Source organism: Dysidea avara, chromosome 4 (genome assembly GCF_963678975.1).
Source record: "Dysidea avara chromosome 4, odDysAvar1.4, whole genome shotgun sequence".
NCBI lineage: Eukaryota > Metazoa > Porifera > Demospongiae > Dictyoceratida > Dysideidae > Dysidea > Dysidea avara.
The window spans coordinates 22549077-22652777 of record NC_089275.1 but is presented as its reverse complement, the minus strand read 5'-3'; the positions used below and the strand labels follow the sequence as shown (position 1 = coordinate 22652777).

General features: G+C 37.3%; 3 protein-coding genes and 1 long non-coding RNA gene across 10 annotated transcripts; 2 read left to right on the top strand and 2 right to left on the bottom strand.

Moving 5' to 3' along the window:
• The first annotated feature begins 26550 nt into the window (after positions 1 to 26550).
• LOC136254402 (uncharacterized) lies at positions 26551 to 30135 on the top strand. The gene is made up of 3 exons (XR_010700466.1): positions 26551 to 26700; positions 28557 to 28598; positions 29930 to 30135. It is a non-coding gene; the product is annotated as an uncharacterized lncRNA (long non-coding RNA).
• An 18750-nt stretch (positions 30136 to 48885) lies between these two features.
• On the bottom strand, positions 48886 to 57697 carry LOC136254392 (RNA exonuclease 4-like). Of its 2 annotated transcripts, none has more exons than XM_066047088.1 (9): positions 57545 to 57697; positions 57409 to 57488; positions 56307 to 56438; positions 55609 to 55808; positions 54333 to 54421; positions 54209 to 54283; positions 53098 to 53172; positions 50424 to 50572; positions 48886 to 49159 (listed from the first exon to the last, which is right to left on the bottom strand). In XM_066047088.1, the coding sequence occupies exons 1-9, from the start codon at positions 57617 to 57619 to the stop codon at positions 49129 to 49131; spliced, it is 906 nt and encodes a 301-aa protein (XP_065903160.1). In that variant the 5' UTR covers positions 57620 to 57697; the 3' UTR covers positions 48886 to 49128. The 2 variants fall into 2 exon arrangements, with proteins under 2 accessions (XP_065903160.1, XP_065903161.1); XM_066047089.1 differs by having other exon boundaries at positions 56307 to 56435.
• A 2-nt stretch (positions 57698 to 57699) lies between these two features.
• LOC136254376 (sushi, von Willebrand factor type A, EGF and pentraxin domain-containing protein 1-like) lies at positions 57700 to 92711 on the top strand. 6 transcript variants are annotated; one of them, XM_066047057.1, is made up of 17 exons: positions 57717 to 58007; positions 62381 to 62492; positions 68543 to 68734; positions 68871 to 69287; positions 70258 to 70635; positions 74196 to 74273; positions 77729 to 78145; positions 78930 to 79307; positions 81961 to 82038; positions 84912 to 85328; positions 86502 to 86879; positions 86940 to 87323; positions 89023 to 89421; positions 89468 to 89842; positions 89900 to 90088; positions 90380 to 90934; positions 92535 to 92711. In XM_066047057.1, the coding sequence occupies exons 2-17, from the start codon at positions 62441 to 62443 to the stop codon at positions 92558 to 92560; spliced, it is 4713 nt and encodes a 1570-aa protein (XP_065903129.1). In that variant the 5' UTR covers positions 57717 to 58007; positions 62381 to 62440; the 3' UTR covers positions 92561 to 92711. The 6 variants fall into 6 exon arrangements, with proteins under 6 accessions (XP_065903135.1, XP_065903129.1, XP_065903131.1 ...); XM_066047059.1 differs by lacking the exon at positions 74196 to 74273; XM_066047058.1 differs by lacking the exon at positions 81961 to 82038.
• A 647-nt stretch (positions 92712 to 93358) lies between these two features.
• LOC136253676 (protein NLRC5-like) lies at positions 93359 to 94825 on the bottom strand. Its single transcript, XM_066046336.1, has one exon. The coding sequence runs from the start codon at positions 94823 to 94825 to the stop codon at positions 93359 to 93361; it is 1467 nt and encodes a 488-aa protein (XP_065902408.1).
• Positions 94826 to 103701: the final 8876 nt, after the last annotated feature.

The window sequence follows — 103701 nt, the reverse complement described above, 5'->3', positions numbered from 1 at the left end:
CTGTGGCACATGTCAATCCTTGAAATATTGAATGCGATAATTGAACATTTACTCTGTAAGTTTGTTGCATGAGTTTCAGCATTATTTTACTTTGAAAAAAAGTGTTGTTGATGTCATTATTGTGATAATGGTTAATTGAGAGACTGTGATTCTCCATATCGACTAAAGTTTCATTGTAAATGACATTTAAAGCATTGCTTGTGATATAAAAAATATTGATGCCAACTATACCATAGAAATTATGGCTCTCCTCTATCACTACATGTCTCAGTTGAACATCCGTACATAGATTGATCAAGACTGCAGCTTTATTACCCAAGCAGTTTCTAACTGCTATATTAGTTACTATCAAGTTAGTAATATTGGTCATTACAATGCCAACTGATGAGTTACACTGGATGGCTGTGTCTCGTATTGTGCCATTAGTTGTACCACCAATGAGTGAAATGTTGTGAACATTGTGTATGATGAGATCAGTGTGAAGGTGATGTAGTCCTGGTTGGAAGAGTAGTTGAGTGTTAGAGGTGAAGTATTTGGTGATATTGAGCAAGTAGTGTTGTAGTTTATGACAATGATGACATGTAGTGTTATCATAGAGGTGGACATCAGCAGGCACCACTGTGTAGACACTACCAGTTGCATTTTGTATCCAAACCAGCAGAAGCAACACCCACATCATAGAAAAACAACTACAGTAATAACAGCATATACAAATTATTATGAAAATAGCAAAAACAGTACATAATATGCAGCTGAGTATTTGACGTTTTTCTGCTTACTTCTTAAAATCCATTGTTTGTGCAGGTAGCTGTGTATGAATGGTATGTGATCAACACTTGTTCTAAATATTTATATCAGTGCATGGGTGGTTATGCACATGTACTGTAGCATAATAAAGGACACTGAATGGATCATGTTTTCTCACAAGCTGTGAATATATCTCAAAAGGTGATTATACAGTATAATAGCATGCAATAAGTTTCAGTATCATTTCAATACATACTCTACACTTAATAGAACCAAAACACGAATCCACTTTTTGATTACTTTAAACCTATATTCCTATATTCTATTGTTATTGTATTTGCACTAAGCTACGTAGATGCCATGAATAACAGTTATTGTCATGTTATCAAACGGCGTAGGGTACTTTGTTTTTAAAATAAACTAAAGTTATCTGCAATGATGTCAAAGCACAAAATGGCGGCCAATAGTGTGGGAACTTTTGTACAGAGGGTATTGGGAAAGATGGCGGTTCGCTATGTTAACATTTACATACTGCAGCAAGGGGCAAGGTGAGGCATACATACTTAATTACAAGACAAATGCACGTGATTTTGCATCGATAGCAAACTTAAGTCTGGTTTCATCTAGGGGGACTATTTTGCATTGCCACATCATGCTAACTAGCCTTTTACCTTTATTATCCAATAGTTCCATGTCGTGAAGTCCGCAAACAAAGCTCATTTTAGTAGTTACGTACAAAGTGCCCACACTAAACATGAACATTTTGTCAATTATGATGTCATTGCGGATAAGATCCATTCACTGAGTTGCTTAGTTTCTCCAATGCCTTTTAAGATGATTTTTAAAATATTTATGTACTCTGGCTGATCAGAAATCTACAGTCTACACAATAGTGACACTGCAACTGAGTAATTGTTCCATTGTCAGAGTATTGTGTTTGACAGATCTGTTATCTCCACTAAATGATAGCAAGAGTACATAATAAAAATAGGGAGGCCCTCCCTATTTTTAATATGTACTCTTGATGATAGTAATTCATGTACCATACTGAGAAACACCATGGCTTGACTGATTCAATTACAGTAAGTGGCTTGGTCATTCAGTTGAATCATGCATGCCTCTAGTTGACCTTGTTGCCTCCTAATAGTTGAACTAGAGATCTGTGGATCACAGCGGGTAGCCTGTGTGCAGCATTTGGATTGTCAGAAAGTACATAAATATCACTTTGGTCACTGCCATCATGGCCTATGAACAATATTAATGTTAACCAGGCTGTTTTTGTAAACCACACCTCCTCAAGGAATTTAATGAACAAAACAAACACAGAGTTCTTTGGCTAGTTAAACTTCTTCAGTACAAATCTTGGAACTCCACCTCTCTTGTGAGAGCCCCCATAAGTGATTTTCTCAAAGTTTGATTCATTCACTTTTGCACTTCATGGGACAATCTTTGATATTTAATCAAACATATATATGGAGTAGTTTTACTCGATTATGACCTGCCATTTTTCTGGGAAGTGGTGAGTTAATTTCCATAAGTGCACTCATAGGATAATACAGGTAACGTCACCTACCCTAATTGCTGATTAATTTTACAATCCTTTAGAACCCTATCTTAAATTTAAGACACCTCTTATTACAGTAGCATTAATTTGCAGTCGATGAACTTGGTGCAAATTTGGCCGTAAGTGTCAACGCTAGGTGAACATGATCAGCATGCATTATGGTGAACTCAGTGAACTTGCTATCGTGTGCTATTCTTGTAAGTGTTTGTTATTCAGTAATGGGTCTGAAGTAGCAGTAACGCAGCCCACAATACAGCTTTGTTTGTATATTTCAAGGGACAATCCAGTATAATAAGAGGTTTGGGGCACATTCTCACCTGCCAGGAAATGGCTTTATTCAATGTGTTCACTGATGGCTTTAATGGTGCCTAGAAGCCATAACCTATTGAGGTTGCAACACTGACAAGTACCTGCCTACTTGTACCAAACTACATTCTTTGGTTTTGCCACTTCACGTCCCAAGCTATGATGCAATACACACCATGATCAATCTGTTAAACAACAGGTAAGAACAAGGACTGATATCAAGTTGCGTGCAGCCAAGTGAATGCAGTATTACCTATTCTCTTTATATCTAGCAATAGCTGTATAATAAAACTAGAGCAAATACACATGCAACTGTTTTTAAATTGTCATTTGGCTGCTTTTTTTTGTAAAGTGTGATTTTAAAAAGCGGCCAAATGGCAATTTAATTACAGTTGCATTTGTATTTGATCTACATTTATTATATGGCTATAGCTAGATGCAAAGAGAATGGGTAATACTGCATTCACTTGGCTGCAACTTGATATCAGTCCTTGTTCTTACCAGTCATGTTGAATAAGCTTGTTTGATTGATCCTACATTGCTTGGCAGCACCCTTTTTATACAGCCCCAAGGCTGCTTTTGTTTTAGGTAATATTATGCTTCAAACTCCATCCATTGTGTAACTTTCATTGGTAAAGTTGCAATTGGCCCCTCACTTTTTGACCACCCCTGATAAATTGTAGTGTAAAAATGCAGATAGTTATAAACATAATAGATGAAATAATCCAACAGTTTTTAAATCACTGAGGGTACACCAGAAGTGACTGGATGTGTATACGTCTTCACAGTATACCAGTATATCAGTGCTAAATGTTTCTGGTATACTTATGAGATCCATATACCACATTTATTAAAACACCATATAGCTGGTTTTTGTTGTGAGCTTTAAAAGCTGCGAGTAAAAAAATATGCCACAAATTTTTGCAAACACCTGTCATTGCTAAAATAAAATCTTGCAGCTATTTTATTATCCTTTTAGAGACTCACTACTAGAGATGTGCAAAGAGGACATTGAGAAACTCATTGGAAAATAATGTTGGTGTTCTGCAAATACTCTTGCATTCATGGATACCATGCATGTTTACAATGAAATATGGACTGCAGTATTTGGGGAAAGATTGTTCAATGATAGGGAGTTACACAATGTTGCAGATTGATGCTGATGTGGTAGCAGTTACGAAGGATTCAGGCAAAACTGTGGGACACCTTCCAAGAAAAATATCAAGATTATGTAGTATGTTTGTAGAGCAAGGTGGTGATATAACTTGTGTGGTAATGGGAAACAGAAGGTACTCCTCAGACTTAGGTTTGGAAATTTCTTGCACCTTAATTTTCTATGGCAAATAAAAGTTAGTTTGATAGCTCAAGAAATTAGACTATGGCATGCATAGTATGCTTTGAAGTTTAGTCGTTAATGAGGTATTTAAAACTCAATAGATACCCGTGGGTAGGTATCTAAACCGGTTAGATACCCATGACGAATTTTTGTGTCATGTGTGTCACGTGCTTTGCTGGATTCCAGTTACAAAGCCATCGGAAATCATCACTAGAGTGTAAAGAAAACATTGCTGAATCATAAAGATGATCGTATTCATCTAGGAAGCCTACCAGTGAGTAATTTTAGCACTAATTCGATCAGGAAGCTGCCATTATTGGCAGTGACCAGAGCTGCACAAGCCATAGTCTAAATCAGTTATTGTGCAAGTCTATGGTATCATTGCTGTTTTAGAGACCTTTAAAATGGCCCATAGTCACCTCAGGCTTCACCCTTGGTGATTATTGTGCAATAACTTATACTCAATGCAATTAAGGAAGTGACTCATTAAAATCAATTAGGAGCACTAGTACCTCAGAAAACTAATATTCATTTTCATTGTATTGGTACATTATTACACTGTCTAGAACTGTAGTTTTACTGTGCTACTATACTTTATTACATACCGATATTAGCCAACTTGAAGAACGAGCTGATGCATGCTACTGTTTGCAAAAAGGGTTGTACTGCTATAATGCTTTTGGTTAGCACACGATAGTTACCATTAGACATGTTGTTGAAATGGTAGTTATCCAAAGCAACAACTTCTCAAGTAGGCTAAGTCTCATACTCCAGACCAATTTCTCTGAAGTTGTGCTAAATGTCTGGAAATAGATACGATTTTACAGCATGAATTATTTGTAGGTATGATAATTTTATAACTGAATTCTACAACAGTACGATTTGGTAGGTATGATAATTTTTAACAATATGAACAGTCACGCCCCATAATTATGGTATCCAGCAGTAGCTATGTAATGTCAGTAATGGAAGTCATTTTCAGTTTATACGGTGTCAGTAACATCCTCATCTGGACTTATAATAATCATGCAGATCATCACTTTTGATACATCTACAGTAGCAGTCTGACCAGCATCCACAGAATCTGGAACAATTTCCATTTCCGATTTAAACATCTGACACTGACTATCACTGTTTCTCATTTCCCACTAGTGTATATATCAAATTTTGTTGTTATCATAATCATCATCATCACTTGTGGGATATTCCGGAAGATCATCATCTTCATTTATCAGTTTAAGAGCATCATAAATTTCTGCATGACAGAAACCATGCACTATTATTTGTGGATTGTCCTTCAAGTTCTCATATCTACAACTGCATAATCCACTTGCCACTCGCACACGTCATCCTGGCAGTTGACAGATTCTACTGGTTCATCATCATCTTCAATGAACAATTCGGTCAATTTGTCAGAGTACCATTCAGAAAATTTTGACCTTAGGAAAGATTTTACTACCTTATTGACCAAAATGTCCATTGGCTGCAACTTGCCAGTGTATGCTGCTGGTACAATGATTGAGCGGATGTGGTTATCTTCTAGACATCTCCTGGTTTCATCTGTCAATTGGCCTTTAAAATGATCGAGAATTGCAAGAGCTGCCCGGATAATCATCATCCAGACCCAAGTCTTCATGTTTCTGGTCATCAAAAGGTACAATGATCTCATTGATATACTTGACCATTGTCTGTTCATTGGACCAGTGGTTATCAGTTTGACAATCTGCCAGTCTGCAGGAAATTTGTAAGTGGGGTGGCACCTGTTAGTTTTACCACCATACACTAGTCGAAAGGGAAGTAGTTCACCCACCAAACTACCACACATAACAGCTGCAATTTACTGTTTGTCCTGATATCCAGCTAGGTCAATTGTCTTTTTACCTTTCTTGTCTAGTGTCCACAAAGGTGTTGGAACCAAATTTATAATTATGCCTGTCTAATCCCAGTTTAAAATGAGTTTAGGTGGTATGTCATTTAGTGCAACTGTATTTAGTACTTCTGAAAGGAAAAATGTTTTTCCTCATCAAGCTCATGAGCTGGGTTACTGTACTTGATAGACACTCTCCTCTTGGTGAAGTTCATTCTCTTGAGCAGTGATTTGGCCCACGAGATGGTCATTGTTGCAGGCCCACCGGCTCTAGTTTGGTCTATCGCTTGTGTTATTCTAAACCAGCTATACGGTACACTAATTTAAACTCTGATTCTGCATACACTACCGTGATGTATGTAGCTAGTAGTGCCATACACCTACAAAATTTTTGTCACTGGTTAATTGCCTACCAATAATTGGCAATAACTGGTTAATTGGTTGTGTGTAGTAAAGTGATATTGTCAGACATAATATGTACTCAACAAGCTTGCTGGAAGGTTTAGGGTGGTACCAAAGTGACCATCAACAACATCCTGTCTTGCAATAACAGTTATTACAATCACATGTTTACACATGCTTTGAGGTTATGTTATGATGTTAACACTTGTCAACAGGGGTAATTTATGGTTTACCAAGTGGGTGGGCAATAAACCAGTTGAAAGGTTTGACCTATACAACACCAATTAATAACTGGTCATTTGTATACAGGTGCACAGCACTAGTAGCTAGTTATGTTAGAAAATCTATAACTCCTGATAGTCAAAGAGTATAATACATAGACCATCTTAGTAATTGAGAGGATGAAATATCAGCATTGGGGGAAGACAGTAAAGTATATTTTTCCTGGAACTCAGAACTAGCATCAGTAGAGTTTGTGTAGAACAATCTTACATGTTTTGTTTTGTAGCAAGTTCAGACACTGCGATGAACCTCAATCTCCACCTTTTCAAACACAGTTTCTGTAACAACTTTAAACAGGCTGTAGGACCAGGTGTCCTACAGACCTTCAGCACTTGTGCTGTAAAGCATTAATAAAATAAAATAAATAAAATAAAACAAAAGTGAGTAACAAGTTTTACCACATCATTAAAATAGAGTGCACATCATTGAAGTACATATATCCATAGTTACATATATCCATAGTACATAGACAGTTAAATACTTTGCTTGATTATTGTACTTCCTATCCTTCAGTAACTGAATTAAGTCATGTAGCTACATATACTTTGATGTGATTTCATGCTGTTGTTAAACCACATGTGCATTTGAAGCAATTCAGTTTGCAAATGTGATTACATGCATGCTTATCTCATGTTGATTGTTCAGCATGAAGTATTGTTTCATACCTTTCATCCATTGGAAAGGCATAATGAAGTGGAGTAATCATGATTACTCAGTCCACTTCATTATGCCTTAAGAATGGACCACACAAACATGTTATAAAAGTTAACAAACAGGCATATGACCCATTATCAATCTCAATGATTTTAAGAATAAACTTGATAACTATTGGACTGTAACTGGATATGGACACAATCAAAGGTTCTAGCCTATATTTCATTGTATCAAGAGTACCCTCGTTATACCCTTGTATGTAAATAAAATATGAAAGTAGTCAGTAACTTATACCAACCTGTCACCTTTACAAAAGTAAATGTATCTAAGCTACATGCATCGGATAAAAGTGATGAGTAACTAGTAACCAGTTACCATTTTGAAGTAATTACCCCAAATCAGTATAATTCCTAGTACTTCCCTATTGAGAATGCTTTAATACTGTAACACAATACTGGTCCTCAGGATATTAAAATTGAGATGAGAAGTTTTATAGCACAAGGTAGAATGTCAACAGTAAAAATGTTGCCTGCATGTATTGCAATGTTTCCTTATCAGGTATGGATATATGAACTACTCAGAGATCGGGTTAGTAATGATGCAGGAGTCTATAAGGAATTACTGCAAGTAACATACACCATGTACACCATTTATATTTGAACGTTATGAATCATATCTAGCAATTTTGTGGCTTAACAGTTGCAACAGATAAAGGAACATAATTTTCAGGCAAAACACTGCCAGAGAATATTGTTTGCATGCCCCGTAAGACTCACATAGTATACAACCCAATATTTGGTAATAGAACGACTGCACAAATATGTGGCATAGTTTCAATTGCATGATATCCATTTTGGACTTGTCTTACCACACCCACTTTTTAGATCGAATTAATTTTGCACTAAATTTCATCTTTTGTAGTTTTGCATTGTTTCTGCAGTCAGATGTTAACTCAATTGTCGTCTATCTTAAGAATAGTCTGAACAGTTTACGGAGTTTTACTAATTACAGAGCACTGTGAGGTATGTGCAGAAACTAGCTAGGTCAGAAGGAATCATTGAGATTTAATGAATTTTAAATAGATTTCTTTCTACCAGTTTAGAACTTTGGGAGAACAACCTACAACACTTCACTTCTCCAAGAGTCATCAGTGAGTACTACTGTTATCATTATGCAAATATTTACAGTTGTTGTATTAGTTTACACCTTTGGAGCTAAATAGTGGTGCAACAATACAGAATATGTATTTTACGGTATAGGACTTTTTTTATTTCTCTGGCTGAAGAGCTGTTAAATTGTGTGTGTGATGTCTGCATTGTAAGTACAGACGTGAAGATAAAAATTTATGGACCCAGCTACATTTTCATCAGTAACTCACAAATAACCGTTGGACAAAAAAATCGCTGTGGTGAAAAGAAAGAATATGTGCCAAGATATCCTTCGCAATTCAACAACACTATTTAGCTGTGAGCATCTCACCAAAAGTATAATTCGAAAAAGTAAGAAACCACCTAACTATGGACAAACTAAACATAATATGTGACCGGATTTCATATAACCCGGCCTCCACACACACAAAATCAAACTTACATTTTTGCCAGAAATGGATTGCTGGTCTTATACACTATCATATTCCACTCTGTATTTCCTTCAGGACTGGCAGGCCTGGTTTCTGCAGCAGCTTTCGTCTGACCCTGTCAAAGCCACGAGTGGAAGTTTGGTGCCATTAAATGGCCATGGCTTTGTTGTAATGGTGTGTAGTGAACTGGGACTTCACAGAGAGCTCGCCAATAGTGTTCTCAATCAATTTGGAGTGATTTGAGGGCCATGGAGGGCCCAAACTTGGCCTCTGGATTCCATTCATCTTCTTGTTCCATTTTATACTCCTATATTAAGCCCACCCGCCACCCACCGCCCCTATTACTACCACCTGTGATATTATTACCCACTCGAAAAAAGTTGCTCAAAACAGGGCATACTTTGGGTACCAGAAACTTATACACCCACACAGTGATAGCTAGTAAATAGATGAATAATTGGTGCAGATTTTGTTTGCACAGCTGTAGGCACTGGGAAGTTAGGCCCCTATTTGGTGATTATTAGTTTCTCATCCACCGCCCGAATCCTTCTTAAGCTACCGCATGGTAAGCCATTATTTACTCTGCGCATGCTCAGAAGAACACGTGATGCCAAACTGTTATAATTTTTGTTGATGAACGCTACAATGCGCTATATATCACCAGGAGAACTGTTGTTTTCCTTAGCAAATTGCTGCAGTGCCAGTTGCAATCGTGCTCTATCGACTTCATCAAAGCAGGCTTTCAGTTGACCGTCGAAAAACAGTTGGCGATTACGAAATCAGCTGGTGAAGGAAATGTTTGTAGTAAGAAAGAAAGACAATTTGGACAAGGTCTGTACATCAGTGTGTTAATATTATAAAATAATGGCATAATGGTAATACCCTCCCGCCCGCATCATAACAATTAGAAAGGCTTGATGAGAAACTAATAATCACCGAATAGGGGCCTTACTACACAATGATTACTTAAAATTGCCATATCTCCTACTGAAGCTTTGTGCGTCGAAGCTGGGTTTTGTCAAATTCAGTCACATATATACTCTACCATGCGAGCCGCGGAGAGTATACTAATAAAGAGTGGCATATGTCTATAGATGTCTACAGATATAGCTATTAGCCACCACAGCTAGGGTCCGCAATGCGAAAAATCGATATCCTCCAATCAACTACCTAACTATTGTCATGTGTTAGGCTAAGTGTAACTTGAATAACACTAGCGTGGCAGCCAAGTTTGTCATTTTTTTTCTGGTAGAAAACGATACAAATGTCTTAAAATCACGTGATTTTTCGTTGCAGCAGTTCGTAGGGTTCTTCGTATGCCACGATATTCACTCTTAACATTGTTCAAGTAGTCTATCATCAACTCAAAGTATTGGTGGTTTGATTTTATTGGTCAGTTTCTGGTGGCAGCACGATATGTACAGCTTTTTGGCGACAGACAAAATGTTTCTTCTTCTGGAGCACAGGACAAGCAGAGCAGCACCTGCGCCGTGGGTCAGCAATGACCAGTACTAGGTAAAGTACCTGCATGTGGAGTATTGTTATAATTGAAGCTTGTTAGCCATCTGGCTGAGCCATCTATATGCTGAAATTCGGTCAAAATGACGCGATTTTTGCAAACAAATACCAGAATGGTTGATACATCAGTGAGACAGTCTCCAACAGCAAGGATGCGAAGCTTATAAACACCTAACAATACCGCTATCTCGCCCAGTAAACGCATAGAGCAATCCAATGCATGAAATAGGCACTCACGTGATAGATATTCAAATCTCGGAAAATACAACCATAATCTATTCCAATTACCTTAAAATCACTTGGAATCAAGTGGCAATCAATTTGTGTGCATTAGGTTCATATCTTGATTAGCCCAGCAGTCTGAGACTCTCCCTATGATGCCATCACAGCATAAAACACACCTGCACTGGCCCAGACCACGCCCGAGTGAACAATTACCGCAAATATTTACAAAAGGAGCACACTGCATGGTGCCTATTCACAAATGAAAGCGATTTCGTGGGTATATCCTCGATTTGAATTTCGATCACGTGAGTGCCTATTTCATGCTCTATGCGTTTACTGGGCGAGATAGCCGTATTGTTAGGTGTTTATAAGCTTCGCATCCTTGCTGTTGGAGACTGTCTCACTGATGTATCAACCATTCTGGTATTTGTTTGCAAAAATCGCGTCATTTTGGCCGAATTTCAGCATATAGATGGCTCAGCCAGATGGCTAACAAGCTTCAATTATAACCATACTCCACATGCAGGTACTTTACTTAGTACTGCATGGTCATTGCTGACCCACGGCGCAGTTGCTGCTCTGCTTGTCCTGTGCTCCAGAAGAATAAACATTTTGTCTGTCGCCAAAAAGCTGTACATATCGTGCTGCTACCGGAAACTGACCAATAAAATCAAACCACCAATACTTTGAGTTGATGGTAGACTACTTGAACAATGTTGAGAGTGAATATCATAGCATACGAAGAATCCTACGAACTGCTGCAACAAAAAATCACGTGATTTTAAGACATTTGTATCGTTTTCTACCAGACGAAAGTGACAAACTTGGCTGCCACGCTAGTGTTATTCAAGTTACACTTAGCCTAACACATGACAATAGTTAGGTAGTTGATTGGAGGATATCGATTTTTCGCGTTGCGGACCCTACCACAGCTAACATAACAATTTGAAGCTGATACTATGTGATGTAATTGTTTATTATTACAGGTTTTTGCAATTGAATTCGGCGATTTTGCAATTGAATTCGTCGCTTTTGCAGTTAAATTCGTCCGTAACAAGAATGGCAGCTGGAGGAAACACGAAAAAATGATGTAGCAGCTGCTACAAGAACTTGTTCAAGTACAACAGTAGTAAACAACTCTTTATAAGGCAATAATTCTTCCTCTACAGCCTATCCAGCAACATTCCAAACTCTACTACGCCATTCGCGATGGGTGTGGTCACTCGCGAGCAAGTTATTATTATTATTATTATTAACACTTTACAGTTAATTAACTTGTCAGACAGCTATCTCCAATTACTTTCTAGTGTCGCAAGTGTAACTCTCCAAGGCATAAATAGTTCATCTCTTAATGAACGGGTTGGTTTCTTGGAGCTGTTTTGTTTATGACGAATTGTAATGCAAACGCGACGAATTCTATAGCAAAACCGACTAATTCAACTGCAAAACCGACTAATTCAATTGCAAAACCGACGAATTCAATTGCAAAACCGACGAATTCAATTGCAAACGGGACGAATTCAATTGCAATACCGACGTATTCAATTGCAAACGGGACGAACTCAATCGCAAAGGCGACGAATTCAATTGCAAAAACCTGTAACTATATGGTAATAATAAACATACCTATGTGACTGACCTACTGAAATCAAATCATCTATATTCAGATGATCATCAGGGGCGTAGCCAGGATTTTTTGAAGGGGGGTTCCAGCACCAGCATTGAGTTACTAGAAGCAGGGGTCTGGGGGCGCAGCCCCCAGCCGCTGGGAGACTTTCAATATTTTAATAAATCAAAACTCAGCAAATTGCTATATTTTATGCAAAAAAGTACATTAATTATGATGCATTAAGTGCCCCTGGGATGAAGGTAGTACTAGATAAAGTCACCTAGTGGAAACAGACAGCATAACACATAGAGAGAACACATGTAGTAATCTGTAAGTGATGGTTATATCTCACTGTGGTATATAGGAGCCATGAATCCACTGATACAAATGACAATCAAAACAATAATACTATACAAATATGCATAGCATGAATTCATTTTGCATAACACAAGTGATATCTTTAAACACTGCACACTAAAGCTATAGCAGTATAAGGTCATGCTAAGTTTTGCATTTAATGTTGGAATGTCTGAAAAACTTCATATGGACATGGATATTTAAATGCATGTTCTATTAGAGTATACCTGACTGCTCTATTAGAGTATATACCTGACTGCTCTATTAGAGTATATCGATCTTTTTTAACAAGTTTTGAAGAGGGCTTATGTTAACTCTGTAAATCCTTCCATATAAGTTTTATCAATTGTTGTGCTGTGCCATTACACTATATTGCTCACTCATTTTGTCCTGCCACACTAAATGGTGTATTAGGATCCTGCTTGCAGAAGTCTAAATTTTACAGGAGGGGTTCCTGAACCCCCCGGAACCCCCCTCCCTACGCCCCTGAATTCATCATAATGTACCCTTTCTGTTAGGGACAGGTCTTTATTATGACCCTCTCATGTTCAACAAATCATAAACGCACTGCAGTACTATCTTGAGTCATAGTTAAGAATAGTTAAATCAGACCATTTCTGAGCTGGTAATATGACATCTGTCTCAGTAGATACACAGCCTAGCATCTAATACACATGGCTTTGTGTTTCTGTTTGTACATCGTCATTAATGGTACACTGTACTTAACAGTGTAAACTAACGTGGTTGTTGCATCTCAGAATTTACCTACATGCTCTGAATGAGGTTTTGATATCAGGATGCTTCTGTGAAATGAAGACCAAGCTGAATCTAACATTTCTGCTATCTGTTTTGAATTATGTAATTAGTAGTGTCCTGTGAAAGAACAGTTGGATGCAATTGTGACTTGTATCTGGGTAATGCATATCGGGAAAACTCATTAGGAATATACAATTGTCTGATGAGTGTGCTGGCTGGCAAGGAAATTTCTGAGTAGTTCTTGCTAGTATGTCAGTGTGTATGCTGTCATAGGACAACTCTAGCTGATTGTGATTGTGAAATTTGATATTATAGCTATATGTTCTTACTGAAAACTGCCATGGGAAATTAGACTGGTTTCCCAGATCCAGTCACATAATTTATAACATTACACATAAACAATTGCATGAACAACCAGCGCATCTATTACATATAGTGACCTGCTGAAATTACAGTAGTGCACTGTTAAATCATTTTTTGTTTATTTTTATTTAATAGGCTTTTTACCCACAGCCAAAATAGGCATACGTACATGTAATTACAACTACAGTACAAATTGCAATTATATTATAGCCAAAGTACTACTAAAGTTACTATTTATATCATAAAGTTAGCTATGTGGAATGAATCTAGACAGGCATCTTGAGCAGAGACATGAGAAATGTAATGTACAGTTGAACATGTATATATAGAGTTTCAGCTGTGTTTTGATTGTGTCCATTCACTCCATTGAGTGATTTAGGTTAATAATTGGGAGCACATGCATTCCATAAGCGAGGGATTCTGTTGAAGTAATGGAGTTATTCGGCAAAAGTGTGCTTTAATTTGTGAGCTTTCTTTGCAAGTCGAGAGGAGCCAAAGAAGAAGCAAATGTGATGGTTGATGTTGAAACTGACTGTTAGATATTTTGATGACTTAAGTAATAATGAAGAGCAATATGTCCGCAATTTCATACTGATACATAGGTGGCAAAAAACTGAGCTCTATTAATTTCTGTCGAATGTCAATTGTGAAGGTGTTTAGTATAGACTTGGTAGCATGATGTTGGACTTGTTCAAGACCATTGATATCAACAATGAGATACTGTCACCAGACAGGGGAACAGCATGTTAAAGTAGTTCTGACAAGGGACACATATGGTCTGCTTTTGATTTCTGTTCGGTGGGATGACTTGAAATCACGGTAAGGTTACTTAGTAAACATTAATATGTAAATGATCTATACAGTTAGATATGGTATGCACAGACTATATGCAGATGTCTGGAACCCATACATGTACAGACTGAACAGTATAAAAATCACTCACTTCATACAGTAGCGCTCTCAACATGTTCCTGATAACAAGTTTGTTATTTGGAGTACTCCTTGCAGCTAATGGATGTCCACTGGATCTTGTCAACTGCACAATTCCTTATGATGACCTCAATATCAGTACTGTTGTGATAATTGATGCTACACAATATTGTCATGTTGATAACTGTACAGTAAAGATGATAAAGACTGGAGATGAACTGAATATTGCATATCATAATGATCAATATTATCTGGGCTGTACAACCACTACACTGCAGCTACTGGAGGTCAATGATAAGTTTTGTGAACAAACAAATAATAAAATGATTGTAGGAATTTTGGACTCCATTGCTTGTATCCTGATGGTTGGTCTTAATATTTCTATAGCAATTGTCATCATTAAGCATAAACAATACTCATCACTTTCAATCCGTTTTCTTCTAGCAGCAACTGTGATGTATGTATTTGGCTTTGCTGTGGTGTTTATGCATACATCAATGGCGGATCCAGGATGGGGCATTTGGGGCAAATGCCCCCCCCCCCTTCAAGAAATTGCATACAAGATCGAGATACTCTAATAGAGCAGTCAATTACTCTAATAAAGCAGTCACAATGTTCATGAGGCAGTGCAGCTTACTTATGAAGCTATAAATAGGATTTTATTTTACATAACATACGTGATATAATATATTTGGTAAAGGATAACTAGCTGTTATTGTTGTGACCTTTTTTTTTTTTTTTTTTTTTTTTTGGTCTTCAACTTTTTTCAGCAAGGTGCCCCCCCTCTTTCCAGACTCTGGATCCGCCCCTGTACATTTACAAGGTTTATTTTGAAAGTCCCAAATGCCACTTGTATTACCTTCTTAATGGTTTTCAGTGGTTTAATTCATTGTGGAAAACTGATAGAATGTGAGCTATATATTGTTGTGTTCCATGGCTTTTACAGATGTTATAAACTTTATCCACCATTGTCTGGGAAACTCATACAAAAACTGTTCTGGATATCCCTGGTTGTAGCATTCTTCATTGCTAATAGTATGATCATAGACATTAGCAGAGGTACAGCTGTAGCTTTGCTGAAAGTAAACTACTTAAATTATGATGGATTTTGTATTTCAATATCTACTGCATTTACAGTTACTCCGATTTCTCAGTACATTAGCATAACCATGATTTTTGTGTTGCAATTGGTGGAAATATTTTTCATAATTCTCAATGGAATTTTGTTTTATGTTCTATCAAAGAAGAACATTTCAGCACAAGCTAGAAGTAGACAGACTCGTCTGATAAAGATTATTATACTGTTAATGTCCACAAGTAGATTGACTTCATTTACATTCATTGTGACTCTTAGGGTCTACTCAGATTACAGCTTTTTGGTTTCGACCTTCACATCAATGTGTGAAAGATGTCTTCTGTTGTACATTCTATCAAATGCACATGGACAGTCTGAATGAGATCCACATAGAGATGTAATAACTATAGTGAGATTTCCTATCCTATTCAGAAATCTGACATTTACGTAAGATTTCCTAAGTCAAGGACACATGGCATGTAGTGACATTTTACTCCAAGATTGTCACACCAACTGCTGTCAAACCTGACTGCTGTAACACTTTACAGATTAGGATAAGGTCTCTGTGTAACCTGTGTATTTGGAAATGCAATATATACAGTACATTATAGACTCCATTATTGGCCAAGGACACATCATGTAAATTTATTAATTAATATCAAGACACACGATAGTATGTCGTGCGGCCCAAGAAGCCGGCGCGCCACACCGTGAGTATATTGACAGGAAGAACGAAAACGTCATTTTCACACCTTTGTATCTCGGTGATCACTTATCTGATTGGAACCAAATTTGCTATACAGTTGCCCGCCAGCCAAGGGAGTCTACATTCCAAATTTGAAGGAAATCGCTCCTGCTATTTCCGAGATACGAGCTGCCAAAGTTTCGTTTTTTTTTCTTCTTCGTTTTTTTCTTCTTCTTCGTCTTTTCGCACACTTGCAAAAATTGCTATAACAAGCAAACGCGTACTCCGATCGCCTTGAAATTTGGCACACAGAAAGGGAGTCCAAAGGCGAATCCTAGCATCAACTTTGGTACAAATCCGATGAATGGTCCAGGAGTTATGACCGATTATTCGCGTAAAACAAGATCGATTTGTTGTCACGCCTACAGGGTAAACCGCTTCATGGAATGAGTTGAAAATTGCTATGTAGATGGAGTAACCATCGTAGGAGTGCCTTTTGGTGGTTTGAAAGGAATCGAGATAAAGACCACGGAGATATGACACAAAACCCAACCTGTGTCACAATTACGCGATCGATTTTTATGAATAAAAAAGTATTAGTTTTCACGCCTACTAGGCAAACCGCTTAGAGCAATGAGCTGAAAATCGGTGTATAGCTGGAATAATCTTCATAGAAAGTCCTTGCAGTAGTACAGAAGAATCGGATTACAAACCACTGAGTTATGATTCGAAAGCCAACTCCGTGTAGCAAATGCGAGATCGAGATACTCTAATAGAACAGTCACCCTAATAGAGCATTTGGCTAATTTATTTACTCCATTATAGAATTCTATTACATCACAAGTTATTCTGTAGGGAGTTCAGCTGCAAACAGTTAATCTTATAGACAGTTCAGCAAGAAGACAGTCACCATGTGGAGAGTTAAGCAAATATACCACTATAGAGATTCAGAACATTACAAGTCACACTGAAGAAAGTTCAGCTATAAACAAGTCATGCACTGTGTAGAGAATTCAGCTACAATTAAGTCACTCTCTAGAGAATTCAGTTACACAGAATTCTGCTACACGCAAGTCACTGTGGAGAGAGTTCTGCTACAAACAAATTACCCTTTAGAGTGATCAGCTACAAACAAAACACTTTGCAGGGTGTTCAACTGCAACAAATCAATTATCTTTAGAGCGATCAGCAATGAACAAATCAACACAAATCTACCTGTAGAGAGATCAGCTAGAAACAAATCACCCTGAAGAGAGTTCAGCTACAAAAAATCACCCTGTAGAGACATCAGCTAGAAACTAGTAAGGAGTTCAGCTACAAGCAATCACCCTGTAGAGAGTTCAGCTAAAACAAATCAACCTGCAGAGAGATCAGCTACAAACAAATCACCTTATAGAGAGTTCAGCTACAAACAGATTACCTGTAGAGAGATCGGCTACAAACAAATCAACCTGCAGAGAGATCAGCTATATACACACAAATCAACTTGTAGAGAGATCAGCTACAAACAAATCACCCTGTAGAGAGATCAGCTAGAAACTACACACAATGTAAGGAGTTCAGCTACAAACAAGACACAAAGTAAGGAGTTCAGCTACAAGCAAATTATCCTGTAGAGAGTTCATCTACAAACAAATCAACCTGTAGAGCAATCAGCTAGAAACAAATCACCCTGAAGAGAGGTCAGCTACAAAAAATCACCCTGTAGAGAGATCAGCTACAAACAAATCACCCTGAAGAGAGGTCAGCTACAAAAAAATCACCCTGTAGAGAGATCAGCTACAAACAAATTGCCCTGTAGAGAGATCGGCTACAAACAAATCAACCTGCAGAGAGATCAGCTACAAACAAATCACCCTGTAGAGAGATCGGCTACAAACAAATCAGCCTGTAGAGAGTTCAGCTAAAACAAATCAACCTGCAGAGAGATCAATTACAAACAAATCACCTTATAGAGAGTTCAGCTACAAACAAATTACCCTATAGAGAGATCGGCTACAAACAAATCAACCTGCAGAGAGATCAGCTACACACAAATCAACTTGTAGAGAGATCAATTACAAACAAATCACCCTGTAGAGAGATCAGCTAGAAACTACACACATTGTAAGGAGTTCAGCTACAAATAAATCACCTTATAGAGAGTTCAGCTACAAACAAATCACTCTGTAGAGAGATCAGCTAGAAACTGGACACAATGTAAGGAGTTCAGTAACAAGCAAATCACCCTTTAGTGAGTTCAGCTACAAACAAATCAACCTGCAGTGAGATCACCTACAAAAAAGCACCTTGTACAGAGTTCAGCTACAAACAAATTACCCTGTATAGAGATCGGCTACAAACAAATCAACTTGTAGAGAGATCAGCTACACACAAATCAACTTGTAGAGAGATCAGCTACAAACAAATCACCCTGTAGAGAGATCAGCTAGAAACTAGTCACAATGTAAGGAGTTCAGCTACAAGTAAATCACCCTGTAGAGAGTTCAGCTAAAACAAATCAACCTGCAGAGAGATCAGCTACAAATAAATCACTTTATAGACAGTTCAGCTACAAACAAATTACCTTGTAGAGAGATCGGCTGCAAATTAATCAACCTGCAGAGAGATCAGCTACACACAAATCAACTTGTAGAGAGATCAGCTACAAACAAATCACCCTGTAGAGAGATCAGCTAGAAACTAGATACAATGCAAGGAGTTCAGCTACAAGCAAAATCACCCTTTAGTGAGTTCAGCTACAAACAAATCAACCTGCAGTGAGATCACCCACAAAAACGCACTTGTACAGAGTTCAGTTACAAACAAATCACCCTGTAGAGAGATCAGGTAGAAGAATTCACCTTGTAGAGAGTTCATTTACAAAGAAACCATCATATAGAGAGTTCAGCTACAAAGAAATTACCCCGTAGAGAGTTCAGCTAGAAGAAGTCACCTTGTAAAGAGTTTAGCTACAAAGAAACCATCATGTACAGAGTTCAGCTACAAAGAAACCACCTGTACAGAATTCAACTACAAACAAATCACCCTGTATAGAGATAAGCTAGAAGAAGTTACCTTGTAGATAGTTCAGCTACAACAATTCACCCTGTAGAAAGATCATGCTAGAAGAAGTCACCTTGTAGAGTGTTCAGTTACAAAGAAACCATCATGTAGAGAGTTCAGCTGCAAACAAATCACTCTGTAGAGAGTTCAGCTACAAAGAAACCACCATGTAGAGAGTTCAGCCTCATACAAACCACCTAGTAGAGAATTCAACTACAATAAATCACCCTGTAGAGAAGAAGTTACCTTGTAGAGAGTTCAGCTACAAAGAAACCACCATGTAGAGAGTTTAGCTGCAAATAATTCACCTGTAGAGAGTTCAGCTAGAAACAAATCACCCCGTAGAGAGATCAACTGGACGAAGTCACCTTGTAGAGAGTTCAGCTACAAAGAAACCATCATGTAGAGAGTTTAGCTGCAAATAATTCACCTGTAGAGAGTTCAGCTAGAAACAAATCACCCCGTAGAGAGATCAACTGGACGAAGTCACCTTGTAGAGAGTTCAGCTACAAAGAAACCATCATGTAGAGAATTCAGCTGCAAACAAATCACCCTGCAGAGAGTTCAGCTACAAAAAAATCACCCTGTAGAGAGTTCAGCTAGACGAAGTCACCTTATAGAGAGTTCAGCTACAAAGAAACCATCATGTAGAGAGTTCGGCTATAAAGACACCACCATGTAGAGAGTTTAGCTGCAAACAAATCACCTGTTACAGAGAGTTCAGCTACAAAGAAACCATCCTGTATATAGTTCAGCTACATTTCAAGTCACCCAGTAGAGAGATCAGCTGCAAAAAAAATCCTGTGGGGAATAATTAGCATGTAATAAATATATGTATATAATTTGTATAATTACTAATAAAATCAAAAATAATTGAAGTACTAAAATTCTTCTTTAAGTTCTTTTCTTCTTCCTGTGGTAAAGAAAAAAACACATGGGTTAAAAAAGCCCCAAAGCCAGCCATAGGCCGGCTTTGCAGTATACAAATACAAAAAGAAGTGATATCTAATCAAAAACAGCCAAGCTGTAAAAAAAGGTGCGGCCCCCATAAAGGCCATGGTGAAAAAAGATGTGAAATCCAAGGTGGCGGCCAAGAAATGGCTGTGATGGTAGGTTAATGGTTACATTTTAATAACAACAATTCAGGTGAATTTGGTGCCAAGACCAAGCGGCACAAAATTCACCTGAATTGTTGTTATTAAAATGTAACCATTAACCTACCATCACAGCCATTTCTTGGCCGCCACCTTGGATTTCACATCTTTTTTCACCATGGCCTTTATGGGGGCCGCACCTTTTTTTACAGCTTGGCTGTTTTTGATTAGATTATATTTACTAGACATTTCCTACAGTAACAGGAAATATGATAACCCAAACCCACAATGAATTAGTATCTTGGTAATATAGGTTTCTTATACATTTTGCAAACTCTATTAAAGTAGGTAAGTTAGCTAGTTGTGCTGTCTGTTTCTTGCAATTTAGGAAATGTCATGTGTCCTGAACTGGTGGAGAGGATAATGCACACTGGCACCATACTGTCCCCCATCTATACTGTGTTTAGGAAATGTGATGACACATGACATTAATTTTACTGATATTTCCTAGACAGGAAATTTACATTTTGACACCACCTATCCTGAATGCAGGAAATGCCTGAAAATTTGATCTTTCCTGTGTCAGTAAATTTCACCTATCTTCCATAAGGAAATGTCCAGAAATACCATCAATCCTGCTATTAGGAAATGTCATGGAAATTGCACCCTATACTATTTCAGGAAATGTCAAGGAAATGTGCAAATTTCATGTACACCGGAAATGTACAGAAATATGGAATTTCTGTATATTTACTGGGGATTTCCAAATACCTGAAATGCAGCTTTTCTTCCTGTGACAAATGCCCCTAGAAACCTTAACTTCACATTGTTGCAATGTCTATAAAATTTCTCCAATTTTTAAAGGATAGCATAATATATAGGTCATGAGATAGATAAAACCACAAATTCAAAATAATATTATATCTGTATTCAACATCATTAAATTTTGTAGTAGGTATGAATTTCAAAAATTATTTATAGTGTAGATAGGTTATGAGATGAGCAATTGATTTGTTATGTGGACTAGTGAAGGTGGAGGACAAGTCCATAGCAAAAATTGTCTTGTTTTGTAAAGGTATCATGGAACTATGTGTGAAAATCACATGATTGTTCTTCCGGTCAATAGCAGATATGCATGGACAATCTGAGTGAGTCAGTATCATACGGTATGTGAAATGTGTATACATATCATGCATTTGTCTTTAATGGTATATTTATTTGTTAATTAGCAATCACCCAACTGGGTTTTAATGCTAATGTACAGTTACAGTATAAGTGGTTACAATTACAAAGTGGGAATTGTTATCTGTTTAAATGTTTTGAAATCAGTGTTGGATAGATTAGACTGCTCCATTAGGGAATAGTTCTTGGTAGAAAGGAGTAGAGGTATATAAGTGTTTACTGAAGATTAAATTTCTGATCATGATGGGCTCGGGTAGCAGTTTGATTCAATGTTGGTAGGCAGCAGCCTGAGACAAGTAATAAGTGATTTACTATCTTGTACAGCAGGATAGGACATGCTAGCTTTCCATGCTCTTGAAGAGATGGCCAGTTTAGTTCATTTAATGTTTCTTTGATACTGTACATGTCATGGTGGTGTCTGTTTCAAAGTTTATTTAAGATGAAATGAGCTGCTCGATGTTTGATCATCTCAAGTTTAGAGATATCATTTTGGTGGTGTGTATCCCAGATACTGTGTGCTTTTCTAATCAACGCGTGTATGTAACCAGTCTTTAAAAAAAAAAAAACTATTACAACTAGGGGGTACATAATAGTGTTTGACGTAAGTACATTTTTGCTGTATATTGCCAAGATTGTCCAAATATTTAGAGGGCTTTTAAAAAAAGTATTTCTGACTAACTAGTAGGGTCTGGGGCATACTACCCCAGGAAAATTTTGAAGCATAAGTGTGCCAATATTGAAACTGGAAGCTTTAGAGAAGTTATTGAAATTAGCATGCTGAAGGGAAAAATTTATTAATTTATTAGTGAGAACTATATATAATTACATACATACAGCAAGCCTTGGATTTTAAGACAACTATATTTTACAGTGGGCTGTAAGAAAGAAAATTAAAACTACAGTTAACAATTTTTAATCAAACTTTTTTGTTTCAAGATTGAATCTTGAGGTACTTTTAGTCAAATCGAGTTAACACATATAAGTATATTTTATACTTTTCTGTAGTGCAGCTTTTTTGTATAAGTTTTATAACTACCCCTATCATTTACAACTAGCCAAAAACCATCTTTTTGGCCACAACTAGCCCCTTTTTGGCCTCAACTAGCCCCCTTTTCACCCCTGGCCATGCAATGGTTGAAACTATATGTATAATGTTTCACATGTTTTTACACAAATTCTTTACTTTCCAGAGCAACCACTGTACAAGTAACCAACAGTTAAGTTTCCCACCATTTAAATCAGTGTTGTCTGATCAAGCAAGCTCCAATAGGGGGTGGTCGGACTAGGAGGAGGGTGAAGGAGAGGGCAAAAGGTTGCTTACCACTACACTACAAAAGTTAGAGGAACATGTAGGTAGGGCTGCCTAGAGAAATTAAGGGGCCCAGGGCAATGAGTTAAAGTGGGTCCCCAGGGGCAAGGAGGTTTCCATTCTGAATCACAACTTCACCGAATTTGAAGCTTGTAATCAAAGACCAAAAAAAATAAAATAAAAAATGTCATTACATGCTGACAATGACAATAGTTACCCCTCACCAACCATATCACCTTATTTATAAGCTTGCTACACTGCTCCTCTGAAGAATACTGTGACTGCTCTATTAGAGTATCTAGATCTGACTGCTCTATTAGAGTATATCGATCTTTTAAACGGATATTTAAGGGATCCTTCGTGGGGCCTCCTGGGGCCCCTTTCAGGCAGGGGTCTGGGGGAAAATGCCCCAGTTCTCCCCCCCCATGGGCAGCCCTGCGTGTAGGGATGAATTAGGCCAAATTATGGGCCATTCAGGTTGGACTAAAATGAAAGGAAATTTACAGCACAGGTCTTTATTCAACACCATGGTCCATGGAGCTTTACAGCTAATGGCATCCCCAAGCTGGACGATTATGTATCTAGCCCGCTTGACAACTCTAATTTTGATTGTGAGATTGATTAGTTTATTTGTGTAGCTTTGTTTTTGATGAAAAATTAAATCAGAGTTGTCTGCATTTCCCAAGCACAGTGGCAATACTCAGCAATAAGACCAGTTTCCCCAGATTCAGTCACATATATACATTATATAATGTTGCACATGTACAACAAACCATTGTATGAACAACATGCGCATTTATTACATATAGCAAGCTGCTGAAATTACAGTGATGCACCATTAAATCACGATAAGGTTACTTAGTAAACATCAATATGTAAATGATCTATACAGTTAGATATGGTATGCACAGACTATATGCACATGTCTGGAATCCATACATGTACAGACTGAACAGTATAAAAATCACTCACTTCATACAGTAATACTCTCAACATGTTTCTGATAACAAGTTTGTTATTTGGAGTACTCCTTGCAGCTAATGGATGTCCACTGGATCTTGTCAACTGCACAATTCCTTATGATGACCTCAATATCAGTACTGTTGTGATAATTGATGCTACACAATATTGTCATGTTGATAACTGTACAGTAAAGATGATAAAGACTGGAAACGAACTGAATATTGCATATCATAATGATCAATATTATCTGAGCTGTACAACCACTACACTGCAGCTACTGGAGGTCAATGATAACCTTTGTGAACAGAACAATAATAAAGTGGCCATATGCATTTTGGACTCCATTGCTAGTATCCTGTTGGTTGGTCTTAATATTTCTATAGCAAGTATCATCATCAAGCATAGACAACACTCCTCACTTTCGATCCGTTTTCTTCTAGCAGCAACTGTGATGTATGTATTTGGCCTTGTTGTGGTGTTTATGCATTCACTTGCAAAGTTTATTTTGAAGGTTCCAAATGCCACTTGTATTACTCTCATAATGGTTTTCAATGTTTTTTGCCATTGTGGAAAACTGATAGAATGTGAGCTTTATATTGTTGTATTCCATAGCTTTTACAGATGTTATAAACTTTATCCACCATTGTCTGAGAAACTCATACATAAATTGTTCTGGATATCCCTGGTTGTAGCATTCTTCATTGCTATGATCATAGATGGTAGCAGAGGTACAGTTGTTGCTTTGCTGAAAGCAAACTACTTAAATTATGATGGATTTTGTATTTCAATACCCACTGCATTTACAGTTACTCCAATTACTCAGTATATTAGCATAGCCATGTTTATTGTGTTACTAATGGTTGAAATATCTTTCATAATTCTAAATGGAAGTTTGTTTTATGTTTTATCAAAGAAGAGTATTTCAACAGAAGCTAGAAGCAGACAGACTCGCCTGATAAAGATCATCATACTGTTAATATCCTCAAGTGGAATGAGCGCATTTGTGTACATTGTGACTCTTGGGGTCTACCCAGACTACAGTTTTTCAGTTTCAATCTTCGCATCACTGTGTGAAAGATGTTTTCTATTGTACATTCTATCAAATGCACATGGACAGTCTGAATGAGTGAATTCAGATCCATATACAAATTTAATAGCTACTTTGTTTTATATGCTGAATTGTAGAATGTAACATGTATCCATGAAAACAGTTAAACTGTAGAAAAGGGTGCACCTTTAAAAGCCTAGGTGAAAAGGTTGTGAAATCAAAGGTGGAGACCAAAACATGATTAATGCCAAATCAGTTTTAATAATGCACCCCTGACCATTATAATATAATTGATTGGCATTAACATTATTGCAGTTGTTTCTTGGCTGCCACCTTTGATTTCACAACCTTTTCACCTAGGCTTTTTTCAAGGCTGCACCTTTTTCTACAGTTGAGCTGTTTTTGTATGATTTCACTTCATCATACAGTACGGTAGTACTGTATAGTAAGGACATCAAAGGTGTGGGGGCGATCTGTGATATACTATAACCCAAAAACCTGCTATGATTTTTCCTCACGACATGACAGTATTGGTTGGGTAAACCCAAGCCCAAAAGTGTCTTCAGATCGACACGAAACGTTTCCGTCAAGTTGATACAGAATTTTAAAAATAATTTATTCAATGGAATTTTCTACTGCCTGCCTGCCTGATGCCTTCGGTCAAGCATAGCGGAAAACTGGCTACAACTACTGCCCTAATTCTTTCGCAGAAACGTTTCTATTTCGCTTAAGAAAAAACCTTTGATATATTGATAAACATACACTGCTTGCGCTATTATCTTACCTTTTATCCTTCTTTACCATGGCCATCAGTCAAGGTTCTACCGTTGAGAGTTATAGACTACAGTATGGCTTCCATCTACCAGTGTATATTTTCATCAAACTATTTGAATACAATGGCGGATCCAGGATGGGGCATTTGGCGCAAATACTCCCCCACCTTCCTTCTCCCTTTGTGGAGGAGTCATACTTATTTTGATTGAAATAGCTACTAAACCCTGTCAGGTCATAGCCAGTTTATATAACTCATAAAGTTATGCACATATTGCAAACTTACAACAAAAGTCAAATAAGCTGTCAAACTGTCACCTTGCGTACTAAGCGCCGCTAAAAATGATTATCGTGTTACTGGAGACGAGTGTAAGACATTAGGCTAGTCTTTTAAAACAGCTTTTAAGACTTCACCAAGTCCAAAATAGCATAAATTAGCAGTGATACAATAGTATGAGATGATTATTTGCTGCTTCAAATTTTGCTGTCTCCAACTACCTACAACTTAGCCTGTTTGTGCCCCTCCCCTTGCCAGCTCCTGGATCCGCCCATGGAAATACACATGGTCGCCGGTTGCACCAAAAACACACGCGTACGTGACTCGCTGTTGATATCAATCAGAGAGAACAACTCACAGCGAACTATATAGCGATGTGTAAGTCAATAAAAGTATTGTTTATTTTAATAGTAACAATGTTAAACCGCGTCGGGCGAATTTTTTTTTGGTTCCACTTTTGACTTAAACTTTCGACTTATGGAATACAAAAATAACCGGAGTTAGTATGCAACATTGAATGTGTTTGTGGTTCATGCCACAGAAAAATTTTCGACTTATGGAATACAAAAATAACCGGAGTTAGTATGCAACATTGAATGTGTTTGTGGTTCATGCCACGTGATGTATACAGAGTAGTGACAAGACTGGACAACAAGAACCGCCATGACCACGTTCTTTGCGAAGTTCTTATTGGCTGATGGATGGTTGCAGCCGGAATATAAAGTGACGCCACTTAATCGCCCAGCGCTTACCATGGTGCGTACTATCACTTTAAACTACGGATCATGACATAGCTACACCGAATTGCACTGTACACCTTTAAACTCTCGGTTTCTGTGGACCCTACTAAATAAGGAGAACAACCTCATATCAGCTGGGCCCAAAATGTCATTATAGAGAGCTTCCATTGTGTTGCTGTGCAGTGTTGGGAGTAACGCGTTACTTATGTAACGCGTTACGTAATATTATTACTTTTGTGGTAGCTAAGTAATATAACGAAATACACTATAAAAACAGGTAATATAACTCAAGTTATTTACTTACAAATGTAACGCGTTACCTAAGTAATTATATAGTTACTGTAACGAATCTAATATATATGTAATATTACTACTACAAGTAGCGAAGTTACTAATCTCGTTAGTAATCCACTGAGTAACGCCTAGCCACAACGAAGTAATGAAGCCTATTGAATGAAGCTTATTCACCAGCTTCTTACTTATAACCAAGATTTGCACATTGTCCAACAATGCAATCATGTCACGTGATAAGGTGGTAGTTTCACACGTGACAGCTTAAGGCTGTGGACACAAAGTAATATATTATGTAATATTATTATAGTTACTTTATTTTATGGGTAATATGTAACTGTAACTAAATAGTTCAGTTGCAAGTAATATGTAACTAGTTACTTTTTAAAGTAACTTGCCCAACACTGTTGCTGTGTTATTTCAAATCATTGCTGATAATATTGTGGTCACAATGCATGTTGTATTTAAGACTCTTGCGCATTTCATTGTTCATTTAATTTGTAACAAGGGGATGGCACTCCAATATATTCTATACTCTGATCTTAGTAAGCAGAAATGTCAAGGTAGGAATTTGCTGTTGGTCAAACAACAAGCACAGGTAATAAAGCATATATATATATATATATAATATACATACCACCATCAGTGCTTTTAGAATTGCAACTGACTAGCTAGCAAAGCTAATAGTAAACATGAGTATAATTTCACAAAAATATACCATAAGACTATTGTAATGTTTAGTGAAAGTCAATCTCATTTTTTTGCATTTTGACTGAGCATGAAGACTGGAGTGCTACGGACTGCTACCCCCTTCTAAAGGGAAGTACATTAATGGAATACTATAACAAGTTGCATAATGGAAGTTGCTAGCAATAAAAAAACATTGGACCCCGACAGGTAATTTTCAACCAAGTGGTATTGAAATTGTGTACATATGAATGATTTATTGATTTCCACTTAGTGATTAATGGATTGCCCCTGTATTTTACAGAGTGTGTGATTTCTGATATCATCACTACAGTGCTTGAAACAAATGTTGTAAATGCATGAATAGTTGTTGAAATTACACCCAAGTATAGTGAGACCAGTCGAATCAGGTCACCTGTTTACACTGACCAGTACAAAAGCATCAAATAATATGTAATTTGTCTATCAAATGATGAGCCGCCTGTTAACTGCGGCCAGAAAATGTAAATGTGACCAGATTAGGCAGGGTTCGCTGTGCTTGTTAAAATAATGTGATGCAATGTTGTCTTGAGAATGAGGTTGTGACATGCTCATGTAATATGTAAGTTATGACGGCAAGCAGACCAGTTGTTAGGTTGTTAGAAAAGCTCAGAGTACTTGATTATGAGGCAAACCTACTTTGTAGAGTTACGCAAAAAAAGAACACATTTATTACTATGGTTTTGAGTCATACATTGTTCAATATTTACGTACCATATGTTTACATGTAATAGTTGTATAACACGGGCATGAGGGCTTTTCCTGATATGTATGCCCGATTTCCTAAGGGTTGCACATGAGTAGTTGTAATATGTTGCATGGGTGGAAATCACTTATATGATTTCTGATTTGTAGATAACTTGTTGATCAACTACTTGCAAAGTGAATACAATTGAGGTAAGTAATTGTGAAAAGATATGATAACTAACACGCAATTCTTTGATATACAAATCAATGTAATTATATAAATGCAGATATTGCTAGTCTTCCAGCTTTTTTGTATCAGCCATGCCCACTTACTGAGAACATGTGATATTGTGTGTAGACATAGAACAATGTTAGGGGGGGGTGATAAAGTTTGTCTATGTACAAAGTTATACCTATTGCTTTGTAGACTTACTTGAATTATGCCCACTGACTGATCACTACTATAAAATTACTGTACCTGTGTAGTTGTTGTATAGCTACCTGTTAAGTTAGTGGAGCATCCAAATATAGTTCTTGGGTCATGCGTCATTTTAATTTATTTCAGGTTAGTTAAGTGGTTTATCGGGGTCAGCAAAAGTGACACAGTTTCAATGCTGACTGTGACAGACTATTATGCATGCATATATGTGATATACAGTAGAACCTCTCTTAACAGACTCCCTGAATTCAGGACGCAATAGAAAACACCTCCATAATAAGGGCAAAAATTGTGGTCCCAACAAGTCTGGTTAATACATTTTTTATCTCTGAAAGAGGAAAACCTCTATATTACAGCAAAAAGTGACCAAAACTCTTGGTCCTGAATTGTCTGTTATAGAGAGGTTCCACTGTATCGTACGACAGAAAAATTTGACGAATCCAATTCTCCAGCATAGCTAAGTGCCTCTAAATTTTTAGATGTTACTGGTCTCACCTGCTATTACACATGTAAACTCATGCCTGCTTCTTACTACACTTGTGACGATGTTCGAATTTATCATCTGTTCTGCTATTCAAAGACACCATGTGTATGAACATGGACACTTTGATATGTACCTCTAAGTACTGCAAAATAGACATTCTTGATGTAGGTTAAAAGTGCAGTGTCTCACTTCACACCTTGATCTTGAATTGCTGCTACATGCATAAGCACACAAAAAGTTTATACCAACAGAGGTGCATGTTCAGTAGAACTTTTTATTAAATATTGATGACGTAAACAATTTGGCAAAATTTCTGCATCAAAATTTCCTGTCGTATGGTATATACTTTAGTGAGGTTTCATTAATTGCTACACATAGTTATCTTGATGAGTGTTTATTAGCTACTGCTTAATTGTACACTGGTAACTCATCATACAAACCCTAGAGTTACTGGTATGTGCAAGTACGTCACACTTATACCATCCCCATGAACTTATGCAGCCTCGGAAATGTGCTGTATGGTTTGTAATAAACAAGACTATTTTAAAAATTATTTCATTCATGTGTTAAATATTGTTCACTACTTTGATGTTATCTTTTTCATGCTATATACTGTAGGAGCAGCTCTCTCTCAACAAAGCCAAATTGACTGCAGCACAGAGCACTAACTTGAAGAAGTAGTGCAACAATATTTCTTCTCAATGCTGTGTAATTAGAAGTGGAACCATAAACACCTGTAATATAATTGGTTATTATTCAGTGGCAGTGTAGCCACGAGCTTAGCATTTATGTACCAAATTCACACTTTACTATACGTTTGCATATATGCTGATTAGTTATGAGAGGGTACTGAAGGCATTAACATCACCATAAGCAGTTCTTGTGTACTGTGCCAGAGTATGTCTTGTATTTTACTAGTTACACACAGTGATGTCCCATTGTACTGCCAACATTGTACTGCCAAAGATCTCTATAGTGGCTACTGTAACCTAGCTCTTTCACTTGTGAGGGATGAAGAGATGACACCTGTGCGGGCACAACAGTGGATGTCGTAAATGAAATAAAATACATATATGTTTGTACAACTTGATTAGCTGTTTCATTCTGAAGAGTGGGGTAGCTATAGGTAGGTAGGCACAGAACATAATTATAATGAGTGCAAATATATATAGAAGAAAGGCATGGTCTCACATTTTGCTTGCAGCTGTATTGTGCTTTTGAGCTGGTTTTAGAAGATAGAGGTAAACAGTATTGGAAGAATGACACTTGTGCTTAAACAGATATTCAAGCTTTCTTTTTACTTAAGAGGATTTATTTTCATGCTTCCATCTGTGGTTGGTTGGACCCACGAAGCAACTATATTAAAGTACGTAAAAATTAAGTATTTAACTCAGTTAAGGCACATCCACTCCCGTGTCATGAAATTCCTGTGACAAGGGGGTGTTGCACATATTCTCACTGTATGTCGATCTGTGACCACGGTCAAAGTTTTGACCTGCCAAAATTTTGCTTTGACCTGTGACTAAGAGCCTTTTTCAATCTTTGACCGGTGACTTAGCAACAGTATTTCAGTACTTTTGATTGTGGGTTGGAAATTTTCACTGTTGACTTGGCATGAATTTGGTGGTAGGGACCCGCCGATTATGCTGGCATAATAATGAGCATAATAGGTGCCTGAAAGCATTGAGCATAATGCTAGCATAAAAGGCAGAACATTTGTGCATTGCCATAAAATCTTACTTATCAAACTACATAACACATATTAAAACTAAAAGATCGATATACTCTAATAGAACTGTCAGAAAATAATCAGACAGCTGACTGTTCTATTAGAGTATATCGATCTTTTCTGTGACATGCATTTTGACAAGCAAGCATTTAGAGTCTGTGCTCCTGCAACTTACTGTTTTCCCATAAAGTGCAATTAACTAGAAAAACATGGGAACTGAGGTATAAATATTGAGCATAATTTGAGCATAATAGGTAAATATTGAGCATTAATGTAAGCATAATAGGCAAAATTTCGAGCAGTGCAGCATAGCATAATAGGTAAAATGATGAGCATAATCGGCGGGTCCCTATTTGGTGGCCTTGACCTTTAACTTAGACCACAGTTGCAGATCTGCCTACAGTGAGTGCCTGTGTGTCACCCCCTTGCTGAGATATAGAGATATACATTATTGTGAGACACTGTCCAGAATGTCTCAGACTGAGGTAGATGGTATATATTATTTGTCTATGATATTAACAAGTCAGTCCAACACAGAAAATTATCATCAGTGCAGAGACCCAGTGTCTTTTACAGGAAGAGTCATTTGACTGAATAAAATTAGTGTCTGTGTGTCATCCTGCCACAGATAGTAAACGAAAACTTACGTACCCTCCAGTAGCTAAATATGGTCCTGCCACTAGATCAAGATGTTCCACTTCAAAATCCTAAATGTTGTAGTGGCCACCTTGGCAGTGGCGTAGCCAGACTTTTATGTTGACCAGGGCTACAGGTAAAATTCACCACTAGGGTACCCTGTTGTATTGGTATATAGCAATATGGTATTGAACAAAAAAGTAGGCACTTAACACTGTGCGAAGCATTTTGCCTTCTAGGGGGGTCTGGGGGCATGCTCCCCCAGGAAAATTTTGAAATTTTAGATGCTCTCAGGTGCAATTTGCATCAAAAATAGCTCATTTTGAATTGGTATTTTGGATGCAGGAGTTAGTGGATGATTAAGGAAAATTGAGATGTCAAAGTGGCATAATATGAAGTTGATCTATGACGTAGCAGCTAAAAGGAGCCATTATGTAAAATTATGCATAGATCAAGGCTTAATGGTTTGTTGCTGTAGTTACTTGTATACTCAGAAAATAATTTGAAACTAATTGAAAGATGCATAATTGTTATAATGCATTGCACACAGTTGCTAAGTTGCATATGAAAATTAATAGTTATTATAGGTATGCGGAAAATTTTTACTTTTGAATCTGTCAGAGTAAGATAATCTATAGCTGTACATAGAGTAGACTATATAAATAGAAGCATGGCGTATATGCATGTACCAGGCACTTTAAATGGAAGAAGTTTAGCTGCAATTGTTGCAGTTGCAAAGCTATCACAACTGGATGGCAGTCCCTTTAAATTAATTAATTGAGCCCTTGTAATACATCACTGGTACTTATCTTTTTTTATTCTGGCAATCAAGAACGGTAAGCTGGTTAGCAATTCCCTGTTGTGACATAATTGAACTAATAACTCACGTGATTACGGACTGTTATAGATTTGATTGTGGGTAATTTCAAGCTTGTGCATAGCGTTGCACCACTCACTGTCGCATACTAACTCCGGTTATTTTTGTATTTCATTAGTCGAAAATTTTTCTCAGTCCAAAGTGGTTCCAAAAAAAAATTCGCCCGAGTCGGGTCATTCAGGTCCTGCTTTACAGATTATTCGGGTCTGACCCCACGTGCTAAATTAAATGTGGATGTGTTACCACACGTCATAACGTAGCTCTGCTCTTTCGTGAGCCACGCCCACTTACGTAAATTACTGTCTGTAGATATATGGTAGCCACGCCCATTCATCAGTGTGTAGGTATGCACCAATCCACGTCCATTATTGTCTGCAGGCTTATGTAGAGCCACGCCCACTGATCAGTTGTTATTGTATGAGTCATAATCTAGTATAATAGTACTATGATTAACTCTTTAAAAATATTGTGACTAGTTTTGTGAAAAGCAGGCTATTTAGTGATCATGAGCTTGCAAAAAAGTTCACAAGCAAATATAAGAAAAAAATAGGAATTTTAAATTAGGTTAGGGACAGTGTATAGTGCTGCAATGAAAAGTACTGGATCAGAGTAGTATATAATGTCCAAATACTGTAAAACAATAGGAAGTAAATATCCCTACTGTGCTTTACTCAATGCACAGTAGGGATATTCACTTCTTATCATTTTACAGTATTTGAACATTATGTACTACTCCGATCCAGCTTAAGCTTGTTTCAGTACTTTTTATTGCAGCACTATACACTGTCTCTACTCTAATTTAAAAGTCCTAATGTTTTCTTATACTTGTTAAATATCTAATCAAAAACAGCCAAGCTGTAAAAAAAGGTGCGGCCCCCATAAAGGCCATGGTGAAAAAAGATGTGAAATCCAAGGTGGCGGCCAAGAAATGGCTGTGATGGTAGGTTAATGGTTACATTTTAATAACAACAATTCAGGGGAATTTGGTGCCAAGACCAAGCGGCACAAAATTCACCTGAATTGCCATTATTAAAATGTAACCATTAACCTACCATCACAGCCATTTCTTGGCCGCCACCTTGGATTTCACATCTTTTTTCACCATGGCCTTTATGGGGGCCGCACCTTTTTTTACAGCTTGGCTGTTTTTGATTAGATATCACTTCTTTTTGTATTTGTATACTGCAAAGCCGGCCTATGGTTGGCTTTGGGGCTTTTTTAACCCATGTGTTTTTTTCTTTACCACAGGAAGAAGAAAAGAACTTAAAGAAGAATTTTAGTACTTCAATTATTTTTGATTTTATTAGTAATTATACAAATTATATGCATATATTTATTACATGCTCATTATTCCCCACAGGATTTTTTTTGCAGCTGATCTCTCTACTGGGTGACTTGAAATGTAGCTGAACTATATACAGGATGGTTTCTTTGTAGCTGAACTCTCTGTAACAGGTGATTTGTTTGCAGCTAAACTCTCTACATGGTGGTGTCTTTATAGCCGAACTCTCTACATGATGGTTTCTTTGTAGCTGAACTCTCTATAAGGTGACTTCGTCTAGCTGAACTCTCTACAGGGTGATTTTTTTGTAGCTGAACTCTCTGCAGGGTGATTTGTTTGCAGCTGAACTCTCTACATGATGGTTTCTTTGTAGCTGAACTCTCTACAAGGTGACTTCGTCCAGTTGATCTCTCTACGGGGTGATTTGTTTCTAGCTGAACTCTCTACAGGTGAATTGTTTGCAGCTAAACTCTCTACATGGTGGTTTCTTTGTAGCTGAACTCTCTACAAGGTACCTTCTTCTCTACAGGGTGATTTGTTGTAGTTGAATTCTCTACTAGGTGGTTTGTATGAGGCTGAACTCTCTACATGGCGGTTTCTTTGTAGCTGAACTCTCTACAGAGTGATTTGTTTGCAGCTGAACTCTCTACATGATGGTTTCTTTGTAACTGAACACTCTACAAGGTGACTTCTTCTAGCATGATCTTTCTACAGGGTGAATTGTTGTAGCTGAACTATCTACAAGGTAACTTCTTCTAGCTGATCTCTATACAGGGTGATTTGTTTGTAGTTGAATTCTGTACAGGTGGTTTCTTTGTAGCTGAACTCTGTACATGATGGTTTCTTTGTAGCTAAACTCTTTACAAGGTGACTTCTTCTAGCTGAACTCTCTATATGATGGTTTCTTTGTAAATGAACTCTCTACAAGGTAAATTCTTCTACCTGATCTCTCTACAGGGTGATTTGTTTGTAACTGAACTCTGTACAAGTGCGTTTTTTTGTGGGTGATCTCACTGCAGGTTGATTTGTTTGTAGCTGAACTCACTAAAGGGTGATTTTGCTTGTAGCTGAACTCCTTGCATTGTATCTAGTTTCTAGCTGATCTCTCTACAGGGTGATTTGTTTGTAGCTGATCTCTCTACAAGTTGATTTGTGTGTAGCTGATCTCTCTGCAGGTTGATTAATTTGCAGCCGATCTCTCTACAAGGTAATTTGTTTGTAGCTGAACTGTCTATAAAGTGATTTATTTGTAGCTGATCTCTCTGCAGGTTGATTTGTTTTAGCTGAACTCTCTACAGTGTGATTTACTTGTAGCTGAACTCCTTACATTGTGACTAGTTTCTAGCTGATCTCTCTACAGGGTGATTTGTTTGTAGCTGATCTCTCTACAAGTTGATTTGTGTGTAGCTGATCTTTCTACTGGTTGATTTGTTTGTAGCCGATCTCTCTACAGGGTAATTTGTTTGTAGCTGAACTCTGTACAAGGTGCTTTTTTGTAGGTGATCTCACTGCAGGTTGATTTGTTTGTAGCTGAACTCACTAAAGGGTGATTTGCTTGTAGCTGAACTCCTTACATTGTGTCCAGTTTCTAGCTGATCTCTCTACAGAGTGTTTTGTTTGTAACTGAACTCTCTATAAGGTGATTTATTTGTGGCTGAACTCCTTACATTGTGTGTAGTTTCTAGCTGATCTCTCTACAGGATGATTTGTTTGTAATTGATCTCTCTACAAGTTGATTTGTGTGTAGCTGATCTCTCTGCAGGTTGATTTGTTTGTAGCCGATCTCTCTATAGGGTAATTTGTTTGTAGCTGAACTCTCTATAAGGTGATTTGTTTGTAGTTGATCTCTCTGCAGGTTGATTTGTTTTTAGCTGAACTCTCTACAGGCTGATTTGTTTGTAGCCGATCTCTCTACAGGGTAATTTGTTTGTAGCTGAACTATCTACAAGTTGATTTGTGTGTAGCTGATCTCTCTGCAGGTTGATTTGTTTGTAGCCGATCTCTCTACAGGGCAATTTGTTTGTAGCTGATCTCTCTACAGGGTGATTTTTTTTGTAGCTGACCTCTCTTCAGGGTGATTTGTTTCTAGCTGATCTCTCTACAGGGTGATTTTTGTAGCTGACCTCTCTTCAGGGTGATTTGTTTCTAGCTGATTGCTCTACAGGTTGATTTGTTTGTAGATGAACTCTCTACAGGGTAATTTGCTTGTAGCTGAACTCCTTACTTTGTGTCTAGTTTGTAGCTGATCTCTCTACAGGGTGATTTGTTTGTAGCTGAACTCCTTACATTGTGTGTAGTTTCTAGCTGATCTCTCTACATGGTGATTTGTTTGTAGCTGATCTCTCTACAAGTTGATTTGTGTGTATATAGCTGATCTCTCTGCAGGTTGATTTGTTTGTAGCCGATCTCTCTACAAGTTGATTTGTGTGTATATAGCTGATCTCTCTGCAGGTTGATTTGTTTGTAGCCGATCTCTCTACAGGTAATCTGTTTGTAGCTGAACTCTCTATAAGGTGATTTGTTTGTAGCTGATCTCTCTGCAGGTTGGTTTGTTTTAGCTGAACTCTCTACAGGGTGATTGCTTGTAGCTGAACTCCTTACATTGTGTCTAGTTTCTAGCTGATGTCTCTACAGGGTGATTTTTTGTAGCTGAACTCTCTTCAGGGTGGTTTGTTTCTAGCTGATCTCTCTACAGGTAGATTTGTGTTGATCTGTTCATTGCTGATCGCTCTAAAGGTAATTGATTTGTTGCAGTTGAACACCCTGCAAAGTGTTTTGTTTGTAGCTGATCACTCTAAAGGGTAATTTGTTTGTAGCTGAACTCTCTCCACGGTGACTTGTGTGTAGCAGAATTCTGTGTAACTGAATTCTCTAGAGAGTGACTTAATTGTAGCTGAATTCTCTACACAGAGCATGACTTGTTTATAGCTGAACTTTCTTCAGTGTGACTTGTAATGTTCTGAATCTCTATAGTGGTATATTTGCTTAACTCTCCACATGGTGACTGTCTTCTTGCTGAACTGTCTATAAGATTAACTGTTTGCAGCTGAACTCCCTACAGAATAACTTGTGATGTAATAAAATTCTATAATGGAGTAAATAAATTAGCCGAATGCTCTATTAGGGTGACTGTTCTATTAGAGTATCTCGATCTCGCATTTGCTACACGGAGTTGGCTTTCGAATCATAACTCAGTGGTTTGTAATCCGATTCTTCTGTACTACTGCAAGGACTTTCTATGAAGATTATTCCAGCTATACACCGATTTTCAGCTCATTGCTCTAAGCGGTTTGCCTAATAGGCGTGAAAATTAATACTTTTTTATTCATAAAAATCGATCGCGTAATTGTGACACAGGTTGGGTTTTGTGTCATATCTCCGTGGTCTTTATCTCGATTCCTTTCAAACCACTAAAAGGCACTCCTACGATGGTTACTCCATCTACATAGCAATTTTCAACTCATTCCATGAAGCGGTTTACCCTGTAGGCGTGACAACAAATCGATCTTGTTTTACGCGAATAATCGGTCATAACTCCTGAACCATTCATCGGATTTGTACCAAATTTGATGCTAGGATTCGCCTTTGGACTCCCTTTCCGTGTGCCAAATTTCAAGGCGATCGGAGTACGCGTTTGCTTGTTATAGCAATTTTTGCAAGTGTGCGAAAATACGAAGAAGAAAAAAACGAAGAAAAAAAAACGAAACTTTGGCAGCTCGTATCTCGGAAATGGCTGGAGCGATTTCCTTCAAATTTGGAATGTAGACCCCCTTGGCTGGCGGGCAACTGTGTAGCAAATTTGGTTCCAATCAGATAAGTGATCACCGAGATACAAAGGTGTGAAATTGACGTTTTCGTTCTTCCTGTCAATATACTCACGGTGTGGCGCGCTGGCTTCTTGGGCCGCACGACACACTACCGTGTGTCTTGATCCCACAAAGCTAGGCTTTGGGACTTTTTACCCATTCTATACTGGTACAAGGATATTTTTGAAGGACAAAAGTTACAATAATATGATTTAATGCTGCAATACTTTACTTCTTATAATAGTTTAAATGTCCCAAACCCAGGTTTGGGGCTCAAAGTTTTCTTATCTACATGCATATACAATGATGATTATGATGATAATCATTCTGGAAGACAGAAATTAAAATAGTATTGTATTTTATTTGACCATTTTTGTAATACCCTAATAGAGCTCACTAGAGCATGCATAGAATGCTTTAGATTTTCCATTGGTATATTTATGAAATTATGAACTTGTATAGTATTGTGTAGAATTAAACTTTAAAAAATTCATTTAAAGGTATAAATTAAGCCCATACCTATTCGAAAAGTTGTTGCTCAGGCTCATCAGTGGGAAAAAAGTAGACAAGTTTATGATTTCTGTTCACAGGTCATAAATGGAACAGTAAAAAAACATTAGGACTGCACTATTTGCAGATATGTGTATACAAACATAGCTAGTATAGCTTTGGTATTTCAAAGATTTTCTTAGCCAGGGGTGGGGAAAACTGGTCTTAAGGGATCTATGTGCCTACAGATAAAGTTACTCAAAATTTTACCCATAACTAGAGTATCTTGATCATTTTGACTTTTACACTAGGCACTAGGTTTCACTTTACCCTTTTAAAATTAAAATGTGTGTAAAATTGGGTCAGTTGGGCCCAAGCAGCAACCTTTCAAATAGGGATGGCCTAATTATTAGTATTACTATATTTTGTTACTGTGCAAGACTTCAAAGTTGAGGATAAAAGTTAGTCATAAATTACTTATGTTATAAGATATCTTTACAGAGTGGTATATTGCCAAAAGACTGGAAAACTAGTCTGGTCATGTGTAATACACCTGTACATACAAAAAGGGTATCATTCACTTCTGCAGTAATTATTCTATTTTATAGAACTTTGCGTGGGCGAGATCAAAGGAAAAAGTGTACTTTAAATTTCATAAAGTACACTCTCAGCTGGCCAACTGCTTCACCGACCACAAAGAGTGCTTTATTGCACCGCAAAGAGTGCTTTATTCGTTCAATAAAGCACTCTTTGCGGTGCAATAAAGCACTCTTTGTGGGCAATAAAGCACAGTTGCCCACGTGCCTTAGTGTAGGCTAATAGCCTACGGGGCTCGCGCCAGTACGACTAATCACCCAAGCCGGTGAAGGCTGATAGCCTCGCCGCGCTGAGTGATCAATCACCCCAGCCAATACGAGTTCCACCACTGGATTGCTTTTATAGACATACCTAAATGCTTCGATGATGGGTGGGAGAAGGTAATGTTGCTGTTAAGTTTGTTAATGTAAACGGACAAGTCCTGGAGATATCATGGAAATACTTCACCATGTGACTCACAATAGAATCGATTGTGGGTTGCGAGCAAAACCTGCCAAAAGACGCAATGAACGTCTACTATGCCAAACTATGGTGAAATACGCGGCTATGCTTTAACATATACATAAGGGATACTCTGTCTAATTATTGTGTGTTCCTAGAAGGTTATGTTGTACTCAACTAGCTACTACATGCTTTAAATAAACCTGGAAAAGAATGCTCAAACATTGGCTTAAAATTCTTTCAGGAATTTCCCAAAATTTTCACTTATTATGCTCCATTATGCTTACATTATTCTCCTAGTTTAGCAACATTTCTTACAATTACATTTTAATCAGTGAATGCTCTATTAGAGTATTTCACTACAAAATGACTGTTCTATTAGGCAGTATCGATCTAAGGAACTGTAGTTTGCAGTTTCCACTGACTGCTCTATTAGGGACTATCAATTTCTTTTCATGGAATTAAGCTTCATAGTTTGAAATATCCACCTAATATGCTAGCATTATGCTGGCATAGCACTCCAGCCTATTATGCAGGTCTAGCTTTTATGACTGGACTCTATCTCTTGAAAAACATCTCTTGAAAACATCCCTCATACCAGACTTTTACTGAAATTTCAAGCATATGCAATTAATGATCAGCTTTTAAATTGGTATGAGAGTACAAGTAGATATCAATGTGTAGCAAGTTGATGTTGTCTTACTTATAAAAACAGACACCCATAGATAATACTATGCCTTTCTAGCTGAATAGGCAATTGAACAGACCACTGTAAACCACAAATTATGCACAGAAGTACCTTCTCAGCTGCCTCCATTAAATGTGGACTAGACTGGATCAGCTGAATTGAACTGGAACTGACTAGCAGACTGTTCCTCTGGATGACTTTGATGGCTCAGAGGACTTTGCTGGATGGTTGTTTCAATTCACATGTGGTTCACAGTAGCCAGCCACCAGCCATTCAAGAGTGTCTGGCTTTTAAAAGTGAGAGCTTTATCTTGTCTTGTAGGCTACAGGATAAATTGTGCATCCTGTAAGTAGTCTTCCCATCCAAGCTAAAATAATGTCTCTAGCCATGCAATGTACAATGCATTTAGCTCCAGACCTAGCATCAGTTACCCAATACAGTGCATTGTTGTGCTGATACCAAAGTATCCTGCTATATATATACACTCCAGTTCCCAATTATTCTGTATGCCACCAAACTTAGATAGACAGTCCCTGCTGCAAGTCTATAAGTCAACTTTTAGAAGAGATTCTGAAACTCTCCTAAAATAATATTATGCTTCTGACACCGCTCCATTTCTAATGTTAGTAGCTATGTCTTATGTCAGAACTTATATGAGTAAACTTGCAAGATGATTGAAGGTGACTAAAGAGGACTATATTCCATTATGATAAATCTTCTGATAAATGCGACTGAAAAGCTAGCTATGTTGTTATACGTATGAATTTGCCTTTTATTGCTCTGTTCCTTTTTTTCCCATTATAATATTGTTGTGTTCTCAAAAAAGAGCAGTGTTTGCCAGTGATTTGTAACTTGTAATCTTCCCATGCATTCTCTCATACCAATTTGGTGTTGATAACAAAAGTTAAGACCTTATATATAGCACCTACAAGTTAACTTTAAGAAGGTGTTCTGGAACCCCAGGAAACTCCTAAATATGCTTCTGACTATCTGCTCCATTTCTACTGTCAGCATTTCAATTATTTTGTGCATTCCAACAGTATTGGCAAATAACCACCTTAATGTTTGGTCACATTCTCTTTCTAATAATAACATGCTAATGTACAAAGTTAACTATCAAGATGCACAGTAATGTGTCATGTGACTAAGGAAGCCAGCGCACCACATCATGCAAAGATCAAATAGCCGGGTTAGTTTAAACAACTTGCAGGAGTATAATAACCAGTTGCAGCATGTAATTAAGTTTAGTGACTTTTACAGATCATAGCATCTCTACTAAACATATACAGTATTAACTCCTATGCCCTGTTACAATAGACAAATTCATTATAAAAAAATAACAATTACCCCTATTTTACGTTGTCTATAATGTAAATGTCTAAAGTAACTTCTCCGATTTTTAAAGGACAGCATAATAGGTCATGAGATATGACATTTTGAAGTTTATAGTTTTTTCATACATTATAGGGACAACAGCTTCCCCTTCTGGGCAATCACATTATAGATAAAACCACAAATTCAAAAACATCATATCTGAATTCATAGTAGGTGTGAATGTCAAAAACAATTTCTCCTTATGTGCACTATTTGTATATTATATCCCATCCAAAAACAGCTTATAGCTGTAAAAAAGTGCGCGTCCAAGTAAAGCAGAGTTAACTGCGACAAAAAGTAATGATATCATAATGCGGCCATGTACGAGGTGTGCAGGTTGTAAAATTCATATTAGCTAATCAGATAATACAATGTTATTGTTAAAGTGTTAATGAGAACTATGTACTGCTAGTTTATAAGTGTGTGAGCATCTTCATAAATGCCACACAAATTTAATTCTCAATAAAGCAATGTGTATAGATTCTCTGATAGCAATAAATAACTTGAGTTTGGCCGCCTTTCCATACATAAGCTGTTTTTGGATGGGATTTCAATACTTTTGTTAGAATAAGCAATGCACTGTTAATAACAGTAGGTGAGTTTCCATGGTTTTGACAGAAACCCCAGATTACAGTGACAGAATATTAAAATATAACTGTAATTTTAGTGGCCAGGGCCGCCCACATGGGGGTTGGGGGTATTTTCCCCCTGCCCCAGCCCAAAAGGGCCCCTTGATTGCCTGTTTAAAGAAAGATCTATATACTCTAATAGAGCAGTCAGGATCTAGACCCTTCCTTGCCCCTGGGCCCCTCTTTAACTCTTTTCCCTGGGCCCCCTAATTTCTCTGGGCGGCCCTGTTAGTGGCATGCAACTGCAGTCAACTAACACCCATTTTAACTAGTAAACCCTTAATAACACTTTGCCTTTCATCTTGTACTGCATTAAAACGATCAAAATACTCTATTAGAGCAGTCACAAAATAGCTGTAACACTGCAATCAATATTTAGCATAGTTACAACTTCTACTTAGCATTGGATTGTATAGTTTAAATTACTAGCTACTTACACACTTTACAATATAAAAATATGACACTTGTAGAAATGTGACTGTTCTATTAGAGTATCTCAATCTACTTCAAGCATTGACTAATTCAAGTGAAGAAGCTACGCCCCTGCCAAGAGATCTTGTGAAATGAAATGAGAATAGTAAAGAAAAGGCAAGTATGTACAGAGACAATAGAGGGGCACGTAATTATGTCCTGTTGTAAATAAACGCCTTTAAAATTTATATTACTACTAAATAAGCGCACTAGAATAGGCTTGCTAATCTTATTTTCTTTATATCTTCAAAAAAAAAAAAAAAAAAAAAAAAAAAAAAGAATAGGCTTGTGAGGCTGTTGTCTCCAAGGTTGTCTCATTACTTGTCTTTCCATGTTGAAGGGATTTAGTCACAATTGGTGAGTTTAATTATACATGTATTTGTGTTGTAAAACTTAATTGTAAAAAGGTGATTAGCACATATCATGATAAACATGTATTTGTCACATTAGAGTCTCTCACGATTATTAGACATTGGACCAGGGTAAAAAATTTACTGGTTTTTTCGTTGTATCTTCCTGGTTTTTAGCTCGATTTCTTTCAAACCACAAAAGGTTTGAGGTTCAATAGTTAACCTATTCACCCACCGATTTTCAGCTTCTTCCCATACGCGGTTTACCCTGTAGGCGTGACAACATATTGGTGTTATTTTTCGTGAATAATCGATCATAACTCTTTTCCTGTTTATCGTATCCTAGCCAATGTTGGTACAGAGATGCGCCTTTATACCCGCCTTCTGTGTGCCAAATTGCAAGGCAATCGGATATGGCGTTCACATTTTATAGCAGTTTTTGTAAGTGTGCGAAAAGAGGAAGAAAAATAAGAATAAAAAAAACGAAGAAACTAAGCCTCGTGTCACATTACTGAGCCTCTTTCACAATTCATTCTGGACCGGGGTATCAATTCGGCTATTGTTAAAACAGAACAGCTATCTCGCAAGTCCGCAATCCGCAATTCCAAATCTTCCAACTATTCGGATAGATCTTCCAGTTTGCGTACCCACTTAGATCCCTCCTCTCAATGCGCTTTAGATCTAGCCTCAGCCAAAGGGGCCTCCAACTGGCTTACCACCCAGCCCCTACAGGAACATGGCTTTGCACTGCATAAGTCTGCGTTTCACGATGCCGTGGCACTACGTTATGGGTGGTCTCCTCAGCGGACTCCTGCTCACTGTGCATGTGGGACTTCCTTTTCAGTGGAGCATGCTTTATCCTGTCCCAAGGGTGGCTTACCTTCTATCCGACACAATGAGATCAGAGATCTAACTGCTACCCTGTTGACTGAAGTATGCTCTCAGGTAGCTGTTGAACCAGAGCTCCAGCCGGTTTCACAGCTGGACTACCCTGCTTCTGCCAATATCCAAGATGGTGCCCGTCTTGACATCGCCATGAATGGTTTTTGGGGTGGAAGAAGTGAAAGATGTTTTGTGGATGTGCGGGTGTTCAACCCTCTGGCTGCTTCTAATGTGTCCTCATCACTGGTCTCCTGTTATCGGAGGCACGAGAACATTAAGAAACGTGCGTATGCTCAGAGAATTCGTGAGGAGGAGCATGCCTCTTTTACCCCCCTGGTAATGTCTGCCTCTGGTGGTCTGGCTCATGAGGCTTCTGTTTTTTATCAACGCTTGGCTCATCAACTTTCAAACAAGTGGGGTGATGATTACTCTGTTGTCATGGGGTGGTTAAGGTGCTGTCTATCTTTTTCTCTCTTGCGGTCCTCCATACAATGCATCCGCGGAGCCCGCATCCATCGGTCACTATGTTAAGACTCCCCCAATTGTGGAGCTGATTCGGGCAGAGTCTCAGTTTGCCGTGGACTAAGAAAGTCCCGGTTTGTCCAGCACAGGCCATTTATGTGCTGGGGGTGGTAGGCAAGGGCAGTCCATCAAGCCCGGGTTAAAAAAAAAAAAAAAAAAAAATTTTTTTTTGAAGTCGCATATCTCGGGAACGCTTGAAGCGATTTTGCTCAAATTTGGAATGTGGAGTGCTGAAGGTGGAGGGAGTGTCCACAGCAAAAATCGTCTTGTTTTATCAAGGCAGCACAGAGCTACGGAGGTGCGAAAATTGCGTTTTCTTTCTTCCTGTCAATATACTCACGGGTGTTGCGCGCCGGATTCTTGGGCCGCACGACACACTACCGTGTGTCTTGATGTAGCTCGTTGTCTTTCTCTACGAGTTTGATTTACAACATGTCTGTCTTCGGTGGTTAAGCTTGCACGCCTATTTTTGTCATATGCATTCCGTCTAGCCCGCCTGTCAGTGTGATAAGGTTCTATTAGTACTACAAGTACAGCTAGTTAGCTCAGTACCTGGTCTCTCTTCCTTCAGGCGTTTCTTGTGCTCTTCGTAGTCTGTCGCGCTCTCTCCTTCTAGCCAACCTTTCTTCTCGTTCAGCCATCAAACCACGTGCTAATCCATGTGGAGTAAAAGTACACCGCTCATGAAATTTTCGTGAAGCAGCGTGGAGCAATCCGTTTTCTTTCAGTATATTTTCGTGAACGCGACATACGTACCATTCACTAACAGTGTGGGGCAATCCGTTTTCGTTCGGTAAATTTTCGTGTACGCAACGTAGGTACCATTTCTCGACTATACTGGGGCTCGCTCAGGCTCGCCCCAATAAGTAATCACATGCATGAGTTAGTCTTACTACATGGCCAACAGCGGGCCAACAATATTTTGCTTGATTTGCCAAATTTTTCCTCCTCCAAAGTTTCCCTCCGTACGGTAGCTAGCTATAAGGAAAAATTAGAAATTTTAAGTTCGATTAGGGATCATAGATAGCGACTGGATTAGGGATTAAATGTTCACTAGTATATCTGCAGGTGTAGGTCAGTAGGTGACCCCCATTATTTCCGTACTTTTTCCTATGATCCCTACTTAAAATTCCTAATTTTTCCTTATACTTGTTTGTTTATTATTTTTGTAACACTGGTGAACCCACTCATACTGCAACAAAAGAAAGAATAATATAATGCCAGAGTATAATGATTTTGTCTGAAGCTATCATCAATTACTGACTCTTTGATCCTTTACTAGCTGTTTCACCTTATTGCTAGCTAGGTTAAGTAATCATTTATTTAAAGTCTCCAGTTTTTGTTAGGTTAGGTAATCCATAGGCTGCAGCACATGTTGCTGTCAGACCTTCAGTGTTGGTTAAAGTGCTAATAACAATAACAAAAGTGAAGTGGCCATTCCGCTTCGCTTTCAGCTATGTTCAATGTTCAGCTCATTAGGCAGGCAGCGCTACAAATGAAGAACAGTAGGAGAAGCACCTCTGCAATCAATCCAATCACCACGAAATATGGGGTCCAAAATGGGCTATTTCACCCCATTGGTATACTCTATTTTGGGGGGATTGGGAGGTGCAGCCACTACTGCTTACAAGAGATTGGCATCTCTGCTTGCTGCTAAGAGAGACCAGAGTTATAATATAGTGTACTGTCCTGAATTAGATAGTTTTTCTTACTGATGTCAGCTGTAACCTGCATGCTTGTGTGGAGCTAGGTCTCATCATGGCAGCCCAGTGAGCACCTGACCTTGCAATATCTGAGGGTCAGATGCTTCCATCACATGTACTTTGATTGTTGTTTCTTGTTTTTTTCATTTACTTGTTATATATATAAAGATGATTTGCGCACCCCAACTATTAATTACTGACTTGAAAGTGAAGTGGCTATTATACTTCGCTTTCACCTACACTACGTTCATGGTAGCACAATGCATGGCTTCTCGTTTATTTCTGTGGTGACTGGATCAGTTGCAGAGGCGCTTCTTCTTCGTTTGTAACGTTATGAATCAACACCTTGGACTATCAGCAAAAACAAAGGGGACACTGGCAAAGGAGGACATAGGAAGTCCATGATGCGTGCCTTTTACATATTGTGTGCAGTATGCCAAAAGGCACATCTCAAGACAAAGCAATTTTGAACAGTGAAAAAATCAAGCCCATAGCCTTGGCTGTTATCAAATTACACTTGTCTGTAGGCATCAGGCAGACAGGCAGTTAGTCAGTTAGTAGACAATTCCATTAAATAATATTTAAAATTTATTTGTAGCAATCTATTGGAAGCATTTAGGGTTGTACTGAAGGCACTTTTGAACTTGGTTATACCTAACCAATACTGCCAAGGTACCAGGATGGTATTGTGAAGCTGATTTTTTTGGCCAGATAAACCCAAACCTCCTAATAATATTAAAGTTGTGTATATATAGTGACCTGTCAATTAGAAAATTTCTTTGCTCAAAGGTATTATGGTACTTCTGTTATAGTATTGTTACGCAGTATCTTATTCAGTACATTTTCCTGAGTTTAGTTGTCATTCAGGACCACATATATATTAATCTAGAAAGGGACATGGTCACTAGTAACAATGCATTGAAAATGTTTCTGGCTCAATTTTCTGTAATGTTTCTAGTTTGAGAGCAGTTATAGACAACACCACTACACAAAAAGATGGCAATAAATCTATTGTGTAAACCACATTATTATCTGTGTGTATATAACTTCAATCATATTTAGTGACGGCTGAAATACAGTAATGGGCTATAGAATCACAATGATGATTAATTCAGTAAACATCATCTATCTCCATGTGATTTTACTTGTGCGTATATGTAACAGTCAAAAGCCCTATATATGTGTGCACAGTATATGTACTTAAGCAGTATACCTTACTCACATTATACAGTAACACTCTCAAGATGTTCTTGATAAAAAGTTTGTTATTTGGATTACTCCTTGCAGCTAATGGGCGTCCACTGGATCTTATCAACTGTACAATTCCTTATGATGATCTCAATATCAGTACTGTTGTGATAATTAATGCTACACAATATTGTCATGTTGATAACTGTACAGTAAAGATCTTAAAGACTGGAAATGAACTGAATATTGCATATCATAATGATCAATATAATCTGGGCTGTACAACCACTACACTACAGCTACTTGAGGTTAATGATAACTTTTGTGAGCAAAGCAATAATAAAGTGGTTATGTGCATTCTGGATTCCATTGTTAGTATAATACTGATTGTTCTTAATACTGTAGTATTGATAGTCGTCATTAATCAGAAGAAATATTCTTCACTTCCATTCCGTTTGCTTCTAGCAGCAACTGTGGTATGGATATTTGCTTTTTCAATCATATTGATTCTTTCACTCACAAGGTTTAGTTTGAGAGTTTCAAATGCATTTTGTATTTTGATTTTAATACTTGTGAGTGCTTCATTTCATTGTGGAAAATTATTAGAACTGGAGGCATTCATTGCAATATTCCATACATTTTACAGATGTCATAAACTTTATCCACCGCTGTCTGAGAAAGTCAAAAGGAAACTGTTCTGGATGTATCTGATAGTAGCATTCTTTGTCATAACAATCATCAATGCTAGCAGGGGTATAATAATTGTTGTTCTGCTGAGCGCAAGTTACTTAAATTCCAACAAGTTTTGTATTTCAATGCCAGCTATGTTTACAGTTACTCCGATTACTCAGTACATAAGTGTAGCAGTGTTTATTGTGTTGTTAAAAGCTAAAATATTATTTATGATATTAAACGGAATTTTGTTTTATGTTCTGTCAAAGAACAACAATTCACCACAAGCTAGAAAAAGTCAAATTTGCCTAATAAAAATTGCCGTATTATTGGTATGTACGAGTGGAGTGGGTTTACTGGTCTACTACTTAGCTGTTGCAGTCAGTCCAAACTACAGCTACCTGGTTGCTGCCATTGTGATGATATGTAAAAGATGTGTACTCTTGTATATTCTATTATACACACTGACCATGTGAATGTATGATTTTAACACATAATACTAATTTGCAGTCACAGATTGTAGATCTGCACACATCCAGTCGAATAACATACACAATTATTGTACACAATATTAAGTATATATATACATTGGCAGACTGTACATACATGTGTTCAATGATTGTATTTTTACTACATGCCACTAACAGAATGTCAGTAAATTTCCTATTGAACATGTATAGCTGTTAAGAGTGTCATACACAATTGCAGGGACATATCTATATCGTATTATACAAAAAAAAAAAAGGTTTCTACATTTAAAGGCATATACTAGGAGCCAGCCCTTACCTGCTGACAGATGTTGTTGGATTTAGTATTTACAGTTTTACGAATTACACATCAATTGTTTTCTATAATGTTTCACCCCTTTGAGTCATGGCTTATGTTAATAGTCATGAGGTACATGTATAGGTGTTGGGTTATAATTGCAAACAAAAAAAACTGGGGAATCAAGATAATTATGCATTTGGGACATTGAATGTATCCTGTAGTGGATCCCTATGACTGTTCTATTAGACTATACTGCCTATGCTATATATCAGGGATACTGCCCCTATTCCTGGCTGGCACAATCCCAGGACCCCTAACATTGACTCATGCTTCACACCATATCCAGTGTTTAATAACATGTGTTCAATAGAACATGCGTGTAACACTGTGTGTGGGCATACTAGAACCAGCTGTTACCTTGAACACCCTCAATATCTAGACACATTGATGCAATTTCTTCCAACATTGCATCATTTTCACAAATTTCTATGTCACGTACTCTACACACAGACAAACAAATTACATGGAGCAAATTAAAGTCCGTACAAGTACTAATTAATCACACACAAGTTTTCTCTTCTAATGTGTATATAGCACTTTCCTATTTTACCCTATACAAGGATATGCTAACAACTTTCTGTATGAGCTGTTGAGGCTCAGGTATGGCTATTATATGAAGGTGGCCTCAGGTCCTGACTTAATCTGACAAGCAATTATATTTGAAGTGAGTTAACAATACAGCATCTATGTAAAACAAATAGTAAATCTGATCATACTGGATTGTATTGCATATAAATTTGATACATGCATGTTATATATCTTCTTACAAGTACTGTACAATAACAATATCACCTGAATACATAGGATCATATAATCTGTGATGGCTATTTCATATCCCAGGGCACAGGAGTTTACAGAAGTTCCTGTTCAAGTTTTAAGATATCTTCTGGGTTGTGAAGAGATAAACTTTCTAACTACAGTACTAGAGAGAAGCTATAAACTATACTGCAACCATGTCCAGTGCCTTTGTATGGGTGGCATCACATGGCGTGAAAATGCTAAAAGTATTGGCATGTGGCGAGGATTTCTACAAGATAAAACAATGGAGCCAGAGATTAACAAAGAAATTGGTTCGTCACTGTACACTGCTGGGACTGATGGCCAGGCTGAAAATTAACACAGACTGTTTCTTAACATATGTTTAAATCATCGCAATAGTGTGTAAAAAGATTAACTGTGTAAAATTTAGTAGGTGTAAGTGCTGTACTGGTGCTTTTTGTAAAAACATTTCCATATTTATTTATTCCATTGGTAAACAATACTATTCGTGGTTGTTATGATGTCACAAACTAGTCTGATTGGCTCCACTATGGGGTGATAAATTAGTTATTACTGGGTGATAATTTATTGCACAGTAACAGAACCACTTTGTCTATAGCTGTGTGGTATAGCTATCATTCAGCGTGGCACTTTGATATTCATATGCACTGGGATTCAAGTTAGATAAACTTACATTTCTATATGCAATAGGTGTTTAAGATCATACTTACACAACAGAACTACAATGTAACAGAACTAGCTACTTAACTATACTGTAGCAGTATTGCGCAGTAAAACAATACATGGCTTCATTCAGACAATGTTTGACAATGAAGGTACCACATATGTGGTATATCTACTATGTAACAATACTGGTGGATTGTTAGCATTAGAATCATGATGACATTAATTTAGCAGATATACAAAAGAAGTACAGTATTGCATGTCAAGGCTAAAAATATGCATAAAAATTCTATGGTGGTATTTAGATGAAAACCTGTTGAAGTTCTATACAAAATTATATAGAGACTTACATAAATTGAGGGAATTTTTCTCAAATTGTGAGTCTTAAGACCACTGTGTACCTTAAGTTATACATTGTATTTATGTTATACTGTATCAGATTTATATTTTGGACAATAAGAAGGATGAATTGCTATACTGTATCTGTATTCATACAAGACTTTACTTTCTTCTCTTCCCCCTGTGCAGTGGTTTTCTTTTACGTTTGCCCATAGTTTTATTGTTCATTTTTCTTAGTGTTCCTGTCTTGATAGCTCTTTCCCATTCTTTGCTATGTAATGCATAGATCTTCATGGCTACCTGTGCATCTTCAACCTGAATTAAGTGTATGCAGATTTTACGTTAACAGTGAACATCTACTAATACACAAATGTCAAGGCACATGATAGCGTATTGTGTGGTCAAGCAAAGCTGGTGCAGTGCAGTGTGTATTACACAGGAATAGAAAAAATGCAATTTTTATGCATTCATATGTGGCTTGGTTATACCTAGATGTAAACAATTTTGGCAATGGAAATTTTCTTGGAATGGGACACCTTTCATACCAAATTTGAGCTGTCCAGTCTTTGGTCTTCCTGCAGGAATGCTGAAAAATACAGTATGCAGGACCAGCACATGTGCAAGTAACAAGTACAGTGTATGGTGGTGAATTGTGTGTTTGGTATCAATCGTGATATAAAATGGCAGCTTCACTGAGCTTCAATAAGTTCGACTGAAATACTTTCATAGAACAGTCACCCAGAACAAACAAACAACAAACATGCACAAATTGACATGGATTCAAATCATGGACCTTATCACTACTGCCAGCTTTTCATCTCCCTTAATATCTACATTGTAAATAAAACTTATAATCTACAGCTCTTTCTAGGAAACTTCTAAAAGATTCTATGACTGCTGAATTAAAATACATTTCTGCTGGAGTAACAAATTAAAACGACTTGAATAATAATAAAAGATGCTATTTTGAATAATTCTGTTATGCATGTTGAAAACAAAGACATGTGAAAGAAGGCTCTAAGCTAGCTGTATAGGGGTTGCAAATATAAAAAAAGGATATCCATACCAAGTTGTAAAAACAGGTGTGGTTATCAAACAGGCAGAGTTTAAAATCAAAGGTGGCGGCCAAGAAGTGGTTGCAATGATGTTAATGCCATGTACGCATGCATAACTTACAGTATGAATTTCCAGCAGCTGTAAAATGTCTGCATGTTGCTACCAAATGAAACATGTATGATCCATTTACAAACACCTAATAAATAGACCCCGATGAGACAGAATTGCATGCAATACTGACTACCAGAAATCAGTAAAATATCAAAGTTGACTATTAAAAAATCACGTGCAACATATTTAGTTGTTGTTTTGTTAAACAATGAAATACATTACGGCCAATTTAAACCAAACAGTAACTAGCAGAAGTAAAACAATGCAAAGATATTCAAAAAGAGATTACCCTTAGTCCAAATCTGCATGTGCTAGCTATACTGTAATTTGGAACACTATAGAAGCTCTGCTGGTTCCAAGACTTCTGAGGAGACGTGATATTGGTGTACAGTGATACCACAAAGCTTCTCACGATTGGTACTCACAGTGCAATAAAATTAACCATAACATCATACCCCAACTAATTCTGCATCAATTTATGGATTGCTAATGTGTCATCTTGTAAATACAGTTGACGACAAAAAAAAAAAAAATTGACACCACATTTTTATGATGTACTAGATGAATAAAAAATTAAAAAATTTAAGAGGGAGAATAGGGATTGCTGAAAAAATCCTAGAATCAAGAAGGGATTGCTGGGATGGTAATGTAAACCACAAATCCCTATTTTGACTCTCTGTCATAAATCTTTAGTTACATGCTCTGTCATTTTGAGTCAAAATAGGGATTTGTACCATCCCAGCGATCCCTTCTTGTTTCATGGCTTTTTTCAGTGATCTCTATTCTCCCTCTTAAAATTTTCAATTTTTATTCATCTAGTTTATGTACTTTTTATTAATCCAGTGATGGATTATGGATTTCTTTGATTGATAATGAAGACTGTGGTGAATAGTGTAATTTTGCATTCTGCATAGTAACGCTGTCAGTACACACATGAAACTGATCAAATGAAACTGATCAAATTGCAGTGTGCATACAGACTGAGAGTCTCCTAATATGAGCTAAAATTTACATTACTGGCGTCTTTAATAGCTGTCAAATTCAGTGCAAGGATTGTTGTTATACACTTGACTGCATTATTAGAGTATTTACGTAACTGCTCTATTAGAGTATTTAATCTGGATAACCTGCCCACGTACAATAATCATGGCCTTGCAACAAAGTCTTCAGCACAGATTAAGTTTCCTGGCCTGTACTGAGTTTAATAAGGACAGATTCTATTAGCCACAAGCAACACACACCAAAAAACCTAACTATGACTGTGATCTTGTATGGCTTCTTGTGCGTAATGGCATTTTGGCAAGAAGAAATGGCCCGGTTTGGGCTGTTTCCATCCGAAAACGAAATCAAAAATAGGTCATGGACACGAGGAAGGACTCAGTAAGCATGGTTATATAGTTTTTAGCACGAGAAAGTGGACAACACGGCAAATTTCAGTTTTATCCCAAGTACACATACTGTTTCCTTTTCACTTGATACTTACCAGTAGACCAATAATCATTGCAAATAACCACCAGATGGTGGTTTTGAGTTGGAGGATGCTTTCCAAGGTGGTTTTTAGATGTGCGTTCTATTAGAGTTTTTGCAAAAAGTATATGCGATCCCTATTATGAATCCACTATCATGGTTCATGATACACATTGTACATTGTTAGCTTTGTTTATACAACTTACAGAACAGTGCTCTCCATCTTGTATATCCAAATCAAGAAGAGCTTTAGCTAACTTTTTCAATGAAGGAGTTCTTCCCTATAGTCATACAGTAAGTATAATTGAGAAGTACACTAACACAAATATTATAAACTGTTGATGCTACATGTCCATTGTACATGCTTGTATCCAGGGCTCTACATATTTGTACTAGTAGGACCATATGATGTTTGAAAGCTTGTACCTCGGAGGCAGGTAAATGTCATCAATTTAAAACTACTCTAATAGAACAGTCATTCTGTTGACGTTTAATAAAAACAAGTTTTTGTTGTTCTACTACTAAATACCAAGCATCCAGGTAATACCACATATACGTAGCTATCCTTTAAAAGGTAACAACCATCTACCTGTATGTAAAGTTTATAATCGATATATAATTTCAATACTATTGACAACATATATAGTGGAATCTCTCTTATCCAGGCAGTCTTGCTCACATGGGTGTGGTCAGACAGACACACGCATGCATACATGTGCACCATCTACTTGAGCAAGACATTTTTCATAGTCACTATGAGAGAAATATGAATTTGTGGCACAAGCTATTTTTATCCAAGCTTGGACAATAAATTGCAGATTTCCTTTTGACCAGTAATACAAAACTTTACCCAGACATATGTAAGTTCACAGGTTTCATGTGTATGCACGCAAACATTGCTTGTCCAGAAACCTTCATCCCAAACCCTTTATGGGAGGTATCCACCCCTTCAAACCTTGGAAGCCGCCCACAGCAACAAGTAGCATGATAGACGGAGCCTCAGGATAAATTCTGGACTATTGACGAACTGTACACATCACAGAAACAACAATGTCTTGTTGGAATCTCCTGATTGTTGGAATCTCCTGATTGTTCTTCACACACACACACAAACACACGCACGCTTTTCATAAAAAATAATCACTTATCAAATCAAGCACATGCCCAGTCAGTCTCTGGCTGGTGTGGGTGCATACCTGCCTTGACATTCACATGTAAATCACATGTACATCATGCGTATGTAGTACTGCAACATGGGCTACGCTTACAGTAGTTTACATTATACCAGATGTTGCATGTAGGTATATTCAAGCTTACTCCAGTGTACTTCTTGAAGGGAGGATACCTTGCTGTATCTCGGATGCTTTTCTTAGGATGATCCAACAACAAAGCCTATAGCACAAAACAACAAAATTTACACATATCAAAAATTAACACCTACCTTTAAATCATTGCGTAAAGCATGTCCAACTAAAATCTTCCCTTTGAGCAAACCAGACACTTCCTTCTGCACAACATTGAACTCTTCAGCTACAAAAATGATTAATTTCAAAGCACACAGGGTTTTCCCTAAATAGCAGGGTTCAGGGTCTATAATAACACAGGGTTCAGGGTCTTCCCTAAATAGCAGTAGCGCGGTACAGCACCACTCTACTTTGCTCCAATGTGGTAACAAGAATGTCTATATTAAACAAAATGGCTGTGATGCTGATAGCAAAGCAACAGTTTTACCACTCTACCTGGGAGGTATAGCATACACATGGGTATAAAAACGTATATAGATTAAGTGTGAGAAAAGGTATGCAGTTAGGCCATATTTTCTGTTCCCATCCATTGTCAATACGTATCCATTGTCAACATTTTACTTGTATACAGTAATGATATTTTTGTGAATGAGTATGTCAGTGTGTTATAGAGATGCAACAATATATTGATATATCGCGTATCGTATCGTTTTAATACAACATCGCTGTATCGATACAAAGTCAAACTGTATCGATATATCACGTATATAAGCCATGATATAAGCCACAATATATCATATATCGACATATCGTGGCTTGTTAACATGGCTGACAATCAAATTATTGTACATTGTGGTTAAACTGAATACTATGTAATGCTTCTCAAAGAAAAATTAGCTCACTTATTTCTCTTAAAAAAACAAAAAAGCAACATTAAAAAACAACATAGACCATTGCTTAGACTCCACTTTGTATCGCACAATATATCGCTGTATCGTGATACACCAGAGGAAATATATGGATACATCTACACACTGTATCGTTGCAACTCTAGTATGTTACCACATCATCACATATCACCACATTGCCTGGAACTTAAAGATACTGTAAGAAAGAATCACAAGATATCTATTACCTACACAATCACTGGTTTTAATCTATTAGAATTATATAGTAAAGGAGTAACAGAAATAAGGGAACAGTGAACTTGCTTGCCATTATGCCTGAGCAAAGGATGGGGACTGGACCAGAATATCTATTTGGTGTTTTACACTTGTCCTATTTTACAGTGTCCCTCTCACCTTGCACGTACCATCAATTATTGCACAAAGTTTGACACATATGTCGAAGTGACCCTCTCCAGGCATAATTATTTTATTTGCCCAGATTGAAGAGACACATAATAGAACTCGTACATCAAACATTCTACCAATACAATCAGACAGAGCTACAGCTTCACATTAACAAACATACCCTTTTCAGACCGAACATCTTCTACTCTTATCCCACTGTACTTAGTACGAAAATCAGTCACCCACTCTTGTGGAGCCACATACTTGTCGTACAAAATGTGCCCAAACCGATTAACCAATGAGCAACGAGCTAACATACTATCCTCTCCTTCAAAACCTGTTCCAACCATTTCACAGTCCAGAGCAATGTACTTAGTAGGCCTGAGAGGAAATAAGGGTCACCCTCACTATTATAAACATGATAGCTAGTACAATAAAACTTCTCTAATCAGGTCACTATATAAAAGCCTTATTGTATTATATAATAACGGACACCATATAAGTTATTATTTTTATCGCTATGTATGTAAAGTAACAGAGTAGTGGACACCATATAAGTTATTATTTTTATCGCTATGTAACAGTGTAACAGTTACAGATTAATGGTTATGCCCATCATGTAACAGAGTAACAGCTAAAATGCTGTTACAATGCGTTTTAAAACAATTTTTGGTCCCATATCTTGCCACATATGTTATATATTGTATAAAAAGGTCACCTACACTGTATCTAAACTGGCAATTATAAAATTTCTCAAACATGTTATTTGCGCACAAAGTGATCTGCCTAATACAAACACCTGCTTAGGTCAGAAGCTTTGCACCCACACAGTAAAATGTAGCAGAGTAGACAGTCTCAATGTACATCATAGTATCTTACTCAGTGCATTTTCCAGAGACAAGTTCCACAGTGGATGACTTGGCATCTTCACGAGGTTTCTTTTGTAGGGGAGTGGCTACTTCTCCATTTATCTCAGATATATCAACATCATCAAACCAAATTTCTGGGCTACTAAATATGAATATATCCAAAGTCACATCAAGGATAGAATATATACATAAGCATATAAGTTGAAACTAAACCAGACACAGATAACCAAAAGCGCACACATGCTACTGGTTGTGACTAGACATTCTTATCCAGCAAATTCATAAAAGTGAGTGGCATTAAGAGTGGGTGATAGGTGTCGTGCACTATAGGAGCTTAAACCATATTTCTACTAAATTTGAATTGCAATTAACTTGCATGGGTAATTAAAATAGTCAGCAGCACCAGACTAAGCTTTACCAGAGAACGTACAAAATAGACATACACAAATGGGACAAAATCGGTGAGAGTTTACAATGGTGAATGTAAATAAGTTAAATGAACTAGAAGCTGACTAGGATCATAGTAACTGTAGCGCATAGCTGTTCACACCAGTTTTTGTAGAGCCATGCAAGGGGTAGCCTAGCCACTTCCAGTTTACTGGAATCAAGATAGTAATCAAGTAGTCAAGGAGCCTTGAGCAATGGATCAAATGGTCAAGAAGTCAATAGGAACAGGTAATCAAACACCTTAGAAAACTAACCTTCAGCAACACGAGAATTTTTACCAAGGTTTTTACAATTAGTGATCAAGGAATCAAGCATATTATAGGTGCAATCAATCAAAGTAAAATTTTATTGATTAAAGTTCTTGATTCCGGTCGCACATGTTTCAGAGTACATGAAAGGACAATAATGTGACATCACAAAAAAACATTCCTATTGGAAATCTGTTGCTCTTGTATCGTAACAGCAAAGTTTCATGACCAGTGATTGTGAAACTTTGCTACAATGAATCCAATAGAAATGTACGTGCTTGTGACGTCACATTATATTGCGTTTCCTGTCTCTTTCATGTACTTCTATTATTTTATTTATTACTTATTACTGTTATCTATGCGTTTATATAACGGTAAAAGTGGCTACCCCTTGGTACACACTGAACGCTAACCCACCTTGATTTTGCTCTTTTATCCAGCTTTCTTTTACAAGTATCTTTCCCACGCTTACTGCTTTTGTCGTCATGCTGCATCGTCTGCCACGTGTAACTGAGTAGTAAACAAACGCAATACACCAAAATAACACGCTTACTTTAAGCAGAGCTTTCCAGTTCCGTGATATGTTTCCTGCCTTCCGTATCTTATGTGGTTCCTGCTGAGCATCCATGCTGAAATCATTAATCAGAAATCGAGCAAAAACCAAATACCACAATCACAAGTATAGCCAGGTTCTTTTGTAAATCACGTGATTTGTTAGTTGTAGTATTATACTTAGGCTGTATACAGTAACTATTACCTACTTTACAGAATCCACTGGCTTCTTGGAAACACAGTGAAAGTATATTCCAGCTACTAGAACACGTAAGTGTTCCAATGGATCAATATTGCTTAGCGGCGCCCGTCTATTGGCGTTATGATGTCAGCACGGACTTGTATACCATCACAATTTTGGACAGTTATCACAATCTCTAGTAGCTACTCGGTCATTTCGCCCGTCGCCCGAGGCACACAACATCTACCAAGGCGGCAAACGTTGGTTGACTGAGCTGTGTAAGGTGAGTGAGAACGTATTAAAATGCCATATTGTATAGTCTCGCGTGGCTAGACCTCTTCCTGTCAGTGGGTCAACTACCCAATGGCAACAGAAAAGAGAGGTGTGTCTAGTCAAAAATGGCCACGCGAGACTTGCAGTACGTCAGTATCGATGATGCCACTGAGAGAGTTGGCATGCAGAACACATGATAACTAGCTAACTAGTTAGTAAAACAAAAATTGTAAATAGTATGCAGTAGCTATTAAATACACCATATCTATTTAGCAAACTGCAGTAGACCATAACAATGTTTGTGCATAGCTCAGACAGCATGCCATGTGTTGTAGTTACATGCCAGACTGAGATAGCTACTTCAGTTATATTTTGAATGGCCACCGGCATTGGTATCGTATCTTATTGCTCAAGGAAAATATCCATTATCATATCCACTCTAATTGCTTTGCTAGACATGCGGGAATTGTTAATACTGTTCAATAAGCCAACTCATTAATACATTTAATAATGAATTTTTCATCACTCTGCGACATATTTGTACAAGGTGTTTGCTGGAAATTTCCAGCCATATTAGTTTAGCTACATAATATTTTAGCTATATAGATCACAAGCTATGTTATAGGTGATATGAGTTTAATGTTCACATTATGAGTATTGTCCCTTTGCATGGCCACATTGGCCCTTTGCATGACCACATTTGCAAGCATAACATTCTGCATGATGTTAAACCAGCCAAGTGCATGCTATGCTCAATGGACAGGAGACAAATCTAATAGTTTTAAAGACAAACTTAATAAATGACATGAATGCATGGGACAATGAGATGGCTTCATGATAATTTGTGGTTGTGCACTTTTTAAAGATGTTTACTGAATTTCTTAATCATCCTGGCTATGTACATATATATAGACTTTTTATGCATGGGTTATATGTAGTGCTGGACAATAATAAAAATATATCAAGTATCGCGACATTTTTTATCAAATTGTGCTGTGATAATTTGCTTTTATCGTGATGGATGCAATTCCTATTAAACACTTCTATTCTTGTAGCATAAGCTTGCTTCTTCACGAAAAAGGAACAGTAAACATTGCACACTGCTCACTTTGCAATGTGGTATCATGCAACTATCTGTTCTCTGTGATATTGTGATAATCTCATTACTATCGATTGTCTTGTGATGATTTCACTATTGCTCAGCACTATAGTTATATGCATCAAATGCTTTTACTAAGCTCATATAGGGTTTGCTATAAACCATGGCTACAAGCTTATGTGCACCCGGACACTGAACTCAAAGGAAATTTGCTATTGATAAAGCCAGTTGGTTTATCGACAGTAACTTTCCAATGACTGAGGAGGAGGGGTGCATATCAGTGCAATATAGTGAAGTATATGTTGCCATGGCTCATGTGAATATATAGCATACTTTTTAATTGACACACATTTTACACAAAACACTAATACACCATATGCACACTAACTAACTTACAAATGAACTCACGCATAATTCACCATAGTTTGGTAAAGTAGAGTTGTTCGTAGACTTTCTCTAGTGACTGACAATGGACGATCGATTGTGGGACTTAGTAAAAATATTCCGTATATCCCTAGGACTTTTCTGTTCATATTAACAAATGTAGTAGGAGCAACGCTACCTCATCATCAAAGTTGTGAGATATTACTATAAAATGATTAAGTCACCGAGTGTGGCAAGGGCTATTGGCCTGTACTGGCTTGAGTGATTGATCATACTGGTGCCTGCCGGCTATTAGCTTACAAATAGGCATGACACACTTTAGTGTCATGTGCCTTAAACCACAAGTGAGTACATATGTACTTATCTAACCACAGGTGAGTTTATATATACTTATACTCAACTGTTCCCAGGTAGGTATGTACATACCTGTGGTTTGAGGTCTATATTTTCCTAATTGTACACCTGGTGGCTCATACGAAGTTTCACGTGATCATGGTATCATACAGTACGATAGTACTGTATATTAGGGACATCGAAGGTGTGGGGGCAATCCATGATATAATATAACCCAAAAACCTGCCACGATTTTTCCTCACAACGACATGACACTATTGTTTGGGTAAAACCAAGCCCAAAAGTGTCTTCAGATCAACCTGAAATGTTTGCGTTAAGTTGCTACAGAATTTAGAAAGAAAAAGTTAACAGAATTTTCTACTTCATGCCTGCCTGCCTGCCTGCCTGCCTGCCTGCCTGCCTGCCTGCCTGCCTGCCTGCCTGCCTGCCTGCCTGCCTGCCTGCCTGCCTGCCTGCCTGCCTGCCTGCCTGCCTGCCTGCCTGCCTGCCTGCCTGCCTGCCTGCCTGCCTGCCTGCCTGCCTGCCTGCCTGCCTGCCTGCCTGCCTGCCTGCCTGCCTGCCTGCCTGCCTGCCTGCCTGCCTGCCTGCCTGCCTGCCTGCCTGCCTGCCTGCCTGCCTGCCTGCCTGCCTGCCTGCCTGCCTGCCTAACGCCTTCAGTCAAGCGTAGCGGAAAAGTGGCTACAGCTACAGCCCTAATTCTTTTGCAGAAACGTTTCTAGTTCACTTAAGAAAAAACCTTTGGTATATTGATAAATATACAATGCTTGTGCTATTGTCTTACCTTTTATCCTTCTTTACCATGGCCATCAGTCAAGGTTTTACCGCTGAGTGTTAATAGACTACAGTATGGCTTCCATACCATGTATATTGCATCAAACTATTCGAATACACGTGGTCGCCGGTTGCACCAAAAACACATGCGTACGTGACTCACTGTTGATATCAATCAGAGAGAGCAACTCATGGCGAACTATATAGCAATGTGTAAGTCAATAAAGCTAGTTTATTTAGTAACAATGTTAAACCGAGTCGGGTCATCCAGGTCCTGCTTTACAGATTATTCGGGTATGACCCCACATGCTAAATTAAATGTGGACGTGTTACTACATGTCATAGCGTAGCTCTGCTTCTTTCATGAGCCACGCCCACTTACGTAAATTACTGTCTGTAGACATATGGTAGCCACGTCCATTCATCAGTGTGTAGGTATGCACGAATCCACTCCCACTTACGTAAATTACTGTCTGTAGACATATGGTAGCCATGCCCATTCATCAGTCCGTAGGCATTCACGAATCTACGTCCAATATTGTCTGCAGGCTTATGTAGAGCCACGCCCACTGATCAGTTGTTATTGTATGAGTCATAATCTAGTATAATAGTGCTGTGATCAACTCAGCAGATATTTAGTGGTCATGAGCTTGCAAAAAAACTTCACAAACAAGTATAGGGAAAAATTTGGAATTTTTTCTTATACTTGTATATATGATCAATAGTAGCATGTGTAAGTAAAGGACTTCATAAACTGTTCATGTGTACTGATGTGGCAACATGTATACGTTGGAATCACTTTTTTGTAGGGAGAACGAAGAATGAAGTTCTGAATCTTGAATTCTGTATATTAAAATCTGTTTTATTTACGTATGCATCTAAGATGTAAAATCAAATACTTCAATATCCAACTCAAATCCCCAACACAGTTTATAACTGAATAGAAATTCAGGCTTCATTGGTGAAGCCATCATACTTAACATATTACATTGTAAGCTCTGTCTACAGAGGCCATACGTACGTACAGTCAGACCAAAACTTTGTGTAAAGATTGCATGTAGCAATAGTGACCATCAGCACAATTTGTGATAACCACTAACTACAGTTGGTGTGTACAATAATTATATTACATAAGTCGAAGTATTGTAGTGCTTAACAGTTATGATCACAAAGGCCTGCTCATGTTCCTTCACATGTAGTGTGACTTAGGTTCAAGCTAAATTATTTGCACTTCAGATGATGGTCTCCCTTGTTTCAGCACTTAGCACTTTTTCAGTTATGGTATTGATCCCTATAGTTCCTTGCACCTAGCTGCACTGGTATTTTTATACTACATGTTAAGTGTTACCATAATATAATCTAATCCAGCTGAAAAAAGGGGTGTGGTCCCCAAAAAGCCATGGTGAAAAAGATGTGAAATCCAAGTTAGCGGCCAAGAAATGGCTGTGATGGTAAGTAAATGGCAATGATGACAATTCAAGTGAATTTGTACTGCCTCCTCCAAAGGACTTGGCAAAAAATTCACCTGAATTTTTGTTATTAGAATTTTTAATCAGTATTTATCAGGTAATATGCCATCTGCATTGAATATAGAAAGAGCATTGAAGAATGACACTGTTGATTACTCAGAAAAATTAATCAAGCAATTTTTCCATGCTGGAAAGCTTTCAGGGGATCTAGCTATCATTAGAAGCACTTGCCTACATATACTGTGATTCACAATTATTAAGTTGTACGTATATGTGTTTATTTTTAACCTTCTGCTTGATTTGCAGTTCAGCTAGATTAAGAGCAATTTCAAATGATACATTGATGTGCTGTAGCTACTGGTTACAATGAGACTTTGCATCAATTTTCTTGTGTACTGGACTGCTGTTGTATGTGCAGGTTAGTAACTCCAACTGAGCTATAGGATTATAATGTATACTTGTATAATAAGTTTTTCGACATTTATAAGGCTGAAATGCTGTCCATCTGTCCTAATTGAATTCACACACTTCCTCACCAGCTGCTGCTTATATTATATTGAAGTGGTTTTGTGCCAATTGAAATACTGTATTTACTCATCACCTGGGAATAATGGCACATGTACATTTAGTAGTTTCTGTGTGCTATGGTTCATTGTTGACAGCTCTATCTATGCTAATGTGTAGCACAGCACTCAACGGATTTCTGTTTTTAATTTGTTCACCACAACATAAGCACCTCACAACCTATACCTTTATAAGCAATTGTTATATGGTGTGTTTTTGCTTCATGGCTGCATCCTGCACAAAGTGTGGCACTTTTTCATTGTGCAGCCTTACGCATGTGCACTTTTTCATGCTATCTTTTCTCTCACTATATATGGTACTTGCACTCTTCACTTATCAGCTATCATATGCATTATATTTCTTAGTAAAAGTTTTGTATTAAGCATTTACTTCCCAATGTTTTGTACTTCCAAAAACACCAAGTATAGGTAGGCCCTACAAATGAATGTGACTATCATGTATGTTGATTGCATGATATGACTTTTGTGGGTAGAATCTGTAGATGCCTATATAGTACTGTATGTGTACAAATTTTCAAGGTACAGTATGTAATTTTCATGTATTGACAGGATTTTTTTGTGATCACTCTTTTTTCAATCAGGCTATCTGTTATTTAGCATAGGGCTAGTTTTGATAATTGAGGATGGACAGCTAAGCAACCACAATATCTGCAAAAATTACGTCTTTTGAAAATTTGTACGTATATGGTGTATACATATTGAATGTTATACAATCCATCATGTATGCAAATGAACATGAGTTAGAAAGTGTTGAGTATTTAGTAGTACAGTATCTTGAGGAACTAATAGATAGTAGTTCCCATGCATTATGGTAAACTATTGGGTACCACAGTGAGTTTAAAGTTGATAAATGATATGCAATTATAAATATATATTATGTATATATCCATCAGTTCAACTGTGCATCCATGTGAGGTCCTATTTCACAACTGTAAACTGAAATTTTACAGTAGTTACTTTTAAAATGTCTTGTTATATCGTTTAGCCTACAGCATTTATGAATTATTTAGAGGTAGGCTTGAGCCAATTGTACTTTGAAAATAGCCTACGTACATACATTTAAGCAGTGCTCAAAAATCCAGCTTATTGTGCTCAAATTTCAAAAAAAAGCATTGTGCTTGAGAGCTAATTGTTTTATTAGTGTTCCCAAACTGCTGTAGAGTAACTTACTGCTCTATTAGATTATCTCAATCTTATTACCATAATTGACCAAGAAAGTGTAAAAATACTAACATCACATATTTTCTTGATATGAAATTCTGTAATAATGTGTAGAGTGTTCATGCTTTGCTGCATTTTTAGTGCTTGCATTGCACATTTTTTGATTAAAAATCTTGAAAATAATGCTATTATGCTGGCATATTGCATGATAATTTTGCTAACCTATTGTGCTCGAAATTATGCCAGCATAAATGGCACAGCCTATTTGGAGAGGGAATTTTTTGCTGATTTTGAGGTTTTGTGGACCAACAGTGAAAATTTTCTCCTTGAAAAACCGGTATTTAGACCTCCATGTATTGCATTTGCAAATCTGCAACATCAAGACTCACAGTAGTGAGTCACACAGCCAAGGAAAGTAGGACATGTGACTACCGTGAGTTATTTACATGAATGACTAACTCTAATAGAATGCACACCTAAAACCTACCTTTAAAACTATTTTTTTGTAAAAAAAACCTTGCGATACAACAAAACCTTTGGTATATTGTTATATAAACGTACTACTAAGTAAGTAATCCCTGTTATATTTTAGTAATGCCACATGAAATTTTTCTGAAAATGTTGTATTCTTCTCCTTCTCTTCCTTTGCATACTCGTTAGCGTGAGCCGCCTATTTTTTTACGCTTATATCTTAGACTGTGTTAGTTCCACAGCCTTGGATTTACTATCACACAATTCTTCAGCTAGTTAAGTTTCTTCAGTACAAATCTTGGAATTCCACCTCTCTTGCGAGAGCCACCATTAGCGATTTTCTCAAAGTTTGATTCATTACTATTGTGCTTCATGGGACAATCATTGATTATGTTAATTAAACATATGGAGTAATTTCGCTCGATTATGACCTGCCATTTTTCTGGGAAGTGGTGAGATAATTTCCATAAGCGCGCTCATCAGATAATAACATCACTTACGCTAATTGCTGATTTAATTTGTGGTCTTTTAGAACCCTATCTTAAATTTAAGACAGTTCTACAGTAGCGTTTATTTGCAGTCAGTGAACTTGGTGAATTTGGCTGTTTATTTGTAGTCAACGCTAGGTGAATCAGTGTGGTTAACTTGGTGAACTTGCTATCGCATGCTATTCTCGTAAGTGTTTGTTATTCAGTTGTTATTTAATAATGGGTCCGAAGTAGCTAGCTAACACAGCCCACAATACTTTGTTTGTGCATTTCAAGGGACAATCCAGTATGTTACAAATTAATAAGAAGTTTGGCTCACCTGCCGGGAATTGGCCATGCTGCCCAGAAGCCATCTACCCTATTGAGGTTGCAACACCGACAAGTACTTGCCTGCTTGTGGTGGCTTGTATGAAACTATTAGCTTTATGCATTAATTTTTTTGTCTTGATTGATATTACTCAGTGACAAAAATGTGTGATATCCTAAAACAAACACAGCCTTGGGGCTGTAAAAAAAGGGCACTGCCAAGCAATGTAGGATCAATCAAACATTCAACATGACTGGTAAGAACAAGGACTGATATCAAGTTGCAGCAAGTAGATTGGGATATTACCATGATCAATCTGTAAAACAACTGGTAAGAACTACAAGGACTGATATCAAGTTGTGGCCAAGTGAATGCAGTATTACCTATTCTCTTTGTATCTAGCTATAGCTATGATAAAACTAGAGCAACTACACATGCAACTGTTATTAAATTATCATTTGGCTGCTTTTTTGTAGTGTGTGATTTTAAAAAGCGGCCAAATGACAATTTAATAGCAATTGCATGTGTATTTGCTGTAGTTTTATTAAATAGCTAATAGCTAGATACAAAGAGAATGGGTAATACGGCATGCACTCACTTGGCCGCAACTTCATATCAGTCCTTGTTCTTACCAGTTGTTTAACAGATTGATCATGGCAATATTCCAATCCGCAACTTGATATCAGTCCTTGTTCTTACCAGTCATGTTGAATGATTGATCCTACTTTGCTGCTTGGCAGCTCCCTTGTTTTTACAGCCCCAAGGCTGTTTTGTTTTAGGATTTTTATTAAAATAGAAATATACAGTATACATATAATGGGTACAATGTAGATAATGAAGTAAGGCTCTAACAATAAAAACTTAGAGATAATGTGTTTGCCATTGCAAGAGAAGTTTTGATCTGTTGCAGTACACCAACAAAGAAAATGTAAGATTCTGATTCTAATAAATGAATCTAAAGATATGTAGCAAAAGTGTGATCATGGTGCTCTGATAGAACAATTACTCAGAATAAGATGTAAACACAATATAACAGTCAATGTGGATTCAAACCACATACTGTAACACCACCATGACTGTACACGTTGAGCTAATGTTCTTAGTTTTTATTTTATGAATGAAAGTTCCAGTATATATAATCTGCCTTAAAATGCAACTTCTAGTTTTAGAAACTTCTAGAATGAAAATAAGTGAACGTTGTATTCAGTGGAGTAACTAGACTTGTACCGACACCAGGGCCCAGTGCAATAAGTTGAAGTCGTATTCATAAGTAAAGCTATTACAGTAGTGGAATTATTGAAGTGATAATTATTTATAGAGGCGCTTATACCGATAAACTGGTAGTTTGAAGTGATTTTACTATAACGAAAGGCAATATAGCTGTTTTGCAGCCAAAAATGTGTGCTGTTGTCAAGGTCTCTATCAATTATTCGGTGAAATAGTCTTTTTCTACTACTCTATTGCTAATTCCATGGGTGTGACTTGATTGCTGACACCCGGGTTTAGTTACGCCACTGGTTGTATTAGAATGCAAAAAAATTGGAACTGTTCTTTTAGATTGCAATAACAAAAGCAAGTCTAAAAGTTGGCTGCAGGCTGGCTTTGGGGCATCCAAATATAAAAATAAATAAGCAAAACATCTGAATTGGGTGTGGTCTATAATCGCATGATAAAATCAAACTAGTGGCAGCCAAGAAATGTTAATGTACTATTTGTTGCCTTTTGAAGGCCACACCATGTTTTCACAGCTTAGATGCATGGTAGGGTTCCCAATGAAAAAAAAATAGACTTTCACCAAATAATTTCTTTACCAGTGCAGGGTATTTATCTCACTTCCCTGATACTTGAACCACAATAAAACTGGGGGCTCAATCGTTTTAGTTTGAGAAATAGCAACCATAAATCTGGCATGCCGCATAATTTGCATTTAAAATGTGGTATTGTAAACACAGCTACTTCTGCAGGACAGGATCAAACATTCTCATTAGCTAAACGTTGTCTAGGGTTGCTGTGCTCAACAAACGTGCATAGTGGTGGATAAAGGTCTAGCTGTATACACTGCACAGGGTTGCTTTAATTAGTAAAATCCAAATAATTTATGTTTTGGCTGCACTGCTATCCGAAAAGAGAGAAGCCAACTCTTCCTCACAGCATGGTGATGTAATTGGATGTTCACTCGGTCTGTACTGTAAGTTTGCTGAGATTGTTTGCTATCCAGCTGGTGGCGATGAAATAGCTCTACCCACATATTCATCGTGCTATTATTGGCGTAAATTTCATTGCCACCAGCCAGTTAGCAAACAACCTCAGATTCATTTCAACCTTGCAATACAGACTGAGTGAACATCCACTTCGATCACCATAGTGTGAGGAAGATCTGGCTATTTTCTTCTCAGATGGTGCAGCAGTCCAAACATAAAACTTCGTATTTTTATCGACACGACAATTTCATTACCACCAGCCTCATAGCAAACAATTTCAGATTCATTTCAAACTTGCAATACAGATTAAGTGAACATCACCCTAATCACTATGCTATGAGGAAGGGTTAGCTATTCTATTCTCAGATGGCATGACAGCTCAATCATATTTATATTGACGTGACAATTTCATCGCCACCAGCTAGATAGCATACAATCTCAGATTCATTTCAAACTTGCAATACAAACTGAGTGAGCATCCACCTTCATCACCATGCTGGGAGGAAGACATGGTTATTTTCTTCCAGATGGTGCGGCAGCCCAAACATAAATTTGTAGATTTATCAACGTGACAATTTCATCACCACTATAATGGCTGAGCCAGTTAACAAACAGTCACTCAAACTTGAAGTACAGATTGAGTGAACATCCATTTTCATCATCACACTGTGAGGAAGAGCTGGCTTGTTTTGGCAACCAAAACATAAATTATTTGGATTTTTACCAATTAAAGCAACCCTGTGCAGCGTATCCAGCTAGACGTTTACCCACCACTATGCACATTTGTTGAGCACAGCAATCCCAGTTAACATTTAGCTGATGAGAACATTTGATCTGTCCGTTTACAATACCACATTTTTTAATACAAATTTTGCTACACGCCAAAAATTATGGTGGTTATTTCTCAAACTAAAACGATTGCGCCTCTGGTTTTATAGTGGTTCAAGCATCAAGGAAGTGAGATAAACACACGGCAGTGGTAAAGAAATTATTTAGTGAAAGTCAATTTTTTCATTGGGAATTAACCTTAGCATTTCTTAGCATACAGCTGTAAACTAAAGTCAAACTTAAAACCAATAAATAATATTTTTAATGTGGGTTTTTAGATTACACCAGCTCTACCCAACAGCATAGAATTTGCATTGTCATTCATATGGTTTTGTTATATACACGTAATCTACAATATGTACAGTAGGTATATTTGTATATATTTGTATAATGCATAACATGTATTTATTAATTTTTTGGCTATATAGAAATTCATTGTGATGGTTTAGTAAAGCCAGCCAATGGAGACATACTGTCATGTTCTTCTGGGATAATTGGATCAGGTTATGAGGGAGACACTTGTATGTTCATGTGTGATGAGGGCTATGTTTTAGCCAATCACAATGGTAGTGTTTGCTTGAGTAATGGAAGCTGGAGTGTCACTAACCCTTGCAAAAGAGGTACATTAATGTGTACTGTATACTGAAGTGATTTACACTGGTGTTTAAAGTGTTCATTGCTTTTAAAACTTAGTTAGGTACCTTAGTTTGTATTTGTTATAATTATTCAATATGTTTTCATGTTGTTATTTTTTAGTCTGTTTAGCTCCACACAATGGAGATGCTGATTGTGGTAGTGGATTAGTACAGACAGCTGGTCTGGTAGGGGACAACTGCACTTTCACATGTAATACTGGCTACTTGTTGTATGGAAATGTCACTAATGGAACATGTGAGAGTAGCGGAAACTGGAGTGGAGGAAATCCAATTTGTAGGAGAAATAGTTGTCCTAATCACATAACAACATTGAGAACTGACAAATATTCACAAGTAGTTGAGCATACTACAATCCTAGCAGGATGTGGTCTAGAATATCAGTCAACATGTAATGTATCTTGTGATTATGGATATACTGGAAATAGTATCATTTACTTGTGTAATGTGACCAACACTTCAGGAGTACTTGAGTGGGTACCAGATGATGATGCACAACCACATTTGATGTGTCAGATAGGTTTGTTTATATTTGTGTAAGTATGCAAATGTGCAGTGTGTCTTTCCTATTATAATGGCTTACAGTCCCTAGTGGATGACAGTTCCCAATTACGTATGCCAATAAATATTATGACCTGAAGGGTTCTGCTTGTGAATACCAAGGATTCTAAATAGGTTGATAAGGTATTTTGCATAATAGTTTTTCATAGGCACTCTTAAATAAGCACAAAGTATGTATGCATGGCTTATATAACTTATACCTGAAAAGCAGCTAGTCTAATCGTGTAGGCATATTATGATTATGATTGATTATGATTAAAGTATTTGGTAAAGACAGAGCCTGTATACCAGAAGGCCTTACAAAGGCCTAAGATGTTTATATTAACTTCACTAAGTATGTTTGAAAAGTAGGAGAAAGAAGAAAAAATCCATGACTGGACCTGGGCAGCCTCGAACCTGCAGCCATCCGATTAACACTCACATATTTGAAGCAAGGAAAAATTTCTTCATTATGTATTCACTTTTTTTTATTTTACATCCAGCTCAAGCAGCTATCATATGTGCTTATAGTGTTGTCTATGTACCTAGTGTGTATTTTATAAAGACCCAATTTGTTTTGTGCATGATAGGAATCATACTATTTACAAAGTGAAATAGTACCTTTTCCACACATTTTTTGTACTAGCAAACAAAATGATGTAATACTTGACTCCTTCTTACTGATTAATGTGCCCTTAGTATCAAAATACAGCCAGATACTGTTAGCTACACTCATGGAAAATTTCAGACAATGAACAAAAGTTATGTAGCTTCAGAGTTCAAAAATGCATCAAATTGTCTGTGTGAAAAAGGTACCTTTTCACAAATCTGGTCACATATGCTAGTTGCTATAATAGCTAAAGTGCATACTCAGGTACTTATTAGCTTGCTTTGCTCATTCAGAAAAGAGTTTGACACAGATTGTAATAATGTATTCTTTTCCTATACAGTCCATTGTAACACCACATTAATAAATGGAACAAGTCACTGTGATTACAATGTATACAAGGAACACTGTGCTTTCAGATGTAATCAAGGCTATGTAGCTGGAGGTCCTTTTGATGATTATTATAAAAAAGTTTGTTTGGGTAATGGCAGTTGGAGTGGAGGTAATCCAGTATGTGTACCTCGGAAATGTCCCAGTTCACCACCCAATAGTGAAATTGAAATGTTTGAGACATCATGTGTACCAAATTACCAGCTGGGATGTGCAACTGAGTGTCGTTATGGCTACAATGGAGTAGGAGGTTACTACACATGTGAACTGTTTGGTGCGGGATTTGGATGGGAACATGTTAAGTGGGTAGGAGAAACTACTTGTACACCAGGTATGTATGCATGCATGTATGGGTAAACCATGTTGATGTATTGATGATTCATACATTGTATATCAAGACATATGGTAGTGGATCATGCTACTAAAGAAACCATTGCATCACACCAGTGTGTTAATTGTGATATTCACACATGCACAGCTCCCATTCTTCTTTACTTAATTAATTAATTAATTAAATTTATTATTACTGAGCAGCCAGCACTGCTGATGTGCTCAGGAAAAAAAATCACACTTGTACATCACTACAATAATTAGAAACGTTAACTGAGAAAGAGTCAGAGTCATTTAAATCAATTAGGAATTGTGGAAACGGGTTCCAGTCTTGAGCTGTTCTGGAGAAAAAGCTTTTTTGGTAAGCTGTAGTAGATGTTGTAGGGAGTATGAAATGGTACTGATGATATTGCCTGGTTTCTCTGGTCATTGGAAGATAATTAGATGGAATAGAAAAGGGAATTTGGTTGTGAAGTGCTTTGTAAAATGTCTGCAGTCTGGATATTTTACGTCAAGTTTTAAGTTCAGGCCAGGAGAAATGTTGGAGCATGGAAGTAACTGAACTGTATCTACTGTAATCTTTCAATACCCATCTTGCTGCTCTTTGAATATTTTCAAGTTTATGTACTTGAATGAAGAGATTCTACAGTAGCGCTGCTAGGTAGGTAGAGTTGGTCTGGTTGGTCCGGAATTGGCTGGATCACTTTTCAGCTACTTGCATGAGCTTGTAAATAGATTGATAGAGTAGTAATCACAATAATATTATACTCTAATAGAAAAATCATCTCGATACCCTAATGGGGTATTCAATATAGACTATAGCCACTGTTCTAATTATTACACTGCGTTGTCTAAGTATTGCTGCCTCGATAATTAAGTTTCTGGGTAGCCTTGCCCACATCATCCTTGGGGCTCTAAATAGCATAGAAATCAATGTTGACCCATTCTAAGTTATTTAGAAACTTTCCTAGGTTAAGAAAGAGCACACTGTGCAGTCACGTTGCTAGCATTGGGATTTATCCTTAAGTTGAGTTGAGATGTGTGAGTGCCACTCGGGCGGTGCCACTCGGGCGGTGCCACTGCACCAGCGTGATGTTCATAATTGTTGCATGACTATATAGTGCCAGTATCGAGTAGTTACTATGCTGGGCTAGAAAGACACTTGTCTTGTCCAGAAGGTAAGCTATTAAGAAGCTAATTGTGAGTGCTAGCATCGAGATTTATCCTTCAAGTTTGCTGTGTCAGCACCACACCATGCCGGACATTGGTATTGAATGCCTAGCTGAATGCTAATGATGCCTGTCTTATCCAGAAAGTAAGCTAACAGTAAGGACATTTTGCTTTTGGGTTTGTCAATTTCATTTGATGAATGTATTAAACAACCACTGGTGAAACCACAGGCTACTAACTATTTAGTAACTCTGCCATGGGTTTCTATTGAATTTAGTAACCTCAGACATCAAAGAAAATATTACATAAAATTTTCTAAGTACATTTACGTTGTCTTCAATTTTTACTTTTCAAAAGTTGCAGTGAAATTGAATCAATTGGTACTGTAGACTTTGTATGTGAAATTTCAGAACATCTATTTTCAATAATTTCCCTGGGGAAGGATGCCTTGAGACCCCCTAGCTTGGCATGCCAACACATACTGCATGTGCTTAGCACATGCAGTTGAGTATCACATCAGTGTAAGCAGATAATCTCTGAATAAAACATCATATCAGGATCAATAAAATGACTATGATCTCCATGCATTGCAGTCCATGGATGGCCTGATCACTCAAAATCTCTGGGCTTCGCCCTTGTAGGTAGGTACAGTGTAGAGCAGTCCATACACAAAAATTGAATAAAATCTATCCAGCCATTCTTAAGTATAGGCTTGACCCTATTATGCTTGAAAATATACCCAATTATTCCTTCCAGCACTTCCCTCCTGTTGTTATTCTCATATATCTAACCTATCATCCCCATATTATTATTCTTTTACTTATACCCACGAATGTTATAGCTAAGTCATTGTAGTTTTATCTAACTACCTCTGGTATAACTACGAAGCTGGAATGCTTCATTTATGCCTATAAATTTATTCTGGTGAAATTATGCAAACATCTTGCAGTGAAAAATCTCAAGTCATGATAAAAAATTTTAGTGTTTAGCTACTGTATGTTATGGATACATGTATATTCTATAAGTAGACCAAGACATTTAAAACTGTATGTATCTTGATGTGTTAAGAGGCTTGGAGAAAATTCAGTGACATAAGATAAACAAGTGCTTTCAAAATGAGAGGTAATTATTTTTAATCCAGGATGACATCATGAAATAATATGTTTGCTCTATTATTTGAATGTTCTAGTAGTGTATATCAATCTTTAAGAGGTAGTCATGTATAAATAATTCCTATCTTAGTGGCTCAACTCTTTGTTTAACCGATTAAAAAGAGATGTGCAGCTTAATTTCACTAATTATTCTGAAATTGTGATCCAGTCTGGGAAAACTGGTCTTATCACCTATTTAAAAGTATCGAGAAATGAAATGCCAGTTTTAAATATTCAGTGTGTTGTAGTTCACCAATGGATGAAGCTACATGTACCCAAATTTTCACACATTTTACACCAATTCCTTACCCTCCAGAGCATCCACTGTGCAAGTAGCCAACAGCTAAGTTTCCTGCCATTTAGATAATTTTTAAACCAGAGTTGACTGTAACAGGTGAGCTCGGTGGGAGGTTGAGGCTGGAGGAGGACATGGGGCTGCTTAAAAATTAAAGAGGAAGGCGTATGGATGAATTATGCCAAGCTATGGGCAATTCAGGTATCAAAACTGGCAAAGATGAAAGTACATTTACAACACAGGTCTTTATTCAATACCACAGAGCTGTACAGCCACATATGGCCATCCCCAGGCTGGCCATAGCTCCATTAGGACCCCAGACCACTGGAACAGATTGCCACAGTGCTTGTGAAAAGCAGCCAGCAAAAGCATACCACTCAAGTCTAGATAATAAAATTTGGTAGAAGCTTTGTGTTCTTGGTGAAAAATCTAATCTGCTGTCATGGATGATAAGACCAGTTTTCTCAGACCCAGTCACAATTATTCCTACAAACTCCCCGTATTTCTGGAATTATTCTTGGTGACCTATACTTCTCAAAAGTAAAACACTTGTAGGTGCAAGCCTATTTTTGATATATCGGTGACCAATATTTTTATCTATTGCACACTGTACAAAACACAAACATGCATGCTAGTATCCAGTCACACTGAGATTCATCACCCATGTAGGGAGTGCAAAAGGAAATTATAGTGTCAATTTTTGTGTGAATCCAGTAAATATTATGGAGTTATTAATGTTAGCAATTCCAGAATTCCCTACACCTACCACACTATTGTGTGTTTGATTGATTCTAGTATGTGCATTACTGTGAGACATGCAAATGTTTATCTGGATTTGTATATATCTACTCATACGTACTGTTGGTTGCTGTTGAGATCATTATGAATATACTGCCACTGTTGTGATGAATATGCTGTTACAGTACACTGTTGGTTTTGTTCTAGCTGAAGTTGACAACAGTAGTCTGTGTTTTAATAATGAAAGTCAAAATGCTACTGATTCTAATATTAACTGCCAAAAAGGTATTAATGTTCTTACTGTATATTTGTGTAGCTATTGTATATACACTATACTGTAGGCTCCAGCACTAGAGAATTTTGTGATAATTGAACCACTCAAAAACAGCCACGCTGCAAGAGTGCGGCCCTCAAAAGCCTGGGTGAAAAAGTTGTGAAATCAAAGGTGGCGGCCAAGAAATGGCTGCAATGATGTTAATGCTAATACATTTTAACAATGCACACAGCCATTATTAAAATTTTTTAGTGTTAACATCATTGCAGTTATTTCTTGGCCGCCACCTTTGATTTTACAACTTTTTTCATCCAGGCTTTTGAGGGTCACACTCTTTTTTTATACTTGGCTGTTTTTTGAGTGGATTTCACTTCTTTTTGTATTTTCAAAAACCAAATCCTGCACCTTTTTACTGGGATATGATTTCCAGGCTGTTGTATCACAAGTTTTGCTAGCATAGCACTTATTATGATGATTATGATGATGATGATTGGCACAAGTCAGTCATACTAGTCTGCTTGCAGACTGCCTGGGAGCGAAACTAAGTTAATACTACAAATATACCACTGATTGATATGAAAATGGCTCTGATTTGATGAAATAGCTACTAGATTGAGCCTCAAAGTGTTGCAACAATAGTATGGTGCTAATGCTCTAATAGAGCACACGTTTTTGCTTTTGCTGAAATCATCTAATAGAACACACATAGAATGTTCTAGAACAATCCAGATTTTCTATTGGTAGATTAGTTTTACTTATTAAGCTAGAATTTTCATTTATAAGGTGGAAATTAAGTGAAGTGATCAGCCGAGATAGCAGTGGTTCAGTGGTTAAGGATGCAGGTGTTAGGTATGGAGGTCCTTGGTTCGAACTCTGGTCATGATCAGTTCATTTTTTTGGACTTTTTTATGCACCTTTTTTTGCCCCCCAGTGACTGCTCTATTGATTTTACACTTGCTCGGTTTTTGCTTTATAACTTTGTAGCTGTAAGTCTGTTGCTCTTCTAACCACCAAAAGGCACTCCTATGATGATCAGCCTATGTACACACGAATTTTCAAGTTATTCCTCTACTCGGTTTACCCTGTAGCCGTGACAAAAGTTTCATCTTTTTTTACATGGATAAATGCTCATAACTCCTTGGATATTTATCAGATTCATAGCAAACTTGGTACGCGAATGTACCTTTATGCTCTTTACTTGTGCCAAATATCAATACAATGGAGTTACAAGTTTGTGTTTTATAGCAATTTTTGCAAAGTGTGTGAAAAGAAATCGAAGCCCCCGTAGCCCCCCTATGGCAAAGAAAAAAAAAACCAAGAAATTAAAACAAAACTTTGGCCACTCATATCTCAGAAATGGCTAGGGAGATTTCCTTCAAATTTGGTATGTGGCGTGGCCTACCTGGCGGGCACCTCTATAGTGAAACTGGTTCCAATTGAATAAGGGATCATGGAGCTACAAAGGTGTGAAAATCGCATTTTCTTTCTTCCTGTAAATATACTCACGGTGTGGCGCGCCGGCTTCTTGGGCCGCACGACACACTACCGTGTGTCTTGATTTGTTAACTGCACCTGTGTATATACATGCAGGGTCATAGCCAAAAGCTTCACCATGGAAATCTCCTGATCTAGCTATTAAATTTGAAGAATTCTGTCTTTGATTTCCATAGTTCTACATTTAATATATCTTTTTAAAGAAGTGTTTTATTATTATTATTATTACTACTAGGACCGCGTCACATACAACCAAGTACATACACCAACGTTGCAACCTACCCATTGGGCAAGTATAAACAGTGCCATAGGAAACACTCAGAGCAGTGTGCATGTACCTGTGGAAATGATACATATGCATACGTACACAGGCAAGGGAGTTTAACTGGCATCAGAAAACCACAATACTAAAACACAACCTATACAAAAAACCAAGTTAAGTTAGCTATATTGAAAGTAACTATATATTGTAGGTGTGACGTGTCTCTGAAGATGACTCAGCAGTGAGGTGAGGCTATGCAGACTAAGGGATATGATGAAGGCACAATTGGCAATTGATCCCAATCAAGCCAGTATGGCACAACAGACTCTGTTGTAACTAGAGGCCACTGGTGATGTACCTGTATATCAGCGGTGTGGCATTGGCACAGTGATCACAGTCTATAATATTATGCATACAGCCATGCACAACATACAGGAGATAGTTATACATTGTTGTATATGCAGCACTGCATCGGCTTCTTGTTTAGCTATTACAGACTCACAGTAGACTAGTAGTTAAGCCGAGTGGAAAATAATTCCAGCCGCCAGCAAGCCAGATGAAGGTGCCGGTATAATGAAAATAATTCCAGCCACTAGCAAGCCAGATGAAGGATGAAGATGTAGACCTATAATACAACTACCGGTACAAGTATTACGTTACTCATTACTTTGCTGTTCCAGCTGGTTGTTTATGAGTGCATCAGCTGGTATCCCAACTGGTCATCAGCTGGTCGTTCACTGCATGACGCCTGGAGTGCATATCCTGCACACAAAATACACAGTTACAAACATTTAAACATACTTGTAATGTTGTTGCTTACCAGTAAAGTGGCGCCTGGCCTCTCCGCGGACGTTTACTAATCTTCTCGTTCGAGCAATCTGTAATTAAACAAGGGTGTGGTGCCGGGCGTTATATAGAATTACACGTACGGTAAAGTCATCAGCACGAACAGGCGTACTTATTATACGGTTGTGCCTTCATTCACAGGCGAATCTATCCCCGCTTAGTTCATGTCTCTAGGCTTCATAGTTTTCTCAAACATTATTTATTATTTATTCATTCATTATTAATGATGTAATTTTAACTGCATTTCGTATTATTCTTACTATTTAGTTGTATAATTATGTGTAAAAGGAAAGAAGGCAAAAGCCTGTGATACCTTATCATTACAAAAAAAAGGTTAACTTAAGACTAAAGTTAGTACAATATAATTAAAAATCAATTTGAGTCATTTGATCTGAGAAGAAATCATCAAGCTGGTTCTTAAATACATTTAGAGACTGTGCCGTAACTACATAATCTGGTAAACAGTTCCAAGAATTTACTGCTCTTACTGAAAAAAGTGACATCTTGCCCTGGTGGTAGCATGGGGCTTGTATAGCTTGTACATGTGGCCTCTAGTAGAAGTGACTGAGGAGATTGTAAAAAGGTCAGAAAAATCAATGCCAATATCATAGTTTTATTTTGGATCATTATATTAAGACTATTAACACCACATATCAGGGTTGTTTTGGCTGCTCTATTAGAGAATACATGCACACATACAAGCTGGTACATACACACATACAAGCTGGTACATACACACAAGTGCACAACTGCATGGCTGTCTGAGTTAGTTTACTTTTGAAAACAGAAATGTATCCTAATACTGACTAGTTGCCAGTGTATACACATACAGTTTTCATATATTCAAACAACTATTGTGTTTAGGCTGTTTAGCTCCACACAATGGACATGTTGACTGTGGTAGTAGATTAGTACAGACAGCTGGTCTGGTAGGGGACAACTGCACTTTCACATGTAATACTGGATACTTGTTGTATGGAAATGTCACCAATGGAGTATGTGAGAGTAGTGGAAACTGGAGTGGAGGAAATCCAACTTGTAGGAGGAATAGTTGTCCTAATCACATAACAACATTGAGAACTGACAAATATTCACAAGTAGTTGAGCATATTACAATCCTAGCAGGATGTGGTCTAGAATATCAGTCAACATGTAATGTATCTTGTGATTATGGATATACTGGAAATAGTATCACTTACTTGTGTAATGTGACCAATACCTCAGGAGTACTTGAGTGGGTACCAGATGATGATGCACAACCACATTTGATGTGTCAGATAGGTTTGTTTATATTTGTGTAAGTATGCAAATGTGCAGTGTGTCTTTCCTATTATAATGGCTTACAGTCCCTAGTGGATGACAGTTCCCAATTACTTATGCCAATAAATATTATGACCTGAAGGGTTCTGCTTGTGAATACCAAGGATTCTAAATAGGTTGATAAGGTATTTTGCATAATAGTTTTTCATAGGCACTCTTAAATAAGCACAAAGTATGTATGGCTTATATAACTTATACCTGAAAAGCAGCTAGTCTAATCGTGTAGGCATAGTTTGAAGCAAGGAAAAAATTTCTGCATTATGTATTCGCTTTTTTATTTTACATCCAGCTCAAGCAGCTATCATATGTGCTTATAGTGGTGTCTATGTACCTAGTGTGTGTTTTATAAAGATGATACCCAATTTGTTTTGTGCATGATAGGAATCATACTATTTACAAAGTGAAATAGTACCTTTTCCACACATTTTTTGTACTAGCAAACAAAATGATGTAATACTTGACTCCTTTTTACTGATTAATGTGCCCTTAGTATCAAAATACAGCCAGATACTGTTAGCTACACTCATGGAAAATTTCAGACAATGAACAAAAGTTATGTAGCTTCAGAGTTCAAAAATGCATCAAATTGTCTGTGTGAAAAAGGTACCTTTTCACAAATCTGGTCACATATGTTAGTTACTATTAATAGTAGCTAAAGTGCATACTCAGGTACTTATTAAATTGCTTTGCTCATTCAGAAAAGAGTTTGACACAGATTGTAATAATGTATTCTTTTCCTATACAGTCCATTGTAACACCACAATAATAAATGGAACAAGTCACTGTGATTACAATGTATACAAGGAACACTGTGCTTTCAGATGTAATCAAGGCTATGTAGCTGGAGGTCCTTATGATGATTATTATAAAAAAGTTTGTTTGGGTAATGGCAGTTGGAGTGGAGGTAATCCAGTATGTGTACCTCGGAAATGTCCCAGTTCACCACCCAATAGTGAAATTGAAATGTTTGAGACATCATGTGTACCAAATTACCAGCTGGGATGTGCAACTGAGTGTCGTTATGGCTACAATGGAGTAGGAGGTTACTACACATGTGAACTGTTTGGTGCGGGATTTGGATGGGAACATGTTAAGTGGGTAGGTGAAACTACTTGTACACCAGGTATGTTTGTACAGACCTGTGCATATATGTAAAGATTAACTATGACATATTGTGATGATCAACATAATTATTGTGTGTATACCAGTGATGCATTGTGTGTATCACTGACTGTTGAACAACTCAGTCTTTAAATTAGCAGAGTCAGCTAACATTTGCTAGTGTCTTGGGAGCAGAAGTACAAATGCATGAAAACTCGTGCTTCTTGTAAAATACACACTTGTCTCTCATGCGTCACTGGTATACACACAATATGCAATATGTTGATGTATAGATGATTTATACATTGTCTATCAAGACGTATGGTAGTGGATCGTGCAACTAAGGAAAACCAATGTACAGTACCACACCAGTGTGTGGAAAAACATTTATGTGATATTCACACATGCACAGCTCCCATACTTTTTTATTTGATTGAAGAGATTCTACAGTAGTGTTGCAGGGTCGGAGCCCACAGTCTGGCTTGTCCGGCATTGGCCGGACCACTTTTCAGCTATTTGCATGAACTTGTAAATAGATTGATAGAGCAGCCATCACAATAATATTATACTCTAATAGAAAAATCATCTCTATATCCTAATGGGGTATTCAACATAGAATATAGCCACTGTTCTAATTATTACACTGCTTGGTCTAATTTATGTTGTCTTCAATTTTTACTTTTCAACAGTTGCAGTGAAATTGAATCAATTGGTACTGTAGACTTTGTATGTAAAATAGCCTCAGGTGCCATTTCAGAGCATATATTTTACCTGGGGGAGCATGCCTTGAGACCCCCTAGCTTGCAGTTGAGTATCACATCAGTGTAAGCAGATAATCACATATATCAGATCAATAAAAAGTAGTGTGCGTGACTATGATCTCCATGCATTGCAGTCCATGGATGGCCTGACCACTCAAAATCTCTGGGCTCTGGGAAAAGGGGTCTTATTGCCTTTTTAAAAGTATCAAGAAATGCCAGTTTTAAGTATTTAGTGTGTTGTAGCATGCCAATGGTTGAAGCTACGTTTACCAAATTTTCACACGTTTTATACCAATTCCTTGCATCCACTGTTCAAGTAACCAGCAGCTAAGTTTCCCGCCATTTTAAATAGTTTTTAAACCGAGGTTGGCTGTATCAGGCGAGCTCCAAAAGGGGAGGGAGGCGGGGCCCCAGAAGAAGGGCAAGGGGCTGTTTTAAAAATTGAAAAGGAAGGCATAGGGATGGATTAGACCACGTTATGGGCCATTTAGGTCTCAAAACTGGCTTAAATGAAAGGAAATTTACAGCATAGGTCTTTATTCAACACCACGGAGCTGTAAATCCACATACAGCCACCCTCAGTTGACCAGAGCTCCATTAATGCCCCACACCGCATGTACGGATCGTCACTAGGCTTGGGAAAAGCAGCCAGCAAAATCAAACCACTCAAGTATAATTGATTGTGAAATTAGATAGTTTATTCATGTAGCTTTGTGTTCTTGGTGAAAAATCGAATATGCTGACATGGGTGATAAGACCTGTTTTGCCAGACTGGATCACAATTAAAAAGAGATGTGCAACTTAATTTGACCAATTATTCTGAAATTGTTAGGAAAACCAGTCTTATCACCTATTTAAAAGTATCGAGAAATGAAATGCCAGTTTTAAATATTCAGTGTGTTGTAGCTCGCCAATGGATAAAGCTACATGTACCAATTTTTCATGCAATTTACACCAATTCCTTACCCTCCAGAGCATCCACTGTACAATAAGCCAACAGCTAACTAAGTTTCCTGCCATTTAGATAGTTTTTAAACCAGGGTTGACTGTAACAGGTGAGCTCCAAAAAGGGCGGGATGTGGAGGCCAGAGGAGGGCAAGGGGCTGCATTAAAAAATTAACGTATGGATGATTAATGCCAAGTTATGGGGCATTCAGGTATCAAAACTGGCTAAGATGAAAGTACATTTACAGCACAGGTATTTATCCAACACCATGGAGTTGTACAGCCACATACAGCCATCTTCAGTCTGGCCAGGGCTCCATTAGGGCCCCAGACCACTGGAACAGATCGCCACTGTGCTTGCAAAAAGCAGCCAGCAAAAGCAAACCACTCAAGTCTAGCTGATTTTGATAATAAAATTTGATAGTTAGCTTTGTGTTCTTGGTGAAAAATCAAATCAGACGATAAAACCGCTTTTCTGAGAACCAGTCACAAGTATTCCTGCAAACTTCCCTTATTTCTGGATTTATTCTTGGTGACCTATACTTCTCAAAATTATGTAGCATAAAGCACCTGTAGGCGCAAGTCTCATTCTGAGATATTGGTGATCAAAGTTTTTATCTATTGCACACTGTACAAAAACACAAACATGCATGCTAGTATCCAGTCACACTGAAATTTGGCACGCATATAGGGAGTACAAAAGTAAATTATCAGTGTCAGTTTTTGTTTGAATCCAATAAATATTATGGAGTTATTAACGTTAGTGATTCCAGAATTCCCTGCACCCACCACACTATCGTGTGTTTGATTCTAGTATGTGCATTACTGTGAGACATGCAAATGTTAACTGGATTTGTATATATCTACACATAAGTACTGTTGGTTGCTGTTGAGATCATTATGAATATACTGTTAAATACACTGTTGTGATGAATGTGCTGTTACAGTACACTGTTGGTTATGTTCTAGCTGCAGTTGACAACAGTAGTCTTTGTTTTAATAATGCAAGTCAGAATGCTACCAATTCTGATGTTAACTGCCAAAAAGGTATTAATGTTCTTACTGTATATTTGTATAGCTATTGTTTATCTGATCCAAGCTGTAAAAAAAGAGTGCGGCCCTGAGGAAGGCCATGGTGAAAAAAGATGTGAAATCCAAGGTGGCGGCCAAGAAATGGCTGTGATGGTAGGTTAATGGTAAAAATTTTAATAACAACAATTCAGGTGAATTTTGTGCCACTTGGTCTTGGCACAAAATTCACTTGAATTGTCGTTATTAAAATTTTTACCATTAACCTACCATCACAGCCATTTTTTGGCCGCCACCTTGGATTTCACATCTTTTTTCACCATGGCCTTTCTCAGGGCCGCACTCTTTTTTTACAGCTTGGCTGTTTTGGATTATATTTCACTTCTTTTTGTATTTGTATAACCTATCTTTTTTTCTTTACCACAGGAAGGAGTAAAGATGAAGCAGATGTTAAATACTTTAAATATTTCTGATTTTATCAGTAAATGTACAAATTATATATAATATATAATACATGTATTTATTACAGAACTCTCTACATGGTGGTTTCTTTGTAACTGAACACTCTACAGGTGACTTCTTCTAGCTGATCTTTCTACAGGGTGAATTGTTTGTAGCTGAACTATCTACAAGGTAACTTCTTCTAGCTGATCTCTCTACAGGGTGATTTGTTTGTGTAGCTGAACTATCTACAAGGTAACTTCTTCTAGCTGATCTCTCTACAGGGTGATTTGTTTGCAGCTGAACTCTTTACATGATAGTTTCTTTGTAGCTGAACTCTCTACAAGGTGACCTCTTCTAGCTGATCTCTCTACAGGGTGATTTGTTTCTAGCTGCATGAACTCTCTACAGGTGATTTGTTTGCAGCTGAACTTTCTACATGGTGGTTTCTTTGTAGCTGAACTCTCTACATGATGGTTTCTTTGTACCTGAACTCTCTACAAGGTAACTTCTTCTAGCTGATCCCTCTACAGGGCGATTTGTTTGTAGCTGAATTCTCTACAGGGTGATTTGTTTGCAGCTGAACTCTCTACATGGTGGTTTCTTTGTAGCTGAACTCTCTACAAGGTGACTTCATCTAGCTGAACTCTCTACAGGGTGATCTTTTCATAGCTGAACTCTCTACAGGGTGATATGTTTGCAGCTGAACTCTCTACATGATGTTTTCTTTGTAGCCAAATTCTCTGCAGGGTGATTTGTTTGTAGCTGAACTCTCCACAGGATGGTTTCTTTGTAGCTGAACTCTCTGCAAGGTGACTTACTTGTAGCTGAACTGTCTAAATTATTAACTGGTTGCTGCTGAACTCCCTACAGCATAACTTGCAATCTATAATGGAGTAAGTCATGAACTAGGTGAATGCTCTATTAGGGTGACTGTTCTATTAGAGTATCTCGATCTCGCATTTGCTACACGGAGTTGGCTTTGGAATCATGAGTCAGTGATTTGTAAACCGATTGTTCTGTACTACTGCAAGGACTTTCTACGATGACTATTCCAGTTACATTCCAAGTTTCAGCTCACTGCTCTAAGCGGTTTGCCTGGTAGGCGTGAAAATTATTGGTATTTTTATTCACGAATCTCGATCGCGCAATTGTTACACACCTTCGGTTTCATGTCATATCTCCATGATGTTAATTTCGATTGTTTTCGAACTACCAAAAGGCACTCCTACAATGGTTGATCTATCCACAAACCGATTATCCAATCATATTATTGTACCTAATGTATTTGTTTATGTGATTCCTGAGCACACCAGCAGGGCTGACTGCTCAGTAAACAATAATAATAATAATAATAATAATCAACTCATTCCATGAAGCGGTTTACCCTGTAGGCGTGACAACAAATCGATCTTGTTTCACGCGAATAAGCGATCATAACTCCTGAACCATTCACCGAATTTACACCACATTTGATACTAGGATTGTTCGTTGGACTCCCTTCATGTGTGCCAAATGTCAAGGCGATCGGATTACGTATTTGTGTTTTATAGCAATTTTTCAAAGTGTGCGAAAAGACAAATAAGAAGAAAAAAGAACACGAAGAAATAAAAACGAACTTTTGGGCACTCATATCTCGGAAATGGCTAAGGCGATTTTCTTCAAATTTGGTATGTGGAGTGGCCTACCTGGCGGGCACCGCTGCAGCAAAACTGGTTCCAATCGGATGAAGGATCACGGAGCTACAAAGGTGTGAAAATCGCGTTTTCTTTCTTCCTGTCAATATACTCACGGTGTGGCGCGCCGGCTTCTTGGGCCGCACGACACACTATCGTATGTCTTGATACACTATGCTGTAGGCTCCAGCATTAGAGAATTCTGTGATAATTGAATTTGTTAACTGCACCTGTGTATACACAGGGGCATAGGCAAAAGGCTTCACCATGGAAATCTCCAGATCTAGCTATTAAATTTGAAGAATTCTGTACAGTATTATTCTTTGATTTTCATAGTTCTACATTTAATATATCCTTTTTAAAGAAGTGTTTTATTTTGGATTATTATATGACTATTAATACTACTAATCAGAGTTGCTATATTACAGAATCTCAATCTTGGGTTACACATTAAACTCTTGTTCTCACATAACATTCCTGTTAGCTATTATTACACTGTTACTGTTCTTGTCTTTTCTGTACCTTTGTGCATGCTGCCAAACTTTGATAGTTTGGTGTTTCAGCTGTAAGCTTATACAAGTTGAATTTCAGATGGGAAATCCCCCTCCCTCCCTGATACATGCACACATACAAGCTGGTACATATACACAACTGCACAACTGCATAGATGTCTGAGCTAGTTTACTTTTGAAAACAGAAATGTATCCTAATACTGACTAGTTGCCAGTGTATACACATACAGTTTTCATATATTCAAACAACTATTGTGTTTAGGCTGTTTAGCTCCACACAATGGACATGTTGATTGTGGTAGTGGATTAGTACAGACAGCTGGTCTGGTAGGGGACAACTGCACTTTCACATGTAATACTGGCTACTTGTTGTATGGAAATGTCACTAATGGAACATGTGAAGATAGTGGAAACTGGAGTAGAGGAAATCCAACTTGTAGGAGGAATAGTTGTCCTAATCACTTAACAACATTGAGAACTGACAAATATTCACAAGTAGTTGAGCATACTACAATCCTAGCAGGATGTGGTCTAGAATTTCAGTCAACATGTAATGTATCTTGTGATTATGGATATACTGGAAATAGTATCACGTACTTGTGTAATGTGACCAACACTTCAGGAGTACTTGAGTGGGTACCAGTTGATGATGCACAACCACATTTGATGTGTCATATAGGTTTGTGTAGATGTACATATATAGTAGATATATACAGGTTTCTGAACCACATGTACAAACAGAATAGATAAATTTCATAATAAGGCATTACTACACATAACAATGACCATTTCCCCTAGCAACTTGAAATTTTACAATATTTGTAGGTGTCATTGTCTAAAGTACATAACTTCTCAAATTTTATTAGACATTTTGAAATTTGCAGTTTTCCCATACATTGTCTATGTGAGAGGGCAAAAGGTTGTCCCTTCTGGGAAATCACATAATGTATGGAAAAACTACAAATTCAAAATACGTATGTCACATCTCAGTTTTACTTATTTGTAGGTATGAATATTAAAAATAATGTCTCAAAGTTTTAAATGGATAGTGTATAGCTATATAGGTCATGAGAATAAGACATTTTTAATCCCATGCATGTATGTGATTGCCGAGAAAAGACAACTTTTACCCCTCACTTAGACCACAGCAAGGTGAAATGCTTGAATTTCATATCTAAATCCTGTAGATCCCTTGTTCATGTCTCAGTAATGCATGGGCGTTTAACTGGATAGCAAGCTCTGTTACAAGTTACAGAGAGGTGTATTGGGCTTGTTTCTACAAATGAACACTACATTTCTTGTGTTACAAGCAGCTGTGAAAGTACAACAAGCATGCTGTGGTCTAAATTAGTTAGACACCAAAACACAGGGTTCCACAGAATTTAGAAACCCTCAGGCCCTGTAGTGGTGCCCTCACTTTGATTATGTGCCACAACACAGGGTCTTTCAGGTTTGTAAATTCTGTAGAACCCTGTGTTTCGATGTCTAACTATTATATAGACAATGTACATATGAGAAAATTACAAACTTCAAAATATTACATCTTTGTATGCTGTCCACCTTTTACAAGTTGGAGAAATTTTTCTTTAGATATTGACACCTACAATTAATGTAGAATTCAGGTTGTTAGGGGAAACAGTTATTATTATGCCTTATTATGATATTTGTCTATTCTGTGTAGCAGGAGCTTATAAGCGCTAAAGGCAGAAATCACATAGATAGCGCCTTCAGCACTTAAAAGCTCCTGTGTGTAGTTATAACACTTCTTGTCAGCTTTAGATTTAGACACAAATTTTTGTGTGGCAAAAGAGTTTTATGCTTGCATTTTCTGTGCCTTATTTTTTCTATACAGTCCATTGTAACACCACATTAATAAATGGAACAAGTCACTGTGATTACAATGTATACAAGGAACACTGTGCTTTCAGATGTAATCAAGGCTATGTAGCTGGAGGTCCTTATGATGATTATTATATAAAAGTTTGTTTGGGTAATGGCAGTTGGAGTGGAGGTAATCCAGTATGTGTACCTCAGAAATGTCCCAGTTCACCACCCAATAGTGAAATTGAAATATTTGAGACATCATGTGTACCAAATTACCAGCTGGGATGTGCAACTGAGTGTCGTTATGGCTACAATGGAGTAGGAGGTTACTACACATGTGAACTGTTTGGTGCGGGATTTGGATGGGAACATGTTAAGTGGGTAGGAGAAACTACTTGTACACCAGGTATGTTTGTACAGACCTGTGCATATATGTAAAGATTAACTATGACATATCGTTACACAGTTCAGTGTCCAGCTTTGTATAACCCTACAAATGGGACACTGTTGTGTTCTCAGGTTAACTCTCTGGAATTTTCATATCAAGACAATTGCACACTTCATTGTGATGTTGGATATCAGTTAACTGGTACTGCTAACAGAACCTGTCAGGGTGACAGTAGTTGGAGTGGATCACTGGCTTCTTGCTCCATTATGCAATGTTCCCTTTCATCCGTGCCAACTAATGCTGTAATATCTGAAACTTGCCAGAGTATCTATCAGTCAGTATGTGAATTGCATTGTCCAGAAGGCTACATTGGCAGTGGGAATCCACAGTATGTGTGTAAAGTGAATGATAAAGCATCAGTTACATGGACACCAGCTGGAGAAACATTCAAATGTGATCAAGGTAATAATGTGATCAGAATACATGATAGTGTGTCGTGTGCCAAGGAAAGCTAAGGTATCTGGGCGCATGACAAACAAGTGTGTATTTTACGAGAACCATGCAAGAAAACATGATTTTCATGCATTTGTACCTCTGCTCCCAAGACACTAGCGAACATTAGCCGACTCCGCTAATTTAAAGACTGAGTTGTTCAACAGTCAGTGATACACACAATGCATCACTGACTGTAAGATATGGAAAGACACCAAGTACTGCAGTGTGTCTTTGGTGTTATAATATGTTTATCATGTACAAAATTTCTTGAGGGCACACAGATGACTAAGTGAACATGTCAGGTGACTAAGTGGTTTAGTAAACCTCTAAATGAGCTGTTGTATAGTCTAATATGAAGTAATATTAGTACAAATTTCTCTTAAAATCTAGTTCTTCTGTTTACATATAGGAAAATAAAAAATAGACAAAAGCCGGCATATACAAATACAAAAAGAATATGTAAGTCAAAACAGCCAAGCTGTGAAGAAGAGGTGCAGCCTTTTCAAAATAGGCTAGTATGAAAAAGATGTGATACCATATAGAAAAAAAGATTGGCAGTAAAAAAGTGTGACAAAACCCCACTGTTGAAAAAATTGGCGGAAAAAACTTTGGTGATTGAAATAATATGATTTGCTAAAGTTTTTCCTGCCAAAGTTTTTACTGTACAGTTACTGTATGATGTGACGTAAGGATACAAGGTTTCAGCTCATCAGTTAAGTAGTGTAGTAAGTGTATAGGTAGCTAGCATTGTTATTGTAGCAGTACTTTTGTAGCTACTGATTAGTCTCGTGTGGCCAGACCGCTTTTTTCTTTGGTTAACACTACCCAATTATCCGGGTAGTGTCAAGACGAGTGTGGGATTTGAACCGGACCAGACCCTTTTTTCTCCCTACCCAATGACAGAGAAAAAAAGTGGTCTGGCCACACGAGACTACTTACTGATCTAACAACGTGCTAGCTAAGGTTCGACTGAGCTATTAAAGGCATGCTTCCGGGTCGCTATCTCCTGTGATGCCGAGAGCGACAGTATTTAGTTTTTCAGTGAACTACAGTAGCAGAGGTTATCATGTATATGAAAGTATGTGGCCAAATCCATCGTGAGACAATTAACTAGCTGACGTGCGAACGGGAAGCCGGTTGGAAATGTTATCCCAAGGAGTGCTTACAACTGTGGGACACATTAATAGGAAGATCTCCAAAGTCAGCTCGTTCTTTATTGCATAGTGGTACGAGCTGACCTTCATCTCAAGTTCTAGTTACTCAATGTGTTCCTGTGATCATCTAAAATAATTGGCAAAAAAATTTTTGCCAAATTGAACGCTATTTGCCAAAGTTTTTTTACTACACGGTATCAAAGTTGGTGGCCAAGAAATGGCTGCAATGATACGATGTCAATTAATTTGTAATGTCACAAATTAAGTGACGTTTAATATTATCGCAGCCATTTCTTGGCCACCACCTTTAATATCATACTAGCCTATATTTTTGGAAGGCCACACTCTTTTTCACAGCTTGGCTGTTTTGGATTAGATATGAATAATAATAGTAATCATGAAATATTTGGTCAGAATACTGTGTACAAATAGTAGTGTAAAAAAATTGCTTTTTATATTCAGTCTATAATTTCTGTTGCATGTATGGATGGCAAGTGTGTATTTCTTTACAGTTCAGTGTTCCTTGGACAGTTTATCACTACCTGATCACAGTCTTGTCTCATGTAACTCCACTGGTGCACCACATTATCAAGATCAGTGCTCTTTTTCTTGTGATCAAGGATATCAACTGAATGGATCATCATCAATACACTGTTTGTCTAATGGATCATGGAGTAGATTTAGTTTCACTTGTGACATCCTTTACTGTGGCAATTTAAGTGATGCCATAGATTTGAATAATACTGAGTTTAGTAGTGCTGATTGTGGGACTGAATATGGTTCACTGTGTACTGTGCATTGCAAAGTGGGCTACACATTTAACAGTGGCAATTCGTTTATCTGTGATGTTGTGAATAATAATAGAACAGAGTGGAGGAATATTGAAGGAGGTACCTATCACTGTGAAATTGGTAAGATTTGTAATGATTTACATAATAATTACAGCGTACATTTCAGTAACTTGTCAACAACTAGAAAGTTTTCCACATGGGCAGATTAACTGCAATGGTAACCAACAACAACCACAATTTGAAGATTACTGTTCTTTTCAGTGTAGCGATGGCTTTGAATTAGAAGGAAGTGCAGAAAGATGGTGTGGAGCTAATGGCAAGTGGAATGGTACTAGACCACAGTGCAATATCCATCACTGTGTTGACATCACAGTAGTAGTACCTAACAGTATACCATGCAACACATCTTATTTAAGCACATGTATGGTGCAATGCAAAGACGGTTATAACATGTTAGGAGATTCCTCCAAGTATACTTGTGACTTTAATGGAACAGATGTAATATGGATGGGTGCTGGTTCTGGAGTGACTTGTTCTCCAGGTATTGATAGGTGCATAATATAATTGCAATTATTGCATGGGCTTTTCTTGTACGTAGTGCTATGCAGTTATCAGCAATTAAACAGTCTACACAATGGTGGTGTTCACTGCCCTCATAATACATCAAGTGTTTATAAAGACACATGCTCATATTACTGTGACCCTGGCTATCAACTGGAAGGAAGTTCACAAATTACATGTACTGCTAAAGGTACATGGTCCAATGAACAAGTATCATGCATTCCAGGTACAGTGTACGCAATATAATTGTGACCATCGGATTTTGGAAAACCAGCCTTAATGTCACATTAATGTCACATTCCTTATACCCAGCTTTACAGTGACTAGAATCAGTAGGCAGTACCCCGAATTACAAGAAATCCTGTGAAATATTATTAACAGGAGCATAAGTGCTTTATAGTGGTGACACATTTAGATTTGTATGTATTTCACATGTGACATTAAGACTGATTTTCTAAATCCGGTCTATGCATTATACCTGCGTGGTTACTTACATTAATTTTTATTACTGTTATAGTGCATTGCAAACAGCTATTTGAACCAGACAATGGGAATGTTACTTGTCCAAATAACTTTAGTATCTACCAGGACACATGTACTTACTACTGTAACCATGGATATTTGTTGGATGGTAACAGCCAAACACAATGCAGAGCTGATGGAACATGGAGCAGTGAACCAGTAACTTGTAATCCCTTGAAGTGCCTTAGTCCACATGTGGAGATAGCAAACAGCCAACTAGTTGGCTCTTGTAATAAGACGTATGGATCAAGGTGTTTGGTCAACTGCTCTAGTGATAATAATTCTCATAGCAATATGCAGTACGTGTTTTGTGATGATTTGGGTGAAAATGGCACCTTAGTAAAATGGCAAAGTGTACAAGGAACTTTAACATGTACTAACACTACTAGTGGATCAGCATCAGCAGGAAATAGTACTGGAGTCGTAGTAGCAGGAGTAATAGCATTCTTCGTGATTATGTCAGTTTTAACACTGTTGGTGGTATGGATGTACAGGTATTTTAAGAAGAAGAAGGCATATTCAGTTGTGCTGACATCTGATGATGATGATGGTTAGCACAGTATATGTACTATTGACTACATAGGGGTGTATATAAGTGCAATACATTGAAGTAGCTGTGGTTTATATGATATATTGCATGCCTTGTAATTAACACGCACTACATGAAACACTAACTCACAATATGTGCACAAAATAATTTAACAAATGAACTTGCATGTAATTTACCATATGTGACTGAATAACTACTCAATAAGCTGTTGACCTAACATTTTCACACAATTATTCCATAGCATTGTAAAATACCAGGTCAAAATTTGAAACTAATGACATATTCCAATGTTGAGTTGAGTTGTGGTGCTTCAAAGTTATAGTAGAGTAGTCATAGTCAGGCATAGAGTTGTTCATAGGCTCCCTCTAGTGATTGACAATGGATGATCGATTATGGGCTTTATATCAACAAATATAGGAATACTGCTGCCACCCATGTTGTGAGGTATGTCTATAAACTAAATCTAGTGGGTGCACTCTTACAGGCTGGGGAGATTGGTCACCCAGTGTGGCACGGGCTATTAGCTTGGGTGATTGATCGAAGATCGTACTGGCACCTACAGGTTCTTAACCTGCAAATAGGCAAGACACATACACATTAGTGTGTTACATGCCTCAAACCACAGGTGAGTATATACTAACTGTAGGTGAATATAATATATAACCCGTTCCCTGGTACGTAGGTATATACATACATATACATATACCTGTGGTTTGAGGACTATATGCCTAATATAGCTTGTTTGAAGTTTCACATGATCATGGTATAGTTGTTTTGGAGCAAAAGTGTTGATGTGGCAATAAACCTCCTCATACCACTCATCTAGAATATGAAGGCAAGGAATTTGAAAACACGAGTGTACAATTGAATATAAACAACATTTATTATGCTTTTGAGAATTTCCCATTATTCCCAAAATTATGCCACCATAATTGGCAGGTTTATTGATGTATCAGACCATTTTCATTGATGTTTAAGCTTCAAATAGTCTTGAATTCTTTAACTGGTTGCTGTATTAGAGTATTTCTTTCAATGTGACTGCTTTATTAGAGTAAATAATATTCAGTGACTGTTCTATTAGAGTTTCTGACTGCTCTATTAGAATATCTCGATTTTTTTAACGGTATGGTGCAATCTGCAGACTTTCCTACTGTTAAAGCTTTATAATCACCTCAAAATACTAGCATAATTCCTGATTCCCACACATACCCATTATGCCCGAAATTATGCTAGCATAATCGCCGCATCCCTAATAGTCTGGCTATAAGTATATATGTACTGACTTTGTAATGTTTGGCTATTGTAAATATATGACTGAATTGTGCATGAACACAACATGCTGTGGGAAACTGATGATACATGTATGAACAGATATTTATTTAAGCTTGTTACAAATTTTATCAGATGTGAGCTTTAACAGATGGAAGTAACTGCATGGAAGAAGTTCAGCCATATTGAAACAATTTTGTATGCTTGTAGCCTTTCAAGTTTTAAGAGGTGGTTGAACTCCATTTCTAAAATATATGTTGTATGCAAACTATGCATGTAAGTGTAATATATAGTATATGTAATCTTGAGCATAAATTTTGTCATTCTTCAGGTTTACTGCTACCCCAAAGACAGTGACTGTGAACACGTGCATAAAGGCATTCAGAAAGCACAAATAAAGTGCTATCTATGCACTCATGTATACACAACATTTGAAGTTACAGTTTGTATGTTTATTTTGTAGAAAACTGTCAAGTGATGACATTTATGATTACATATTCAACTACAAGCTGTGGTTTAGCTAAGGGGAATACTGCACATGACTATTTCCATAATTACATACTATATAAAGTTAATATGATAGTTCAAATCCTTTGTAAAGACCCTATATACTCTGATTGTATAGCTACAGATGTAGCTGAGTTAGTTTTTGTTACCTATTTTGCAAATGGTTCTGACCAATACTGTTTTTTTAATAGTCTACAAATTATACTCAATTCTATATCAAGCTGAGGATATGAAGTTGTAGGCATACATGCAAGTTATATTTTTTTTAATAATCAAAAGTTTACAAATACATGTCTTTAGTACAAGTACATATATCTATCCTAGTAACCACAACCATCAACAGATTACCATATCATATGCCAGAACCTATGATACCAACCCTCCAATATGTACTGTGCTGTAATTGAATAGGTAAATAATTATCCACTTACTTTACTGTCTATATAGTAATTGCATCACCATCAATGTCAATTAAAGTGAAAACTGCCCTTTTAGTAGCCTCCACTGATAATCATAACATCTTGTCTAAAAGTGTACATTGGTGAAATATTGCATAGTATGTTAATGAGTGTGTATATTAATATTATTATAAGTGATGCAAGAAGTGAAAAGTACAGTATATATATAGCATCTATAGGTATACATGTATTACAGTTTGATCTTCAGTTTTGTTTGGCATCCTCTAATTTCTCTATTTTGGATAATTTCCCTTTCTACTAATCTTATCTGCTGCTTGATATCTTTATTGTAAACAGGTAGCCATAGTTTTTCTAATGTGTCATTAAAGTGTAGGGCTTCTACAATACACTTTGCAGCATCACTGATCCTGTTATGATCCATCCTAAACTGAACCAGGGAAGTGTGCTCCAATGCAGATGCAATTACTTCACAAGAGTCATCAGTGATTTCATTGACACAAATGTCCAAATACTGCAGTTTCTTTCCCATTGCTATTGCAACAAAAAGAGTGTTGGCTGCAGTTGATGATAACCTGGTGTTTTGCATATGCAATTTCACTAACCTGGAGGAGGGATTGGAAAGCATTTCGTACAGAGCATGGTTCTCTCCAATTGTGTAGTTATAACTAATCACCAGTACTTCCACTCCAAAGTGGATGGTGAGGGCACTGACAAGGGAAGATGATGATTGGGTGAGGCTATTAAACCTCAGATCCAGTATTTTAATACTGATGTTACTACAAGCAGCAAGTCCATGATGTAATAAATGAAGGCCGTTATCTTGGATAGAACACCAAGACAAGTCAAGTTTCGTCCATTCCTTACGAGACGAGCAATTAAGGAAGAGTACAACACATTCCAAATCATTAGGAGATAGCAGAATACTTCCAAGACTGATTACTTTCTTATCAAAAGTTTTTGCAGATTCTATGATTTTGAAGTATGCTTTGTCCCCAGCCTCATGAAAACAGTGAAACAGACGAAGGCATTTTAATTGATTTCTCAGGAATATTTCTGAAATCATAACTGAGCCATTCTCATCAGAAATAAATTGCTTAAAAGCACTACTCTGCCCTTTAGTTAGTGAAGTGTACATTGCAAACATGTTAGAATGAAGTTCACTCCAAAACATTGCTTTTAGTGCCTGTAGTTGTTCATGTGGTGGAAGCTGAGTGATATGGTAAGCAGCCAAGAATTCTTGTATAGAGAAGTGAATAAAGTTGAATGTCGTTGTTGTCCCAGTAAGGCCATATTGTTGTACTGCTTGCAAAAGCCCAAAACCATTGATTGCTCCTGGAATGGCTGCAATATCTGGACAAGCTTCTTCTATTTCTTTCAATTTAAAGATTAGTTTATTGTCATTAAGAGCCTCAAAGGATAACTTGGAAAGCTGCTTCACTACTGTAGCACAGTAATCTGGCAGATTGGTTAGATCAGTGATTGTGTTATCAAGAGGACAACCAGCTTTGGCGAGGCATCGACAGATAGTCAGACAAATAAAATGATTGTACAATTGTGTAGAATTTCTTGGAAGAGGGATTCCTAGTTTGTACAAGTAAACTAAGATCACCATGTTGATAGGGATAAAACACAGGCCATTGATTGTTGAGTTAATTCCAAGATATTCAGTGAGTTCTTTGACCTTCGCCTGTGGCATCTCTTGCAGTGAATGCTCAATATAACTTGCGATCCTCTTCAGCAAACCCCAATATGTCAACTATGGTAGTAGCTTGATTTTGAAATTTTCCTGAGGCATGAGGGCGAGATGATAATACTATGTTACTGGAGGATAGTACCGTACGATTTAGTATATCAGCGATCAAGCTATTTCTATGCAAGCTTTCTGCAAGTTCATCAAATCCATCTAAAAGGAACACAATATCTTTACCTTCATTGTTAAAAAGGTATTCACTACATTCATGAGCAATTTCTGTAGCTCTCCAGTCTCTCTTGCAGAATGATTTGAGAAGGTCAACAACGTCTGTCATTTGCTGTATGGCGGGATCACGCAACTGCATAAGGAGGACCAACTTGAATTTTTGCAGTACTTCTCCTATTCCCCAATTATAAGCAATTTGTTTCAACAAGAAAGATTTTCCAATGCCAGGCAGCCCTTCAATTAGTATAAATTGTGGATTTTCACACTGCTGTAGTGAAGCTAAGATATCTGCCAGTTGTTTAGTTGCCGTACTGTTATCAAGCATTTCTCTCAGTGATTCACTACTTTCTAGCTTAGGACATTTAGTAGGAGTTGGATTAGTATAATCAAAACTACTTGATTGGACTGATTTAGCGAATTGCAAAGCCATATCTTGTTCAAGAGTATGTTGTTTTTGATGATAAATTAAAAGAAGTGGGGTGAAGTTTTCTGACTGATATGGTGGCCAATCATCTTCATCAACTGCAAAATGTGTTTGAATGCTAACTTTACTCACTCTATCTGATAGTTTAGAGATTGCATCAGATCCTACAAATTGACAGCAAATGCATGATATTTATGGTGCATCTATGTACTTCAACTTAAGTACAGTGGAATCTCAGTTATCTGAACCCCTTCTGATCAGGGTTGGTCCATAAGTCTGAAAAGTCTGTATCACTAAAACTGTGTATAAATAATCTTAAAACAGTATAAATAATTTAAACAATATTAGTATTTTAACTATCCTAATAGAACAGTCACTACTCTAATAGAGCGGTTATTTCTGTAGTTCAGTTAACCGAGAATCCGGATAAGTGGGGTTCAGATAACTGAGTGTAAACATGTATATAATAGTTATAACACGGGCATGAGGGCTTTGCCTGAAATGTACATCTGACTGCACAAGGGCGAAGGGCATATATATCGGGGAAAGCCAGAATGCTCCATGTTACAGCTAATATGTAACACTTCCCATCTCTATCAGGCTGATAGCCTGCACAGGGTGATCAATCACACAAGTCAATAAGAGTGCAACCACTGGATAATTATATAGAGCTGTTTCAGCACATAATCCTTGTAAAACCCACGCATTTGCCATTTTGGTGCAAATATATAACGCAAGCACAAGCAAATCAATAGAATCAGTACATTTGAAAGACGTGGAGAAGCATGACATCTAAGTATGCTGAAAGCTTGGAGAAGAATCTATAGAGAAAATCTTGCTAGATATCAAGGTATCTGGCTTCAGGGGTTGTCGGTTTCAACCTACTTTTTTCAATGTTAGAATATTTAACCCATATACCCCCTCTAACCGTTCCAACCCCCTACCGCCAACACGAAAGTGTGAAGCGTTGTCAGTATGAAGAGAGAGTTCGAGGGATCGAACATGGAACTTTAGTCCTCTCGTTTCAGGTGGCATGGGTGTTAGCCTATAAGCATCTGGCCCTCCTCTTGTCTTGCAAGTGGAAAACTCCTTATTGTAATGTGATGAGATGGCTTCGTTGCCATCTTGACTTTTCCCTTTTGCAATTGGCCATCATATGCATCAGGGGTTGTCGTTCTTCCTCTGGTAATCCCCTTAAGGGTCATATTCTAGTCTTAGTTGACCTAACACTGGGGAGGGATGCCTTTGAGCTGTCTAAGCCCCCTTTTCATTCTTCTCTTCTATCTTTGTTCTTAGGTTATGTTGTTTTAGTTCTGTTTGTGTAGGTATAGGCAAGACCCTTTTAAATAGAACATCTTAGCTTAGAGTTACAGTGAGGTGGACGGGTGTGCCATTAAGGCCGGTTATATCCTTTAAAAAAAAAAACATTCAATGAGGAAACACAAATGTTTCATTTTACACTTGGTTCTTCCAAATTTCAACTACTAAAGGCAATATTTGACCATGTTGTGAACACTTTGCCAGTGGATGGGCTCTAGATCTGTACAGCTTTTCTTTATTTCAACAGTATATGTGAGCAATAATGAAGCTGAAATTTAACCAAGATTTGGCATATATACAAATTTAATGTTTCTAAAGCTACAGTGTGAAAGATATTGTCAAAGTGGTTAACTCAGATGGATCTCAGACCTCAAAATCTGATAAATTGGTCAGAATAAGACAGTTTAAGAAAAGCAATGCTAGGAATTGGGAATCATTATCGTTTGTTTCAAAGTTGTTATTGAATGCCCATCTAACCTGCAATCATGAGCATCTGTGGTCTAACTATAAATATACAAATGCTATAAAAATACTGATTGGTACAAGGGACTGTCCCTTTATTATGGAAGCTTGAGTGGTCATGTAAGTGTAGTATACTAAAGATTCTGCTCCCTGCATGGTAATACAGTATTTGCTGATAGTGGCTTCAACATTGCTGACTCTGTTGCTTCAACAAACATTCCAGGACTCAGCTATCTGCATGCTATGGAAGTGGAAGAAACTATATGAATAGCCGAATAAGTGAGAATTCACATTGAGTTATAGGACTGAAAGTACCCCTCACATTTGGAGCACCATATCCATTCACTATCCTGGTGAAGATGTTCCATTATTTGACTGCATTGTGCATGTATGCCATGCTCTTTCAAATATCTGTGCCTCTGTTGTACCATTTGAATGAAGTGTACACACTAATTTGTTGTATTGTAATGTGGTTGATTAAATGAACAACAGTGATAATGCATGCAACAGTTAAACAATAAAGAAATAATCGCTAAGTAAAAGCAAGTAATGCCTTTTCCTTATACTAAGGTATTCTGCGAGTTTTCTGCTGTTCAGTCAGTAGCTACCATTTAGACTTTCCTTTGGGGTGGATCTTAAAGTTCAAGTATTAGATATGGATCTATAGTTTGAAGTATCGTATGCTATCACACTGTAGTTCCTGCCTCAATCAGCAATGCAACATGGGCACCAGTTTCACCCTGGCCTGCTTACAAAGCCAATGGTTGCTCATTTCAGTCATTGCTGGGAATGACGAACCTATGCGGACACCATTGCATTTAATAATATATCTAAGTCATTCTTGTGTTTAAATCTGATCCACCACACTAATTGGCTCTGTGCCTCTAAGCCTTTCTTGGCTTTAAACTGTGCCATAATATTAAACTAGTCTTAAGAATAAAAACCGCTCAAATCCAGGTGACCGTCAACACAGGTCCCACTGTATTTGCCAACAATGAACTACTCTGAAACGTCATGAATACGTAACACTGCAATCAGTATTGTCAAACATGAACAACCTTGATTGTTAATTAGGTATGCATATGTTATACTGGAATAATTGTGGGAATAACCAGTGGCAAATATATCGGAATAATTGAATTGTTTCAGAGAAAAAAATGTTTTTACTTACAATATTACAGAAAATATTGCAAGTAATAGTTGTAATATTTTCATGAGATTTGCATATGATTTGTTAATATGACACCCAAGGGTGTAGTATTTACAAACCAGATACAAATTGAATTGGTGTGTAATAAGTGGTGTGGGATGTGTGCAGATCAAAGGCACTCATTTGTGGGTGATTTGTTACTGTACATGTATGGTCTACATATGGTTGCTGAATGTTTCACAGGTTGACTTGTTATGTAGCTGAACTGACTTGTTACATTAAACATTGTGACTTGTTACTTTACTAAATGTTTTAAACAGTGACTTGCTGCCCCTTATTTGCCCCTACCCCAGGATTTTTAGGACACCAAAACTAGGAAGTACTCAATTTTATTGAAGTACAGAAAGTAGTTGGTAAATATAAGACAAATGCTATATACTGTATATATATGCATATAGAAACAATAGCAATTGGGCAAAGGAGTTGGAAAATTTGTCAAAAATATTCTAATACAGTAGTCACTACTCTAGTAGAATATTCAACTGATAATCAAATGAATTATGATGACATTTCACTATAAATCACAAAAGCGCTATCTAATCGTTTAAATCTGGCACACCTAAAGGAGATTCAAAGACAAACTCCAGTGCTATATTTTATGCAAATCCTATGTCCACCGCTATGATCAATACTTCACATAAAAGTACTGATTTGTTGTCATGTTTACTGGGCAAATTACTGAGTTGAAAATTGGTTTGTACAGGCACGATGCAAAAGAAATGTGAGTAATGATTGTGTAATTATATTTAGTAGTTAATTAATTCAATTAATTGTTACGCCTACCAGATTAGAATATGAGCTGAAAATTGGTATGTAGGTACATTAAAAATCATAGAAAGACTGCATGTGTTTCATCTGTTGTGAAGAATCTGATTAAAAACCAATGCAAAACCAACTGTTAACAAGTGTATGATCAAGATACTGGCTCTAAAAGTACAACCACCCTATCAGAGCATTCAGTTACTTAACAAGTCATCCTGTAAATCGTTTGGTTACATAGCAAGTAGAGCATTCAGCTACATAACAAGTCAGCCAGTAGTTGGAATGTTTTGTTATACATAGGTGGATTTAATTAGAGAAGGTACCGGAGGCCTGAGGTGGCAAGAAGCTGTGGGATAAACAGATAAAGCAGCATTTTTGTAAGAAAGGAAAGGGATAGAATTTAATAGTATACAATTTTTTTCTTGATCTAACTTGATTCATGAAACATGCTTACATTCTAGTTGTATAGCTCCTTATAAAAATATAGGCTCCCTATGATTGAGTCTGAACATAATTTTGCTGAAATTTGGTATGTGGCTTGCCCTATCTAGTGAGCACCTTTGCTGTAAAATATTCAGATGCAGTAAATGAGTCCAGGACTATGTATAGTGTATGCATGAAATCACACTTTGTTGTTCCTGCACACTGGTGTGGTGTGCTGGCTTCTTTGGCCATCCAACACGCTAACCAACATGTGCTTTTAGGTATGAATATATAACATTCTACTAGGGCTGGGTGGTATTGGAGTTTTGCTTCATGATATATCGTGCAGAAATATATCACGATATTACTATTTATCGCGGTTATTAAAGATGACTGCTATATTAGAGTAGCTGACTGCTTTATTACGGTATCTCGATCCTAGCTGACTGTTCTATTAGAGTATCTCGATCTTTGTAAAAAAAATGACTAGCTAGTACTAGGTCCTTGTTTGCAGTAGTATCACGTGTGCATTATAACAACCTTAAGGGCTTAATAAGCTGTCACAAACACTAAAAATCGTAATAATATCGATATCGTGATATTATCGTTTCACCGAAATCTACGCGATACAGATATCGTTTCATTGCAATACCGCGGTATTACTATAATACCGAGAAACCGCCCAGCCCTACATTCTACTACCAATTATGGTACTAGCCATCACCTGGCATTTGGAGGAATCACCTCATACAATTGCACATTGTATGTTCTCATGAGTCAACCAATACACAACTAGCATTGCGAACAGTGTAAAGAATGACATTACATAGTTCCACAGTACCAAAATAAACATATATACATGTACGACACATGACACAAATCCATGAATTAAGCTTACTATTACTGCAGGATGAATGCACCCAGTCCAGTGAAGATCTGATCATATTAGCTAACTTCTTCAAGCCATCATCATCACCATCCTCCATTATTGATAGTAATGTTTTAAATGGTGTAAGATTATCATTCTGAAGAGTTGGTGTAATTACTTGATCTAAGAAGACTGTTGCTTTCTCTACTGAAGTTTGCTGTGCTTGTATAGTTGACTTTAAATTGCTTGGTAGGAGCCCCTTACTGAACAAAATTGCCATGAAAATTGCATCTTTCATTGGTAACAAGTGTACTAGTGATTCATAATGTTTTATGTACTTTTGCAATGTTGACATAGTATACAGCCTAAAAGTTAACATACAGTAAAAAAAATTATTTTGCATTTCAACACATTTTCAAAACAGGAGCTACTCACAAGAAACACAAAGCTACAATAGAAACAAGAGCTACTGTACTTGTGTGACAGCAATTACATGTCTGTATTGATTATATTCATGAATTGGTGGAATATTGAGACACAAAGTTATCTCAGTTTCATTGAGCAAGTTTCCTTAGTGACACCTTTATCTATGGTCTAACCTTGTGTAAACTACAGGTCTACCTCTAAACACTTCTATGATGTCATAAAGTCTAGTTGTTATATGGATAATTATACCACACTTACAAGGGATATGACAGAAATTATAACATGGCTCCTGAGAACATGTAGCAAGTGAAAGTGCATATATTTAGTCATATTCGAGTAATCGTGGTATAACTGGTACAATCTACACTCCAACAATTATAGATAGCAATTTATAGTGAAACAGTACCTGTTAGAGATCGAAATCCTTAAACGTTTCAGAGTCTTTAGCAGTGCCACACCCATCTGCTTGTGATTACCGAGTTATCCAAGAGCTCATCGAAAATTCTTTTACCAACTCAGGTGAATAATTGTTAGTTGATTTAGGCATTTGTTATTAGATACCTGTTTACTGTTTAGGTAAGGATTTCATGGAATGTGTAAATAGATGGAATGCGTAGCCACAAGCGTGGTACATCAGCTATATACTGTGACCACAGCATGGTGCTTTTGATCACCACAGATACAGTATATAGTTACACCACAACATCTTTGTTGTAAAAAAAGTGTGCCCAATAAACTACAAGTAGCCAGAACCTGGACATCGATAATATAATCACTAAGATCGAGATACTCTAATAGAGCAGTCAATAAAGCAGTCACAGTATTCATGTGTAGCAAGGTATGTAGTTGCAAATAAGGAGATATAGTGTGGAGGGCAGCTATTGTCAGCAGGTAATTATGTCTTGCTATATAGTTAGTACCAAAAGTCTGGCCACGCTGATATCTGTAGTGGTCAAGGATCAATATTACTCCATGCATGAATACCTTGGCTGTAAAACAGGTGCACCCATGAAACTAAAAGTAACTGTTAACCGAAACAGTTGATACCTGAAGCGGCCAAGAATGAATTTTGATATACAAATAATTGCAATAAAAAAGTTTAACATTGAACCTTTATCATTCAGCTGTGTTCTACATTCACTTACTCTTACTGCATCATAATTTTTATTTCTTTCAACTCTAATTGGCTGGTAATTTGGCTGCCTTTTATAATACAGTGAACTCTCAGTTTTTGTTCTCAGGCAATGATAAAAGTGTTCAGATAAGTGAATTGTTTGGATAACTGAACCCCATACATTTATATACAGAGCTCTATTGAAATACTCTAATAGAACATACACCTATACTCAAAATACTCTAATAGAACAGTCACCTCCAATTTCTGATAAACGAGGGTACAAATAAATGAAGGTCAAGGGTCTATTGTAGTCAGTACATAGAGCAAAAAGGTTGCCAAATCAAAAGCCAATTAGAGTTAAAAGAAATCAATTTAGGAGAATGATTACTATAAAAGTACACAATAATGGGAGGTACACCAACAAGACATCAGATAATTTTTTTTATAGGAACAGTCAAAATGTACTCAAATAATAAAAACATTCTCATATTTACTGATACAATTATGCTGATTATTTTCACCCTGAACTCTGCTCTGGCGATTATCTTATCATTGTGCAGAACATTTGATGTTGAGATTCTGATCCTTAGTATGGAGTACAGTACGTACATGGAATAGCAGATAATAGTAGGCAAATTAGATAGTATCCAATTTTTTTACAATTAGATCCAAAGGAAAAGTACTGATTCTAAAAATTTACAGAACTTTTTTGAAATACACAAGTATTTTACTCATTGTATTCAATGATTTACACTGTAAATTAGCTTGGGCCATTATGCTGGGTTTTTGCAGATATGGTGAAATTTTCTACTGACCCTGACTGATGTCTTCAGACAAGCATAACTTGATAACAGCTAAGGCTACACCGTGTGATTTTCCCTATGTTAGTAAGTACAATGGGAATTGTCCGAGTTTTCTGTTGTTACTCAATTGATTGTTGAAGTGCTTCTTGTAGTGTTCTTAGTTTGTAGTAATGGGCTGAACATAGCTGAAAATGAAACATAATGGCCACTTCCCTATTGATATGTCATTAGACAAAAACTGGGATTAAAGTTAATGTTGACTAGTAAATTTTCGAGTATAGGCGGCCTTCCTTACTTAACTAATTTTTATTTCCATGATCCCAAAATTGAACTTAAAATTCCTTATTTTAATAGTTTTAATAGAAAAATAGAATTTTGTAAAAATGACAAGTTTTTGCCATGCCAACCACAAAAGTAGCCAGACCCCGCTATGTGTTTTCTTGGGGTGGTGCTTATTGATTTTTAATTATAAGTGCCAGAGTTTGGTCCAGAATTAATATACCAACAGGAGCCACGTATGCCATGCCAGTAGCAGTGATGGGACATAGAGGCTGTATTTCTATGATTCCTTGTAAAACCAAAATGGTTTACAGTGAATTGAGCAAAGAATCAGTCTATGTCCTTTTCAGCCGTAAAAGTACAACCTTTATATGTTTCTCATCACTGCTACTGGCAATCATTCATGGCATTTCCAGTGTGTATGTGGCTAAAATTTAAAAGTATGCATTCCAGTATCCGAGATTTTTTAATAATATATTCCCCAATAGAACCCTGGCACAAAATAACAGCACTCGGGATTGCTCCATCATCCAAGCTCCTAAGGGGATGAAAATCAATAC

Excerpts from the sequence above, each read along its gene's own strand:
- LOC136254376 (XM_066047057.1), top strand. The coding sequence starts at position 62,441 with ATGAGACTTTGCATCAATTTTCTTGTGTACTGGACTGCTGTTGTATGT. Across the intron at positions 85,329-86,501 it reads ACATTTGATGTGTCATATAG|TCCATTGTAACACCACATTA; the intron begins GTTTGTGTAGAT and ends TTTTCTATACAG. Across the intron at positions 87,324-89,022 it reads AACATTCAAATGTGATCAAG|TTCAGTGTTCCTTGGACAGT; the intron begins GTAATAATGTGA and ends ATTTCTTTACAG.
- LOC136254392 (XM_066047088.1), bottom strand. The coding sequence starts at position 57,619 with ATGGATGCTCAGCAGGAACCACATAAGATACGGAAGGCAGGAAACATA. Across the intron at positions 54,422-55,608 it reads AGATGTTCGGTCTGAAAAGG|CTGAAGAGTTCAATGTTGTG; the intron begins GTATGTTTGTTA and ends TCATTTTTGTAG. Across the intron at positions 49,160-50,423 it reads CACAGGGGGAAGAGAAGAAA|ATGCTGTATTGTTAACTCAC; the intron begins GTAAAGTCTTGT and ends TGTTTTACATAG.
- LOC136253676 (XM_066046336.1), bottom strand. The coding sequence starts at position 94,825 with ATGCCACAGGCGAAGGTCAAAGAACTCACTGAATATCTTGGAATTAAC.